This window comes from Vipera berus, assembly GCF_964194415.1.
Source record: "Vipera berus genome assembly, chromosome: 1".
Lineage (NCBI taxonomy): Eukaryota > Metazoa > Chordata > Lepidosauria > Squamata > Viperidae > Vipera > Vipera berus.
In genome coordinates, this window is record NC_138202.1 from 178,699,979 (window position 1) to 178,831,323 (window position 131,345).

Sequence of the window (131,345 nt, forward strand, 5' to 3'; positions counted from 1 at the left end):
GAGGCCACACTAGCCGTTAAATTTAAGGGGTTTTCTGGGCACCTGGATGTTGTCATAGTAGGGGGTCAGCGAACGAGCCTGATCGGGCTCGACTGGTTTGATGCACTAGGCATCTAAGTAACCGGAATCAACCGGACGCAAGTCGCAGGTCTAGCGACAGTATGCGAGGAATTTGCAGATGTGTTTGATTCAGCTCTGGGGATTTTGTTGATTTTCTTTGTTGATTTTGCATCCCAGATATTCAGTTATAACTGCAGCTGTGCTGTACATTAGATGGCTTGTTTCTTGCAGTGAATTGGTGCTTATACTTGATATTGCAGTATTTGCATCTTTTAATGCTTGTGCTAGCTATTTCTTTGGAACAAGCTTCAATGCAGGCAGCCTTATTCTGTTGTTTTTGTGCTGTTCTAAATGCTCAGTTATTCTTTGTTTCAATTCTTTCATTTCTTTAGTTAGAGGGCTTTGTTCTTCCTGAGGAAGAGGTGCCTGGTTTCCAAAAGAGAACAGTTGTATATCTCTGCTGAATTCCTCCACTGCTGACTCCCCCTGGTTTGCCTCTACATTTTGAGTTACTTCTGGGAAGGCTTTGATTTCTTTTCCCTGGGTAAACCTTTGCAGTTCGTCCAATTCTGTTTCTGTGAATACTTTATTTCGTGTTATAAATCGGCGTTGATCTGCTAGTCTCTGTTCTGTTATTTCTGATTCTGGATGTTGTTCTTTCTAGAACTGGTACATTCATTTCAGATATCCTCTTCTTTTTGGACTTGATTTGTAATAACAGATCATTATTTCTTTGTTTTCAATCACTGTATATCTGCAATGGGTAAACACCTTTTCTTCCAGTAGTTCTGCAGCTGCAGAACTGTAACCCATTTTTCACCAGATATCCAGGAACTCCAATATCTAGTGCTGACCTTGTTAACCTGGGCGACATCTGAGCCAGTATGGCATTCTGAAATTTACGTCTCGCCATATTTTTTATGGGAGAAACACTCTTTGTCTGACTCCTCTGATGAGACCTGTCCAGTATGGTTGAATCTCTGGCATAGCTCTCATCTTTCTCAGAGTACACAAGCCCCACAACCACGTCAAGGTAGTATATCACTAGTGGTTGTTGTTGTTGTTATCTTGGCTCTTAGGTACTCTACTCCCTAAGTTAGTTTTATAGTAAAATGGCTTTGTTATGCTAATAAAGTATTATGCTATATTTGTTTACAGTTTGCTTAATTCAATGAAAGCAACATTTCTAGGTAATGAAGGTTTCCCACCCACTCACATATCATTTCATGATAGTTATAGGGGAACAGTAGCTGGGTCATTAGAGGAAGGTACAAAATGAGGTAGAAAGAGTTCAGAATTATCTAAATTTGAATAATGATCATAGGGTGGACTGAAATAATGGAAATCAGAGATTGTGTACCTAAACATACCCTTGTCTTTGTATAAAAGAGATGGTTATCTTTTTTGACAGTGTCTGAAATACTGATCTATTTTTACTGAAGTTAATAAACAATATCAAGGGTAAAGCTTGAACTTTTACAGGACTGCCTAATACATTTACAGCTCGGGGAATGCTCAAATATTTTAACAGGGTCCAGTTAAAATATCACTTCTTACCACCACATTGTGTTAGATGATTCAAGGTTTCTTCTCTGCTTGATTGGCATCACTTAGCACAGACTGCACTATAACCAATGGAGGAGATGTTCTGTGGGAGTCAACATCTGGATTTATTGAGTGAGGCAAACTTAACTGACTAACAGCTTGCCTCACTCAATATTTACCTGTAGAGACTATAAATCTTGGTGTTGACCAACAGTGAAAGTCAATATATATGCAATGTTACATACCTCCCTTTCAGCTAAAGCAACTGTTCACAATATGGATTTTATTAAGTATAGTTTAATACTGAGTTATAACACAGCTAGAGCAGGACAGTTATGCGCATGGAATGCAGATTTGATAAGAGGCAATCACCTTTTGCCTGTTGTAATCCCAGAGTTACTATGAGGAACAAGCATTGTTTGAGGCTAATGTGTTTTTTGCTGATGGCTGTAAATTAACAAGAGGGCTTCAGAAGAACCATGTTAAACAAGATGATGTCATTTTGTTAGGGGAGCACTTGACTCCCTTATGAATAGCTACAGGGTATCTGGTATGCACGAGAATCCATTGTTAAGAAGACAAATGGCACATTACAGCCGTCTCTTAATGGCCCTCTTGGATGTAATCTATGTCGTTCTGCTAAGTAAGAAATGATATTGAGGAACCCTCAGCAGTTCCATCAAGAGTACTTTGAGTTTTGGGTTTGGTTTTTAACTAAGCATGCAGTAACTAACTTCACAATGGCAATGATCATCTGGCATTTATATATTATATATTAATTTTATGTATTAATTATATACCTATTAGCCTGGTTGCAAACTGTCCAACTAGTCATGTGTGATAAAACCAGGGTCCCTCTCTTCCCAGACCCCTTCTGTTTTATTTCAAAAATCTGTAAACTTCCCCATATCCTTTGCCATCTTTGTTGCATGCTTCTCAACCACCTCCTGGAGGTTTTCATGTTTTTATGGTTGTCTGCTCTAACCTGAACTAGCATGAAATTGAGCACACCAGCTGCAGATCATGTAAAACGTTTCCGAGAGGCACTATGCTTTTTCAGAACACTTGCTATTTTTTTTCCTGCTGAAAAGCATGAGCTCACATTCTAAGAACAATGTATTTCTTTTTTTAGTTTACTGCTGCCACCTCTCTCTGCCCAACGTTTTTTTTAAACAACAGTGCTTGAGAACTTCAAAATGATTGGTCCTAATAGGTGTTAAAGGTGCCATCTTGCCCTTACTTTAGATGCTGTCATTCTCTGATCTTCTGTAAAGCTTCTTTGAATACCTGGAATACTATGAAATGCTCCAGCCAGAATCGTATTTGATGTTGGACTAGTTCATACTGAGCTCTTCTCAAAATATTATTTTCTTTCTTCCAGTTTCATCTAATAGAAATAACGCTCCAGAGACTTTTTTTTTCATAGTTGTTAGAAAGAATCTATCCTTTCAGAAGTAGCTGCAGTGTAGAAAGCCAGTGAATGAAGAAGAACTTGAGCAGAAGAAAATGTGGCAGGCACATCCCCGTGCTTTTTGCTTTCTTTTTCTAGTTCAAGAAATAGAGCATATAATGCTTTCCTTTTGTTTGCTTTTGAACTTCAGAAGTAAGGTTCAAGCATCACTGAAGCAGTGCAACAGAATCATATCCTGAGGAAGCAAAATGGTGCCCTTGCAAAAATGCCATTTCAGAGACCAAAAAGTGAGATAAGAGCAGCACTTTACTTGAGTTAAGGTAGAAGAAAAGGAAGATCTTCCAAATGTTCTACTTTTAGGGATCTTTTTTGCACAAGAACATCTCTAACTAAGGAGTTTCTTTGTCTCTGCAAAATGCTATGGATGATTGAAGGTGTCAGGTTGGATAATTGGGCCACTCAGTTTTATACAGAAATATACATATTGGGAAGCCTTGGTAATAATAGGCAGATAATTTCAGGGCAATATTTTTAAAAGGTCAAAAGGAATTTCTTTCTTTCCCTTCAATTCCAATTTCAACCATTCTGTAAAGTGGTGTTATACATAAAAAGCAAAGAGAAATTTGATTCCCTCTCATCTGAATCTTAAAAAGGCTGCCAAAGAAAACAAGGTAAATGTGGATGAAATTATTTTTCAGACACTTGCTCTTGCTTTTGATTTTAAGAAAGTTTGATAAATTTCTGGCTTGACTCTAATGGGTATCATGGCAGGTTGTTTTAAAATTTATTTATTCTTCTGTGCAGACAGGCACGACTGCTACTCATGTGTAAGACACCATCAGTCCATTCTTGTGTTGGTTTCTTCCAACATGGCAAGATGGAAATGATGAGGGTAATAGGACAATGCCAAGCCATGTGGTATTCACTAACACATGCAGAGTTATTGATGATGCTGTGAAGAACCAAGGGACAACCAATCCCATTCACAAAGTATTTGATGAAAAGCATATAATTTGCTACAAATTTCATGATGTTATTGTGCAGTTAGAGATAAAGTTCCAGACTTTCAAGTCTAGGTGGAACACAAAGGAAAAACCAAAAGCTTTTATTCAGGAGAAATATCATCTGTGGGGCTAATCAAAACAGGGGACCTCAGAGGCATGTTAAGGAAAGAATGTTATAAATGTTGTGGTCATAGTTCTAGCTTACTTCAATGACCCTAGCACCAAACAACAAATGACACCAGAACCACTACTGGTCTCAGTGTCTTCCAAATCATTAACAAGCCAACTGCTATTGTTTATGAACAAAAAAAGGTGGTGCTGAAAAGATCATGCTGATCTTCAGTTTGAGTGGTGACACTTTTGACACGACAAGTTCAAGAGAAAGGTCAAGAAGGACAGAGTATGTGAAGCACACCTTTTCCTCTAAGACTCCCTGAATAAGAGAGGCTGCCAAGATCCATGACATGGTGACCATCACAATGAGGAAGCTCTTGACAAACGGCTGCTTCAGCATAAACAGGTGGTAATTGATGATCTTCATCCTGGAAAAGCCACTATAGCCAAAAGAGAAATCCATAAAAAGTTGCCAAACATGTACAAGACCACACCAGATGTCATTTTTTACTTTGGCTCCAGGACTTACTTTAGTGCTGGGAAGACAATAGGTTTTGGCGTGGTCTATGCAAAGAAAATTAAACTAGGAATGGTTTGTATGAAAAGAAAAAGACTTCAAGAAAATAACACAAAGAATATAATAATGGCATAATAAAGGTCAGAGGAAGACTTAAAGCAAATGTGAGCGCTAGCAAAAAATATGAGCCAGCCAAGGAACAAAACAGGAAAACTGAAGTAACAGACCATATTACCTATGAAGGTTGTACTGATAAGTCAGTTCTATGAATAAATTTCTATAAAAACTGAAAGAAAAAATACTTCATAAACTTCTGAGGAATATAGTTTATAGACCACCGAGGACCACATTATTTTTTTTAGTTATTTCTGCTACCAGCAACAATAAACTGATCTACCAAGAATTTCAGGGTGGGGGGAGCAAAAGTAATCACATGGTTATTCAACATATCAGCAAAAGTTGAACTCACTGGTTCTGCAAGCCATCATAGAGCCAGTTTGGTCTAGTAGTTAAAGCACCAGGCTAGAAAGGAGTTCTACTCCCACTTTAGGAACAAAGCCAGCTGGGTTTCTTTGGGCCAGTCACTGTCTCTTAGCCAAACTCACCCCCACAGTGTTGTTTTTGTGGGAAAAATACGAGGAGCAAGGAATATTAGGTATGTTCACTGGAATTAAAAAAATTCTTTAAAAAAAGTTTATTTGCCTCTTCCCTTTGTTTGGAATCCATAAAATAATTCCTATCCATTTTAATTTGTTTTTTGTTCTGAAGCTCAGTTCATGAATTTATCTGACTGGCAAGGACATAATCTCTACTTTCCGTGACATAAAGTCACATTTGAATTAGATTTTCTATACAAATGTCATATTTGCTAGATACCTTTCCCTCAAAAGAGGGATTATGTTTATGTGCCTCAGGCATCTGTCTGGAGTAGTTCAATCACAAATGTCTTTGCTAATACGATAAAGGATAGGAAGCAGAGCTGCTTCCTCATTGCACAGATCCACTGTATTTTTGTAGGCCAGAGCAGTGGCAATTTCCTTCAAATAATTTTAACACAATAGAGCCACTTTCTCAGCCTGGTTTGTGTCCTTCACATGGCCCTCATCTTACTGCTGGGATTATGGAAGATTGAAATACACACCAAATGGAGCAAGACATTAGAAAACCCACAATTTTCAGTTAGCGGCATAATGTGTAGGGAAAGATGGACGTATTAATCTTTTTTTATTATTTTCATGGCAGTTGGGAATGCATAGTTTTCTGTTTTGTTTTGTATCTTTCCATTTAAGTTGCAATATAAAACAAATCCTCATGTCCACATGTAAGTTACCATGATTATGTGTTGTACATATATTTAAATAAATAAATTTAAATGAAATCATTCCCAATAAATGAACAGAGGAGTGTCCTGTCACTGCTTCCTGCCATATCCAGAGAAAGAAAGCTCATGACTTCACTTGGTAATTAATTCCGCTATCCATAAAATTCAAATCAGATCAGTTCATACTGGATCTGATGAAAATCGCTTCCTCACAAGTTGATAATAGAGTTTGAAATCTGCAGCCTTCAGATTCTGCTGGACTCCCTTGGGACCGAACCACACTTCCTGCTTCTATAGCCATGGACACACCAACTATTTCCCCCCCCCCAAAAGGACAAGAAATAGGAACTGATGATGTTGTCCTCAATCCACTCCTAGGCTGCAGGGAAGGTGATGTCCACCTGGAGTTTCTGGCCCCACCCCAAACAAGCTAGGAGTCTGATTCCTTGCTGCACTTTGTTCTATTTTACACAAATGTCTCCATTCCAATTAGTTGGTAAATTCCAGGTAGGTTTCCCCCAGTCTCTGCTTTCTACTTTTGAACACCATTATCTACTGGGTAGCTGCACAGCCTACTATGAAAGGCTAGACTTTTTTAAAAAAAATAGATTTGGAAGAGGAACATCGAAATGCTAGCCATTTGTTTCTTTTTTTAACTTAGTGAAAGGGTTCTGCCCAATTTCCCCTTGTAGTCCAAGAGCAGGAAGCATTGTCGCCTTGTCTTTCACTGATCCTTGAAAGGGCGGTACCCAGAAGGGAAAATAATTTGCACATGCGATGCTACTATGCATAGGAGAAGGAGAGCAGAAAAATCCAGCAGTTGTGGGGCAGCATGTGTAGTGCAATCTGAATAGAACATCTGGGATCAAAATGGAAGATATGTTGAACTTCAGGAAGGCTGGCTTCATTTCTGACAGCAGAAGGAAACATATAGCTTAAAGCAGTGGTGGGATTCAAATATGTGAACAACCGATTCTCTGTGTGGATGCTGCTTCCAGAAGTCCATTCTGGGCCTGGGTAACAAAAAAAATAACTACCAGTTCTGCCAAAGTGGTGTGAACCAGCTGAATACCACCACTGGCTTAATAATGTAGGACAAAATTGCCTCCAGTCGTTGTGATTACTGTATGAGGGATCTGTTCATTCCACCAGCCGCTATTCCTTCAGGCTCTGCAACCAAATCAGAAAAGGCAACCCAGAATCCCCTGTGAAGCCCATTTCATTTAATTCTGCTTCTGCAGCCATTCCAGTGGGTTGTGGAGGTCAAATAAATTAGAATCCTTATAGAAATAAGAATTGAAGTCTGAATGCTTTCCTTTTCCTGTCTCATGTATCTTTATACTTATGCTTTAGAGCAAAATGTTATGACCTTGGAAACTGGGGGGTTTATCCGGTGAAGTGCAGGGCGTAAATGTTTTCACTAGTTAACAATTAATCAACTACTAAAAATTTAGAAAACCTGATTTTTCATCTTGCATTGAAAAATAAACTTCATTTCTCATATTGTTCATGAAATTATCTGTTTGAAAGTATTATAGAGCTTTCACAAAAGCGTGAAAGTTATAGTTTGCACTAGCCAGGGACAAGGTTTTTAATCCCAGAATACAGAGGGAAAGGTACTACACCTTACTTTTTTTGGAGTTGCCATCAAATTTATTTTCTAAGCATTTTTCCAGTTTGCCTCACAGCCTATGAGGAAGTAACTGTAAACAAATGTCAAGTCAAACTTCCCAGCCCTGCTTGTCAAAAAAGTGTTTCAGTAGAGTTCTTCTGTGGAATTATGGGATTATTCGTGGTCAACTCCTATTTCACACTTTTTGGATGAATTTCATGGATATTTTGAAAAGCAACACTATCTATGACAAACTTATATCTGTCTGGAAGTCTCTTTTTCATTCGTTGAAAGTGAAGGAACTAGAGCAGTTATCAATGGAGCTGCAAGTTGTTTCAAATATATTTGCTTCATCTCCTTCACAGAGGACTCCTTACCTTGCAGTTATTGTGGACTAGATTTCAGAGTAGCTTTTCTCAGTTTCATCCTATTTGTATGTGTTACAACAGGAGATGGGGGAGGGATTTTCCAGAATTCTCAGCTACTGGAGTCAATTACCATATCTGGGAATTTTAGTAGTTCCAATTTCAACACATCCGAAGGGCAATATGTTAGAGAACAGAGTTTCAAAGCACACATACACAAAATACATAAAGAGTGCCATAAACATATATGCAAGATTTTGCATGCCTTCTGATCTGGCAACATCAGAATCTGAGCCTTATTCTGATGTAAGTAATATGAAAACCAGACAAAATGCATTGTTTTTTTGTTTGTTTTTATCAAGTCTGTTGAGAAACCATTATTTTTGAAACCCACTGAGAACAGAAAATCTAACAGTTTACAAAAATATTTGCACATCTTTGAATGTATAATTAATTTTTTTCAGCTTCTCTCCCAGAAATGTTCTAGTGAGTTACTGGCTATGCTGTAGTCATGGTGATTATGGGCCATATGTAAATAGCCCCTAAGCAAGTGATGACTGTAGAGCCATTGAAGTTTGCACCCAGATGTTCCTGAATAACCTTTCAGTGGCAAGTAAGAAAATGGCAGACAAGATACTTCTTCCCATTTTTTCCTAAATATGCAACTCTGAAGAGTTCAGTTGTATTAGAAGAAATCAAGTGGGGTCCTGCTGAGCATCAACAGAAAAAGCTATTGCCTTGCTTTGACTGATTTTGCATTCCTAGAATAATCCCAGCATCCTAGCAGAGGTCATAATATATGCAGGTATGTACTTTCGTTTCACGGAGAATGAAAATTTAAAACTGGGAGCCACAGAATTATACAAATGCATCATTTGTACTTGAACAGTACTCAGAATCTGAGTATTCACAATGATTGCTCATTGTGTAATAACTACAGCTTTCATTTGAGAACCTGTATTATACTGCCTTCATCTCCAACATTTCCAGATGGTTGGCTGTGGTCACTAAGCATACGTTGCAACAGCATATGCAGCCTAGTAAAGTATTGCCTCTTAAAGCAGGTGGCACTTACTCAGTCACAAGAGCTTAACTGATATCCCAAACTTGTGAGCATTTATGTGGATCTGTTGCAAGCAATGAGGCAACTAATTGAAAGAGAGATGGTGATCTAAAGAAACAGTATTCTTGATATTCAGAGAAAGTTTGAGAAATACGGAGGGTTACTGTAATAATACTATCTTCTATTTACTGGTGCTTGGAGTCAACTGGAATCTTCATGCAGATTTTTGCAAACACTTTGACTCTCCAAATGCTCGGGGGGGGGGGGGAAACAGGCTCATTTAATATTGTTTGAAGGGAAGATTGTTTCATAATAATTCGGTTTATGTTGATGGTGCAGTCAGGTGACTCATACCAATTAGCCACATTAGGTTGGTGTGAGCCCATTTCTTCCCTCCATATACTTCTGGTCCCTGGCCTCTGTCCTTCAGGATCATTCTGTTGGGGCAGCAAGAACGTCCAGGTTTCCAGAAAGGTTCTTCTCTCCAGAACTTTGGATTGTTTGAGGCTGATTTTGATTTCTTCATGGTTAAAGAAATTGGAAGTAGGGGAATTTCCCAATAAGCCACTTTTTGCTCTTTCCAAAGGAGCTCCAAATACAGTTGACCGGTGGTAGGACCATTCCGTTTCCTCGTCAGTCTTTCATTCCCCACCCCCACATGACTGCTTAGCTATCACTGAGGCACATTCTGCATGCATTCACATAGAACACTTGCAGAGAACTAGGAGCATGATGGCTAAATCCAATAGCCATCCTTCATTCAGAAGAATGATTGGTAAACATATTTTTTTTCATAAGGTCAAGCTGAGAGGAAAGGGAAACAGAGCTGAGAGGGGAAAAAAATTCTTTTCCTTCACAGGCCTCACATTTATTGGAGTAAATAAGTGCCATTTCACCTGAGCCCAGAATAGGGAAGGAGGGAGAGAAGGGCAGTGGGGGTGGCAAATTATATGCTGGTGTAGTATTTCCGTTGGCTCAAGGGTGGGTGAATGTCACTTTGATTCAGCATACAGAAAAAAGACAGAGATCAAAAAATGAGAAAGGGTTAGGGCTGCATATAGCTGGTAATGAAGAAGGACATTTGGAATTTGCATCTGGATGGCAAGAAAAATATTTGCTATTTGCTTTGATGTCTAGTTTAGAGATAAAGTTTCCCTGTCTGGATAGCTCTGTTCATTTCTTCTTCAGGAAATGGATGAAGCTGCTGTAGACTTAACACTGCTGTTGCTGGTTTATTTGTTTATTTTTACCATTATTTATAGGCTGCAGGACTCAAGATACTTCCCCATATTGTACAATAAAACCATTTACACCCTAATTAAGCTATCGCAATATCATCACCACCAAAATATACTGCTGAACAAAAAAGATGTTTTAAAATCTTCCAAAAAACCTTTCCCCCCCCCCCCCTGGAATTTGGGAGCATTTCTTATCTCAGGAGGCAGAATGTTTCAAGAGGGAGGAGGCAGCCATTGAAAAGTATGTCACCAAGCTCCCATCACATTCATCTCCCTCAACATTCCTTCCCTTAAAGATCACCCAGGGCCAATAGGCTTTTAAAGGTAATAATCAGCGCTTTGAATTGGAAGCAAACCAGAAGCCAATGCAGTAATCGCAATATAGAAGTTATGCTGCTAAATCTGCTATCTCCAGTTTGCAGGTGAGAATTCTTGACTCAGTGAAGCTTCAGAATAATTTTAAAGACAGTCTCACGTAGAGTGTGTTATAGCAAGTACCTGTTGCAAGGAAGTCATAGTTCAAAAAAGTCTGTAATTGGGCAAAGAGTTGGCCATAGCCTTCACCTGCTGTTCCAGCAGGAGATGTTAGGCTCAGGAGGATTCTCATATTGCAGATCTGCTTCCTTAGAGGGATTGCAACTCCTTCCAGAACCAAGATTGCAGCCAGAATGAAGTCAGATCCATTCCAGAGATATAATCTGAGCTTATTTTGACCCATCCAGACTCCCAAGACACTGAGCCAAGATTTCAAAGCCTCTTTAGCATAGCCTCAGTTGGCTATCCATAATAGATTATAATCAGCATAGTGCTTATATTACAGCTTAAACCGACCACCAGTTTAATTTTTGTCTTGGTCTTTCCTATTACTCTGTCTCTGTCAAATAATATTGGATGGACGTACAATGGCTATGATTTTGATATTTTTGAACAAGGAGAGGTGAGTTTTGCAAGAGGAGACTCTTCTGAGATTAATCTTATTATATGTCAGGAAGTGTGTAGAAATTTTGGAGGCAGGTTGGTTCCTCTAATATTTTGTTATTTGTAAAAATGATGTCAACGCTGCTAACATCGGATGTTCTAGCTTTGAAAACAGATAGAAATGCAGCCATTTTCTCTATTGCTTTTAGAATTAGTTGCTGCTGGGAGGGAGAATGTGGATGAGAGTCCAGCTAGTCATAACAATAATAACTTAATCATGGGAACCCAAGGACAAACTGGGTCCAGAGCTGATAGTGTTTTGGCGGGCTGGAGAGCTGGGGAGAAAGCCCGCGCTTCAAGCTAATTGGGGGATGTGATTTATGACTGTTTATTGGAAGAGGGAATTGCACTTTGTTACTTCGTATCCAGGGGAGGGGAATTTAGTTTCTGGTTTCAACTATCTAGTGCCGATACTTTGTTTTTCAAATAAAAGATTCTTTAAGGTTTTTTTAATCTGTTTTTAACTTTTGTATCTCTGTTTTTTAATCACCCTGTAAACCGCCCTGAGTCCTTCGGGAAAGGGCGGTATATAAATGTGATAAAATAATAATAAAATAAACAATGCCTCTGTTGTGGCCCCGAGCCTGTCCTACCTGAGGAAGAGGACTCTGAAGATGATGGGGAGGAAATGGCAAGGCCTCCCTCTCCAGGACCCTCCCCTCTGGCAAGGCCTCTGTCTCCATCTGAAGGCCGACAGGAGCAGCCTGTGATTAGCCAGGCTGGGAGTGAGCCAGAGCAGCTGCAGCAGATGGAAAGTAGCAGAGATGAATCATGGCTAGATCCCTGAGAACAGCGCAGAGCCAAGCGTTTACAGCAGTGTAGGAAGAGTAGGAGGGTCAGGGATTAGCTGAGTCACTGAGCCACACCCCACAAGGTACAAAAGGGGGTGTGGCTGCTCTCAGGACAATAATTTAATCAACTTCTGGTCACATCTTCGGAATTCTGTTGGATTTACTACCTGTTTGAAACCCTGGCCTGAATCCTTGACAACGCTTCTGTACTTTTGTTTCTGGACTGTTTGCTTGTTTGCTTGGACTCATTTTGAGTAATTGTTTGGAAGTTATCTCATTCCAGGGGATGCTTGAGGTAACGAGCCTATTTTGGCTGACTGTTTGTATTTTGCTGCCAAGGCCTTATCAGAAGGCAATTACTAAAGCCTGAGGAATTAACCCTTGCTAGTCATGCCTGCTTGTCTGTCTGTTTGTACCCCGGGGGGGGGAAACAGAACAGCCTCGAAGGTCTTTTGAAGAATTTCATATATCGTAACCATAACATTAAACCAGAAACTAAATATTTTACCTATCTATCTTGGGGTCCCGAGCCCCAGTTGCTGTCCCTAGAGTTGAGGGATAGACTGACAAAGATTTGGGGAAGATCCCAATATGGAAAAGGAAGGGATGCCTGAAACCAGCATCTCGGGAGTGGCTGCTACCTCAGGGGAGGGAGCGCAGGCCAGCGTGCTGGTGGAGAAGGATCCTTTTTAGGTCTCCCAGATGGGAGCAAGGCCCAAACCATGAGGACAGCTGATCTGATTGTTGGATTGAACCTTGCCAAGTGGAGACTCCAGACACCTCGAGACGGCCTTGCCACAATAAAGTGCTTCGAAGGCAGACAAGGTTGAGCTGCAAAGAGGGACTTCCCACAAGTTGCGTTCTCCAGACCGGTGGAGAGCCATGAAATTGACTACCGCTGAGGACTCTGGTGAGTGGAAGTACCTGTCTGTAGTCTGTAGTCAGTCAGTGGAGAAGTTGGTGGAAAGATTTGAGAAGCTGGAAATGAAAAGTGGGGAACAACCTTCCTGTTCTCCGTACACAAGCGATCATGATGATCGGCAAGGCAGCCACCAACTCATGCTGAGGGGAAGCTCCGGCCCCACTTGCATAAGTAAAGCAGCTTCCCCATCCATGAAGCCACCTACCATAGCCTCCAGCCCTGTGGGGAGGGACAGCTCTAGTTGTCACCCCTCCAAAAGCCCAGACTGCCGCTGGCAAGACAAGAGCCCGAGCCGTCACCGGGACAGCCAAAGCTCAGATCAATGTGCCTGCCGGCCACCCAGCCCAAGGCAATGGGGGATGCTGCAGCTCCCACAGCTGGGGGGGCCAACAGCATCTGGAGGTACAGCAACAGCCATGGGGATGGCTGCAGCCCCCAAACATGCAGCAGTAGATGGGGGCCTTGCAGCAACCAGGGGTGATGCAGCCGCCACCATGGGGAGGCCAGCAATCATTGGGTGTGCAGCAGCAGCAGTGGAACTGGCCGCTGTCTCCGAACAACCACTGAGGGGCCTGCAACCACTAGGATTCCTGCAACAACCACCTCTGGGGTATCCATTGTCTGAAGCCACCTGGGTGAAATCTAGGGATGTAAAAGCTGACAGACTCATTAATAGATTCTATAAGAAACACCCTAACAAACCTAGAGGCAACCCTTAACCTATGATTTTGGTTGCATACAGGATTTGTCCTTTTTGTAAGGGGGGCAGGTGTCACCGCTGCTAACATCGGATGTACTTGCTTTGACAAAGATGGAAATGCAGCCATTTTCTCTATTGCTTTTAGAATTAGTTGCTGCTGGGAGGGGGAATAGAGATGAGAGTCCAGCTAGTCCTAACAATAGTAACTTAATCGTCAGAACCCAAGGACATTGGGCCCATTGAGCTGATAGTGTTTTGGCGGGCTGGAGAGCTGGGGAGAAAGCCTGCACTTCAAGCTAATTGGGGAATGTGATTTATGACTGTTTATTGGAGGACGGAATTGCACTTTGTTACTTTGTATCCAGGGGTGGGGAATTTAGTTTCTGGTTTCAACTATGTAGTGCCGATACTTTGTTTTTCGAATAAAAGATTCTTTAAGGTAAACAATGCCTCAAAGTTCTTTTGAAGCATTTCATCTATCGGAACCATGACAAATGGGAAATGCCTACTTTTGGCATTTTTATTATTTTGGAATGCAATTACATTGTGGTAGTAGACAAAGGATCATATAAGACTCAGCATTCATTCTTGCTTGAGAAACCCCTAATGATTAATGATTAAGCCCCTTTGATTAAAAAATAGCTGTCAGTCACTCAGTTCCCTGCCTACTCTTTACATTTTTACAGAAAATGTAAAATAGAAGTAGATTTTTGCAAATCCATTGCCTGCCTTGATATATTGAAATATATATGGAGCTTCATTATACTCATAATTAAGGGTCGAGTCTTTTACCCAGATTTCACTTCACTTTATGGAATCTAAGTGTCCATCCAAAGCAGCCCTTGGGAATTCAGAATTTGGTCAATCTTATGCACACTTCTAATAATCAGTGTATAGAATTATTCTTTAAATTATTCACAAATAAAAGTTTGTGAACAGAATGAAACCTGAGCCTAAACCAACACTTTAATTAATGCATTATACTACAACTATTATTTTTTAGCTAACTGTTAAGTTCTGAAGTAGCAGTTGAATAGAGCCTAGCAAAAATGTCAGAAACTGATTCGTATTGATCCAATAGCAAAAAAAGTAACATAAGAGGCCAGCGCCTAACCCAGCATTTGTGCTTAAAAGGGCATTATGTAAATAGAGTGTTGGTCCCTTTAGAGCTGACAGTGCAATAATCCATAGTGCATTGTATTATTATCTCATCGGTTCCAAAAGACAGATATGTTCAGATTCAGGAATATTACAGTTTTCCCTCCAATGATAGAAAATAGTTTTCCCTCCAGTGATAGAAAAGAGCTGAAGGGTGCTAAAGTCAAGATTGCTCTATGATTTGCTTGAATGATATTGAAAAAGTTGTGCAGGAACAGGGCCTCTCCTAACTCCCATGGGCACAAAGAAAGTAGAAACTGCATCCTACTTGTTCTACACCCATGTTACCTGAATAATAATATATCCCCAGGGAAGTAAAGAACTGAATATTGAGCCCTCAGCAACGTTTCTTATCATCAAAGTCCCCTCCAAAAGATTGGGAACTGTCCTAAAGGCTCAGCTGTGCTCTAAGTTAAGGCCAACCTAGATTCCTAATGCTGCAAAATGTTTGATATAAGCCTAGGTGAGGGGATGTGATGGCTCACGGTTAACACAATGAGCTGAGCTTGTCAGCTGGAAAGCTGACAACCTGGGTTTAAGACCCAAGTGTGAAGTCCTGTTACTCACCCCAATTACTAGCAGTTCAAAAACATGCAAGACAGATAACACAGAGTCCCTCAGCTGAGAATTGGAGATGAGCTCCACCCCATTGAGTCAATCACAACTGGACAGGGGAAACTTTAAACCTTTTTATAAGACTAGGACCATCAGGTTGCTTGTAAGAAATGAATTTGAAATGAATAAAGACCTCAAACGTCTTGAATAAATAGGTATAAGAACTGTCTAATGACTGAGCTATAAACTTGACTTCAAAAACTCTTGAGCACTGCAATTATAGACATACTACTCTTAGCTTAGGGACGCAGTGGCTCACTGGATTAGGATGCTGAGCTTGTCGATCAGAAGGTCGGCAGTTTGGCGGGTCGAATCCTGAGAGCCGCATAACAGAGTGAGCACCTGTTACTCGTCCCAGCTTCTGCCAACCTAGCAGTTCGAAAGCACGTAAAAATGCAAGTAGAAAAATAGGGACCACTATGGTGGGAAGGTAACAGCGTTCTGTGCGCCTTTGGCGTCTAGTCATGCTGGCCACATGACCACGGAGACTTCCTCGGACAAGTGCTGGCTCTTCGGCTTTGAAATGGAGATGAGCACCGGCCCCTAGAGTTGGAAACAACTAGCACGCATGTGCGGGGGAACCTTTACCTTTACTCTTAGCTTAGAGAGGAAAGAGGGGATTACTTATGCAAAAATGTGATTTCCAAAATCCAGAGGCATGAAAAATTACTGTTAGTATTTGATAATCCTTACATGTTCCTTATATTTCCATTGATTTCCCATCTTGTCTACATTTTCCAGGCTTCTCCATATAGATCGCTGTTCTTGTTTTCAGTTTATGGTTTGCATCTGACTGCAAGTCCACTGGTATCATTAAGGGAATTGCAGCAGCATCTGCTTAAAGGATCTATCAGCCAAAGTGGGGCAGAGGGGGGAGGAGGAGGAGTGGGAAATGCATTCTTTGTTAGAGTATGAACTACTGAATTGATATAGAAGTTAAAATTGAGCTAAAATATATTTTTGCTTGATTTCTTTCCAGATGGGGATTTGGGCCAATAGATGACTAAGGTGATATCTAGCCTACATACTGAGATTATCATGCATCATCTTTATTAACAACAGTAGTTATCTGTGAATGGCTGATAATTCCAGCTTCCTCTATACTTTTTTTCTAGAGTTTGACTCAAATGACAAGAATCACTAAGGCTATGTGTAAAGCTCCCCAGGGGTACTAGAGTGTTTCTTTGGCAAACGTTGGGTAATAGTTTATTCCCTCACCCACCCTTTGAATACAGTCTGTTTATCTACTAAAAGCATCTTGCGCTCCAGTATTAATCCCCATAACTCCAGAAATATATATGAATAGCCAGTTTCAACTTTCAAGTTGGGTTCATACAATGTATCAAACCTTAAATCAGTTTTTAATTACTATTTTTTTTACTGTTTTTAAAATAATAGAAAAAGAAAAAAGAAGCAAACCACAAAGGTAATCATGACTGAAATACATACATTATTAAAGGGAAAAAAGCACAAGAAGTTCTTTAAAAAAAGTTTAAAAATACAACAGAAAAAGAAAAAAGAAAACAACGTATAATATGTCATTATAACAGTAAATATGTGTGTAAAGTATATTTATCTAATGCAAATATTATGCATAATATTAAGCATAATGAAATATGGGACTTATTTATACAAAATAAGTAGGTTAAAGAAAAGCATGATAGTTATATAAATGTATTAGAAATAAATACAACCTTAAAACAGGGTTAACAAAAATTGTTCGCTGATACCTAGGATGTCGATGTTCAGTCTTGTCATCTCTTGTTTGACCACGTCCAGCTTGCCTTGATTCATGGATCTTACATTCCAGGTTCCTATGGAGAAAAAATCTTTACAGCATCGGACTTTCCTTTCACCACCAGACACATCCACAGCTGAGCGTCCTTTCGGCTTTAGCCCAGTCGCTTCATTCTTTCTGGCGCTACTAGTACTAGCCCTCTGCTCTTCCCCAGTAGCATATTGGACGCCTTCCGACCTGAGGGGCTCATCTTCCAGCGTCATATCGTTTTGCCTTTTGGTACTGTCCATGGGGTTTTCATGGCAAAGATACTGGAGTGGGTTGCCATTTCCTTCTCCAGTGGATCACGTTTTGTCAGAACTCTCTGCTATGACCTGTCCGTCTTGGGTGGCCCTGCACGGCATAGCTCATAGCTTCATTGAATTACGCAAGCCCCTTCGCCACGACAAGGCAGTAATCCATGAAGGGGACAATATATGGTACCTAGTGGCTAATAAAAAAAAAGTAAGGTTATTCATTTCTAATCTAATGTTATTAATTAATAAACTACAGTTATTTCTCCTTATAGTGTAACCTTCTGAAACATAAATTCTACAAAATATGTTTGTCCTGAAACCACTATGGACTAAAGAAATTACCATATGTATCCCTGAACTCTGAAATACAAACTTCAGTTCTGGGGAACCATCCATTATCCTGACTCTCCATTTGGTGAAGCAGACGTAATTCAAGAATAAGGATACTATTCCTCCACCTTTGAGAAAGAAGTCCAAAAGGCCTGGCTAGGCAACTGAAAGTTCTTGTTGCATCTTGGGTTTAATTTAATGTTATATGCATACTGACTTGCTAAATTGTTTTAACACAGTCTGTGACTCCCCGTGGCATGCAAATGAGATCAGCATGCTACAAAATATTTACCACCATGAGCAAACATGTTCAGATGGGGAATCTGGCACACTGGTTTTATCCAACATTATGATTCGAAACTCTAATGTGTTTTAAGGAAAAGCAGATTATCTTTTCCAACAAAAGTAACCATTCAAAAATAGCTTTAGTTGCTGTTAAAATAAATTGTTGATGAGTTATAAGTAGTACTGCTGTGAAGTGGTGGCTAAAACTTAATACATTTCTTTGTTTCAACCAAAGCTTTTTGTTCTTTTTGCTATTTTTTCCCAGCCCAGTTTTTTTCCTCTCTCTCTCCTTTGTTAATTCCTTAGTCAACAGGAAGAATCCTTAAATTAGCAAAAACAGATTTCTGCTTCATTAGTTCTGAAAAAGGCATCCTTGATTCATGCACATATTGTGCATAATTGCATGTGCATTTTTATATATATATAAAAAGAGGAACATTGATTCAGAACAAAATCTATTGGCCATCATTTTTGAAAAAATGTAATAAAATATTACTGACAGTCAGAAAATCACCACTTATTGTTTTAAAACTTATCCATCCCCATCTGAGGCAAGGGCAAGAGTCCAAAAGCAAACCTGTCAGATGCCCCATCCCCATCACAACAATACGTCACTAGCTGAATTGCTCGTGATTAGAATCAAAGGAGCAGAACTTTTTGAGTGCTTGGGGTTTCCATACCCAAGCAGCTCTCATAGACAAATGGAGGCAGGATGGAGTTCCATTAAAAGATTTAGAATTAGGCTAAAAAATATCTGACCAACAGAAGACAGCAACGTTAGAGTTTTGTTACTACTTTTGTCGACATCTAGTGGTGACCCACGTCACTGTAGGTTTGAGGCTGATTCACTTGCCTGCAACTTACCAAGAGCCTTGGTGGAGCAGTGGGCTAATGCCTCCTTAAGTAACACCAGCTGCCTGCAATTATTGCAGGTTCGCATCCCACCAGGCTCAAGGTTGACTCAGCCTTCCATCCTTCCGAGGTAGGTAAAATGAGGACCCAGATTGTTGGGGGCAATTAAGCTGACTTTGTAATAATGCCGCTTGGGATGTGTGTGAAAGCCCTAATAAGCAGGCATATACATAGAATGAAGGCTACTGCTAAGCTTGTAAGCCGCCCTGAGTCTTCGGAGAAGGGCGGGATATAAATGGAATTAAAATAAAATAAATAAAATAAAAAATAAACCTCTGCCTGCTGCTCCACTTGTGCCATCCTAAGTAACTGGCTAGGTTCCTGTAGGAGAACATGCTTGCCTTATCGTCAGGTGTTTTTTTTTAAAAAAAAAGTAACAAAGGCCTAATCGTGTTCCCTGTACTTGTGGATGTCACCCTTAAATGTACTCTGCCATTGTAACTTGGATTAGATGCATTCTTTCCCATAAACTTTCTATGCTGCATCCTCAATGAACTTTGTTGGTGCACGGCTACTCTTCTTTATAACTCAGTGTTCTGTCCACTTAGAAGGGAATAGTTAAAATGTCCTCTGTCGCAAGACCTTGGATAGCCAATGTTAATCAGAATATTCCAAGACCAATGCAACATCAATACAACATTTGGATATGTTGCCATATACTCAGGGTGACAGAGCAAAGAGGCAGAAGAAGGGGGGCATCTTCCCAAAGGCATAGATTTCAGCAAGTAATGTGGGTGCATATTATTGGGTCTACTTATAAGTTGTACATGGGCAGCAGCACTGCTGTTGCATCAAATCACTTGCTAATGGACAGGCAATGGCAAAGAACTTGAGGAGAAAGCTGTGCTCTGCAGCTTGCTCTCATTCCCTTCAACAAGCCCGTTGCCTTAGGTGAGGTAGATACCATTTTCCCACTGCTGTTATGAATGCAATGGCTTGTTTGTTTTACCCTTTACTGTGCAGTTGTTTTACTGACCATTTATGGTTGTATTAGTGGCAAACTAGAAGTTTTTAGTCAAGTTTGGCATGAAAATACTTCAAATAAATATGCATATATATTGTTTCCAAAATGTTAGAATCCAGCTCAATAAGTAATCTTGATTAGAAATTCCATCTCCCTCTCTATGGTCAAAGGAAAGATGGTTGGATAGAATACCAAACGGCTAATGTAAAATGCTTCTTAGGCATGCTACTGCATTTCCACATGCAAATAAAAAACTGATGGGAATGATCAACTGCTCATTTGCCTCTGTTTTGCCTTTCAGAATGGCAGGGACAGTAGGATTTCAAGAACATGTAACAAAGCTAAATTCTCTTATGTGCAAGGTGCATGTTGTGCTCTAGAATAACCGTCTTTCTCAAGTTACCCAACTGCTGAACCAGGAAGATGGAACTTCCCAGCTTAGATTTCATCTCAGTCCATATGGAGGAAACAATGCCTACCTTTGGGGGGAGTGTTTAGAATACACTCAGTGTTTTACAGAAACATCGCATAGTCCTTGAAATGCACATTTTTATAAGTATCATGTTGGAAACGTTATATAACGCTGCATGCTGAGAAAATTGCAGTGCACAAATTATCCTTCAAAGCTTTATATCAATTGGAGGGTTTGTTTGTTTTTGATGTTTGCTGAATTTATAGTTTCCTAAGGAGATTTCCCCCTTGCTTACATTCAGTAGGACAGTATTATGATAAAGGACAGTGGTTAGTTAAGAATTCAGAACTGCAGATCTAAAGCCTACTATCATGGGCAGCACAGAAAAATATTTTATTTTCTGTTGTATTGTATCCTGCCTTTTCTCTGGGAGCACAAGGCATCTTCTCCCAACAGCCACCCTGTAAAATGGTTTCTACAGAGAGAAAATGGCTGTAGTAAGATAATCAAGAATGGTCATGTGAAAGTGTGAACTTGGATCTCTCCAAAGTCTAACGTCCTAACCTTTGTGCTCTACTATCTATTGAGCTGTTACTGCAGAAATGGATGCTAAGGCACAAATAGGACAATTAGGCCTCAACTGCATTTTTCAGTTGAATAAAGCATAGTTATTATTTCCTAAGAAGCTGAGTCTGTTCTCACTGGAAGCTAGACAATACCTGATGACAGCCCATGCCTGTCCTTCCCTCACCAGCATATTTGCTATAAGAAAGTGCCTCACAACTGCTCTGTCATTTTTCCCCTCTGACACAACCTATGAAATGGCTCCGGATAGGAAGCAGCTCTCTGAGTCCTTTCAATAAATCAGCAGCCAGTACTATATGAAGGGTTAATCTTCCCTTCACATCTTAAGTACAGTTAAGAAGCTGAAACAAAAGAGTCGTTATTTTCCGATACCAGACATGTCTATAGCTTGTTCAAGAGTTTGCAGCACTGATTAAGCACTCAACTAGGGCTGATGAGGTGTTCAATAAAATCAGCCCGTTGCACTTCACAGCTTGGAAAGAAGCAAAATGAACAGAGCTTGGCTGAAGAACCTTGTTTTTCTAGTAATTGGAAACACAGTGAATCTTGCCTCTCAAAATTAGTTGTAAATGTGGATTTTCCTTGCTGCAATTGCATTGCCTGGCATATCTTTCAGGCTATCGCAGAGTATGTGTTGTTTTCTTTCCCTTAGGCTGATCCCCATCTTTGCTTCCACTAACGTTTCCATACCAATAGTCACACTAACTATTGGATAAAGTAGCTGTTGGCACAAGGAGGGATTTGAAACAGATGGAAGCCTGCCCCCAGCACCACAGGAAAAAAGCTGTTTTGTCCTGCATGAGGGCTGAATTCATATATTTGCGATAGGATAAAATTGATCCCCATTGCAATACCAAAATTATTAGCCTACAGGCATTAATAATAATGCATAAACTATTTCATAGATACATTATTGCATACTGTAAAGCTATATTTTAAAAGTATATATACAGTAAATAGTGATGCAACATTCAGTTAGGACTTTACTATTTTTTATCCCAGGGCTCAGTGTTCTGTGTGTAAAATAAAAACACATTTTGGTATTCTGCTTACCAAAATTCTACACTCCAAAAATTTTGCTTTCATTACCAGTGCCAATGGGAAACTTATTTTGTGAGGGTAAAGCATATCAATTTCACTCTTACTAATCGTGGAAAGGACCAATCACCATGACATCTAGAAAAGCTCTTATTTCATAACACTTTCTTCAAGCAGCAGTTTAATGTTGCCTCTTTGGATTACTCTAAAGGCAAAAGATACATCTCTCTCTCTCTCTCTCTCTCTCTCTCTCTCTCTCTCTCTCTCTCTCTCTCTCTCTCTCTCTCTCTCTGTGTGTGTGTGTGTGTGTGTGTGTGCATATCAGTGTGAAAGGGAGAATGTCATGAATGTCTGGCTTCTTATTGGTGCTCAGTACAAAAGTAGAGTGCTTTTTGGCACTTACCCCGAATCACCAAACACACACAATGTGCTTAAGAGTTCAAAACAAGTTCTTGGAATTCAGTGATTTCTCAGAGGAAAGATTTCTCTGGTGGTTTGGCCATAGTATAAATACTGGCTGAGCAGCAAAACCGGCCAAGACAAAATGTAAGGAAAAAACAACAACCGGAGGTGGAGCGATTTGCCAAAGGTCAAGACCAAGAGTGACAAGATCAGAATGTAGATCTACAGACAACCCCCATTCCAGGGGAGGGTGTGGCAAAACAGAAGGGAAAGGCTAACATGCCTCATCTCCAAAACCTGGCACTAATAAGCATATTGCTGGTCAGCTTTACTTCTTCATTAAAAAAACAATTTAATATAGGGGTTTTTTCCTGCTACTCATTAAATATGGCTAAAAAAACTGCTTGTGGAAGGAGACTTGAATAAAGTCAATTTCTTAAACAGAACTGTCTGAATTGTTATAAAATAAAACTACCCAATTCAAATCTCTCTTTGCTGCTGGCATATTTCAGGAATGTATGTCAGGGAGATGTGGGTCTCTCTACTGACAGCTCCTGGAAGAGAAATACTAGCAAAAGAAAGATTTTTTTAAAAAAATAGAAGAGAAACTTTCTATGGATCTAAATTAGGGAGCTTGAAGATTTAGTGGGCCTATGTTCATATTGTATGAATGCACAGTTGCACTGAATGATGTGGAATTTCACTCTTTTATCCATAATATGAATCATGACATATGAGAAAGAACCCAGAGACCTCTCCTATCCATACGTGCAATAAAAAGGCATTATGGTGGGCAGGGAGTTGCAGTACAAGCCCTGCCTCTTTTCTAAATGGGCCCACTGTCTTGCCATCTGCAATACCACTGCAGCTACTGCTGCTTGTACTCCCTCTTTTTTCCTCCATTGGAGAAACCTGTTTTGACTCTAAAACTGCAGGTTCTGAGAGGCAGAAGTAATGACAGTTGGGGAGGGGGAGTATTAAAAAGAAAGAATAGCACATAAATAAAAACACTTACTAGGATCTACTTAACAAGCTAGTTTGATGATGTTTCAACACAGCTGGAAGATAAAGGGAGCTCAGAGTTGATTTCGGATAACAGACGGTGGCATTCAACTGGTAGCTTTTAGGCAACGCTTTCCTGCTCAGCAATGGAACATCAATCCACAGCTCTCCTGCTGCAGTTCCATTAATGACGTTTTCTCACCTTTAGGAGCAGCATGGTGCACAAAAAAGCACATTTCCAGAAAGCATATCTTGGCCTCTTGGGGTCATCTTGTTTTCTATTTAAGAAAGGGAAGGCAGGCAGAGATATGATTTAAAATTTAGCTCAAGACAAAACTTCAAATCCATTGTCACTGGAGATGTGGCAGTTCCAATTTGCTTGGTGTTGGAGCGGAAGACTGTTTGGAAATTGCCTGCTTTCAAGCAGTCTGTTTGATGAGGAAGGGGGGTACTGTAAGCTAGCTCTGAAAGCCCTGCACACTGGGATAGTAGAAGATAGAACAACCAAGTTGGAAGGGACCTTGAAGGTCTTCTAGTCCACACATACCACCTCTACTCAAGCAGGAGACCCTATACCATTTCAGACAAGTGGCTGTCCAGTCTCTTCTTGAAAGCCTCCAGTGATGGGGCAACCACAATATCTGAAGGCAAGGCCACTGGTTAATTGTTCTCACTGTTAGGAAATGTATCCTTAGTTCTAGGTTGCTTCTCTCCTTGTTTAGTTTCCATCCATTGCATTTTATCTGGCATTCAAGTGCTTTGGAGAATAGGTTGACCCCCTCTTCTTTGTGGCAGCCCCTGAGAAATTGGAACATTGCTATCATCTCTCCCCTGATCCTCCTTTTCACTAGACTAGACATACCTGATTCCTGCAACCGCTTTTCATAAGTGTTAGCCTCCAGCCCCCTAATCATCCTTGTTGCTCTACTTTGCACTCTAGTACAATCATCCAGGCAAGAATGCTTGGGTCCTGAAAAAGAGAGCACCCTATTCATCAGTCCTCCAGAGAATTACACCCTCCAGAAGTATAAGCACTACAAGATCCAAGTTTCCAGCCAGCATTATGAGATATTAAAATATTGTAGATCTCCTGTCAACTTTATTGCCCCTGTCTGAAGTTTGAATTCAAAACTTTCCTAAGTCTTATCGCTGTCTGAGACAAACTAGCAAAGATACACATATCTCAAGAAACATGTGGAGTGTGCTTGTTCAGCTTGAATTATTATTATTTATCTATTAATTGTATATGCTACGTATATCACTGTGAAGCAACTGTTGCTTGATAATTATGAGGAACCCTTTCTTGTCACTCCAAATCTGCTGTTTGAGGTTCCTGTTCTCATTCTGCCAAATTGTAGAGCAGGTCTTGCTTTTCTCATCTAATGGCTGTGTTGGATTAGAATTCCACTCAGAGGATGCCACATGCAGCAGCAAAACACACACAATTTGTTCCATGTGTGAACATCCATTCCTTTATACCCAGAAGAGATTTTTGGATTGCAAGAAGTTGATTCAGAAATGAAGCCAATGTATTTTTAAAAATGAAAAACATGCAACCAGGTATGGCATCAGTCTCCCAATAACTTGCTTTGGGGTTGGGCAGTGCTTTGGTGATACACATACTTATTTTCATTACTCACTGAGTAGTGAAATTGCTGTGATCCTGTGTATTCCATGCTGCATGCATTTATGTAATAAATAATAATGCTTGTGCTTTAGTGAATGCAGGTATTCCATGTTCTTCAAGATAATGTTCATGAAGGCATCCCATCTTCTTCAGCTTGATAATGATAGTTAGCAATTGCATAGTATATATAATAAGGCTTCTGTTTGTGACCAGTGAGTAATAAATCCTTCTCCACGAGTTCCCAGACTAGATTCCTTGTGAAAGTATCAATATTTCCTTCTCCTTCAAAAGGTAGATTGCAGCATTCATCTTGGCATTTTGGTGAACAGCTAAGAAAACTTCCATTAGCTTTCAAATCCCACTAAACCAGAGTATCCTATGTCTCATCCCTCTCCCTGGAATTAGTGCCATTGTCAACTTTGCTTCCACGGTCCACAATGTCCCCGCATTAGCCTTCCTTTTGTAATATTGGATTCTTCATGGCCTCTTTCTATAACCTTTTCTAAAATTAAGCCTGAGCACTTTGTGCAAGAGCAAGTTCCAGTCTTCTTCAGCTTTCAGGAATACAGAGGGCTTATCCACACTGTCTGCTTGCCCCATCACCAAAAGACCAGCACCCATTTTTCAAGGGCAGATGCAGACAACTTTGCCCTATATTTCTCCCCCACTCGCCATCAAAGTGACCTTTCTTTTTCCGCATACTTCTTTTAAAAAGGCCCATGATCCACTCTTTTATTATTACTTTTTCCTAGTTGCCCAAAATAGTAGAATTTCACCCTCAATTTGCCAACTAGTCCATAAATTCTTTGGACTATTCAGAAACAGGGTGCAACCTTTGCACCTTAGATGACTGAGGAAAAAAAATGAAACAAAGCACGGCTGGACTTTTTTTTAAAAAAAAAAAAAGCACAAGGGATCGTGGAATAAAAAAAAATAATTAAAAAGGAGCTTTAAAGGGCACTAAAACAATATGGATTTTTTTTAAAAAAAGCTACTTATAGTGCCTAAATGCATATGCATTCTGATGCTTTATATGCACATAGTTAAAACACCACAATGCATGCACATGCAGGTATAGTGAGTACCTTTAAAAAAATAAATGTAATGGCATATTAAATAGACTTGCACACACTTGTGCAAATATATTACCGTATATAAGATCAAAATAACTGCCCACAGGAAGGAAAGTTACTGGCAATTGCTTTCCTGAAACAGCAGCAGGAATTGTTCAGTGGAAGGATGTAGTTGTACACATTCTAAACCAAACACCTTGCAAGCTATTGCCAAAGTTTCTCAGTTCAGAGAGGATGTTTTAAAGCCATTTTAGAGTCAATCTGGCGTGAGCACAGGACATGAGCAGCTTACATGGTATGTGCAGAAAAGCCTTAGTCAGCATGCACCCAAGAGGCCTGTTTTGAATGAGCACATAAATCCACACCTATAAGAGATTACGGGGATTAGGAGTATAACTTTCAGGTGATGATGCATGATTAAAAGGAGAATTTCAACTCTTGAATTTTTAAGTCTCTGAAGACTTCCCTCTTTTCTAACTTGGCTTTTCTGTGTGTGTTTTTTAAATTTCAATATTAAGACAGAATGACAGAGCAAATGGTGTCTAGGAACAAAAAACAATAGGGTGGGTGGTTATAACTTCTCAGTTTATCATTACTACTAAATGTTATTATTTTAGGTCACATTGTTCTGACTTATGGTTACAACGACAAATTTATTTACTTGCCTAGTTTTCCTTAATAGACAAATGGGAAGAAAAAGGTACTGTACTTGACTCTGGATTTGGATGGCAACAGTTGAGATTACTGCCTTGTTGCGAGTGAAGAAGGAGAGTGCAAAAGTTGGGTTGAAACTAAACATTAAGAAAACCAAGATCATGGCATCCGGCCCTCTCAATTCCTGGCAAATAGGTGGGGAAGAAATGGAGGTAGTGACAGATTTTATTTTCCTGGGCTCCAAGATCACTGCAGATGGGGACTGTAGTCAAGAAATTAAAAGACGCTTGCTCCTCGGGAGGAAAGCCATGGCAAATCTAGACAGCACACTAAAAAGCAGAGACATCACCCTGTCAACAAAAGTGCGTATAGTCAAGGCTATGGTCTTCCCAGTTGCAATGTATGGCAGTGAAAGCTGGACCATAAGAAAGGCTGAGCGCAAAAGAATTGAGGCCTTTGAACTATGGTGCTGAAGAACACTCCTGTGAGTCCGTTGGACTGCAAGGTGATCAAACCGGTTAGTCCTAGAGGAGATCAACCCTGACTGCTCTTTAGAAGGCCAGATCCTGAAGCTAAAACTCAAATAGTTTGGCCACCTAATGAGGAGGAAGGACTCACTGGAGAAGAGCCTAATGCTGGGAAAGATTGAGGGCAATAGAAGAAGGGGACGACAGAGAATGAGGTGGCTGGATGGAGTCACTGAAGCAGTAGGCGTGAGCTTAAATGGACTCCAAAAAATGGTAGAGGACAGGAAAGCCTGGAGGAACATTGTCCATAGGGTCGCGATGGGTCGGACACGACTTCGCAACTAACAACAACAACAACAACAAGTTGAGATTGCTTTCACCTTTCACTCAGCTCAGACCTAACACCATGTTGGAAACTGTCCCGGGAAACTGTCCCGAGAAGTGAAACTTGGATTTGGATCCTGAATACACAGAAGAAAGACAAGACATTGAAAAGGTGACTCCTTGGGACATCTCTCAATTTTTAAAACTGGTATTGGATCAAAGAACTCTTCAAACAGGGGACGCCTTCTATTTGGAGAATCCACTGATAGCCTGTTGTGTCCGGTCAGGCGACAGATAACACGGAGACGGATCAGGGTCTAGACTGTTTATTTAGCTGCACGTGGTAGAACTCACTCGCATGGCCCTGGGTAGCTTATATGTCCGGCAACCGCCGCACGCTAGCCAACCCGCCGACTGGAATCTCTCGCCTTGCCTCAGGCACCCAACCCGGTGTCCAGGAATTCCCGCCAGTTGGATTAGCCAATCACGAGGCTGTGCAGTTGTGTACAGAACATAGCCATTTACAAGGGAGGGGGTGTCAGAATCCATTTATATCACATTTCATAAATGTATGGTTAGAATATTGTGCTTATTCTGGGGATTCTGCCATCTCTCCGAGGTGGGGGTGGGGAGAGGATGGTTATTCAGATTGCAGTAGGCTGTTTTCAAAGACCAGGGAAGCTTTTGATCTGGGGGGAACAGGGGGAGAGAGAGAGATCTGGGTTGCATCTCCACTTGGAACTGAAAGGAAGAAGCAATAACAATAAACACAAGGAGATTTCCCTTTCCCACGAAAGGGCCTGACACCTAAGTAAATGATGTGAGCCTGACCAAATGGATTGAGGGGAGGGGGCTGAAACGGGAATGCTTTGTATAGTATTGAAAGGTAACTCAATGCCAGATCCCGTCTTGTATTGCTACAACCAATCTCATCCTAGTAAACTTTTCCTTTTGGACAAGCCTGGCTCCAAGAGTTCTTATTTCCTAAGATGTGGATTGGGGTGGGTCCTGACAGTAGACGGGATGGGGGGGAGCTATCTTCTGTACTGCACCTGACTGTAATTGTGAAAATGGAGCTATGCAGCAGCAGCAGCAGCAGCAACAGCAGATCCTTTCAATTGCAATTTTGGTTTTCTGAAAATCACCTCCATTTGCACAGTTCACAATAACCTGATATACTGGGTGGGGGGGAAGCAAGGAAAGTTTTCTCCCATTTGTATTGGAAACCTTCAGCTGTTTACTTTTTGATAGCAGGCTCCTCTCTTTTCTTTCCCCTCAAAGCAGAATCAAAGCAAAACATGGCAGTCCTTTTCAGATGGTGAAGAAAAGCCACTAAAAGAAAAATACCCACGGGCTGCAGTGCCTTTGATTGTGTCACAGCGGCTGGCAGCATTTAGTTGTTTTTGTATGACCTTGAAAAGCTAAGCTTCGTTAGACCTGATTATTACTTGGATGGAAGGAAAGCCCAGAAGTAGCAGGGAGTTGGGGAAAAACATATTTGAAGAAAGCATTTCCACATTATTGCTAAAATAACCTCAATGGCAGCATGGATAAATACCTGTACAGCCAAAAACTGAGCTCATCTCTGATTCCAGAATATGGAATTTGGAGAGCAGGGAGGTTTATAGTCTCACTTGTATTAAATTCTGCCAACTTTCTAATAAAAATATGCATAGAATTCCTGTTTTCCTATTATGATGGTTTCTGGGAAGGGCCTAACTTACTAACATCTTTGTTGACTACTATACTATATAAGAATGCTAGGATGCGGTGGCTCAGTGGGTTAGGACGCTGAGCTTGTCGATCAGAAGGTCCGCAGTTTGGCAGATCGAATCCCAAGTGCCGCGTAACAGAGTGAGCGCCTGTTACTCGTCCCAGCTTCTGCCAACCTAGTAGTTCGAAAGCATGTAAAAATGCAAGTAGAAAAATAGGGACCACTCCGGTGGGAAGGTAACAGCGTTCCGTGCGCCTTTGGCGTCTAGTCATGCTGGCCACATGACCGCGGAGACGTCCTTGGACAAGCGCTGGCTCTTCGGCTTTGAAACGGAGATGAGCACCGGCCCCTAGAGTTAGAAACGACTAGCACGCATGTGCAGGGGAACCTTTACCTTTACCTTTATCATATGATGCCTGTAGAGGTCACAAAAGGGAAGTGGAAGTGTGTCACAAGACGGTAAAGGTAGCATTTGTAGACTTCAGCTGGGGATCAGCGAGGAAAAGCCTGTTAGCTATAGTGCCAAATTGCTAACTCAAATTTAAATGAAATGGGTTCTGAAACAAATCCTTATTTCTAGGAACAGGATCTTGGTAGGTTAAAAGCTTTAGCAACTGGGCAAATAATGCCTCTGGGAAACCCACCAGGCAACCACTTATTTCTGTTCTTTATCCCCAACAGATATCTCTCTTCAACACTGTTATGTATGCAGGAATCTGCATAGCAACAGCCATCAGGGGGCGTTGGCCTGGACAGTTTCGGCGGGAAACCTAGGGCCAACCCCATTGGCTGTTAGCTTACCTGGCCAGGTATATAAGGAGGCCAGGTAGCCCTCATTCCTCAGTTCACTTCCCCTTCCAATAAAGAGCTGAACTCACACACCGGCTGGCGTCTCTCTTGCGTCGGACCCACTACACAATAGTGGCGACGAAGGTGGGATTGCTGCCGACCAAGAGCTGAAGTCACTGGGGAAACGCTCCGCGAGCTGAAGAGAAAGGCATTTTTCCTTCTTCCCCCCACGACCGCCAGCCGAACCGGCAACGCCAAGCGCCACATCCACAGCCAACTGCCGCCATGGCTAGAGCCGGACAACCCCGCGAATTCGAGACCCGCCGCCCCGAAACCTGGACCCGTTACCTGGCTCACGTTGAACTGTACATGCGGTTCAATCAGATATCGGAGGACGGTGCAAAGGCGGCCGCCCTGCTCTGCCTTGGGGGACCAGCGCTGCTGGAAGTCGCCGTGAACCTGTTCCCCCAGGAGGCCATCAACACCGTCACGTACCGAGACCTCGTGGCCAGGCTCAATGCACATTTCAGGCCCCGGCGCTCCAAGGTGGCCGCACGGTCACAATTCGAGAAAAGGGACCAGCGCCCCGACGAGACCGCCGCCGACTTCCTCGCCGCCCTACGGGAAGCTGCCGTCGCTTGCAGGTTCACAAACTTGGAGGAGCGACTACGGGACCGGCTGATTTGCGGCCTACGCGACAGGCGGTTGTAGGAGCGCCTGTTCGAAAGAGAGGAGGTCTCTCTCCAGGAAGCCGAGGACGCCATCCTAGCCCACGAAGCAGCCTGCGGGGGCGTCCAAGCCTGCCAGGGAACCCGGCCCGGCAACCAGGCAACCAGCGTCCACTGGCAAGGGGCCACAGAGGAGGACGACCTGAGCATCGACCTCCTCCAGCGGAAGTCGACCCCTGACCAGCGAGCCAGACGCCCAGACAGGCCCAGGCCTCCCAGCAACACTGCCGTTCCCCAGAGGTGCGCAGGGTGTGGTGGGAACCACATGCGCAGCCTCTGCAAGTTCCGGTCCGCCACGTGCCGGGCCTGCAAGAAAACAGGCCACATAGCCGCCGTCTGCCGTAGCCGCCGCCCCCGAGAGGAGATCCACGAGCTGCAGCCGGAGGAACCGCCGTTCGAAGGTACTGGGGCCCCCACCAAAACAAAAATTGGCTATGTCGAGAGCCGGCTGGCCATTAACCACACGGGTAGCCGCCGGCTGCTCAAACCCAAAATTAGATTAACAATCCGTTTGCAAGGTGTCCCTTGCAGCATGGAGCTTGACTCCGGATCAGCGGTCTCGATTATTTCAGACGAGACCCTTAACCACATAATTAGCCGGAGCAAGCAACGGATTAAATTACGGCCTACTAAATTAACCCTGACCGATTTTCAGAATTCGCCGGTCAAGGTGAAGGGGGAGGCCACCATTTCAGTGGGGTTTAAGGGTCGCGAAGGGCACCTGGACGTTGTAGTGGTAGAGGGCCGCAGAGCCAGCCTGGTCGGGCTGGACTGGTTTGAGGCCCTGGGAATCTCAGTATCCGGGATCCATCGGATCCAGGGGGACTCCGTTGAGGCCGTTTGCCGGGAGTTCGCCGACGTCTTCGACGGGTCATTAGGCAAGTACACCGGGGGCCCCATATCGTTCAAGCTTAACTCGAACGTCTCCCCCGTTAGGGTCCGGCCGCGGCGAGTCCCGTTTGCGCTCAAACACAAAATCGAGCGCGAACTAGACAAGTTGGTGGCCCAGGGAATCTTAGAGCCTGTAGATGGAGGGGAGTGGGAAACCCCCATCGTGACCCCCCTCAAATCCAACGGGGAAATAAGGATCTGCGCCGACTATAAGTGCTCGGTGAACCGCACCCTAAACCCGCACGCTTACCCGGTTCCCGCGGTCAGCCACGTTCTCGCTTCCCTCCAAGGCGGCGCCATTTTTGCAAGGCTCGATCTTGCACAGGCGTACCAGCAACTCACGGTCACTAGGGAAACAGCTGACATCCAAACCATAGTAACCCATAGGGGGGCGTTCCGGGTGAACAGGCTGCAGTTTGGAGTCAGCGTTGCTCCCGGCATTTTCCAGGAGGTTATGGAAAAGACACTCAAGGACATTCCAGGAGTCTGCCCCTATTTTGATGACATCCTGATCGCAGGAGCATCAGCAGAGGAACTGGCAGGGAGGCTTAGGGAAGTGCTGGCAAGGCTGCGCACAGCTGGCCTCAAACTCAAAAAGGAAAAATGCAGCATAGGCGTTCCTTCCACAGAATTTTTGGGGTTCAGAGTAGACGCCAGGGGAATCCACCCCACAGAATCCAAGGTGAGGGCCATCAAACTAGCACCCACACCCAAGAACAAAGCAGAGCTTCAGGCATTCCTGGGTCTGCTGAATTTCTACCATACATTCCTCCCACACAAGGCAGCCATCGCTGAACCGCTCCACAGGCTGCTAGACAAACAGGCAACATGGGCCTGGACGGCCACCCATGATCAGAGCTTCAAGGCCCTGAAGGCATTGCTGTCGGACAAGTCCACAGTAACCCATTTCATCGAGTCCAAGCCCATTTGTATCGCCTGCGATGCATCCCCTTATGGTGTGGGCGCTGTCCTAAGCCACCTTGAGCCCAACGGGGCACAAGTCCCCATAGCATACTATTCTAGGACACTGTCTGGAGCAGAAAGAAACTACGCCCAAATAGACAAAGAAGCCCTGGCAATCGTGGCAGGAATCAAGAAATTCCACGATTACTTATATGGCAGGGAGTTCACTGTCTTCACGGACCACAAACCACTCCTGGGCCTGTTCACCACAGACAGGCAAACCCCCCAGATTCTGTCCCCCAGGATGCTCCGGTGGTCCATCTTCCTTGCAGCATACAATTGCAAGCTGGTACACAAGCCAGGGAAGGAGATGGGCCACGCAGACGGTCTAAGTAGGCTCCCCCTAGACACACACGACCCAGACCCAGCACCAGCCACACAGATCCTAGCCCTGCAGGAACTACCCGAGTGCCCAGTTCTTGCCAAGGACATTGCCAGCCACACAGCCACAGACAACATCATGGGCAGGGTGCACTCATGGGTTTGCACAGGGTGGCAGGACAAATCCCCGGGACCAGAGTTTCAGGCCTATTTCATTAGACGCGATGAAATCTCCACACACAAAGGGTGCCTCCTTTGGGGTAGCAGGGTCATCATTCCACCCGCACTACGCGCCAGGGTATTGGACTCCTTACACGAAGGGCACCCGGGGGTGGTCAGGATGAAGGCACTGGCTAGGAGCTACCTCTGGTGGCCCGGGTTGGACAAGGAGGTTGAGGATCGGGTCAAGGCCTGTTATACGTGCCAGAGATCCAGGCCAGAAGTGCCACATGCACCAGTACACCGGTGGGAGGCCACACACACGCCATGGTCCCGCATTCACATTGACTATGCGGGGCCATTCCAGGGTCAACTATTTTTAGTAGTGGTGGACAGTCACTCCAAGTGGTTAGAGGTAGTCCCTGTCCCCAACATGACCTCGGGGAGGACAATCCAGGTGCTCAGAGCTCTCTTTGCCACACACGGCCTCCCCGACGTAATTGTATCTGATAATGGGCCTCAGTTTACTGCTGCTGATTTCCAGGCGTTCTTGAAGGCGAACTGGATTAGGCACGCCACCTCTGCACCTTTCCATCCATCTACCAACGGGCAGGCCGAACGGATGGTAAGGATGACCAAAGACGCACTCCGGCGCATCATCAGCGGGGACTGGCACCACAGACTGGCCAAATTTTGACTAGCCCAACACACAACACCATGCGTGGCTACCGGCAAGAGCCCAGCAGAACTGCGATGGGGACGGCGCCTCATCACCAAGCTGGACCGCCTACACCCGGACCGGGTAGCAGCCAAAACCGGTAAGGCAACATCACCATCATCACCATCATCACCATCACCACCAGCATCACTACCATCACCATTGCCATCATCACCCACACACAGGGTCCTCAACCTGGGGGACCTGGTCTGGGCAAGGAACTATGGGGCTGGACATCCTTGGGTTCCGGGGACAGTGGTCGGGAAAACAGGACCCCTTTCGTACATTGTAGGGGTGGAGGGGGACAGACGCATAAGGCGACACATCGATGAGCTCAGAGGAAGAGTCCCTGAGCACGTCACACACGCCCCTGAGCGCATCACACACGTCCCTGAACTCAACGCACACGATGAACAGGAGGACCACACTCCAGGAGGGGTCAACCCAGCTGAGGACGTCACAGGGCAGGGACCAGAGGAGGAGGACTTCCTGATGCTGGCTCCTTGCAGCCCTGCACAAAGGCCTCAGGAACCCACGGTCCAAGCCCAGGTGCCAAGCACACCCAGACGATCCACCCGTCCACACAGGACACCAGCCTACCTGTCGGACTATGTGTGCAAGTGACCCTCACACAAGGACACCACTGTTTTTTTATATATATACCCATAGTTATAGTAGTTGCATGTTGTTGTTGTTATGTGGGTCTTCTCTAAGGGGGAGGGGTGTTATGTATGCAGGAATCTGCATAGCAACAGCCATCAGGGGGCGTTGGCCTGGACAGTTTCGGCGGGAAACCTAGGGCCAACCCCATTGGCTGTTAGCTTACCTGGCCAGGTATATAAGGAGGCCAGGTAGCCCTCATTCCTCAGTTCACTTCCCCTTCCAATAAAGAGCTGAACTCACACACCGGCTGGCGTCTCTCTTGCGTCGGACCCACTACACAATAAACACATTCTGATGTTAGGTTTAGCAGTCAGCGGTATATTCAGGGTGGGTTTTTTTAAAAAAAAATTGTATGTGATTTCTAAGGCTGAAATGACTTATTCACAAACTTGAAAATCAGAGACCTCCTAATATGCCAAAACTGCCCAGCATTTTGCTCATGGGGCAGTTTACAAATCTATTGCAAATAAGTAAATACTTATTTAGATGATATTTAGATGATATTTAGATGTGCCAGGTGAGAAGCTAACTCTAAATTTATCAACACTGCTGAAGAAATGTAAAAGCTCAGTTCATCTATTCACTTATTTTGATGTATTCTATTTTATCCCTTCAAATTTTATTTATTTTTATTGTCATTTGTGCTGATTTATACCTCAGTGGGAGAAGAAACTACATAGGATGATAATCCATACGGAAGATGGCAGAATTTCAGTGTTGTTAGGTTTTGGGGTATCTAAATGTCTCATTAAAATTTAGATAAAAATAGCAGTGCCTGTTTATTTTCATGCCCATATTTATGTTACACTATGCAGAGCTAAGCAGTGAAATTGGGCCATTAAACTTGGGAGCCTTTTTCGTGCATGTAATTCATATTTCAGTGGAATATCTATGTTGTGCTTAGGCTGATGTGATGTGAAGATCTGGCTCATTGAGAACATCAACGTTAGCATGACATTAATAAGGAATGGACTATGGGAGAACTCCAGTGAGAGTACTATGAAAATAAACATTCTCAGGCTGGGTTACAAAACACACACATTATATTAACAATCCCGATCACTGGGTGGTTTGTATAACCTTAAAATATATGAGTTTCTTGTTTTCTTCATTTTAAATAAATATACAATACTAGTTAGCAATACCCAGCAGAGAGGCAAAATAGGTGAGTTTATTGCAAATGGAAAAAGCTGTAATAGGGGAAAACAACAGGCAGCCTGATTTATACACCAGCAACAGAATCCTTTGATTTTTGCACTGGACTAGGTTAAGCCTGGCACAACCCAAAAGGCATATATAGGTAGAGTACTCCCGCAGAAGGTCCTCACACAATATGACTTATTTAATATTTTGCAAAATGCATGCTGTCATGTTTCACTCCATCAACTATTGACATTATTATAACCTAATCACTATTTCCACATCTCTCTCTCTCTCTCTCTCTCTCTCTCTCTCTCTCTCTCTCTCTCTCTCTCTCTCTCTCTCTCTCTCTCTCTCTCTCTCTCTCTCTCTCTCTCTCTCTCTCTCTCTCTCTCTTCATTCTCTGAGACACACATTCGTACACCCAACATTTCTGTGATTGTGATATTTGGAAAGAGACTGTCTTTCCATGATGACCAGAAAGGGGGATTTTAGCCACTGAAGATATGAGATTACAGGGAAATGATTAGTTGGGCTCCTCCTTTCACTGTCTGTTAACTTAGAGTACCATCTAGTGGACTGTATTTTTAAAAAATCAAACAGGCATAGATATTAGTCTGTTAAAAGAATATTTAAGGATTATTCTAAAAATCAGTTGCTGCATTGTATATTTTTAGGATAAACAATTACAATCTTTAAAATGAATATGTAGCCCGTGACTGAAACAATCAGATGATTAAAACACCCCATGAAATACTTTCATTACAGAGTGTCTCACTGTCAAATGTATGTTTGGCTTTTGGCAACCTCAGATTTCCTGTTGAATATTATATAAATTTAGAAACCCCCTGACCCATTGGGTCATCGTTTCAGACATATTGCCTTGCGTAAACAGAGACATAGAATGAACAATGGCAAAAAAAAGCTGTAGGAGAAGGAGCAATGCCCAACTTTCTGCCAGCTTGACTCTGGCTGACCACCCTTCAGCAGCTCATACTGGGGCCAGTCTACCCAACCTCCAGAGGGCTAGGACAGGATCAACTACTCAACCTCCAGGCAGCAAAGCAGCAGCACTGAAGGAATCACATCTGTGCCAAATTTCAATCCCATGGGAGTCCTGCTTCTCAGATTTTGGATGCTTTTTGTAAGTTAGCGAAAATTACAGAAAGTTTTAGTAGTATATAGATAATTAAAACTACTGGAAAAATGCACACTGCATTTCTTGCGAATGGGGACCACATTTTCTGGGATTTCCAAAAGATAGGCTGGATTCCTTGTGAAAAAAGTGCTATCCTGTGACTTCTAGTCCCCCTTAGGCATGAATTTGGCTGGGTGATCTGGGGCCAGTCACCTTCTCTCAATCCAGCCCAATCCACAGGGGGAAATGAGAAGCAGCCCTATTATGTATGTCCACCACTTTGAGTTGACTACTGCAAATATTTTTAAATAATGAGATAAAAATCTAATAATAATAATTTTGACCACTTGTCTTCCCTCCTGCCGCCAATCTCACTTTCTCACTCAAACAGCAAAGAGAAAAACAATGAGAAATCTCTCCTTACTTATAACCTATACATATTTCCTAGCTGCCGCTAGAGTACTTTACTAGAATGCAACTATCTATAAATAACTTTTTGTCCAGTCCTAGGAAGGCAGAATTTGATACGAACCCCTGGGAGCAAAGCATTCTGTAACTGTTTCAAATTGGCATGGGTGTTCATGTTATAAAGTCTTATGCTATGCATATGGGCCCAGAAGACTATTTCTTCTCCACATCTCATAAGAGAAAATGTTGTTGTATGTGACTAGTTCTTTTAGTATGTTAATGTGTACCCTCAAGTTAATCTTAAATCCATGGAGATTTCTTGGCAAGAATTTGGAACTGGTTTGCCCTTGCCTCCTTCCTAGGGCTGAAAGAGAGTGACTGGCACAAGATCACCCGGTTGGCTTTGTGGCTCAGTAGAACTAGAACTCTCTTTTTCCCAGTTTGTAGCCTGGTGGCTTAACCACTACACCAAATTGGCTTTCTTTGATTGGTTCCTATTACTCAGCAATTACCACAGATAAGAAAAGGCACACTCTACTAGGCTGCAGGAGAGGAGTGAGGGAGAGAAAGATGGCCCACCATGAATCCTCCTGAATGACCAACTCCATCAGGTTTCCACTCTTCCTGTGGTCCTCCAACAGTACATTTCTATTAGGTATCCTAGAGGAAAAGTAGAGGAACCTTATAATAAGAACAAGTGAGAGAGGGAGACCACATTCTAGTTGGGCAATTTTGGGCCAGTTGTTCTCTCCCCAGCCTAGACTGAGAAGTCAAAAAACTTCCTAGAAAAAGATACTAGTAAACCACTTCCTCAATAGTGTTGAGAAAATTGCATAATAACAATATTCCTGTTTTCTTGTCCCCAAGTTATTTCTTCCTTCCCCTGAGTCATCTCTATTTAGATTATAAGCTTGAGGGCAGAGGCTGTCTCTCTTTTATTGATCTTCCAGCTACACTAGGCAGCTTTTCCTGATGAAATGTTGGATATAAATGTAATAAACGAATACATAAATAATTAACCTTCTCCCAGTGTTTGGTTGTTAAATAATTTTGATTCATCCTCCCACTATCAAACCATGCAAAGCTCTTTTAGGCTTTGTTAACTAACTAGTAGGCTCTTTTTCTCCAACATCTATTAACTCCTTGCTTTCTGGATATTTCTGTATATAACAGCTGTGTTAAATTAGCAGATTGGATGAGATAATTATGGGGGAGTATGTATGAATTGCAGAAATTTATCATTCATATCTTTTTTTAAACTGAAGATCCTTTATATTTTCAGATGTAAAAATCAATAAAGGGTAGAAAGAAAAGACAGCAACATGCAAAAGGAAAAAAATTCTTTAAGATTGGCAATCTGATAAAAAAAATTTTTTGAGAGCTTAGTGACTCCCTTTGAGGATTTCTTCAACAACAACAAAAAAGAAATGGCATTGATTAAAAATGGCAAATGTTTGCAAACACAGCAGATGAATTGAGAGCCTTCCTGCAGATTGAAAACATCAGATGAAAGGGGATGTACAGAAATATCACTGATTTTCCCTTCATCTGGATCGGCCTGCAGACATAAGTGGCATCTTCGTCACTTGAAGTTGTTGTGCAAATAGGATTTAATGTTCCTTCTATGAAAATAACTCCTGAAAATTATTATTTCTGAAAGGAAGAACAAGATGTATTTTGAACTTTCCTAACCTCTGCTGTAGAAATCACCACATCTAATTCAAACTACTATCCTCCACCATCCCTGATGTCAGTGCTCCAACAATAAGTTAATTGCTAAGAAGATTATTCTGCCAAAGTTCATACCTATACTATATCATTTGGCAAGGAGCATTCTGGGTCACAAGTACTCCATCTGAAACATATCTGTCTGGGCTGCCCCCTTGCAGGCTCTGCGAGAGGGTGCTGATTGAGAACACAGCCATCCCATTTCATACTCAGACTTGAGATAGCGGAGGAAAGGAAAGATCCTGGATGATTTTATAAGACATTTTAAAGAATTCTGAAGTTCAACTTATTGACCAACTCAGAGGCATACTGTTGTGATTCAGGGTCAGCCTGTGGGTTCGGGTCGGACGACTCAGAGGAGGAGGAGGGGGGTGTTGAAGAGCTTGCTGAGGGGATTGGACAGCTTGATGAGAGCCTCCAGCAAGGCCCCTCATCTGGTCACGATGCAGACCCAGCTGTGTGAGCCTGACAGCGTGGATGAAGATGACCCACAGCTGGCCCTGTTCAAGGACGCCCGACGCAGGAGGCAGTCAATCAGGAGTAAACAGAGGAAGGCAATGGGGCACCTCGGAAGGAGGCAGAGAGAGGCCACGCTCTGAACTGTATTTAAGGGGAATGTGTGGGAGGGCTGGTTTGCTGAAGGCAACCGCTTGGATAGTTCCTGTGTCTTAAAGCTCCTGTTTCTTGGTTCGTGTCTTGTTTGTCTTTGTAGCAATAAATTTGGCAGGCGTAATTCCAGCCTCTTGCCTTCTTGTAAAAGGGGTTGTCCCTGCCTTTTCTGCAGGGCCGGTAGCAGGCTGGTACAGAACACATACTTTCTGGAATACTTTTTGTTTTGTACTGTAATGCAGAACTAAACAATCGGAGTCTTGAGCTCCCGGGAGAAAAGAACATTTCTGAGATTATTACTTTCCTCAAAGGTCTCCTGATCTTGTAGAAATCGCTCTTGCATTAGAAATTGTCTGCTTCTCTTCACTGAAGAAATTGTTGGCTCAAGTTATTTCAACCACACACAATTTAGGATTTACCTAAAAAAAAACTTGAAATATTCCAGGCCTGATTTTATGCATTCACTCTCACTGAACAAGCAGCTGTCTTACCATGAATCCCTTCAGCCCAGTTGATCTCAATGAAACCAGAAGCTTCACTGGAAAGGTTTACTCAAGCTAGAAGACCTTGTACCTTCAAGGGAACTTGACTGTAAAAATAGAATTCTTGGTTCATTCTTTAAAAAAAATTCTTGGCTGAAAGACATAGATATAAAATCTCACTTTTAGCTTTTTCTCTGTGCAACCCACTCTTGCGATCTATGACTTTTATTAAAGCAAAGTCCAGAACCCAAGTAATGGATGTGCATTTCCCGTACTCAGACAGGCAGTTTAATTAAATCATTTTGTTTGTAACTTAGTTTAGTATTTGTGTAAAACCTGGGTCTGGGAAAAATGTGAATTGTTCTTTATTTTCTCCTGAAACCATCTATTCTAAAGCAGGGGTCCCCAACCCCTGGTCCGTGGACCAGTACCAGGCCGTGGCATGCCAGCAATTGGTCCTCACAAACAAGCAAAGCCCCATCCAAGGGATGCAGGCAGCACACAAAACCACTCATTCTCCAGTCTGTGGGAAAACCTTTCTCCATGGAACCAGTCCCTGATGCCCCAAAGGTTGGGGACCTTTGCTCTAAAACACTCAAAGGCACACCCTTTTTCTCAGCTTCCAGCCATAACTTATCAGCATCCACAGAAAGTTCATTCTATTCATTTATTTATATATGTACTGTATATACCTACTCTTCTCTATGAGTGGCTGTGAGTTAAAATAAAAAGTTAAAAATACAAAACAATATAACAAAACCCAAAACCCAAAAGAGTCATTAAAAATTAAAACAATAAAAATTATTACAACCATTAAGAATAGCACAATGTGGGGGAGAATACAATCAGTTTCAATAACAGTACAGCTCTTTTACAGCCTCCATGCCACCACTACCAGATCCCAAAGCCAAATGACAAAGCCATGTTTTCCAACCCTTCTGGAAGGTCATCAAGATCAGGGCTAATCTGACTTCAGGGAGAATGATGTTCCAAAAGGCAGGTGTCACAGCAGAAAAGACTCTCCTCCTGGGTCCACTCATTCCTCTGTGGGTGGGATTCACAACATGCCCTTCCTGCTGGATGGGTAAATGTGATTGGGAAGAGATGGTCCCTCAAATAATCTGGTAGGCTTTATGACCTTGAACATCACTTCTGGGCATTCATATTTCTGCAGGATCCAATCTGGGTCAGTCACCGGGACCAGAGGTTCTGTCTTCTGAGCTTTCAGACTCATGCTGGAGCCCATCATCCTCGGAACTTCTCTCTAGCAGGGTGTATCTTCATATTTCTATACATACTCTACTCCGAGGGGTAGAATATGTGGAAGGATTAAGTGAATATTCTAAATAGGAAACAAAAAATAATTATTGCATGGTGTGATACTTCAATATCTCTGCCCATGTGCCTATAACCTGTAACAGCTATTCCCACACATTCACACTTCTAAAGCAATGTACTTCTATCTGTCTGTCTGTCTGTCTGTCTGTATATTCTACACACACACACACACACACACACACACACACACAAAGGGAATTGGACTAGAAGATCTCCAAAGTCTCTTCCAACCCTATTATTCTATATTCTCTATTCTCTATACATCTTGCTTTGTTTATTATGTTTGTTTGTGTTCATCATTTAATTCATGTTATTTTGTCTTTACTTTCCCTTAAAAATATTTTCAAAGAAAAGTTCTTAAGATTTTTAAAGGTATTCATTCATCTTTGTTTCAATTAAAGCAATTTTTGTTTAATCTTTTCTATTCTGCTAGTGCCATCCTGTAACCACCAATACTATATACAGTATGGTCTAGTGCTAAAAAGATCGTATTTTATCTTTTTCTTGAAGAAAAAAAGTGGCTTTCTTTAAAAAATAAAGTTCAATAATAACTTCCTCTATTTTCTTTTCCTTTTTTCTATAGTGGATGGGAAAGCAGAAGACAAGGTACCTTAAGATTTTTACAAATATTGATTTTAGGTGTCTTCATAACAAGCACTGGGAATTTAATGCTAAAGTGCTTTACCAGTGAGTAAAACTCCACAAATCACATTTAATGCTTAAGTTATTCATAGGATTATATAGCTACCTATTTTTATTACTTTAGTAGATTTAGGGAGAGCTACAGTGGTGAAGAAGTGGCTGGAAACTGGAAGACTGTGCATTCTAGCCCCACCTTAGGTAGGAAGTCAGCTGGGTGACCTTGGACCAGTCACTTTCTCTCAGCTCTAGGAAAGAAGAATGACAAACTAATTCTGGAAAACCTTGCCAAGGAAATGCATGTACTTGTCCAGGCAGTCCCCAGGAGTCAACACTGACTTGAAGACACAAACAAAAAAAACAAAACACTGAGCTGACAGAACTGGATTTACACAGGCATCTCTTCCTGGTGAAGCCAGCACTTGCTGTAACAATAGGAAAAGCAATCAGCAAAGGATTGCATTCTCCTGATAGCCTTGGTGCTCCCCTATTCTATTTCTCATTAATGGCATTTTGGATTATGGAAAAGAGCAGGATAGGGGTGTTTAAATCATGGCTTGGGGCCAAGACAAGGCCAGTGTCATGGAGACTTGATTTAGTAGAAAAATGAAGCATAATTTGATTTTCCCCCTCCTTCTGTTCAATCATGTCTGATTCTCAGGGACTGCCTGGACAAGTCTCTGCAGTTTTCTTGGCAAGGTTTTTCCAGAAGTGGTTTGCTCTTGTGTGCTTCCCAGTACTGAGAGAGAGTGGCTCACCCAAGATCACCTAGCTGGCTTTGTGCTGAAGGCCAAATCAGAACTCATGATCTCCCAGTTTCTAGTCTGATGCCTTAACCACACCAGACTGTCTTTCAAATAAATGAAGTACATGAAAATAAAATAAAAATTGGTTCCCAAGCTATTCAGTGACAGTATCAATAGCTAAGAAAGACTTATCAAGTTTAGGCATTTATCCAAGTATGGGAGGCTTTTAACTGGATTGACAAACAGAGCTTAATATCCTATATGTGTTCCTTAGATTTGGTATCTTTCCATATTGAAGCATGGGTTCCAAGGCAGCAAGGACCCCCCCTCCTCCTCCGGGAGTGGAAGCACACAGGGAGAAGGCTGCCCCCCATCCTAAGGTTAGGCTTTGAGAGATTAAAAGGACCATGAATATATTGCAGCTGTTCTTCTCCATCTGAATTGCATCTCAGTCCCAAGGTGCTAGTTTTAGCCTATAAAGGTTTGCACAAATTGGGAATTTAGTACCTAAAGGATTGCCATCTCATATATAGATCTGCTTGAACTCTGAGATCAATAGAGACTTTGGTTTTTTTATTGCTCTTCCTTGAAAAATCTCAGAGGTTGTGTTTTAATTCAGTTAGCGTCTTTGAAGTGCAGATATTTTAGACTCCCATTGAATCAGGAGCCATATTTTTAGTTTTAGATTTCTGTTCTTTCCCCTTTTTTTAATTGGCTGATGCGATTGTAGTAGTTAATGCTAATGCTTGCTTAATTGTATTCTTTATATTTTCATTATTTATTTGTCTATTAGGCATGCCAGTGTAATAGTCAACTTTGTGCTCATTTTTCTTCAATAACAGAGTAAATATTAATAGAAATGTTAACATTTTTCATAAGGAGCAATCAAATAGCCCAAAGAATAGTCACATGACAACAGAAGGTAGAAGAAATGATATGACCATATGTTCATAGGGCACTTCTGAAGCAACTCTTCCAGTACCAGTTACTCATAAAAAAAGATAATGAGGCTTCTAATGGCTGACCTATTTGCTCATAGCAATGAAACTTGAATATAAGATATAATAACATCCTAAAGAGTTCTTCAAAATTATATGAGGATTGGTAACAACGACTGAATATATCTAATGAGTTCAATAATTTATCATTTGAAGATGTGTATGTAGATAACTTGATTACAGGTTTCACTGCAAATCCTGACACTGATTACTAATTAGAGAGTTCACAGATAGATGCCTCTGTAGAAGAACTCTTGTCTTTTTCTTAATTCGTGGATGCAATTAATATAATTATCAATGAGGCATGGGGGCTAGAGCCTGTATTACTCTCCACACTGATGATGCACGGCAAGCAATGCCCTTGTACAAGGGAACTGATTCAGAGGGACAAATGGCGGATGAACCTACTTTTTATTGAGTTGTCTTTCTCCTTCAGTTTCAGCTTTCCTCAACCTGATGTCCTCCAGATGTTTTAAACTTCACTTGCCAGAATTCCAGGAGTTGTCATCCAAGTCATCTGGAAGGAACTGGACGGGGGGGGGGGGAACTGTCCTGTATTGGAATCGACCAATGGCAGCAAGGCCTTGTGCAAAATAAGATCTTCTGCACTACTACTACTTAACCTATGTGTTTCCTGGGGGCTGGATCTGGATTGACTGTATACATGAATTGCCAGTGGCAATGATCGATGGTTTTTTGTAGAATACTCAGGTACTACAGGCCCCATGAAACTGACTTGACTGCAAACATTCCAGCATTAAATCTACACGAGGTATTAGAAACCAAGCTTGAAAAGCTTTCCATGACTTAGTGTTAACACAGTGTGGCCGCTAAGACACAGGATGGCGACTCTCTGCTTACAAGCTTTTTCTTTTCTGTACCACTCCTGTAATCAACTTCATGCTGCTTGCCCCAGAAGAATGTATGGAGAATTATTCTGATAATGCAGCTGGAGAGAACAGCAGCTGCTAACATAAATTACCTTCTCACGTGTTACTCTAACAGTGAGAACGATCTTAGTCATACTTTGTTTTCCACAGTTAAGATTTGGTACATTTGTGCTTCTTAGATTGTAAGCCGCCCTGAGTCCTCGGAGAAGGACGGGATATAAATGGGATTTTAAAAAAAACATTTAAAAATATACCATAGCAAATGCTTTTTTATACTTTTGTTTTCAGAATTATTTCTCTGATCATCTCTAGAAGAATGCTTCAAATTCTGACCACTAATACAGTCTAGGAAATTATTCTAGAGTTCTGTAAGTTTCCATGCTTTACTATAAATGGTACTACACCAGATTCATTTTCTTTTTCATTTATCAATGCGTTCAGGTTCCTCATGTCAAGTTCTCCTTGATACAGTATTGCATTCCACAAGGTAATCAATTGTTCATCTTTTTAAAGGAGGGGGAAAAGATCAGAATGATACAATCTTACTTTCCTTTATTGCAAGTGGTTGGTACAATCATCTGCCATATACACTGAGAAGATAAAACCACTGCTGAGGGTAAAGCTTTAGAACACAGCAGTTATCTGCTCTAGGGAAGTGTAACTAGGTGGAGTACCTCAAATTCTAGGAAACAGTGTTAAATTCATTTAAAAAATTGCCCTAGTCATGCTTAATAATTGCCATATCTGCAGTGAAAATTTCCCTACATTGATAAACATGACAACATTTAAATGATATGGTAGTTTGACTAATGAGGGCTTCATGGGATGTTGATTCTGGATCCCAAAACCTCTTAAAGCCAGGTCAAAGCAATTAAAAGCAAGCAAACAAAAATATATAGAGTTGGTAGCAAATATGCTGTGTTATCTGCCAATACAGAAGGAATCCATATAAAGGTAAACACTTTTGAGTTCCACTGACAATAATAAAACTAAAATATTTCTTCTAGTTCTCAGCTGACTAGATCATGGCTTGCCAGCCGAAGTAACCTTATAGAAGATTTGTTAGGGCAGTCCTAGACTTTCATTTCACAATGAGCCACATAATATAAGTTTTTTTATTTCTACTCTACAGCTATTTATTATGCTCTCTATTATGTCTGGTATACAGTATAGTTAACTTTGGACAATTCCCTGTCAGATGTCATATATTTGCATATTGTGATTGATATAGCTTGTCTGACATAATGTTTTTCAGTTTACTGCTTATCCTGTCTACTCTGACATAAATTAGGCAGACATAACTAACATCCCATCACTCCCTAAACATTTCTTAGCCCAGTAATGGACTAGCAGGTTTACGTATAATTGAGACCTATTCAAAAAAGAATGGTAAGAACTTGCATAACAAGCAACGTGGAATGATTGGCCCATAAATACTCTAAAATTATCAAGAAGTATCCCCAGTGAGCAGAGGCAAATTACCTCTGGATAAACTTGATATTATGAACTGTATACAAGTACATGAAATATTACCCCCACCCCAAAATAAACCCCACATCCAGATCTGACACATCCTTATCCTAGAGAATTTAAAATCCAAAATAAGCATAAGAATAGGTGACTGAAATGGAGTTGTTTGGGAAGAATGTGCAGTTATGTTATATATCTATTAACTGAAATGTAGTGAGACATAGTTATTGTTTAAAAGCTTTCTTGGAAGGAAATAAAGTAGACAGAGGAATCATCATATCAAAGTATTCTGATAGGCAGTTCCAGATGTAGAGAGGTGCAGAGGAAAGGCGGTGGAATAATTTCAGGATGCAGAAGACCTTTAGGAGATGAGGACAATGTATGAGCAAAGATCACAAGAAGGAAAGTTGCAGGGTTAAGCAAAAATAGCGCTATGGAAAATGCAAAAATAAGAGTGAAAATCTTGCATCTGATCAAAGAATCAAAAGAAAACCTATGATTTAGGGGAAGCATGACATGATCAGAGTAATGATACTTCCATAGAATTGTACTGCAGATTTTTTTATAGGCACAAACTCGCGTGGTTCAGCTGAAAGGTCTTGTAAATATCTGCAACTGAAGTATTTGATTATTTGCCATCAAATCATAGTTGATTCTTAGTGACTACATAGATCAGACGTGTCAAACACAAGGCCCGGGGGCCGGATCTGGCCCGCAAAGTGGTTTCATGTGGCCCGTGAAGCCATCCTGGAAACAGTGAGGGAACGGCCCCCACTGCCTTGGCCCTGGCCCAGAGACCCTCCTTCTGCCAGAGACCCTCAGATCTGTCCCACTCCTGCCCAGGACCCCATAGGCACCCTTGATGCGAACGATGTAGAGCTGGCCACGCCCACCCAGTAGGCCATATGCACTCTAGCCATGCCCACCCAGTAGGCCACGCCCACCCTGGCCATACCCACCCAGCCCCTTGAGGGCAACCGCAATGCTGATGTGGCCCTCAATGAAATTGAGTTTGATACCCCTGACATAGATTTTCTCTGTGATGATCTGTCTCTTACTTCTAACGATGCATCCATCGTTATTGTAACTGAGTCCATTCACCTTGCTGCTTGTTGTCTTTTTCTTCTCTTTCTTTCCATTTTTCCCAGTAATAGAGCCTTCTCCAGAGAGCTAGGTCTTTGCATACGTAGCTAAAATTAGTGCTGCAAAAATTTACCCTTTCTTTCATTTCACCTCTATAGTGGATTTTTAACACAACTTTGTGATATATTCCTAGCTTTCAAAAAAAAAAAGGAAAAAAAGGAAGGCGGGGGGCGGGGATGGAAAAACCCTCAGCCCATCAGGTTTGCTTAGAGCAAAAGCACTACCAAACCGAATAAGATCATTTTATCATGACTAACCTGAATCCCATTGATTTGTTAGGATGGCTACTTCTGGATTTAACACCATATAAGTGTGTCTCTCTCTGATAATTACATTGTTCAGTGGCTCGGCATATGTGAACCATACTGCATCTACCTCCAGACATCTCCAGGTACAAGATCTCGCAGAAATAAAAGACACCGGCCTGAAACCTTGGAAATGCAATTATTCTACTAATTTGTATTTCTTCCTCACTTATCTCTGATGTTTCATGGTAAATGACAGAAGTATAGTGATCCAAAACAAGGTCACAGCTTTCATTAATGGATTTCCACTCAGAAATAAGCTCTCTACGTTCTGAGGGATTTACTCTTGTTGGTGTGTAAATTAGAGTGCACCTCAAGAATTACATTTTTTAATATAACACCCATCCTACCACACCTCGAGCCAAACTCTGCGCACAACCTTACTGGCTGTGGATTACAAGGGTTGTCACCCAACAGGTCAGAAAGACAAGAAAGTGTAGATGGCTGATCTTAGTCAGCTTTTATCCCACCGTATCTGTAGGCATTCAATCTGGTGGTGCATGGCACCAGCAAAATTCCTGCAGATGTTTCCTACTTCACTGTACTTCAACATGGGTGATAACTGGAGATTTAAGGGCAGAAAAAGGCTACCAATGGATAACAAGTTTTGGAAAATATATTTGAAGACAAAACAAAATCTTTTATTCTGTACATTAGAGCCATCAAATTAGGAGGTTTTGTGGTAGTAGAGAAGATAAGATAAATGGAAAGAAATGTGTATGTCTGACTTTTGGGAAATTGCAGAGTATTTTTCTGGACAAGGCATCATTTGAGCAGAGGAAATGCCTGTTCTCCAGGAAAAGGAAGTGTGTGTGTGGTTCAAAATGACAAGCACAAAAAGTGTGTGTGGTTCAAAATGACAAGTACAAAATGCAACAACATATTCAAGTAATGTGGGTACAGAATCTCTAAAGTGATTAGGTTGTTAGGGAAACTGACTGTAGTCTCCTGCAAATTATATTTTATGGGTTTTACCGCTTTCGATGTTTTTAATGCTTTTTGTTACTATTTTTTTAAAAAATTGTTGTGCTGTTCTTTTGTTTGTTTGTTTGCATCCAGAGTCTTATATATTAAATGGATGGGCTATACAGGTACTACTGGTTTACCAGCTGCCATTTGAAACTACCATTCAAAGTTACAATAGTGTACCCCAAAAAAATAGCTTTGCAACTAGTCCTCACAGTTATGATTGACGCAGCATCCCAAGGCTCACGTGATCACCATTTGCATACTTCCCAGACAGCTTGTGACAAGCAAAGTTAGTAGAGAAGGTGGAAGTAAAATCCTACATCACAGTCACATATTTTGCTTAGTGACTGCAGCACTTAACAACCAATGGGAAGTGAGGTCATAAGCCCAACACAATCATATAATTTTCTGGTTAGGGACCACAGTACTAAGCAACGAAATTGCCAGTCTCAATTGTAGTCACTACCTGTATAAATTTACCAAATAAATAAACTTCCCAATTCATCACCCCTCATCAGTGCTGTGATGAAAAGCAAAAAGGCTGCGTCTTAAGATATAATTAAAGATATATTTCACAAAAATATTTCAGTGGATCAGGACAAACACACCACATCTTCTTCCCCAAATAAAAGAATGGAGATCAAATATCCCTTCCTCTATTTTCTTAGAAGTCTGGAGAAGTGTCAAAATAGGTGGCAGCCCAGTGTATTGTGGGGGTGAGGGTTGTTTCTACCTCGCTTACCAACTGTTGGTGGGCAATGCTTCAGTGGCAGTACTGAGAGGCTTGAGCAATTACTGTCACCCTCAGCTTGCCTCTCTTCCAGTGCAGAGGTAGCCTGCAATCATGCTTTTCTGCTTCGAAATGGGCGCTTTCTAATTTGCATCAGCAGAAGCCAACTGTACAATTTTCTGCTGTCCTTTAATTTGATCCAGGCAACATTTGCACTCCTATTGATCACTGTATGGAGCTGACAGCCTCGGTTATAAATTCTGGACCCCTTCTGCCAACTCAGAGGCTGTTGCTGGTCTGATATGATTACACCATGCTGTGTTCAATAGTTAGTACTGTGCGGAGCTGTCCTCCATAACCATTTTCAAGGTAACTGCATCGGAGAGGAAGATACTTTCCTAAAGTGTGAACCCTGCTGCTCTTTGCAATGCTATTCTCAAGCATGATGTGGGCTCCTTCTGTGGCACCAGTAAGTGTCACCTTGAAGTATTCATTCATTGATTCATATCTGAGTGTGCAATCAATGGTTTATCAATGGTGTATCAATGGCTAGGACAAGCTGAGAGAACTAGTGAACCACTGGACCTCCACCAGTAGAGCAGTGAAATTGGACTTCTTCCTTTTTTTCTTTTCTTAGCAGTAAAACTGAGAAGAGTCATGCTCGTTTTCCTTTCCTCAAAGTCTGCCCCATGGGCAGGAAAGGGGCAGGCAATTTCCTTCGAAAAGGGACAACTCACCATAGCCGGCTCACCACTGCCAAGCCACCTCTGTCAACTCACTGCTGCCAAGTCACCGCAGGACAAGTCCACAAAGCCACGGACTGCTGGAGGGAGAGCCAGGCAGTGGGTGAGCAAAGCACAAAGTAGCAGTGGCAGCTGGGGCTTCCCATTTTCACACTCCCTGCCACTGATGCCGAGCTCTGGTCTGAAGAGGCTGGGGATGGCAGTGGTGGTGGTGGAGTGGGCAGAAGGGAGGTGGTAGCTGAAGGCATCCCATTTGCACACACACCACCACTGCTGCTGCCACCATGGCTGAGCAGGATGCCAAGCTCCAGGCTGAAGAGGCCAGAACAGCAGTGGCAGTAGTGTGTGTGTGAAAATGGGATGCCCAGGGCTGCCGCCACTTCCCCGCCACCTGCCCTCCCTAGTGGTGCCACTGCCTCCTTCCCTGGCGTCTTCAGGCCAGAGCTTGGTGGCAGCAGCAGTGGCGGGTGTGTGTGTGAAAATGGGAAGGCCCTGGCCACTGCTGCTGCTCTGTGCTCTGCCCACCTGCTCGCTCGCTCACCACCTGGTTCTCCCTCTGGCTGCCCGCAGCGAGTTGCCCTGCAGTGAGTTGGCCGTGCTGACTTGGCGGTTGCGAATTGGCTGCACTGATCTGGCTGCAGCAAGTTGTTCTAGATCCAGTCACCTTTTCCCCTACTTTTTCTGTGGCTGCCCCTACTCCCCCCCTCCCACAACAATCTGACAGGGTCCCCCTTTTTAGACTTCCAGAAGGCCATTAAAACCTGGCTGTCTAGAAATAGGCACTGGGGTAGAATGGTGCAGCCTGCAGATGGTGGTTGGAGCACCCTGGGGAGTTGATTGAGGTGCTGGATTTTTAGTTTTTGTTATATGGTATTTGTGGTTCTTGTGGTTTTGTTGTTGCTGTGAGCTGCCCACAGTTGTGCCAGCATGGCGGCCGTACAAATCTTTTAAATAAATAAAGGGTGGGAGAAGTAAAGAGAAGTAAAGAAACAGGGAATGCACCATTGCCATCTGGGTAGACTACATGATTAGCTTCCCTATCAGTGCTGAAAAAGGGACTGAAATCCAGACCATCAGTTTGCTAAGCTGACTTGTTTCCGGCATTTTTAACATAGAAGACTGGCAGTTTCATGCAGAAGATCCTGGCGCTGAAATCTCTAGAGTGGAAAAAGGCCTGTCCCTGCATCCCTCAACTCATTTCTAATCACCCACACAACAGGTTGGCCTACTCTGCATAAAAGATAAAGTATACAGATTTTACACACACTGAAGTCTTGGTGAGATAATGTCAGCTTAAAGTAGTGGTGATGGTGGTGGTGGAAATCCTATGCCAGTACACAGACAATGATTAGTTAAGACTGTTTCACTCGTGTGCTGGGGAATGGATGACAGCAAGGCTGTAAGGCCAAGGAAGAACATCTTGTATATGTTTATACTTATATAATAGCAAAGAGCAAGCAGACACAAAAGCCAAAGATAAAACAGAAGCAAAATGCACAATTTGAAAGATATTCAAGGAAAAAACAACCAGAGGGGCAAGGTGGAATAGTGGGTTCAGTTGTGAATGAAGAAGATTGTATTGGGTTTTCTTTGTTTGTTTGTTTGTGGGTGGGAATAATACGGTCAGTGCAGTCTAATCTCACAGTTATAGGCCAGTTTTGCACAACTGCTTTAGTTTACAGCACTTGGTGATATAAAACCTGGCTTTATGATTATTGTCTTGGTATAGCAATAGTAGAATGATGTCTTAAAGCACTTTATTATTATTATTTTCTTCTGTTCACCCATGTCTGATTCTCAGAGACCTCCTGGACAAGTCCTGCAGTTTTCTTGGCAATATTTCAGAAGTGGCTTGTCATTGCCTCCTTCTTAGACTTGAGAGAAGTGACTGACCCAAGGTCACCTTGCTGACTTTATGCCCAAGGGGGGACTAGAATTCATGGTGTCCCCGTTTCTAGTCTGGTGCCTTAACCACTAAACTAGCTCTCATAAATCACTTTATATCAGTGTGGTATGGCTACAGACTTATTCTTCTGTTTAAAAATATGAAAGCAAATAGTGTGTAAGAAAGAGCCTTGGTGGAGCAGTGGGCTAATGCCTCCTTAAGTAACACCAGCTGCCTGCAATTAGTGCAGGTTCGCATCCCACCAGGCTCAAGGTTGACTCAGCCTTCCATCCTTCCGAGGTAGGTAAAATGAGGACCCAGATTGTTGGGGGCAATAAGCTGACTGTAATAATGCCGCTTGGGGGTGTGTGTGAAAGCCCTAATTAGCAGGCATATACATAGAATGAAGGCTACTGCTAAGCTTGTAAGCCGCCCTGAGTCTTTGGAGAAGGGCGGGATATAAATGGAATTTAAAAAAAAAATTAAATGTCGTTATAAAGGTTTTTTTTAAATGCCCAGAAAAGGATATATGATTAAGGAAAATAGCTTTCACAAAATTTACACATAAAGGAAAAATATGAACTTTTTTTCTCAACCATTTTTCTAAAATGTATGCCTTCTTTCTTAAGAAAGGCAGCTTTTCAAGATACCCGAAACTTCTGTTTACACCCAATTACCGGTAGGTTTAATTCTGCATGTTAGAAAGATAATTGAAAATTATTTTAACAGGTAGCATCTTTATCTAAGAATACCTTCATTAATATACATGATGGTTCTCTGTTAATAAAAACTGGAACAGATTGCTTTATGGAATAATTGTATATTATTTCATGCCAGCTTCTCTCAGTAATGCCAGCAGCATAAAGTAAACTGAAAAGAGCAGGATTTGACCCCTAGCCAGCAGCAAACCACAGTTCCCAGATCTTTCTCAGCCTTTGATAACTTTGCCAAGAAAAACACAGTTCAGGCATGTGAATTTGGACTAGTTTGTGTTTTCCTCTGGTTTGAAGCAGAACTAATTTCGGATGGGCTTTGTTTACATGATCAAGGATACTGGGGTTATTTCAGAAAGAGGGGTGGTCTTGTTTGTCTTAGGGCTCTTGGAGGATACTTGTATTCTCTGATAAAATGCTACACTCTGCCTAATCTTACCTAATCATAGAGCAAATAGCCAGTTGGAAACTAAAGGCCAGATAGTTAATCTGAAACAGGGGTGTCAACCTGGTGGCCTGTGGGCCGGATGCATCACGCACAGGACACGCCCGCCCTGGCTCCAGAAAGGCAAAAAACATCAGGATACTCACGATACATAACATGACGTGATCGAGTTTGCCAGAAGCATCAATTCCTTGTTTTCCTAAAATGAAAAATCTAGGCAGGCAACTTATGTGACCAATAGTTAAAACAATTCTAACAACCCAATCGACAATAAAGCTTTTGAAAATCAAGGCAACAATTTCCACAAATAACTGATAAGTAGGACTCCAGCAGAAACAAGGTGTTGGTTGCAAGAGTTGGGAGCTTGCAGCTGAAGCTCCCATGAATGGAGATTTCACTTTTGTCAGAAGGCAGAAAAATGGCCACCAGGAGCTGAGATTTTGTGAAACTAGTAAGAAGACAGATGGAGAGTAGCTTAGAGGAAGGGAGAAGTAGTCTTTGTAACACTGCCAAAACCAGGGCCAAAATAATAATCTGAGAGTTAAATAGTTAAGACTTTTGTTAGTGAAACTGGTCTTCTTGTGTGCCTGTTAACTAATAAATAAAAAGGTAAAGGTAAAGGTTCCCCCACACACGTGTGCTAGTCATTTCCAACTCTAGGGGCCGGTGCTCATCTTCGTTTCAAAGCCGAAGAGCCAGCGCTTGTCCGAGGACGTCTCTGTGGTCATGTGGCCGGCATGACTAGATGCCAAAGGCGCACAGAACGCTGTTACCTTCCCACCGGAGTGGTCCCTATTTTTCTACTTGCATTTTTACGTGCTTTCGAACTGCTAGGTTGGCAGAAGCTGGGACGAGTAACATAAAACCCTGCAATGCTGAAAATAGTTCCTTCATGTCATGCTTGCATTTGTTCCACATAAAGCAAGCCTGTAACTCTGTGATTCCTCTTCCCATTCCCCTTCCAGCTTTTTTTCAAGGTCTCACCTGCTGCAAATGCTCCATTTTTGCACCCCAAGCACCAAAACAATGGAGATGTCATCAAGATGATCTGAGATGGGTCAGGACGAATTCCATTGCTGGGGGGGATTGTGGGAGTGGAAATTCAAGAGAAAAGGATTCAGTTTAGGAAAAACCTAATCAAATGAGGTTTTGGAATGTAAACAAGCCTATAAACAATTATTCTGAAGTAACCGAGATGCTAGGCCAAAACCAAATAAGTCACATTATACTTTGTGTGATGGGCGAGACCAGCCTTAAAGGTTTCTAAATCATGGCTTGCAGTTTACTTTGATGCATAAATACCCAACCATTATTTATTGAACAAACTGTGGTGAAAACATGATCATAGAAATGTTTTTATAAAACAGTTCCAATATAGTTCCTGAAGAAAAAAGGTAAAAGGACAGGCTTTGTAAGTGAACAAGGTCATAACTCACCCCAGTGCCTCCCTCTCAGTTTATTGGAAAGTCAATACCTTTCAGCTGATTGAGCCCTGCATCTAATCAGGCTGTCAGTGATTGTACTTTGGTTTGATCAGACCACCTATGCCTTTATCTTCCAGTTTGTCTCTCAACACTCCCATGTGACTGTCATGCTTTTGGTGGTTAGCAATGCCACACAGATGAAAAATAGCAGTCTTGCCTCTACAACTGATCTTCAGTTAATTCCAGAAGGAGGCCCTTTTAGTTTACCAATTTATATTGTCTTTTATTCACCAGTTTAGAAGGAAAGCAGCCTTCTCGCTATTTCAAGTCAAGTGATGCTTCTGATTCTCTGATGAATTAGCAGGACCCTTTATTAACACACCAGCAGCATTGGCATGCAAACATGAACTAAGGAGGCTAGAGTTTAGTTCTCTCAAAAGAGGAATGAGTGAATTCATGAAATGGAAAAGGAGGTAGGCAGACATGTACATCACAGACATCCTAGAAAGCAAATGAACCATTCATGAAAATTCACAATCAGATTTATGAGATCGTATTGCCTCCCTATCATCCCTGGAATAATTGCCATTTCACTGGTATTTTTATGTTGCTGGCATGTTTCAGTTGTTAAATGTATTGATCATCACTAAAATATCTTCAGCTAGTTAAATCCAATGTTTAGCTTTTAATTAGAAATGTGGACAAAGAAAGGTTACCATTTGGGGTGAGAGCAGTAAATAAGGATTTAGTAAAGAAAAAGAAATATCCAGCCTCTGCTTGATTAGTTTCTATATAATTCCTTGATTGGAACATGATGTTCTTTAACTTTATGGGGGGTATTTATTTTTTATGTATGTATTTTAATATGTTTATAGATTTGTTGGCTATCCAAGATTATGTGCAAGATGGCTTGTTGTATAAATCTCTGATTTTCTGCTTGCTATCCTATCAATGACAATCGAAAAGCCAAAAATCCCCATGTGTGCTTTGAGGGTCCTTTGCAAATCCCCATTTGTTTATTTACTACAGATGGATATGCAGATGGATCTTGAATCAGTTTCTGAACTATAAATGCAGTAATTCAACCTAAACAATATAAAACTCTGGAAAGAGTACAGAGTACAATATAAGACTCTGGAAAGAGTACAGAGAAGAGCAACAAAGATGATTGGAGGTCTGGAGGCTAAAATGTATAAGGAATGGCTGCTGGAATTGGGTATGTCCAGTTTAATGAAGAGAAGGACGAGGGGTGACATGATAGCAGTATTCCAATATCTCAGGGGCTGCCACAAAGAAGAGGGAGTCGAGCTATTCTCCAAAGCGCCTGAAGGCAGGACAAGAAGCAATGGATGGAAACTAACCAAAGAGAGAAGCAACCTAGGAGAAATTCCCTGACAGTTAGAACAATTAATCAGTGGAACAAACCTGCCTCCAGAAGCAGTGAATGCTCCAATACTGGAAGATTTTAAGAAGAAACTGGATAGCCATTTGTCTGAAATAGGGTTTCCTGCCTAAGCAGGGGGTTGGACTAGATGACCTCCAAGGTCCCTTCCAACTTTACTTTTATGATTATGATTATGAAAAACATATCACTAAAATGGAGGGAAGGAACAGAAGAAAAAGCTTATTAATCAAACATTCATTTGGGGATGCATCTACAAAAATGTGAGTGGTATTGTCCTGAATCTGACATATTTCTAACAAAGCTGAAGTTTAGGAATTTTAGTTTTCCATATTCTCCATTTTGGGAAGCTATGTGACTAGCGGTCTTTATCCCCTTGATATATGCCATGAAAAGCATAGTTACTGTACACCTTTGCATATCAGAAATTATATTTGCAACCAAACACAAACATATAAATATAATTGGATAAAATAAGTCGACTACGTTTTTTCAAAAGGACTCAGTAAGTCAAGCTGAAAGTTCTAAAATGTTCAAATACATCTTTATCTCTCTTCAATTAATGGGCAAAAATCTGTCCTAAGCTAATGTATTTAACACTATTCAGATTTATCATACACACATGTGCTTACATTTTTTAAAACACAGAAGCTAGAAAGTAATGAAATTAAAAGTTATAGAGTTTGACTTACACAATCATCCTGGGGCATCTGTTTGAAGAGCCTATATCCATGATGCAGCATCAGGCTTGATTCTCTGATGTATCTGTGAGTTTGTGGTGAGTATTAAAGAAAGCACACGGAGGAAAACTGCCTAAACATTAGAAAAACATGTGACAGAAAGCAGTGGGGAAACACAGGAGTAATAATAGTTTTTAAAACATATTCTAATAAAAACCCTCAGGATAAATCTGGATAAACACAGGACTTTGTCTTTTCAAAGTTGTGGAGGCCGAAATGGTGGCAGCCCTGCATTGTTTCAGGGGACAAAGAGAAGTCAGATAGCCATGACAGCAGGAACAACTGGCTGGAAGGAGGAGAATGCAGAAAGTTGCTAAGCTGTGAAGAAAAGCTCCCAGCTATTGGCAAGCACATACGCTTGTATCAATACCTTGGATGTACTGCAATTTAAAATGTGAGGTTCTTGGGCAAGGATGCTGGACTCTGTTTTGCTCCCACTCCAGTAACATCCATTGTACAGTTGTTGTTTCAACACAATTTCATGTGTTTCAGTTTCTTCAGATGAAATCATTTATTGTGATTTTATTTTGGCTCCTTCTTTTTCATCACTAAATAATTCCAAAGTGGGAGACCATTTATGACTCATTGTTACAGTCGGACAGTGTTAATTATAATTAAAACAAGTATTTATTTATTTATTTTTTAAAAAAACCAATTCAAACCTTAAAGCAGTGTTTTTCAACCTTTTTTGGGCAAAGGCACACTTGTTTCATGAAAAAAATCACAAGGCACTCCACCATTAGAAAATGTTAAAAAATTTAACTCTGTGCCTATATTGACTATATATAAAGTAATTCTCTTGAATAGGAATCAAATAAACACAAAGAAAGTATTTTATAATTACTTTATTATGAAATAGTAAGTAAACAGAAATATGAAAAATTATAAAATACTTTATTCAGTGCGCAACCTGGGCCTGTTTGGCTGAACACAAAGCTGATATTCTGGCTGGAATCGAAGAAAGACACACACGTAGCTCTTCGTCAACAGCTCTCAGTCTCTCTCTGTATTTAGTTTTTATAGCAATCATGCTTGAAAAGCTCATCTCACACAGATATGTAGTGGAAAATGGGAGCTCCATCTCCGTCCGTCTCCTCCTGCTCCGGTCCTCCTGGTGACTCGAGTCGCGACGTCTTCTTCTCTCCACTGCTGCGCACACTGTGCTCGGGCGGGAAGGAAGTCGGAAGATGATGTCCTACTGTGATAGGTCCAGGCTGGAGTCTGGACCAATCACAGCCCGGACATCAGAAAAGTGGAGGGTGTCCCCCTGGGGAGCGCCAATCGGCGCCCCTGCTGGCCGAGGGCGGAGTCAAAACCCCACCCCCCATACCCAGGACACAGTCCGGCGCCCGCCTAGTGGGCGAAAAATTGACATTTTTTTAAAAATCTTTCGAATTTTTCAATTTTTCCCACGGCACAGCAGGCAACATCTCACGGCACACTAGTGTGCTGCGGAACAGTGGTTGAAAAACACTGCCTTAAAGTAATCAAAACTTGAAACCATAGTACCAGACCAAACTGCATTTTAGACTGGTGCTGGAAGGTTAAATGGCTTGGTGCCAGCCATACTGGAAGAGGGATGGATGACTGTATTGAAAATGGCTTCCCATGAGTTGCCACACATCAAGTTGCAGGACTTTCAAGAGGGCATCCCCACTGCATCTTAGTTCATGGACAGGCACATCAGGCAACATGCATTTTCTTTAGACATCCAGATCCCACGGCCATATAGGATTTTGTACATGTTTACAAGTGTCTAAAACTTTAACCAGTGACAAACCGGCAACAAGTGCCTGCAAAAGAAGTCCATGTCTGGTTACCCACACCTTTGACAACAACATACCTACAATAGCTACAACTTTGAAGACTACCCTCTCCCCACAATGAATAGCACAAATGGATCTGTGCCTCCTCTCTACCCACAAACTTGGATAGTTACAGAAACAGATGTGTCTTTTAGGGCATTCCTGGTCTTCTTGGATCTTTAATGTAGCTTTCTTGGCACAGAGTCTCTTTTTCTAATCTTGACCAAAGCCCAAGGGATCTGCTTTTAACTTATTTGTACTTTTCTCAGGAAATCAGGCTGAAATATTACATTAGTTTTCCAAATTTCCTGTATTGGTTCAGAACAAAGTGCAGAATTATAACGTATTTGTATACAATAGAGATATTTCACTATTTCTTATTTTCACAGAATTTGAATTTTGGTGCAAAATAAAAGACAATTTTTCCAGAAAGAATATGGTTGCTGTTTACTGGCAGTCTTGTGTATGGAAGATGATAAATCTCTCCTATTTATTTAATAAATGCTAGTCAAAGCCCAAGGATGTCAATTCAGCATCTTTTCGAAAACTACAAATTCAGCAATAATATTAATAAAACTGGAGATACTTCCTGTCTGGCAAGAAATGGGATGATTACAGGCTAAGAGCTTAAATAACAGAAACAGCATTAGCATCCTTATTCAAGAGATGACAGCTGAAAGTACCATTTTCCTTCTCATGCTGCCAACTCTGCTGGAGTGTGATTTCATTAGAAATTCCTTACTGCAGGATTGTTTTCTCCGCCCTCTCCCATTTTGCAGAGAATGCAGTATCTTGCCACATCCCATAACCCACCTAATTCATATCATATAAAGCTGCTGAAGTTGCCTCAGTACACTGCATGCTTGCATAAAGTGTAGCTATCTAGCCTCAGGAGAACATAGACCTGAATCCACAATCTCACTGTTCAGACAGCCTTAATGTCATTCCATGATCACTTCTGATAATCCAAAATCAGTTTGTTGTTTGTAGCAAGCTCTGTCATGGCTGCCATTCTGAGCTAAGCTATGCATCGCAAGCTGACAGCCTGACATCAGTAACGGGGGGGGGGGGGAGCAATGGGAGATAGGGTGACAGAGGGGAAAAAACTAAAAAGTACCATTTTGTGGGAAGCACCAACCATCTCAAGGTCACACCAAAAGAATGCGGAGTTGGCAAACACATGAAGACAGGGACCATTTCCTAAACAATTTGTTAACACCTGATTGAACATTGATTGATGACCAGGGGGACTGGCCAGGAGCAAGGGAAAGTTAATTGTATCTTTTACACACAAAAACCTCAGATCCAGCTTTACCTTTTCTGTAACCACCTTTCCTTTAGTAAAATATACTTTTGGCTAATCATGGGACAGGAGTCTTTCTTTCCTAACTGACCAGGTTGGGACGGCTGACAAGCTTGGTCTGAAAGCTTCAAAAATAAGAGATATATTGGAAATGCAGTTGAAGGTCCTTTCACTTGCACTGCAGCAAAGATGAGGTGAGATGACAAAATTATGGGCAGATTGCAAGAAAATATACAGAATATACAGAATAAAGAGATCAACATTGCCATCATCACATTTTTCAAATGGAGTTTCTCCAGATATCTTTGGATCCGGTTGCTTCCAGATTAATTTCTTTTCATGTCCCAGAAAATTAATCGGGCAGTCCTTCAGCAAGTCCCAAACCTACAGCAAATGGGCAACCTGGACCCATTATTTTGCATAAATAAGCTTTTAGGAAACTTTTGCAGCTCACTTAAACAAGATGAGCAGTGTAGAAATTTGATAAAATAAAATAAAGTAAAAATAAGTTTCCCTCTACTGATCACACTCTAGGAATGGTCAGGCTTTGGTTAAAAACAAATAAGCAGGGCCAAGCATTGCTTTCTATAGTTTATCCATAGTTTTCTTCACTTCTAATCCTCCCTTTCTCATAGCTGGATGGAGCATTTCCCTATCCTATCTTCTGCTTTGGATGAGATGAAATGGCTCTTCTTTGGTGTGACACCCCCAGGAGTCCAACTTGACTCAAGGAAGTCTTTCACTTCCACTTCTTATCCTGGTAATCATAATAGCAACAGCAATAGTGCTTAGACTTACATAACGCTTCATAGTGCCTTATAGGACTCTCTAAGTGATTTACAGAGCCAACACATTGCCCCTAACAATCTGGGTCATTTTACTGATTTTGGAAGGATGGAAGACTGGGTCAACTTTCAGCCGGTCAGGATTGAACTGGCAGCGGGCAGAGTTAGCCTGCAGTTCTGCATTCTAACCACTGGGCCACCACAGCTCATTAGTATAAAAAGGTAATATAAAAGTAATATAAAAAATAAGGACGGGCAGGGAAATTCCTGAGTTCTAGAAGACGGTGGTTCATCTGATATTACAGCATGTTTATTTGGTCATAAAATAAATTTGAAAATAACCAATCTTCTTTCAGAACAAAGTTGATAATATATAAAAATCAAACTGCTGCTACACTCTCCAAAGTACATTGTAGGTGATCCCTTTTCCTATGGTCTTACGTGGTGAAGGAGATAATAAAAATAGCAGGTGGAAACTTTTCAGTTAACTCCATGTCTGAAATGTTTGAAAGAACCCATGTGAAATAAAAAGGTCTCCTGCATCCATATAAATCGTTCCAAATTAAATTCCACAAAAGGGCAAGATTCATTCTACTTTTATGTAAATCCAGGTTACCCCTCCCTTAAGATATAGGCAGAATTTAGTTTGGGAAGAACCAGTTTAGAATCTGCTAAACTAAAAGTTAATACGATAGAAATGAAACTACAACATGCTGCAATATACAATATTGTTATTTGCTTTTATTTCTAAATCATATAGAAAAAGAGGATTTGGTCTCATATTTATTTTTATGTATCAAATTTAAATACTGCCCATCTCACTCACAGCTTCTGTTCATTACCTCACCTCCATCCCCAACTTCTGAAATAAGAATAAAGAATAGAATATATAGATATTTCTATTATTTGTTCATATAGGCTTATTTATCTGACTAAAAATATGTTTAGTATTATTATAGTTTATTGCATATGCATCTTGCTTTGAGTAATCAATAGCTGTTGTAGATAATCAGTCTTACATTATGAAACATTTAAGTACATAAAATTTGCCTATTTGTTTTCAAGATCTTCTCTTGACCACTTTTTAAAAGGGACAAAAATTTTAAGTTCTCAAAATTATGTGGAAGCTTAGATAAATAGCTCTAGACAATATCGTCATTTATGTAGGCTGGTTTGTATGAACAATATGCACACGCCATATAGAACAATATACCTTTACATGGTAATGTTATCCTAATTAAATAAACCAAAGCTTCTTCACAGCAAGATTTATTAATACATCCAAAAGAAAGGGAAAAATCATTTTCTCACACTATATACAGATAATACATACAGTGTTTTATACACATATTACATTTTTTACACAAGAATATACATAAAAATGTAAACTTCTCTATACAAAAAAACCTTAACCCAATTAAACAAGTACTAGATAACCAAAGGTGACCCCTCTTACAATTTTTTGTCTTTTTAAAAAACCATAATACAATACATTCATTGAGAATATGAGGAAAATGTGGGCCTTTTGATTTAAAGAGAAACTACAAGTGCCAGTCTCACCTCTGTGTAGGATGTTGCCTTGAAACTTTCCTGCAGTAAATGTGTGAAAATGTGGTTTTCTCTATGCATGCTAGAACATACTGGGATACAATTATTGTTCTTGATTGTCCCTACCCATATTTATCATGAGATTGGATGTCATATTGGTTTTCTTGTCTATATCAGCTTTGCTTACACCCTTTAAGATTATAAGCTTCAGTTGTTAAAAAGATTTCCTTTGTTTTTAAGAAGATGTACTGGAAAAGAAAAAAGCAACCAGAGTGCTGAGGTGGGAACAACATCTGAATGAAATCTCTGAATCCTTGCCGCTGTACAATCACCCAGAAGGACACAAATTAACATGAGCAAGCTGTATTTTCCATAATGCCTGGCTAAGCTTGGCTTTCTCACTGCAGCCTCGCAAATTCTTTGTTATGAAGCAGACCTACTTTGCCTTTAAAATGACACAGAATACCCACTTAGGCTTGAAGCAGAATGTACATTACGATCATTTTTGACTGGCATTCAATCCATTTGATCGTTTCCTCTTTTCCAACTTTGTCTACTATTTGGATTTGCTCCACCTACACATATTTTAAACTCAGATTCTTCAATCCCCACCTCTCCGCATTCTGTACCTGAATGCAGTAATTCAATTCAGACACCAACAAAGAGTTACATAAATGATATGTATTAAAAATTCTCTTCCCATCTCCCACCCTCCCCAATAAGTAACAAAAGTTTGAGAAATTCTTTTGAAAACAGTAATTCCCAGTGAAGAACTTTCTCAATGAATAAAAAGACGGTTCATTATGATAGAACAATGAGGCAATATTGTTTTTTTCCTGCAGAGGCATCAAAATATGTACCGCCTCCTCCATGACACCAATGGTATCAAATGCACAGTGATGGAAGCATGGTGATTGTAGGGAAGTGGTTTACAGAAAATGCCAAACCTTTACAATTTTAATTTAAAAATAAGATTAAAAGGAAAAGGCAATTCATTACAATCATCAGGATCCCACACTTAGAAAGAGGCACCTTCCCTATCTGATATAGGGCACCATTTAACAAACGGATCTCTTTTTGCTAAAAGACAATTTCAAATGGCTTTTGAGTATTATAAATATTTTTCTTTCATTTATGACATATAACTGCAAAGTGCAGCTTAAGTACACCAGAGGGGACAGCAGTTTGCTAAATGTCAAAACTGAACCTAAATTCATATAATGGTCTACACTCTATTTCACATTCATGAATGCAGAGTGGAATGAGAAAATATATATAATATATATTGCATACATATCTATATCTATATCTATTTACTTATGCCCTGAAATAGTGTGTTATGTACATATGCAAAGATAAACAGAAATATTTAGCCCTACAAATATCAATTCTTGAATTGTTTATGGATATTGAGGATATTATACTTTCCTATCAGGGAATCAAATTAATTTCATCATTTATTACTATTGTTAAAATGGGGACATTTTGGATTCTAAAGACCAAAAGACATAGTGAGTTTGAATTTCATTGGAATTTTTATATTACTGAAGTATCTAGTTCTGCTAAGATTCCTAGGCTCAAAATTAACTCAGATCTGAAAGGATAAGAATTATAAGGGAACACACACCAAATATTTCATCATGCAGCAAAATAACTAGCAGTGCTCTAGAAATTTTCATTCCTCACATCTCCCCTATCTATGGAAAATCAACCTGTCTCAGCAATCAGACGAGACCCTCATTAAGTAGTTGATTGTGTGCACTGAAGTCAACCAAGTGCAGGCTTCACTTTGGGTCATGTAAGCAAACCTTTGGCTGAATACAGGTCCAATCTACTATAAAAAAATGGATCTCTTTGAAAACAATTTTTAATAGCAATTAAACTCCATGAAACATCAACTTTTCAGATTTTGTGAGAATCAGAAGTTTGGGAATTTTAAGAACTAGGAATGTAAAGATAAAACAAAGATCCAGGGTTTGTTTGTCACATGTGGAAATGAAAATGACAAAATATGAATCAAGAGTTTCTGTTATGGTATAATAAACAAGAAAGAAATTCAGGGTAAGTAAGTGGCCACCAAATAATCTGTTCAAAGAAGCTAGGAATAAGCATCAAGGAATAGTTTAGCTCTGACTTGTAGGAGTTCTGCTGCAGCCAAGAAAGGTTGGAACAAACTCTGGTAAATGATTAAGTACCAAAAGAGAGGTCCATTCTGACAAAATAATAAAGGAAAATTAGTTAAAAGTCCTCAAGTGATAGGAAATAGGCCAAAAATCATACCATAGAAACCTTTTTTTTTACTAGAAACAAAAGCCAACACGCTAGAGGAATCTCTGTTAACAAAAAAATATTAACAATCAAATAGCGGGCTAAATCATCAAAACCTCTCAGATGTAATGACAAGTTTACCATCTCACACAGATTCCCCCCCCCAGACATGTATTCAATTAATATATTTTGTATATCTGCCCTAGATGTATACTTAGCATATGGATACAAATATGCACATATTTTTAGATTGAAAAATCTCACATTAATGTTATGTGTTGTACAAAGGGCAATTCCACATTCAGCAAAGTGCTGCCACATCTGATATATGTATCTCTCTGTACACATATACACGTCTATTCTTTTCCATAAATAAATTTACTCTGGAACTTCCCATTTTCATTACTAATAGGAAGCAAAGACCATTAGCAACCCACAATTCCCCCTTCACACTGCATGCATATGTACAAAGAATGATTCCCCTAAAAAATAATTGGGGGGAAAAAAAACCAGTAAGGAAAATCAGCCAATTCTCTCTGTGTGTATAATATAAAAGCTGATTTATAAAATCTATTTTAAAATGCAACCTTGTCTTCAAAACCAGTATGATGGAACTATGTGCAACAAAATAAATTGGGATGGAAAGATTTAATGTAAATGACGTGGTTTTTACAGCAACACAACACACAGCACTGAAGGCAAAGCTCCTTTGAATTTGGGTATTGCAATTCTGTGTATCATCCGCATGAGAAAGGAAACAAACAAAAATATTTGGGATTGGTCTCTTATCTACTCTGAAAGACGGGTGCAGATACCCTGCTAACCAAAATACCGTAAGCAAAATTTGAAAATGCACTGCCTCTCCCAACAACTTTTCCACATTGCAGAGCAAGAGACCCTCCCCACAGTCCTTTGTACTACCATTCCAATTAGAGGAATCCCCAAAGAAGTAATTGATTGTGGTTGTGAGATCTTCAATCTCCAAATGGAGGTTGGGGACCAAAAGGAGTTTGTCACTAGTAGGTCGCACAGGCAAGAGGGTTTGCTGGAGCCAGTGACCCACTCTTGAACTTTTAATAACACAAAGAAATGCTTAGCTTCTTTTGGAGTTTTTCTGTTTTGTTCATCTCCCTCCACTTTCTGTTACTACCCTGACTCTTAAGAAGTGAAAAGCTTAGGCAATTGGTAAAAGCAAACTGCCAAAAATAAATTTTGTAAATATGGTTTTTATTGGGTTTTTGGGGGTTGCAGATTAAAATGCCTATTCTCCCTCTTCTTTCCTCACAGCTGTCCTTGTTGGGAAGGGAAGGGAAGGGGCTTGTGCAATGCTATAATTTCACTTGATGCTCTAGCTCAGCTGTTACCTGTGGTTAAAGCTAATAAAAACTGTCCTTAAATCAGAAGTTGAAATCAGGCTTAAAATGAATTCAGATCTTATTCAGGAGGAAAATCTAGATAAACTGTAGCTCTGTTCAATATTGATGAGTAGTCAAAATGAAGGGGGGAGATAGGTAATATGGTAAAGGAAGGAGAGTCAGAGTTAAATTTGCACTGAGCCAAGTGAGAACCGAGCCATTCTTTTCAAAATACCAAGTGAACAGTAGCTAAAATAATTATCAGAGTGGCCATCTTTGGGAGTAAAAAGCTGTATTATTTCTATATAAAAGCCATCAAACAAGATTTTCAGGCACCTGATCCCCTTCAGAAGTATAGTATATTGATGTGAAAAGCTGATAGGAAGATAGGAAGCCGCATCACACATGTCAAGTAACAAACTAAGTATATTGTTTCAAAATCAAGAGGCAGGAAAGATTAAAACTGTTCTAAATTTTGCAAAGCTGATTCCCACATTCAGTGTTCCTATCATATGTAGTATATCCACCTTAAACTCTCCTTAAATCAGCATCCCACTTATTATCTATTTATTTAAGTTAAAAGGCTATCTTGGAATTACAGCATTTCCTGTCATTTTAACAGGGGCCAGTATAATTGGATTCTGAAAATAGAAAATAAACAAGAAAACATGATAGTAGAGTTAGCCTTGAAACAAGCCAAAAACCCAATATGCGTATTTGCACAATGGAGAGCATAAAATGAACTTCACCCAAGCAAATCGTATTTCCACAATACATTCTATCATCTCCATTAGTGACCATTTTTTTCTAGAAACAAGATAAAATTGGTGACTCACAGACTATAGAAACATTTGTATATCATACGTACAATTCCCTCAATTGGTATTTATACATATGCTTGTGTGTTCTGTGTATAACGTATACATAAATGCACACAAGATAAATGGGTTCTATTTATAAGTCACTATGGGAATTCCTTTGTGATGAAGACAGAAAGAAAGACATTCCCAGACAAGACACTGTGGGTTCTAGAACTCATGTGTTTCCATTTGAACTTCCAACCTGCAGAGCAAACTGGAATGCATTTCACAATTTCCAGCTGCAAAACTTCTGATTCTTTTACACTGTAACTAAAGCAAATCATCATCAGAGTTACAGAGATGATTGCAGAAAAAAATCAGAGCGCCAAAAGGACAAGAAGAAGAAGAAGGTTTGGCAATACAAGATAACACTTTCAGTTTATGTTTTATATTTTTATTTCTATATTTATATCTGTAAGATAGCACAGAATAATTGTACACCTTGACACAGCAAACATCCAGTGTAAAAAAGATGCTTCATTGGAGGGGAGGGGGGATGTAATTTTTTTTAATGCATATAATTTTGTAGCTAAAACACCTTTGTAGCATAATTCATTACAGTCAATAACTTTTAGTATAAATAATTTATGAGGTGATGTTAAAGCATAAATTAATATACCTTTTTTAAAAAAAAACAAACCCCAAAACCTACACTAAGTATTCTGAATCTCCTTGGCATGACAAAGAGAAAAAGCCTAAGCTGAGCACAGTGGAGGAAAAGATTTTATATGTCGGACTTCGGCACCATTTCTAGAGGAGAATGATGCACATGCGCACACGCACGCACATACACACTAACACACACAGAAACATGCACCTCTCTTTATGAGCTGCAAAAATAAACATGGCTTTTTCCTTCTAGTGCTCATACTTGGATGATACATACTCTGTATTTCTGCAAAATGTACTTGCTTAAAAATACTTTCCCTGCTCTTATTTCTGTATGGAGTCCCTGAGACATGCCCCAAACTGGTTAGTAATCAGCATCACCATTCACAGAAACTGGTCCACAATCAACTCCATTCTCTCAAGAGAAACAGATATTTCATTACACAACCTAACTGTCCACTTCTTCAAGCTAGATCCATTCCCTTGTTTCTTTCTTTTTGCAAGTCAAGGGTTGTTTCAAGATAACTCAGCCCCAGTCTATGGCACAAAGCAGTTGTGCACCTTTCTGGCAAGACAGATTTGGGAATATTACCATCCTATACATTTAATAATGGACACTGGTCCTAGAAGGAAAGACACACATTAGTTGTTCAAGCTCAACATACGAATCCAGTTCATATGTTTAGAGTGTGAATAGGCTTGCACATTTAATGAGTTAAGACTATAACAGAATTATTATTTTTCATTCTTTTTTTTTAGCCCTGAGTGTGTTTTTTTTCTCTCTCTCACGTTTCAGGTCAAACTGGATACTACATACGGGGTCTCTATAAATCTGAGATTCCCTACAGCGGGGACAAAAAAAAAATCTTTCCGCATGCTGCCCTCCAGTGGCAATGCTGAGGAGGCTACAATACTTTCTTTTGCCTTTCTAGAAATCCTATTCATTTGGAGACAACTTGAAAGCTAAGTGGCACACCAGAACAGCAGTGGGAAGAAAGAAAGGAAGAAAGGCACCATTTATACAGATTAATTTGCCACAGAAATAAATTAAGTTGTTTTTCAGCCACAAGCCTTGTTTTAGCTTTTTCAAACATCAATGTACAAAAACTGTACCATTTGTTTATCAGATAAGAACTGATTGTTAAGGAGAAACACATTTTGGGATTTTCTCATGAGCATCATAATACAGAGAAATTACTATTTTCAAGCTATTTTATTAACATGCCAAAACTATGCAAAATTGGTCCCTCCTCTTTTAGGGCCATTTGTACTTTTCAGGGAAATGCCACTTAAAGAATATTACTCTGTCATATTATCTGCCTTGACCACACATGAAATATGTTCTGCCTTATTATGACACATATCATAGAACTGGATGCTAGTTCAGGTTCATTAACAGAAAAACAAAAGGAATTCACAAAAACATGAAATGTGTGAAATAAAACAAAACCTGTGAATGAAACTTCCCAAGATTCAATTGAAACTGCTATCTACAGTACAACATGAAAAATGTATATTTGGTTGAAACACATTTTGTTTGTGTTTGTTCTGTAGAATTTGTTCTGTATTTTTTTGGCTAGAGGGAAGGGAGTTTCAAAAGGCAATAAGCAAGAGAAAGAGTTAAGAATAACAAACAGTGAAAAGGAGAAACGAGAGCTGTTGCTGAACGCATTGTTATCAACAAAGGTAATTTCTTAAGGAACCAGAAAGCCTAGTTTGAATTTTTGTTTTTAATTTACACTAAGACAGCCTTGCTTATAACCTAAAATATGATCTGCCTCCTGCCCAAATGTTAAATCTTCTCCCCTTATTGGGTTTGATGTTCCCATTAGACTATGGCTGATCATGGGTGGGGTGGGGTGGGGGAGATAAGCTCCCACCCCCCGCTTGCAAGTTCCCAAGACACCTTGGGAAACTTCCTCTTCACCTTTGGGTCTATTGTACTTTTATTTATTTATCTTAATTCTGCTTGGTAGAAGCAGGCTAAGTTCATCGTCAACAAATAACCTTTGTTGCGGAAGAAGTTGTGGATATTCAAAATCGGAAACAAAATGGACTGGATTCATCCTTGCCCCTGAACTGGGAAAGAATAGAAACACAAAGCTTGTTTGTGTGGGGAAGGGTGGGACCATTCATTTCAATCGTAATAGGCAATACAATTGATCCAGCACAGCCCCTGGGTTATATTCAGAACAGTGTTAGCTTTGTTTGTGGAAGGCAGTGAGGACGGTAGGGAAAAGACTTCAACGGGCCAATTTCCACTCATCACATTATAGCCTTGGATGCTGCTCTCCGTTGACTTTTAAAAGCAGCTTTTCAGAGGATGAATGTGGGGGAAAAAGTGTGCTGGCTACCCCCCCCCCCTTCATTGGATCCTGGCAACCCTGCTACATTTTCAGATATGGGGAAGAAGGCAACCAACTAGCATTGATCAGCATTTTATCATTCCCCCAAATCTTTCTATGAGAGGAAATAATTTCAGCTCTTCAGATTGTGTGAAAAGTAGGGGAAACGGGGAATTAAACTTTCTTCAGCAAAAAGACAAGGCCTGGAAGGGAGAGGGGGAATTGCGTTCTGCCTCATGTCCCAATGCACTATGCACTGAAGTGAAATAAGAAAGAGGTAAGGGCCTTTACTTCAGCTCTTTCGTAGGACTTAAAAAGATTTACATTACAAATGTACTTTTATCACACTTAAATGTTTATTATACAATTCATTTTTAATGCAGGGAAAGAGGGAAGAGTTCACAAAGTTCAAAGCACAAATGTGTTTTCTGGCTAGGTACTTTTTTTCCCCCAAGGGCAAACTCCTAACTCCCTGATCTTTTCAGAATAATAAGCAGCACAGCTTTTTTAAAAAAAAAGAGAGAGAGAAGGCAATAATTCTATTTATCAACAGGCAATTCCTGGAAAATTCTTTCCTTGAAAAGTTTGAGAAAAGAAAGACCTGTGTCAGATTTTATACATGAGCACCAGTGAAAGTGGATTCCAAGTCTGTTGTAGGAAATAGCCGATTCACCCTCAAAGAAAAATCAGAGCTTATGTTCCTAATCTAAAACCAATAAAAACAACGTACTAAAGTGTGCTTTCTCTTCAATTTTTTAAAAATATATTATAAAATTAGATGCAATTATGTACAGTTTAAACCTTCAGCCGGAACATATAACAAAGGCTGTTCTTAAGAATGACATGCCATTGTTTCCATGTCCCCCCAATGAAGGTGGGAGGGAACTCCAGATAGAAAGGATTATTTCCACTAGAAAGAATCTGACTTCATGACAAGTAAAATGCATCATCTAATTTCATTTTTTGAAGAACCAAAATCACAAATACAAAGTGTTGTTGGGGGTGGAGAAGAAGCAGGTATAATGATGAATGTGATTGATAAATAGCATTTCATGGAGAAGACAGCCTTATGCTGACAAACTCCTTATAGTTGGGATAGTTGCATCTCTTCAGCATTAAGAGCATGAAACAGACAAACAAAATCCCTTAACCTTAAAAAAAATCCAACTTAATTAGTGAAAACAATGATAAAAAGCAAAAGAACGCCTTGTGTAATTTTTTTAAAAAACTTCAGTGGTGTAGAATGTTGGTTCTTTTCCATGCCTGATTTCCCAAAATATACCTACTTGTTTCTAACATATTATGGGGTACACTGAAGGCTTTCTAGTGCTGTAGAAAATTTAAGGGGCCTTAAATATCTGTAGATGGCAATTATTATGCAAAATAATCACACCAGTTCTAATGTATATTGGTTTGATGGAAACACAACAGAACAGAACAAAATAGATCCTCAATACTTGAGTTGGATTATGAGAAGACTGGGAAAAATTATGATGATGTAATACTAGAAAAGCACAATTTGACTTACTCAAACAATCTTCCTTCTATTTAATAGACTCAATGAATGTGTGTGTGTATGTGTGTGTGTGTGCGCACACGCGCGCATAAAACAATCTTAGTAGGAACAGTCACTAGTTTGAGGAGCTTCTTCAAGACAAAAAACAAAAGAATTGCCATTTATCCATCTATATACTTACACACACAAACACACCTCTAAACTCACAGAAGAGGTCAAGGGCCCACTTGTTAAGATGACAGAATTAACAACTGGATTATGGTCTTGGCTTAATTCTATAGTGCCCAGTTATCAAATTAAAAAGGGCGACTTTCATCCCACCCATGCCTTCAAAAATGAAGCAACTCCCATCTCCTCCCCAGATGCTAATGGGACGGAAAGTCCAATCTGAACCTTAGGAACTTGCAATTGTTTTATTTGAGGTATCTTCTCATTTCTGATTCTAAGGTCAATTACATACATCTTCCCCCCCTTTTTTTTGACTAAAATCAAATTCATCCAGTATCTGTGCTGTATTCCCTAACCAAGTATTAACTGGATAAGTACAGCAACCTGCCAGAAATAAATGAGCACCAATACATAAACAGCACATAGGATAATTAGAGCAGAGCTTAACAGGAAAACCCTGGTCTCTACTGAATCAGGACATTTGCCCCTCTTTTTTGTTTTAAATAAAAAAAGTCTTTAAAAAGAAGGGGTGACAAAAACCAGGAAGAGAAAAGGTGGTGGTGGTGGTGGTGGATGCAATGATGATTACATAAGGTACCCAAACTGCCTGTCGTTCACAGGCAGACAAACTCAGCTGGAGGTGGTGAAAGGAGCTGATGCATTACTGGTACTTGTAGCTGTGGCACCTGTTACTGCAAAGCCAGTTGGAGGAGCTATGGAACTGTGGCTGGGCTGCAGGTCCTTGGGAATGCCACTGTGGGAGCTTAGTTGGTGGCCAAAGGCTGCACTGAACTGTGGGAGCTGCTGCTTAGGAGAAGTGGAGGCCATGAGTTCAGAAGATGCAGCACCCATGCCACTGAAACTGGTCTGCGGTAACCCCGGAAGAACGCTGGAGCTGTTGGGGGTTACGGTGGCGAAGGCAGGCTGGGTGGTTTCTGAGTGCGATGTAGTAGGTGGTGTAGACAGGGAAGTGGAAAGGAGGTGTCCGTCTGCACCAAGCAGGTTACTAAATGGAGAAGGGTCACCAAGGTTTACGGGGAGACTCCCCCAGTGAGTTCTGGGATTCACCACACCACTAAGCGGCACCTCCAGTTGCGATGGGAGCAGATGCTGTGCTATGATGGGCATCTCAGTAGAGAAAGTAGCTGCCAAATTATCGCTAGAATAAGAGGTGGAACTGGGGGACCTTATGTGGTCACTGTAAGGTGATGGCACATGCTCACTGTCATAATGGCTTCCATGGGGTGAGGAGTGTGAATGGTCACTGCTGTATTGCTGTCGTGAGGTGATTAGGTCATCTGCCTTGCTTAGCAGCTGGGCAGGGTGTGGCCTCTGGGAGGCATGGCTGCCATCGTGAAGTCCTTGAAACTGTCCTGGGAAGGCTCTCTCCCCAAGCGCACTCTGGCTTATCAGAGTAGCCGAAGTAAGGCCAACATTGGCTGGGGCAGAGAATTGCCCCTGAATCTGCCCTGCCAGGGGCGTAGATGGGTTGGATAAGGTAGCAGAACGGAGCAAGTTCTCATCAAGATCCAGGCTAGAGAAATTGTCATCATGTACTATGCGCCCATTCAGCAGCTCACCTAGATCTGCATTGACTTCTCGGCTCAATGATTGAATTCCTGAAGTTTCAGCACCTGGGGAAAACACCCCTATTCCTCTGTCCGATAGTTCCTGAACTGGCACGCCATCTGTTTGAGTGAGCACACCAATAGTACTCAGGCACTCAAGAGAAGTTACAGCTTGCAAGGCCCGTTCCAGTTCCTCTGCCTCTTCGGTGGTAGGAAGGAGGTCTCCATTTTTACCTTCATCAAAGTAAAAAATAAAATAAAAAATTAGCCTCTCTCTTACATACACCTCGAGACAAGCTGTTGAAGCTATTTAACGTTGCAGAGATGCCAACAAATCTAACAGGTAACTCCAAAATCTGTGGTTTGCAACAGAAGAACCTCCATGATTTACCAAATGAAATATTCTTTTTGTGTAAATAGGAAGCTAATCCAGATCAGTGTTGGTCGGCAGATTTCCCCCCCACACCAGTTCCCTAGTCTACAGCTGAAAGAGAGTGACTGTCCCAAAGTGACTGTTCCAAAGTCAGGTTTCCATGCCTAGGGGAGGACTAGAATCTGGGTCTTCCAGCACCTTAACCAGTATACTATACTCAGTTTCACTGTTAACAATAAGGATGGTTAATTCTCAGAATGCAGTATACCCAAAGCAGTTTTGCCAAATCTTCTTAGACTAAGATTTTGACATATAAAGGGAGAAAAGAGAAAATACAGTTCTCAGTTATTTCAAAAAACATGCAGTATCTGTACTAATCTCTGATTTACTTATACTATTTATTACCTTTCAAATTTTTCAATAATTATGCACGTGGCTAATATTAAACAAAATATATGAACTCCTTGAATAAGAAAAAAATAAGACAGCAGAACAAAAGATATTTAACATTATATTCAATGACATTTTAAAAGAAAATCCAGATTCCAATCTGACACTAAAGCAATAGTTAAGTGAAAATTGTGATGTTGATGCAAACCTCCTTGGGGAAGTACCGTATATACTTGAGTATAAGCCGAATTTTTCAGCCCACTTTTTGGGCTGAAAAATTCCACTTCGGCTTATACTCCAGTCAACAAAAAAACTTACCGAGGACTTGTGCGCGGCCGAGGCTTTGGTGCTTTCGGGATCGCCCGCACCTCTCCCAAGCCACCGCCGTCCGAGACCTGCCGAAGTTTGGGGAGGTTTGGGGAGGTGCGCGCGCACCTCCCCAAACTCCGCGCCTTGCCTGCCTGCTTCTTTCCGCAGCGGAAAGAAGCAGGCAGGCAGGGCGCGGAGGAACGGAGACTTGCCGACGTTTGGGGAGGTTTGGGCGCCTCCCCAAACCTCGGCAGGTCTCCGTTCCTCCGCGCAGACCTCCCGACGTTTGGGGAGGTTTGGGCGCCTCCCCAAACCTCGGCAGGTCTCCGTTCCTCCTGCCGACCTTTGGGGAGGTTTGGGCGCCTCCCCAAACCTCCCCAAACCTCGGCAGGTCTCCGTTCCTCCTGCCGACCTTTGGGGAGGTTTGGGCGCCTCCCCAAACCTCCCCAAACCTCGGCAGGTCTCCGTTCCTCCTGCCGACCTTTGGGGAGGTTTGGGCGCCTCCCCAAACGTCCCCAAACCTCGGCAGGTCTCCGTTCCTGTTTGGGGAGGTTTGGGCGCCTCCCCAAACCTCCCCAAACCTCGGCAGGTCTCCGTTCCTCCGCGCAGACCTGCCGACCTTTGGGGAGGTTTGGGCGCCTCCCCAAACGTCCCCAAACCTCGGCAGGTCTCCGTTCCTGTTTGGGGAGGTTTGGGCACCTCCCCAAACCTCCCCAAACCTCGGCAGGTCTCCGTTCCTCCGCGCAGACCTGCCGACCTTTGGGGAGGTTTGGGCGCCTCCCCAAACGTCCCCAAACCTCGGCAGGTCTCCGTTCCTGTTTGGGGAGGTTTGGGCGCCTCCCCAAACCTCCCCAAACCTCGGCAGGTCTCCGTTCCTCCGCGCAGACCTGCCGACGTTTGGGGAGGTTTGGGCGCCTCCCCAAACCTCCCCAAACCTCGGCAGGTCTCCGTTCCTGTTTGGGGAGGTTTGGGCGCCTCCCCAAACCTCCCCAAACCTCGGCAGGTCTCCGTTCCTCCGCGCAGACCTGCCGACCTTTGGGGAGGTTTGGGCGCCTCCCCAAACCTCCCCAAACCTCGGCAGGTCTCCGTTCTTCCTGCCGACCTTTGGGGAGGTTTGGGCGCCTCCCCAAACCTCCCCAAACGTCGGCAGGTCTGCGCGGAGGAACGGAGACCTGCCGAGGTTTGGGGAGGTTTGGGGAGGCGCCCAAACCTCCCCAAACAGGAACGGAGACCTGCCGAGGTTTGGGGAGGTTTGGGGAGGCGCCCAAACCTCCCCAAACAGGAACGGAGACCTGGGGAGGTTTGGGGAGGCGCCCAAACCTCCCCAAAGGTCGGCAGGTCTGCGCGGAGGAACGGAGACCTGCCGAGGTTTGGGGACGTTTGGGGAGGCGCCCAAACCTCCCCAAAGGTCGGCAGGTCTGCGCGGAGGAACGGAGACCTGCCGAGGTTTGGGGAGGTTTGGGGAGGCGCCCAAACCTCCCCAAACAGGAACGGAGACCTGCCGAGGTTTGGGGAGGTTTGGGGAGGCGCCCAAACCTCCCCAAAGGTCGGCAGGAGGAACGGAGACCTGCCGACGAGCCTTGGCCACACAGGGTATTCCTGTGTATTCAGGCTTGCAAAATGGCGGATCGAGCCTCTGCTGGCGGCAGAGGCTTGCAGAACGGCGGATCGGCTTATACTCGAGTCAATAACTTTTTCCAGTTTTGGGGGGTGAAATTGGGGGTCTCGGCTTATACTCGAGTCGGCTTATACTCAAGTATATACGGTAAGCCATGATTGAAAAAGCCCTTTCACCTACTGGTGCTTGTCACCTTTTGAAATGGGGGAAATAAAAAGAAGAACTAAGATCGATCTTATTATCATGGAAAGTACATGGGAGGGAGGAATGTGCTTCAAGGAAGACAGTTTTCTGTAATAGCAGACTTGTAAGATTCACGGTGGACAGTTGCAATTATTTTTTATTCAGAGCTGCATTTTGTTTGCAAGCCTTTTGTAAAACTTAGCCTTCTTTACATTCAAACTTCAACTTTCTTTTGTAAATAACAAAATCAGCAACTGAACCTCAAACCTGGAGACAAATGTAAAAATAAAAAGCCACATAACATTAACATTGTCAAAACCCCTTTATATACATTACCTTATAAAAACTCAATGGAAAGAAAATATAATACAGTTTTGTGAGGCAGAAAAGACCAGTGTAGTAAAATCACATCGCTTCAAAGCTGATTTCTTTCAGGTAGGGAACAATAACATCTATCTGACATGCAGCATTAGAACAAACCTTGAGCCATTTTCTTATTCCATTTCCATCTTTCAGCAGTTTCCCCAATATATTTTATTTTTAAATCATAAAACTGGTTCCAAAATGCCAAGTCACCCTTTTATCTTACAGCTCAGCTTTGAGTGGCATCTACTCGGTTAGCACTGAACGTCATGTGAAAACAAAACAAAATACCTTCAAAGAAATCAAAATCTTGCAAGTCATCAGGCAGTCGTGGTAGGACGTCAGAGAAGTCCTCCTGATTCAATTCCAGGTCATGTGGAATGTCTGTGATTTCATTGGCAATATCATCTGGCAGCTCATCTGTACTCAGCTCAGGTGTGGAGGGACTCCTGAGATACAGGGAAGGTAGTCAAATGGTTTGGTGGAGAACCAGATCCAGTACTGATCACCCAGCTATGGTGAAGCATTCTGTCTCTCTTTTCAAATGTTTTAAACAGTTCCCCCAATAGAGTTTAAATCCGTGAAGAGAAAAGAGGAACTTGTATGGCTACACCAGAATCCTAACATTAGAAAATGCTTTTGACAGGCAATTTGACAGGTGAGGAAGCCATATCTCCCTTCTTTTTCCCAACAGCGTGCGCACTGGGCTGACATCAGAGCTGGAAGATTGACACAGAAAAGGCCATTGCCTACCTTTGTGTCAGAGGTTGTAACACTGTCAGACACTCATATTATTAGACAAGAGGAATTTAAATATAGCTTTAAGGAGCAGGTACAAATATAGTATGTCTTTAAAAAATAGGGACATGGGACGCACCCGTCACTCATGCCATTTGCAGAATGGGTCCAAATAGCTTTCTTTGATAGACCTCTAGTGAGCATGTACTGGGATTCCAACTCAGAGAGCACATTGTCAGAAGAGAAATTAATACCACTTTTTTAATATTCCTGAGATATAATGCGGTTTGAAGTGCTAGTAGGCAGTATTAACTTCTCCAAGTTAAATAAGAGGGAGAAATTCATAGGAACTGATGAAAAAATAATTATCTTTGAAGAGTAAACTGTAAGATAAAAAGTAGCTTCTATCCAGAGGAAATGTAGAGCATCAAAAATCTGTACAATGATTGCTTTCAGGACCAGTACATGTCATATTTGTTGATTTTGGTAACATTTAGGAGTATGTGTGACACCAAGGTTGCTATATTAAATGTCAATAAACTGAGGCACTATAGATGTTATTAAAAACTCATAATCATCAACGACATAAACAAATGAATTTGTCTTGCTCATATATAATAGCTGCATAAATACAATTCTGCCTTTGCAGTACAGAGAGTCCTCACTTAACAACTGCAATAGGAACCAGCAACTCGGTCATTAAGCGCAATGTCACATGACTGTGCCAACTTAAGACAGGAGTTCCATGTGCAGTTGTTAAGCAAACCACCATGAGCCATTAAGTGCGATGTTATACGACTGTAAGTTGCAACTTCCTGCCGGCTTCCGTACTGAACTTGTTTATCAGAAGCCAACAGTGAAGATTGCAAATGGCAACTGTTTGAGACTTTAGGGATGAGGCAATGGATGCAGTTTCAACAACCAGTCTCGTTTTTCAGTACTGTCGAACAATCACTAACAAGTATTCTGTATTCTGAAACAAATAACGTAATATGGACAGTAAATAAATATGGGGCATTTTTATTCACAGCTGGGCACTGACCGTATATGAGCTAACTCCATTGGCAGTGAGATGCTGGTGGGCATAATAAGGTTTCCTTGGGGCACAGCAGGAGGAATTGGCTTTTGGGGGCGCCGTGGTCCTCGTCTTCTCTTTTTCTTGTGTTTTTTGGTAAGCGCCGGGGGCTTCGTTTTTTTCCTGGGTTTCTTCTGCTGCTGGTGTTGAACTTTACGACAGCTGTCTCCTCTCAAGAAGTTATCCTTCCAGGGTGGGGAAGAAGACATTAACAAATATTTTTCTTTTCCTTGAAATTCCAAGAGGTATGATTACATCACAAAATTCAGACAGAATATCTGAACACGTGAAAAACCAGCCATGAACCTCATAGCAAGGGCAAGAGAACTATCAGCACGTAGAGGCCAAAATATTGCCCAATATACCGTAATCACAACAGCATAAATATTAATTTAAAATAAGATCGGCAGGTATTTGAAGGCTAGAAAATTAGTTATGCTGAATACATCAGAAAGAATGACTCACAGAGGCTAAAGTAGGAAATAATCAGATTATCTTTCTGTCAAGTGGATTAGTCAGTTTAGTATATCACACTGTTATCAGAATGGTCCTGCTTATCAGAACAAATGGAAAATACTGCAAATATGCTGTGTAATAGAAGTATACATAACATTTTTAATCTGAATGCCAATTTTAAATTCAAATTCAAGTTAAAAACAGTTGTAGCAGGCAGTTTCAATCATTCCGGAAATGTTTCTGGCCCCAAACACAATGTTTCAAACTCATCGCCATTTTTAGTTCAAAGCTATCAAAACAGACTGGGAAACAACCATTTTGAACTCAGAACAATTTATATTTTGTAACAGTTAATGAGCAATAACCCTAGGGCAATATTCAGAATTTATTATGTGTATTTGTTTATATTAGTTTTGCAAAGGCACTGTAATAAAGAAGAAAGTTTTGAAATGTAGGAAAGGTGAGCTCCATGCTACTAGCCAAGCAACTGTTCATTCACAAAATTAGAATGATCCTGAGTTAAGTGCAGCCTGCATCAAACTATGACAGGAAGCTTAGGTACCTTCCCATTATTCCTTTGGTTAGCTCAATAAGTTAGTAGATATCCTATATTTTTAACCATAACTGGCAAAAGATTTTATACCTTCTGAAAAGAACTGTGAAAGTGGAACACTCAGCACTTAGAGCTTACCTGTTGATTTGCTACAACTTCTGTTGTTCTGAATGTGTGCGTGTGGGAGGGGGTTGTTTTGTTTTGGGGTGGGTTTTTTTTTTTGCTTGACTATCAAATGTACTTACCATTTTTTTGGCATGTTCTTCACATAAGGGGGTCTGGTGTGTAATGTCAAAAACGGGCACAGAGCATTGCTGTCCATCAGCAAATTTAGCTGTACAACTTGAAAAAAGCTGCTGCGATCGATTCAAGAGGATATCTATTTATATACCAGCTTAAAGAATAATATGCAATACTGATGAGATTTGAGTACAACTTTATTTTCAAATTTTTAAAACCCCACACCTTTAAATATAATTTATTTATGTATTTCAAAATTTGGAAGATTTAATAGCAAACTGCCTTCCAGCAGAACTGCCAATGATTTTCTATTGTCTTAAGATAGGTTTACTGAAGTAGGTACTTTGCTAATGAGCCACTGTCCGTTTTCTAAAAATTCTTAATTAGTATTGTCAGAGGAAGACAGAATATAATCAGTAGATTATTTTCTAATGAACTAATGGAAAACTAGATAATACATTAAAAGGAAAATTTCTATCATCTATAGAAGATATAACAAATGAAAAAAAATCCTGTTTCTGAAATACAGAGAGGAAATCAATAAATAGGTTCCTGAATATGAACTTAGATTGCTCATAAAAGGTATAAAACTAGGAGTCTCTAGTCTTTCTCTTGCTATGTTTCCTTGCTCAATTTGTAACAGATATAGTTCTTCAAAATTATGTTTTTATGCAATGCTGCTTCACTTGCATGGTCTTAAAAATGTGTTCAGTATATTTAACATGCCTTTCTCTACTTAATAAATACTCAAATGAGCAATGTTATGTCAGGTGCAGCAAGACAATGGGTAAGAATATGTAACTAATGCCTAGGGACTGTTAAAACCATAAGCTTGGGGAGACAAGCTAGATGATAAAATCTATGGTGTGTGAAAGAAAGGCTGATTTACTGATATAAATAATTGTACAAATAAGTATAGTTCATCGGATTGATTGCTTGTAAAGACAATACTTTAGATAATGGCTGCTAGATTTGTAAAGTAATTTAATGCACATAAGCATGAAGGATGGTATGAAGATCTCTGGATGATCTGCAGGGTATCTGGAAGGATTACTAACTTTTTTAACATCAACAGCCAGTGACACTCTCCCATTCTACAGTCTGTTGAAATGAAGAAGGCATGATGAAAAGAAGGTCCTAATGAGGAGCATGTCATAAGCTCCATTTATTGCTGGTATTTAGAACAGATCTTGAGGCTCACAACATTTTAGTTCTATTTCTTCTGTACCATCTCCTATTAATCTTTAGGTTTCTAATGAAAACAAAGTACAACCCGCAAGTCTGTAGATTATGCTAACATGTTCAACTCTCACCTAGAAGTAGCTTATATGACCAGTTTTTAAAAACATTTCAGCATGATTATGTACAGTATATTATTTTCTTTCAGATATTTTCTTATTTCATCTATGTTGTCATTCCTGTCTATATTGCTCACTTTAAAAGTTTTTTCATGCCTAGAAGAACTATAAATTAAAGATAAACCTGTGTTAAAATTCAAATTCTGAGCTCATTTAATCTAATTTGAAATTTTTACCTTTTATTTCATTGCTTCTGCAATTCATGTATTCCTGGACTTACAGCTTTTGCTTGATGTACAGGCAGACCATGTCCAGGAGGCCTTTGCAGTTTCATCAGCTATAAAGCTGAAACCTTACTTGGAATGGGAGGACCTTGTAACAGTGATTCATGCCCTTATCATCACTTGGTTAGACTGCTACAATTCATTTTACTTTGGTGCAGTAGCTCATTCGTTGTCTGGCATTAATAACAATGAACATATTGCACCTATTTTATAGACTTACATTGGTTGCCAATAGTTTTCCAAGCGCTCATTTTGATTAATAATGCTATTTATACCTTGGCACCTGGATACTTACAGAACTATCTATCTAAGTGTATTCAACCCAACTGATAAAGTCCCCTCAGGAGATATGTGATACCCCTTCTCCTGGGAGGTGAAAGGGCTGAGCTAGAAGGCACTGCTTCCACATCACAACACCTACATCATGAAACAAACTCTTTCTAGAAATTAACACAGGTCTCTTGCTGATAACCTTCCAGAAGCTTAAAATTGAAGTTTCTCTGGGCTATCTTTAAGAATTATGATTGTTACCATATAGATGTTGTTATGTATTAGGCTTTATTGGAACACCTAAAGCTTGTATAAGAGTCACCTCCAGGAGGCATTGAACTGTAACTGTTTTGGTGGGAAGCATTTTCGGCGGGAAACAGACGTTCAATCTGATTGGTTGGTTGAGTACCTGGCCAGGTATATATAAGAGTGCAGTTAGCCCCTATTCCCCAGTACAGTCACTTCCACCAAATAAAGAGCTGTTATGTTGTACTCATTGTCTCAGCGTCCTTCCTGCTCTCCAGAACCCACTACACAACAGTGGCGACGAGGATGGGATCCTGCTTCGCATTAAAGAGCTGAATTCACGAGGGGATGGCTTCGCGTGCTGGAGGAAAGAGGCATCTTTCCCCCCCCTTCTATGGCCGGCTAGTCACCACGCTAGCGGTCTCACATACTCAGAACCAGAGTCAGCGGAGCAGGATCCGAGAACAAGATGAAGATGCTGAAGGTCAGCCAGCCCAGAGAATTTGACATCCGCCATCCTGAACAATGGCCATCACACCTGAGACAAGTCGAGAATTATCTCCGGGCGAACCAAATTGCCGAGGACGGCCTAAAAGCAGAAACCTTGCTTTGCATAAGCGGGCCTGCCACATTCGACTTGGCCGAAAGCCTATTCGCCCCGACGCCGATCGAAACCGTCTCATACAGAGACCTCACGCAAAAGCTGAATGGGCATTTCACGCCCCGAATGTCCGAGCTGGCCTGGCGGTTCTGGTTCAACCAGAGGGTACAACAGCCGGGCGAATCTGCGTCGGAGTTTATCGCAGCCTTGCAACAGGCTGCCTGCCTCTGCAAGTTCTCCAACCTGGAGAGACTTCAGGACAGGCTTGTGTGCGGCCTAAGAGATAAGCGACTGCAACAGAGGCTTTTCACAAGGCCCGATATAACTCTCCAAAATGCTCGAGATCTTGGCTGACGAGGCGGCTGGAGGCGCGGTGCAAGCGGTACAGACTCCCCTGCCCAGCAGCCTAGAGGAAGCGATACACAACGATGGCGCTACGTACGGCGAGCACACAGATGAGGAAGAACCCAACATCGACCTGATCCAGCGAAAAACGGAACAACGGGATCAACGTGAGCGCAGGGAGAGCCAGCCGAAGGCAGCTCCCTCCCAGAAATGCGGAGGCTGCGGAGGCAACCGCCCGCGGGTAAACTGCAAGGTCCGGTCGGCCACGTGTTGGGCCTGCAGAAAATTGGGCCACATCGCAGCGGTCTGCAATAGCCATTTCCAAGAGGGCCTACCCAAGCGACAGTCGGAGAACTCGTCATGGAAAGGTACCGGGACCCAGAGATCGACAAGCGTGGGGTTTTTTGAAAGCCGGAGGGCCATCTGCCAAACCGGGGCCCACTGACCACTTAAACCCAAACTAAGATTGGAAGTCCATTTACAAGGCATTCCTTGTAAAATGGAGCTAGACTCTGGCTCTGCAGTCTCGATTATTTCCAAAGAGACATTTAAACTTGTTTGCAGCTGGAGCAAGCAGTGGGTTAAACTGAGGCCCTCCAGCATCATGTTAACCGATTTCCAAAATGCCCCAGTAAAAGTTAAGGGGCAGGCCACCCTTTCCATGCAGTTTAAGAGGTTTCAGGGGCACTTGGATGTTATCGTAGTCGAAGGCCGTAGGACCAGTTTAGTTGGGTTGGACTGGTTTGAGGCATTAGGCATCGTAATATCAAGCATCCACAGATTGCAGGGACACAACATCGAATCTGTCTGCAAAGAGTTTGCAGACGTATTCGATAGTAAGCTGGGGAGGTATACAGGGCCCCACATTTCATTTAAATTAAACCCATGTCTTATCAATTAGAATCAAACCCAGGAGAGTCCCCTTCGCACTCAAGCACAAAATTGAGAAAGAGCTAGATAAACTAGTAGAACAGGGGGTCCTGCAGCTGACAGGGGGAGAGTGGGAGACTCCAATAGTCACCCCCCTCAAAGCTAACGGGGAGATCCGTATCTGTGCTGATTATAAATGCACTCTAAATAAGGCCCTAAACCAGCACGCTTACCCGGTTCCCACGGTCAGCCACATTCTCGCTTCCCTCCAAGGCGGCGCCATCTTTGCTAAACTAGAGCTCGCGCAGGCATACCAGCAGCTGTCAGTCACCATGGAGACAGCAGCAGCACAAACAATTGTAACTCATAAGGGAGCCTTCAGAGTTAACCGCCTGCAGTTTGGAGTAAGTGTAGCGCCAGGGATTTTTCAGGAGGTAATGGAGCGAACACTTAAGGGCATCCAAGGTGTATGCCTTTATTTTGACGATGTCCTCATTGCTGGAGAAACAGAGGAAGTGTTAGCAGACAGACTTAGGGCAGTTTTACAGAGGCTTCGCTCTGGAAGTCTCAAACTAAAAAGAGAAAAATGCAGCATAGGGGTTACATCCAAACACTTTTTGGGGTTCAGGATTGATGCAAGCGGGATTCATCCCGCAGAATCCAAAGTAAAGGCCATTAAGATGGCCCCCACTCCCAAGAACAAGGCGGAACTGCAAGCCTTTCTGGGATTATTAAACTTTTACCACTCCTTCCTACCCCACAAAGCAGCCATAGCTGAACCCCTGCATAGACTCCTAGATAAAAAAGCTGCATGGAAATGGACCAAGGTCCATGACAAAAGCTTCCAGGACCTAAAGGCTCTACTGTCCAACAAGTCCACGGTCACCCATTTCATAGAAACCAAGCCTATCTGCATTGCTTGCAATGCTTCACCATATGGAGTGGGAGCAGTGCTAAGCCATCTGGAGGGAAATGGTACTCAGGTTCCCATAGCTTACTACTCTAGAACCTTGTCAGGGGCAGAAAGGAACTATGCACAGACAGACAAGGAAGCCATGGCAATAATGGCTGGGGTCAAAAAATTCCACGACTATCTGTATGGTAGGGAGTTCAGTGTTTACGGACCATAAGCCTCTATTAGGCTTATTCACCACTGACAAACAAACCCCACAAATACTCTCCCCTAGGATGCTCAGATGGTCCATATTCCTATCAGCTTATAATTGTAAACTGTTTCATAAGCCAGGGAAAGAAATGGGCCATGCAGATGGGTTAAGTAGGCTACCCCTAGCAACCATAGAACCAGATCCAATGCCAGCTGCGCAGATACTGGCAATCCAAGAGCTACCGGAATGCCCTCTCCATGCAAAGGACGTTGCAGAGGAGACAGCCTCAGACAAAATCCTGAGCAGAGTTCAGTCTTGGGTATTCACAGGGTGGCAGGATAAAAGTCCAGGCCCAGAATTCCAAGCATATTTTGTAAGGAGGCATGAATTGTCCTCACATAAAGGATGCCTGTTGTGGGGTAGTAGGGTTATTATACCATCAACACTAAGAGATAGGGTGCTGCAGTCTCTACATGAAGGGCACCCTGGCATAGTTCGCATGAAGGCTTTAGCAAGGAGCTACCTTTGGTGGCCAGGGTTAGATAAGGCAGTGGAAGAGCAGGTACAGGGATGCTACACTTGCCAAAGGTCCAGACCTGAGATGCCCCAAGCGCCTGTCCACAAATGGGAGGCAACACATACACCCTGGTCCAGGGTCCAATAGATTACACTGGTCCATTTCAAGGACAGCTTTTCCTAATAGTGGTAGACAGCCACTCAAAATGGCTGGAGGTGGTGCCAGTCCCAAATATGACCATGGCCAGAACAATCCAAGTGCTCAGGAGACTTTTTGCCACACATGGTCTGCCTGACGTTGTGGTATCAGATAATGGGGCTCAATTTACCGCTGCTGAGTTTCCTTCATGAGAGCAAACTTGATTAGACACGCCACATCCACGCCCCTCCACCCGTCGACTAATGGACAAGCAGAAAGGATGGTGAGAACAACCAAAGACACACTCAGGCACATTATCGTCGGTGATTGGCACCACAGGTTGGCGGAATTCCTATTATCACAACACACCACACCTTGCACAGCCACGGGGAACAATCCTGAGGAGCTCCATTGGGGCAGATGCCTCATCACCAAACTGGACAGGCTTCACCCCGACAGAGTGGCTTCTGAGGCCGCACAACCCCAAACCCCAAGTGACTTGGTTTGGGCCAGAAACTATGGTCCGGGACACTTGTGGATTTCGGGGGTGGTGGTTGACAAAACTGGGCCTTTAACTTACGTAGTAGGGGTGGAGGGGGGTCGTCAGGTCAGACGGCACATAGACCAAGTAAGGAAAAGAGTTCCAGAACAGTCAACAAGCGACCACGGGGAAAATTACCCCTCACTGAGTTTCCAAGCTGGCACACAAGCTAGCTCACATTCTCCCTACCAGCACCACCAACAAACAACTGCGTCCGAGCCCGAGGAGGACCAGGAGAACCCCGATCAACCTGGACAGCAACCCTCCCCAGACCGCAGGGTTAACCCTGCCACAGGGTCTGACTATGGGATGGGTCCACCAGAAACGGGCAGCCAGAGCTTACCTGCAGACTCTCCAGTTCAGGAGAACTGGGATGTCCAGGATACACCGAGTAAGGTGCCAGCCCACAAGGGGGAAGAGACCCTAAGACGTTCATATCAGCCCCATAGGCCACCCGTGTACCTCACGGACTATGTGCACAAATAAGGGTAGCCGGGGGCTAGGTCCATTGGGAAGTTGGTTGTCATGTATGTAAGTTCATTATATGTGTATATAGTTTCACCCTTAAGGGGGAAGGGGTGTTATGTATTAGGCTTTATTGGAACACCTAAAGCTTGTATAAGAGTCACCACCAGGAGGCGTTGAACTGTAACTGTTTTGGCGGGAAGCATTTTCGGCGGGAAACAGAGGTTCAATCCGATTGGTTGGTTGAGTATCTGGCCAGGTATATATAAGAGTGCAGTTAGCCCCTATTCCCCAGTACAGTCACTTCCACCAAATAAAGAGCTGTTATGTTGTACTCATCATCTCGGCATCCTTCCTGGTCTCCAGAACCCACTACACAACAGATGTCTGTCGTTATTATTGTATATTATATTTTATTATTCATTATTCTTTGGATTTTTGTTGCATTTTAGTGTATTTTAAGTCACTGTGTCCTGAAGATTCAGCAGATAGAAATTTGGCACATAATACTAAATAAAATAATTAGCAGAACGTATCTACTCCTACAGCTAATGCATTCACCATTTTATCTTTATTTTTATCTATTTTTAAAAACTCTGCATTTTTAACCAATAACGTCATTTAAAATCATACAAAATTATGCTATATTCACTATTTCTAAGTATGGAGTTACAAGCTTAATTTCCCAACTAGAATTTCTTGCCTTATAAATCAATTATACCAGTCTACTTTTAGAAGTCAATCTGGTCTCTTAATGCACAGTGCAAAAGAAGTACAACCAAATACAGATGCCAAGAGCTATTTACTGAAAATGAAAATAGACCAAAATTTATTCCCTTTCATCCCACAAATAAACAGAAGAATAATGAAAAGGATACGTTGAAAACAATGTTTAGTGAATGGAAGAGCCTTGTTAGTGCATGGTTCACCCTTTGTAGTTCCACCGCATGGTGATGCATCCCTCTGCTTCACCTGGTTTGAGCTGAAATAGATGTATACACACACACACACACACACACACACACACACACACACAGAGAGAGAGAGAGAGAGAGAGAGAGAGAGAGAGAGAGAGAGAAATGTTTATTAACATAGTCTTATCAAAAAATTTAAAATTTAATTATTGTTCATGTCTCCTTTCACATTACAGAAGTATTTTATCCATCCTGCAAAACACTCACAAACAGGAGGTGTCAATATTTATTTCTAGTTACTAGATGTTATCATGTAATAGACAAATACACTGCACAACACAGAGATTGCACTCTTTGTAACATCCAATATATCTATTCTCTATAAAGGTAAAGGTTCCCCCACACATACATGCTAGTCGTTTCCAACTCTAGGGGCCGGTGCTCATCTCCGTTTCAAAGCCAGCGCTTGTCCGAGGATGTCTCCGTGGTCATGTGGCCAGCATGACTGGACGCCAAAGGCGCTCGGAACACTGTTACCTTCCCACCGTAGTGGTCCCTATTTTTCTACTTGCATTTTTACGTGCTTTCGAACTGCTAGGTTGGCAGAAGCTGGGACGAGTAACAGGTGCTCACTCTGCTACGCGGCACTCGGGATTCAACCCACCAAACTGCCAACCTTCTGATTGACAGGCTCAGCGTCCTAACCCACTGAGCCACTGCGTCCCTTTCATTCTCTATATAATACACAATTAAAATAATTAATAGATACCTTTCTGTCCCTATTGAGCCAAGAGTATAAACAAAATACAAGTTACAGCATTTCTATTAAAATGCACACATATAAATATAAAGCAAGTATTACAGGAAAAGTGATTCAGTAAAATGTTCAATAGTTAAGGATCAGGGTTTCAATATTCTTGCCTGTCTCTTTACAAATAAAATGAGAATAAGTTATTTAAGATGTCAAAACAAATTCTCTGTAAATAGTGCTAATTTGGATTATTTACATCAGGGTTGTCAAACTGCCGGTCCATGGGCCAGTTTCATCATACCAAAGCTGCACCCACTTCATTGCCGGCAATGCAAAAAGAGTTACGATATGTTGCAACACGTCACATGACATGGCGAGTTTGACACCCATGATTTACATGATTTTGAAATAGGTTTGTTCCCATGAGGCTTTTGTCAGCCTGATATATCAGACTATGCTCCTATTCCCAGATCTCTTAGGTGGCTTTGATATCAATAATGAGATTAATTCCACTACAGAAGGTGGAAGTGAAAAACTTCTGTCTGGCATTTGCAGTATTAGGTTCACAAGTGTCTGGCATATTTTAATAACCGTATGTAGAAAGCCATTTAGGGATTTTGAAATAAAAAAACAGCGCACTTGCAGTAAAAATCAACTTTACCTTCTACATTTATGGAAGTCTCATAAAGTGATGAGCTGGTACTTAATAATAAAAATGAATAAAGTAATGACTAATAAAGTGAACTCAGTCTAGACAAGTTAGATACTCTGTCAGTTGGCTCTTTACCAGATTAGAAAAATAGGGTTTAAGCAATTTTGACTGAAATGCATTCTCCTTGAAGAACTGTATTGTAATGTAATGTATTCTGGGGATATTATTTATTTGTTGGTTGGTACATTCAGTTTCAGAAGCCATCTGAGTCAATCATTCCAAATGGGTTTCTCTCTGTCTTTCCCTTTCTCCTTTCTCGTTGATGGGACCCAAAGCACGCCCACTTTGCCTGATCTCACCAGATGAATCAAAAACTGATGGACTCACAAGCAGCCAGGCCCTAGGCCATGAAAAGTTTTATAGATGATAACCAGTTCCTTGTATTGCACTCATAGGTCAATAGGTAACTGGTGCAACTTGGAAGCCCACATATTAGCATACCACAACAGATAATCCTACAAAAGCCTGCCCTCGGGCATCTCAACTAAACCTGTCCATCAAACTCCAACTCTGAAATCCAGGACTGAGCTGGAACCCCAAATAGTAGCCATAAGCGTCTTCTATTTCCTGATGTAGGTGAGTCATCTCTCTTGACCAGAAATAACTTGGTAATTGTTACCTATGTTCCCGGGACATAATGAACTAAGAGGCATAGCATCAGGATTAGAACCCATTCTAAGGCCATTTATGGGGGTGGGGGGAACCCCTCTATTCTGGCATTTAGAGTATAATCTACTTTATTAGTAAGAGCTGAAATAAATCTGAATTCAGAACTAAAACCTATTACCAATGTTGGCAATTAACCAATAATATTTTGTCACTTTTAATTTGAAATGAATTTGCTGTGTGGGTTTATTCTCAGGTAGAAAAATCACAGATGCAAACTACTAATATTAGAAGATTCGATTCTTAGATTTTGTTGCTGAAATTTTCAAAGTTCCATTAAAACATTATTTTGCATTTCCCAAGTATTAGTTTGCTGCAGTTGTATGGGAAAGTCCCTCACCTGGTCCGAGGACATGAAGCTCTATGGAGTTCTCGAATCAGGTGCCCAGCATATTCCGGTTCTCTGTTTGCTGCCCGCAGCAATGCTTTCCGGAATGTATGTTGGCATTTCTTTTGTTGAGATTCTGCCCGCTCCAGGCGGCAGAGGTGCTTGTATTTCTGCTGAAAGTAAGTGCAAAGTTGGGAAATGCGGGTTCTCCTGCCACTGGCATAATCATCATCAGGCCTGTAAAGTTGGAGAAAGGGGGAAAGCTGATAAAATAGCCTGCATCCTGTTCCAGGTTGGGCAGCAAATAGTGTACTAGCTGCAACTGTACAAAAACCCTCTGGCCATGCCCCATCTGCTTTTTAAGCAGAAGACCCCAACAACTGCAAGCCCAGTCTTTCTGCAGTAGTACAGTTCCAACAAAAAAGTCAAAAGATGAAGCAATCCTCTGAATCAACAGCCACATCACCTTGCCTGGGTTGAGTTCTAGCTAAATTTTCCCCATCCAGACTCTGACATTAAGCCATGACTTCCACAGCACGTCCCAATGAGCTTGGAGTGGAGACAGAATCTGCATATTGATTAGACAAATGACCTCTCTGAGTGGTTTCATGTAGATATTAAACAGGACAGTGAAAAGGATTGAACACTGAGGCACTTTATAATGAACTGCGTAGGGGTCTAACATTCCTCTCTTCAACCACCATTTGGACCTACCTACTCTGGTAAGAGGCCAATCATTACAATATCATGCTCCCCCAACTCTCAATAGATAGTCTGAAGGTCAACAGTACTGCAAACCATTACTGCAAACTGCTAAAAGATCTGCTTTCTACTTCAAATCTCATCACGGGTCAATCTTAAAAGTCATTTCTGTCCCATGCTGAGGTATGAAATCTGATCTCCATGATTCTAAACAATCTGTAGTATCCCCCAGAGCCCTCTGCAACTGCAACCCCACAACCTTCTCCATAACTTTCCCCATAAAGCTATGATTAAATAGGATGGTAGTTGTTTAATTTCATTAGACCCAAGCTTGCCTCTCAAGGAATGAGTAAAGCACTACCCTTCTAAAGAATTAATCTCCCCTTCCCTTAGAAGAGCATTGACTAAAGCCTAGATCCAATCCCAACTCTTTCTTAGCCACTTTTATTAGCCATATGGGGCAGGGATCCAACGTACAAGTGATTCAGCTAAGACTGCAGAGGTTCTGACCGCTTTTGGGGGGGAACTACAAGTACAAAAACCTCCAACGTAACAGCACATGACATAATTTCTGTATTTTGTTAAAAAATCTATCCATCTGGCTTCCAACTTGGAGTAAATGTGTGTGATGTTAGCAATGAAATATTCAGCCACATGATCACCACCCACACTGATTAGATCTTCCGATCCATCCTTTCCCCCAAAGGATCAGAGAGACTTTAAATAGTGCATGAAGGATACAGTGGTTTGCACCCTCCTGTTCATTACACTTTGCCACCTTTAACACTACTTGCGTCTGATCAGTTTTGCTATTTGTTTTTTAGCAGTGTGACTCCAGGCATCTCTTTACCTGCTTCATTTCCCACTCAGTGGGACAACCTAATGAAGCAAAGGAGCAGGAAAGGATCAATGGATAGCAAGAGGTCAATCAGTGGTAATTCTGTTGAGTCCTTCTATGTTCCAGAAACCAAGGAGGTGTTCAACAGAGTTACAAGGAAATTGTCCAGAGAAATGGATACATTATTCCTGCTGGAAACCTGCTGGATCCATTAGGTGTCTGGAGAAGCCATTTTAGTGAGTCCCTCTTCCCAGAAGAGGTTGGTGACTCTAGTTAACCCCATATTCGTGAGGCAGTGAAGGAGGAAGCCCCATTACAGTGGGCTGGCAGAAAAGTCCCCAAAAGACTGATTATTACACAATGGTTCTTGAGGTAAATACCAGATCTAAAATGTACTTTGGGGCAAGGTGGTAAGGATCGGAGACAAATCCATGTTTGTTATGATAGCCATGAATTCCTGAGGTCCCCCAGGGAGGGGAGACTGAAATCATCCAGTAGTAATAGTCTGGCTGAATCCACACACTCTATAATGAAGTCCAGCTACTTAGGCATGCTGTCATGAAGCTAGGAGCATAGTTCCATTGCAGCATTCCCATAATCTCCTAAGTCATGAGCAAGATTTGGGAACAGCATTCACAACAGCTAGCATCTCTGAGTAAACAACTTCCGCATAACCTTTCCTGTCCCAGGATTAAGCCTGATGAAAAACATAAAATTTGGCTGGACCAATCTTGTGAAGTGGATGTCCAGTCAAGTCCGTGGTCTTGTTCACAATTAAATCACATAAATGGCAATGCTCTATATTGCTTTAGAAGTTCCTATCTTGTAAGTGAGATGGCAACCAGTGAGAGAGTTCGTTTTTACCACCTGTGTCTATTGTTATTTTTACTTTGCTGCTTTAAATGTTGGTTGAGATATTGGGATTACTTTTTTGTAAAAATAAGAGCTACTTTTCCTGCCAGAGGAAGCAATAACTAATTCTCCTTTGCTCCTGCAACTCCCCAATGCCACTTCCTCTGACAGTCTTCCCCAATCTAGTGTAACATCTACCAGGAAAAATATTGGTTTGGATGGACAGTATAAGAGCCTCTTTTTATAATGTTCCCGTATGTGATTTCCCTACTTCAACATAATTGACAAAGTTACTTTTCTGTACAAGTCTTCTGTGAATTCAGTGGTCCTTTATCCAATTAAATATTTCAATAGCCTTAATCATTAAGGCACCAGGCTACAAACCAGGAGACTATGAGTTCTAGTACTGCTTTAGGCATGAAAATCGGCTGGGTCACTTTGGACTAGCTACTCACTGTAGCCTACAATGTCATACTAGGGTGACCAGGCAGACGATCAATTCCTGTCACAACCAATGGATCAACACTTGGCTGATCATCATATCAACAACAAAAGTCAGACACTATGTTTGCAGGAAAATGATAAGAAGAATCAAAATCTTCCTTGATATCATCTGGACCAACTGTGATAACTGGAAGCTATGAGGACATTCCTCCCTATAAAGACAGTTTGTAGCAATGGGGGATTAGCAAATGAGCCCCCAGCCACTCCTGTACAGGCATCACAGTACTCAGTTCTCTCTCTCTCCTGTTACTCAGAAAAGTCATCCATCATCCAGTAGTATATCTCCAGCCTAACCAGACAGGAGATGTAGTGGAGTTCTTATCCGATGTCTAGGACAAGGAGCCGCAGAAGACGGCTGAAAGAGCCGCATGCGGCTCCGGAGCCGCGGGTTGCAGACCTGTGAGTTAGGTGGAACAAAACAATCTGACATTGAATCCTGTTGGTTTGCTTATTGTCCCAGCACTGGCTCTAGACAGAAGGAAACATCACCCGAAAGAGCAGATCTGCAACACAGCTCCTATTAGATCAAACAAAGGTGTGTGACGGCCAGCAGAGACTTTGCTTAACTTCAGTTTATTTTCTAGCCATTGCATTTTTATTTTTATTTTGGAATAAGGGACTCTGCACTGTATTTGGGGCTGCCTTTCAAAACTATCAAGAATCTGCAATTAGGACAGAGCACAGCAGCCCCCATGGCAAAGACCTATGATACCTTTATGACAGACGCTACATTGGTTGATAATATATTTCTGACTATAATTCAAACTGTTGGTTCTATCTAAATGTCCTACCCACGGGACCACCTTCTTCAAAAAGCATCTCCCTGTTTGCGCAGCCAGCCAAAGGGACATGCTCTAAGTATATTCTGTGAGTCGCTGACAGACGGGAACACGGAACAGACATCTGAAAAGGTAGTTCTGCCCTCCGGAGCAACCTCTGCTTATAATCTGGATACCTCTCAACCCTCAGCAACACCCCTTTTAATATTTTGAAAAGCAGTGAAGACAGAGAGCATCTGTGATGCAATATATTAGGTGGGTACATTACTCTTCATCTCTGGGTAATGATTTTTAATCAAAGAAATTTAATTAATTATTTTAATTATATTTGAAATTTTATATGACCTATCCCAGAATATGTTGGAACAGCAGACAGAGGATAAATTGTCCCCCCAAAATCATATACGGTTCTATCTTCCACCTCTTCTTTCCAACAGCACACCCAATACAACAATCCACTAGCAGTGGTTTTTTACAAACATCTGTTCTTATGTAATAGCTTTACTCATTTGTAATAGCATGCAACTCAGCAATTCTAACACTGCAGTTATTCATATAATTTTCAAATCAATACTCCTAAGGAACAGACCAGAACCACAAGCAATTATAAAAACTACATTGAGAAGAACGTTATGTTTCATTGCTTTGATTAAATGCTGAATGTTAGGAAAGCAGTACTAGGCTTTTTCACAAGGCCCTTGAAGTTAGACCGGAGAACCTCACATATGATGGAAAACAATATGGGTTAGTCATTTAATTACCAATCTGATTTTGCTTAGGTTTTTATGCTACTTCGTATTTTTTGACCATGTGGCATCTAAAATCGTGGGAGTATGCAGCATACATATACTTGTAAAAAATAAAAATGCATAAATTAAAAGAAAAAACCCTCTTAGCTGTGAACCAACAATTGCTGGACTTCCCTTCACTGAAGGTATCCAAGCAGAGGTTGGATTATCTAACAAAATGAAATTCAATGGTGAAAAAAAGTAAGGTTCTACATTTAGGCAAGAAAAACCAAATGCACAGGTACAGTATAGGTGGTACCTGCTCAATAGTAGTAACTGTGCTGCAGCTGCCAAAAAAGCCAACACAGTGCTAGGTTGCATTAACAGAGGGATAGAATCAAGATCACATGAAGTGTTAATACCACTTTACAATGCCTTGGTAAGGCCACACTTGGAATACTGCATCGAGTTTAGGTCACCACGATGTAAAAAAAGATATTGAGACTCCAGTAAGAGTACAGAGAAGCGCAACAAAGATGATCAGGGGACTAAAACATAAGCAACGGTTGTTGGAATTGGGTATGTCTAGTTTAATGAAAAGAAGGAAGGAGAAACTTCCTGACAGTTAGAAGAATTAATCAGTGGAACAACTTGCCTCCAGAAGTTGTGGGTGCTCCAACAATGGAAGTTTTTAAGAAGAGACTGGACAACCTTTTACCTGAAATGGTATAGGGTTTCCTGCCTAAGCAGGGGGTTGGACTAGAAGACCTCCAAGGACCCTTCCAACTCTGTTATTCTATTCTATTCTAACTTCAATCTACCAGGAAAGTTTTAATTTTGATTTTGCACTGATCAGTTGGACACAAAGACCTCAAAAGCCACTTCCAATTCTAGGAATCAGTGATTCTGATCACAAGTTTCTGAATTATTCAAATCATGTTTTGCAAACTTTGGAAATGGTACCATCTACTCGGTAAATTATATTATTAAAAGATTTATTTCAATCAAAGTACAAGAAAGGTGAACAGATGTAAGGAAAACAGCCTAGTTTTAAATACCGGAAAAACCAGAGAACATTGTCGATTTCAGAAAAAGCAGGCACAGCAACATTTCTCTGTGCATAAATGATTCACCTGTGGGGATGGTTACCAGCAGCAAATTCCTGGATGTGCCGTTAACAAGTAGGCTGGCTTGGTCGCTCAACAGTGAGAAACTGGTGAAGCGGGCACAGCAGCACCTGCATTTTCTGCGTCACATGAGAAAATCACATCTTCCTTCCCCTGTTCTGACCACTTTCTACAGGGGGACGATCGAGAGCATCCTGTCAGACAGCATCACAGTCTGGTTTGGAAGCATCACTGCTTCAGATGGGAAAGCGATGCAGAGAGTGGTGAGGATGGCCGAAAAGATCATTGGCAGTTCCCTCCCATCCATCCAGGACATAGCACAGAAGTGTTGCTTGAGCAGGGTCCGTAAGATTATCTGGGACACTATTAATCCTCTTCACAACCTGTTTTCCTTGTTACCTTCTGGGAGGAGGCTTCGTGGTATCCGTAGCAGAACATCCAGATTCAAGCATAGTTTCATTCCATACAGCATTAACCTTGTGAACTCTGAGGCTTCCTCCTTCCATTTATATATTCAAGTTGGACAGTATTTATTTGTTAAGTATATGTAGGGATGTGGGTCTATACATATGTGTATATAGTATGGTTAGGTGTGTGTCATTTATGTGTTCCACTTTGAGAGCAGGCAACTAAATTTCATTTTTGATGTGTGCCGTTGTGCCCACAGTAAAAAAATGACAAAGATTATCTTATCTTATCTTATCTCTTATCTCATATTTTTGTGCTTTTGGCTGAACAAAGAATAACCTTTTAGTAGCAAAATGTTTAACAACCTCAATGAACAAACTATGAATACAATAATTTTTCCATTTAGATTTCATTTAATGTCCACTAAAAGGAGAGTTTTACTGTAAATGATGCCATCAATTATGTAATTATACAAATTATGTGAATTCAAAATTAAGGGATAACACCTGTCCTTCTGAAAGGTCAGTTATATTGAGGCTTTACACCTCAAATATATGTGTCAAATAAAATCAGAACTAATGTGAGTGCTGTGCTTCGGACTTTCAAAAATCTGTTTAATCATCTTCTTCACTAATGTCTATGTTTCGCATAGGAATGTGCACCTAAAGGCCATATTTTGTTTTGTACTCTTTTGCCCTTTTTTGTGTACTTACTCATTCCTTTCATATCTGAGGGCCTCCCGGATAGACCATGCAACCTGGTATGGAGAGGTTTGGTCTAATTCTTCCAGTTCTTCTCCACTATCTTCAGACCAGTCCAGCCCTGAAAAGGAAGAAAGAAGATGAGCTTTTTCAAGTGCCGCTGAATCTTTCTCCCCCCCAGGACAGAAGATATATATTTCTGACTTCATCATGAAATAAAGGTAAAGGTAAAGGTTCCCCTGCACATGCATGCTAGTCATTTCCGACTCTAGGGGCCGGTGCTCATCTCCGTGTCAAAGCCGAAGAGCCAGCGCTTGTCCGAGGACGTCTCCGTGGTCATGTGGCCGGCATGACTAGACGCCAAAGGCGCACGGAACGCTGTTACCTTCCCACCGCAGTGGTCCCTATTTTTCTACTTGCATTTTTACATGCTTTCGAACTGCCAGGTTGGCAGAAGCTGGGACAAGTAATAGGCGCTCACTCTGCTACACGGCACTCAGGATTCGACCCACCAAACTGCCGACCTTCAGATCGACAAGCTCAGCGTCCTAACCCACTGAGCCACCGCGTCCCTTTTCATCATGAAATAGTAATCAGTAAATAGTAAATAGTAATGGGTACCCTTATATTCTGAGGAAGCATAGTGATACATTCTTTATTCTTTCCAATAAAGAAAAGACCCAATGTTCCTCCAATTAGTTTGCTCACATACAATTGCCAATCCGTTTACACCCAACAAAAATGCAGATATTCTTCTGTACTTACCTAAATGTGGAAAGAGATCAGCATCCAGCTGATGTTTTTGAGTGCACAGTTTCACCAGTCTCTGTAACCGGCTCCTACAGAATGAGTACGGGGAGAAGGCTGTGGCTTTCATTAGGATCCTGTCAGCCCTGGGTGGGTCTGGGGCATGAACTTTAGTAGGGTGCAAGAGAGGCAGAGGTCTTTTGTTGGCCGACTGCCTGGCTTGTGCTATAGCATGTGTGGTGGGTGCCACTCCCTGCATTGGTAGGCTGGTATTCTGAGGTTGAGGTGACTTGCAGGCTAAGCTCTGTGGGAGCACTGCTGGCTTTAAAGATGTTGGTATATGTGAGAGATGGGCATGTTGCTGTGGTTGCAAAGGCTGCTGCTGCAAAGGTGCAGGAACGGGGCTAAAGTGCTCTTGGCGAACTTTCAGAATCTCAGTTTCTTTCTGGCGTTGACGGTTTTGGGCTAATTTGCTCTGCAACTTTTTCTTCACAGCTGTCCCTTTCTTGAGCTCTTCATCTTCCTCATTGAAAGCAAAGGGGTCTTCCAATTCTGCTTCTAAGTAGTGGAGAGGAGGCCGGGCCCCTGGTGGAGAAAGAGACATCCCATCCAGGCCATTGGGCATCTTCAAAGCCAGCGGAGGAACTGTCAGGCTGAAGGCTATTGAATCCATCTGGTGCCGGACTTTTACCTCTTCTGTTGGATCGTTCTTTTTCTTCCTCTCCTTTTTCGGTAAAAAGCCAAGAACTTGTAGGTGACTGTTGCAATACCTTTAAAAATCAAAACCAGAAAGATATATTTTTCTCACAATATTTGTGCCTGGGAAAAAAATCAGGAAGAAAAAGCTAATCACCAACACTTTGTCAGTCCAGCCAAAACTAAGGGGGGAAAATCCATTTATATTTGTGGGAAGACTAAGTGAAGGACACATAAACTGTCATGCTCAACTCTTCAAAAATGGAAGCAAAACTTGAATTACAGTAAACATTTTATGAGAACAGTTACCATATCCAGAGCTCTGAACATTTGCAGTTATAACCTGCATTTAAATGATGCCCATTTGTAAGGGAGGATGAGACTATTTAAGTGTAACAGAAATCTTTCAAGACATTTTTTTAATATCCTAATAAAAATAGCTGTGTTAGAATTAACACATTGTGGAAGCTTACTTCTGTAACACTTCAGGCTTATGCTTGAAATGAAGAAAAGTGTAAAAAATGTCTAATTTAATAGCCTGTCACAGATAATTGTTTAAGAATGGAAAAGTCTATCATTTCAGCTTTACCAATTCCAAGAGTATAGTATACTGATGTCTGATCAAAACAATATGAAACTAGGAGCAGCTCAGCCCCTTACTCACAATGAAATTTATCAGATAATCTTATGCTGCTCATTTTTATAAATTAACCATCCTCACAGAATTGTTGTAATAATATAGAAGTGAAAGAATTATGTATGGTACCCTAAACTCCTTAGATGATGAGGTGCCACTATCGTAACAGCTGAATTTTTATCAGCTGCAATTCCCTAACTGAACTCAAAAGTAGGTTCAAAATTCCAGCTAGTGTGCTAATGAACAGGTAAAAAGTAATTAAAAGAGTATCAAACAAAAATGAAAGGACTATACTGAAATCTCATACAATAGAGATGTCAACATCTAAGATACCTTAGAAAATATTCCCTATTTACAAGAACCTCTAATGTCAGAAGATGGAAAGGGATCAGCACTCTGGTTTATTAGACAGCTGAAAAGCTACAGGAACTGAACACCCACAGAAATAGGGCTAGCCACAGAAGAAAAATCAATACAGGTCCCAGGCAAGCTATGCCAGAAAATCTGGAGAATGACACAGTGGACAGCAGACTGGAAGAATCAATCAACTTTCCAACTTAACAGAATGTACAAAAAATTGTACAATATCTTTACTCTCACATGCTAGTAAAACAATACTCATCCAACACAGATTAGAACCCTACATGAAAAGAGAGATGCCAAAATTTCAAGCTGGCCTTAGGAAAGATTGAGGAACATGAGGCATTATTGCCAATGCATACAGGAAAATGGAGAAAACCAAAGACATCAGTATGCTCTTCAGTGTATTGTATATGTCAAATACAGTACATATTGAGGGAAACGAGATTAGGTGAGCATGGACTTAAAACTGGTTGAAGAAGTCTGAATAACTTGCACTAGCTGATGACATTACTGATAGCTGAAAGCACTAAGGATGTGCAACCTTGCAATGAAAATCAAATGAAAAAATATGCATAAAATTAAATACAAAGAAGAAATACATGAGAATAGGTACAGAAATCATCCTTAGAACTGAAAATGAAAATACTGAAGTGGTGGATAGATTCTCTTTTTAGGACTAATTACCAATAGTCCAAGAATATATTGCATAATATCACTTGGTGCTATTGAAGGCCACGAAGGCCTTGGAAAAGACATTCAGCCACCAGAATGTGTCTGTATCAGGCCTGCTCGACACATGGCCCATGGGCCACATGCAACCTGCTAGGCAGTTTTGTGAAGTTTGAGAGCATTTTTTTAAAAAGTCAATCCATTCGCCATTACCAAACCCTGCTGCCTGCTACAAAAGGCGTACTGCCAAGTGCCTCCAACATCTCAAGCCTCATCAAGACCATGAGCGCCATTGCTGCTGCTGCCAAAAAAATATTTGAAATGCAAATATATGCAAACATTTATAGGATAAGTCTCAGATTATTTACTACTTACACAGAATTGAAGACACATATTATTTTGAATACCGTTAACAGAATGGCTGAACTGTTTAGAAATACACATGATAACAAAAATAACGTTTAGTGGCAATGGTGCCACTGGAGGCACGCGATCCGGTCCGCCGGATGTCCACACGGCCGCCTCCCCCCATGCCTCTTCCTCCGCCTGCTGCTGGTGCTGCAGCCACAGGGCAAGGCAAGGCAGGTGGTAGGGCGGAAGTGGTGCCACACCACAGCTCCTGTGTGCTCAGCCTGCTAAACTTCACTCACTAAATTATTCACTCTGGCTATAGTTCACTCACCAAACTAGCCACCAATCCTTTTGCTTGCTGCAAAGCCAAACTGGAGCCCTCAGGCCGCTCCTTCCAGCACATTTCAGAGACGATCAAAAACAGAGGGAATGGTTCCCACCCCACCCGGTCTTTGCGGAGCTTCATTTCCAAAGACCCTCTGCACAGACTCCGGACAAACTGAGATCCAGGACTGAAAAAACAGTAATGGGAGTGAAGAGCTGTTCAAAGGAGGAGGAAGGAGAACATGGGAAAAGCTACTCCTGAACAGGTGAGGCGAGGCAGATGATGGGGCGGAAGTGGTGCCACACTGTGGTCCCTGCGTGCTCGGCCCCCGCTGTCCAACAAGCCTGCCATCCACCACCCCACCACGGAGGCAGGGAGCCCCCATCCCCAAGAGGCAGCCGGGACTCCCCTCCCCTCCTCACTTCGCCCTGCTCAAGCCGCCCCAGAGCTGCCCCATGCACCCCAAAGAGATCAGTGAGGCTCCTCCAGTGGATCAGGCCCTGGCACCCACCCTGATCTTTCCCTTTCGCTGGAGACTCTTGGATCCCTCCAAGCCTGCAAGGGCCTCCACATGCATCCTTGATACAAGCAATGTTGAGGCCCCCCCCCCGGGGGGCTTATTTTTGGGATAAGGCTTATATTATGAGCATCCTGAAAAATCATGCTAGGACTTATTTTCTGGCTGGGTCTTATTTTTGTACTTGGAATAGAACTGATAAACAAGTTAAATAACTTAGACTTAACTTCTTTGACTCCTCCTTTTACTTTTATCCTTTCAGAGACACTTTTAGGCTCTCAGGCCACAAAAAAAGCAAATACAAGAATTTAAGAGAAAAGGTAAGAAAGGATCAGAGCAGTTGCACCCTCCATTTTATCATCTAATCTATCTGTGCTGCACTGAAGAACTAGAATGAGACCATTCTATCCATTTACGACCACGACTGGAATTAGCAAGTTGTTAAATGAATCAGGCATTAAATGAAACTGCAATTGTGCTTATGATCTTACTTCAACTTTCCTTTACAGACTAGCAAAGGTTGTAATGCAAGGACTGGTCACAAAGTTACTTTGTCATCACGTTCATATCAACGGTGAACAGTCACTAAGCAAGTCAACCATTAGAGGACTGTGTGCATCTTGAAAAGGAAATCATTGTAAGTTACTCATGTTGTACCAGGGAACAAGTGAAGTTGTCCATCATTAATTTACTGATCTATTCCACTGTTCACTTTATGCATATAAAGGTAAAGGTAAAGGTTCCCCCACACATGCGTGCTAGTCGTTTCCAACTCTAGGGGCCGGTGCTCATCTCTGTTTTAAAGCCAAAGAGCCAGTGCTTGTCCAAGGACGTCTCCGTGGTCATGTGGCTGGCATGACTAGACGCCAAAGGCGCACCTTCCCACCGCAGTGGTCCCTATTTTTCTACTTGCATTTTTACGTGCTTTCGAACTGCTAGGTTGGCAGAAGCTGGGACGACTAACAGGCGCTCACTCTGTTACGCGGCACTCAGGATTCGACCCGCCAAACTGCCGACCTTCTGATCGACAAGCTCAGCGTCCTAACCCACCGCGTCCCTCATGTATATGCATATACAGTACTTCAAACACTATTGAGCTAGAATTTAAGGTATACTCTTTCCCTTTGAGGGAATTCAAGAAATGTTTATATTTTTTGGAAAATATGAATTATTTAAACTCATATCTCATTATTAGTATATTTAGCTACTTGAAAGGAGAACTAACAACTAACAGGCAACTAGATAAGCAAGTAACTTTTAAAATAGGAAAATAATGAATGGTTGAGAAAAATAAAAAGAAGCAATTATGGTCCAAGAGGCCATATAGGTGCTCTTAAAAATATTATAGCACATTGTATTTATACTCATAAAATGACAGTCATAGGGAAGTTGCCTATTCAGAAAAAAACTGCAAAAGTAAAATACTGGGTTATAGCCTCCTCCATTTTAAATTTCCTAAGAAGCCTACATACAGTCATGGCCGAAATTGTTGGCACCCCAGAAATTTTTCCAGAAAATCAAGTATTTCTCACAGAAAAGTATTGCAGGAACACATGTTTTGCTATACACAGGTTTATTCTCTTTGTGTGTATTGGAACACAACAAAAAAGGGAGGAAAAAAAGCAAATTGGACATAATGTCAAACAAAACTCCAAAAATGGGCTGGACAAAATTATTGGCACCCTTTCAAAATTGTGGATAAATAAGATTGTTTCAAGCATGTGATGCTCCTTTAAACTCACCTGGGGCAAGTAAAAGGTGTGGGCAATATAAAAATCACACCTGAAAGCATATAAAAAGGAGAGAAGTTCACTTAGTCTTTGCATTGTGTGTCTGTGTGTGCCACACAACAGACTGCAAGTCCAGTCTATCAGAGATCAATTGATACAATGCTTCAACAAGAAAAGGCTAATACCTTCCAAAAGGACACTCAAGCGACCCTACAAGCAATTCAAGAGGCAATCGCTATTCACATGGCAGTCACATCGAGAAACCATGAAGAGTCGAAAAGTGATTTTGATAAAATGAATAAAAAAATTAACAATATGGATTCTCAATTTGAAAGTTTTAAACAGATGATCACAATCAACAAAGAATTAAAAAAACAGAAGATAAATCACTGAGATTGACCAAAAACTAGAAGTTTTAGAAGATGAAAATCAGAAGTTGATCCAAATCAATGAAGAACTAGAAGACTCGATAACTGGGATTGAGATGGAAAGAGCCTCATACTTTTTAAGATTTCAAAATATAATGGAAGATAAGGAAGAGGATCTCCTAGGTTTGATAACAGAACTATTGGCAGATGCACTAGGAACTGGGAAACAGTAAATGGAAGGAGAATTAGACCAGATCTATCGAGTCAACTCAAACTATGCTAGAAGAAATAAAATCCCCAGGGAAGTACATGTTAGATTTCTTAAAAAGATCTACAAGAGACGAGATTTTGAGAAGAGTAAGAGACAAAACTTTGAAATATAAAGAAAAAGAAATTATACTCCTCAAACAAATTCCTAGGAGAATAAGAGAATCCCAAAGAGAATACCAGTTTCTAACCAGGAAATTAATTGAAAAAGGAGTGAATTTCAGATGGCTGATTTTAATTTACTGGGATATGAAAAGATATAATTGGACATGCCACTTAAAGCATCTGGAATTCTTCGACAACCATAGAGCATTTTTGGAAAGAGGTGACCCTGAATCTGGTACAAAGAGAGAAACAAAGAAACAGGAAAAAATGACAGTGGAAGGAGAAGTCAAACCAAGAGAGGAGGAAGAAATTAAAAACACATATACAAAAGAAGGAGCAAGACCAAGAGATCAGAGACAGATAAGATCGATTAGAAGATTAAGACCTAGATATAACTGAAAGAGATGGAGAGTGGGATTTTGTCAATGAATATAAATGGACTAAATTCTCCTTCAAAAAGGAGAAAAATCTTTACACGATTACAAAAAATAAAAATGGATATAATTTGTCTTCAAGAAACACACATTAAGATACAACACTTCACTTTGCATTAGCACTTCAAAAGAAACGAGGAATAGCTCTATATATTAAAGAAACGATGAATCCCAAACAAATGTATGTAGTTGAAGAGAATATTAATGGTGGAAATAATGATGGATCAAAAACAGATAGTGATAGTAGCAGTTTATGCACCAAATGATGAACAAGAACAATTTTATCAAAAACTATATAAAAATATTAGATTTAAACTATCAAAATCTTTGTATAACGGGAGACTTTAATGTAATAACAGATGGAATTTTGGACTACAAAAGCGCCAAACAAGGGAGAAAAGGAGGAAATATATTACCTAAAGTGTTTTTAAAAATGACAGAAGAACTCTGTATCCAAGATATATGCAGAGAAAAAAATCCAAAGAAATTACAATATACATTTTACTCAAATAGACATAAATCATGGTCTAGAATTCATATGATATAGACATCTTTGGAACTTAATGATACAAGAAATTGAGATAGAAACTAATGTTTGGGCAGATCAAATCCAATAAAGATGACTTGGAGAGGAACTAGGAAAAAATTAAGATGGTCCTTGAATAAATCTATATTAAAAGAAAAAGAATTTTTACAACTAGTGAAAAAGGAAATGGATTTTTTCTTCAAAATATACAAGAAGAAACATCGCTTCAAAATGTGTGGGATACGGCTAAAGCATATTTCAGAGTGTTGGCTACAACTTAAATTGCTAAAAGAATAAGGAAAAGAAACAACAACAGGTAAAGTTGAAGAAAGAATTCAGAAAATTAGAATCAGAATTACAAATAGATCCACAAAAGAAAACACTTAAGAAACAAATGGAGATAATAAAACATAAAATAAGTTTAGCTGAGATGGAAATAACGCCTCAACAGATTGCCCTGTTCACCGCCCTGAGTCCTTCGGGAGAAGGGCGGTATACAAATAAATAAATAAATAAATAAATAAATAAATAAATAAATAAATAAATAAATAAATAAATAAATAAATAAATAAATAAATAAATAAATAAATGGGCCAAACAGAACTTTGATATGAAAAAGATGTTAAAACAATGGGATTTTATAAAGAACAGACAGAAATTGATCAGATATTGCCAAAAACAGATGAAAAGTTGATTAAGAAACTCTAGATTTCTGTTAAACTTAAAGATGGAAGAAGAACAAGTAAAAGAAACAATGATAACATGGGCAAAGAACTTTGGATATAATATAGAATTAGAAGATTGGCAAAAGTTATGGGAAAGAAATATTAAATTAACTAAAGCAGTGGCATATAAAAAAAGCTTATATAGAATGTTTTACAGATGGCATATGACACCAGTGAGATTAGCAAAAATATTTAAAGATACTTCAAACAACTGCTAGAAATGCAAACAAAGACCAGGTACTTATTATCATATCTGGTGGACATGCCCTAAAGCAAAAAAAGGGTTAAAATATTTATGGTTGGAGAAAATGACTAAAAAACAAATAGACTGTAAACCAAATTATTTTTGTTAGGAATAATGGGAGATAATTATGAGAAAGATTGCAAATATTTAATACTACACGTACTAACGGCAGCAAGAATTGTATTTGCCCAACATTGGAAAAATGAAAAATTACCAGCTAAAGAAGTACTAATTAAGAAAATTCTAGTGTGAAGAAATGGATAGATTGACTTTAAAGATAAAAGAGAAAGACTCAGTGTATTTTAGAACATGGGATAATTTCTATCAATGGCTAGAAAAATGAGTTAGAGAGAAAGGAATGTGATATGTAATATTGAATATATATTAGCAAGAAGGCTATTGAGCGATTAATTAACATACTGTTTATGATAATTAACTATTATCTATTATTCTTTGTTAAACACATGAACCCAGACATTATGCTGTTTGCTAAATATTGAGCATGTTATTTGGAAAAACCCCAACCCCAACCCTAATCCTAACCCAAATCCCAACCCCAACCCCAACCCCACTTTATTCCTAACCCTATAAAAACTAATAAAATCTATAAAAAAACATATGTTTTTACAATGTCCTATACATACTAGGTTTGGGGAGAAAGTATTGTATAAATATGATTGGTGTACATACCTAATACATGTAATTTGACAATCGGGGAATATAAATGGGTTCTTCAGGCCCTTATTATGGCCCAAAGACTGATATTACAGCATTGGAAAGAAAAATATATGGCCCATTTCTCTTATTGATTGAAGACCTGATTGTATTTGCCACCTGTTAGCAGGCTGCCTAGACATAGACTATGTATCAACAAGTATAATGGGACTGATTATGGGACTGATGTGTACAAAATATAGTAGATTAAAAAAGATAGTTCTATAAATGTATCAGTGTCAGATACACATCTTTCTCCTTCTCTTCCTGGCCACTTTTTACAGAGGCACAATTAAAGAGTGTTTTAACAAACTGCATCACTGTTTGGTTTGGTGATAGCAGAGCCTCAGATAGAAGGTCCATACAGAGAGTGGTAAGGACAGCTGAGAAGATTATAGGAAACTGACTTCCCATTATTCAGGATACTGCTTACAAGTGCTATGTGCTTAGAGCTCAAAGCATTGTTAGAGACGCACCCACATCCACTTCACGATCTGTTTCTGTTGCTCCCCTCTGGGAGGAGGTTTCGAAGTATTTCTAGCAGGATTACTGAATTTTTATGCCATCTGTCTTGTAAATTCATAGGATTCTTTTTTCTCGCCATGTATATGTATATATCCAAACTATACTGTGTTGTTTCTCTGTGTCATATATGTGCATGAGGGCATATGCATATGTCATGTTTATGTAGCATATATTGGACGTGGTTATCTTTCAAAAGCTGAATGCAATGAAATTTCATTTTAATGTGTGTTGATTAGTGTATGTTTAAAGTGACAGTGAAGTTATTCTATCCTATTCTATTTTATTCTATTCTATTCTAGTTATGTTCTATTCTATTCTGAAATATATCCTAAATAAAATCTCCATTAGACAAATATATATAGAATTCTAACAGTTTATTATTATGACATATTATTTGTTGTATTTTTCATTTTTGTTACTGCACTTTTCATATATTCTTTTTTCCTTCTCATTGACAAATTATCACTATTAGTTTTGTGGTTTTCTTTTTGTTATTAATTAAAAAGCAGTAAAGTACATATTTTAAAAGGTTGCGTGTTTAGTGAGAAGACTTTTCTGATGACCCATTATCTAATTTTCTGATATTCAACTATTTTCCCAACTCCGTTTATTCTACTCCTCCAGCTAAAATGGGAGCTGTTATAATCAGCTCTTCCAGCAAGCTTTGGGCTAGGAAGGTGTGTGTGGGGGGGTGTCAGCTGGGATGATGTTTGGTCAAGCCCCTTGGGGGGAGGATACCTTTGCTTTTTTTCACTATGTTTTATAGATTATTGCAAGTTGCCTATAGAGTCCCTGTGTGAGATAGGCAGTCATATATGTCCTTTAAGTAAATAAATACATTCATCAAATTCACAAGTGGCCTCTGATTAGTATCACTGATCATTCACGGATTTATGTAGCATCCATTACTTACTTTACTTATCTTGTTGATAATTTTAGTTTTGTTGCTGTCACTTACCTACGGTCCTCAGATTTAGGGATAGGGTTGGTGCAGCGTTGGCTATTGTACTTTGCCACATATTCACATTGCTTGAAAGGGGCAGTCTTATCCTCCAGAACATGTCTGATACAGAAGGCGTAGCCATTTAGTCGCCTCTGCTTACACAGTTTGGGGCTGTAGGAGCACAATGGCTTATTATCAACCTCAGAAAAGTGTATATGTTTGCCTTCATACATCACGTGACTCTTTTTCTTGTGAACATCAGCTGAAAGAAAACACCAACAAAAAAGTTAAAATGTAAAAGGAGAAGCTGCTGATACATATTGAAGTTAATCCTATATGCACATCAGGACTTACCTAATTTTAAATCTTCTGTACCATATTAACATTAGCAGAGAGCCCCAGAGATGCCTCTATCTTGGAATGATGATGAGTCAAGGTGAAATAGATTGTCTAAGAAAAAAAAATCACAGGAAAAATATATCAAAGAATATATTTGAGAGAGCTAGACTGCTTATGGCATAAAATCAAACTGTATGCAGATGTAGATACCTTGATACTTGCCAAATGTTTTGGGCTCTAATTCCTAAGACCCAACTACCCTGGCCAATAATGAGAGAATAATTATTTAAATCTTTATATGCAAAAATAAATTGCAGATATCGTGAAAGACAGCTTGTTCCACTGAATTCCTCCATTTAATTATGGGAAAATGTATTGGGGTCCTTAGTTCCATATGCACCACAACTTTCAGATTCCTTGAACTTCAGCCCTTTAATCACAGATCCACAACTTAAAAGATTGCACTATATGCAAATTAGTGTACAGTATATCAATTTCCAGAAATGTTTCTTTAAATAATTACTTTCATTGGATAATAAATGGAACAAGGAACAATGACAATTCTTTCTTTAAGCACCTCTTCTTAGTTCTAAATTATTTTCATTTCCTGTATTAGGGATCAATATATGTGGTTCTGCTTGAAATCAAGTATAAAATACCCAACTACACTTACTAGTGAATTTTGAAACACAGGACAAAGGTGTACACATTAATCATATATTTTACATCTAAAAAATTTCATTTTAAAAGAAAAATGTGGAGCTAGTTTTTGAATAATTATTCATGCTACTTGCTTTTGGGCTGCCTGCACTAACAAGTGTTCTGCACAATTTTATTTGGAAGTTTTTTTGATTTCCAAGTTTTAAAGCTGTTTAGGTTTAAAATATTTACTAACAAGCATATTTGCTTAGCACTTTAAACCAGGACCTTTGATTTATGAAACAATAATGTCAATAATGTTAGTATATATTATTCATTTGTTCATCTGAGCAGATAAACAAACCAGACATGGATATTTGAGGAGATAAATACTGTACCCACATTCAAGATTATGATTAATTGTGCTTATAAGAATAGGCATCCACAAGCCAAGAAGTTTAAACCTAGAATACTATTCTGGTTTGAGTACCATAAAGCATATCTTTTGGTTCAAATATCAAATTAAACTACCTACGCATAACTTGCTTACACAAGGAAAAAATCTAGGAGAAACAAAAGGAAAACTTAATTGTTAAGAAAACAGGATCCTTTGCTTAAAATATTTAAACATCATTAGAAGCATTATCTACCTCTACCTTTTTGAGGTACTGTGAATCAGAAAGTCATTAGCATGGAACAACTGCATATCATATATCATGCTGCTCCTTCACTGTTATTCCATCAACACTTTGTAAATGTGTATCTGCAAAACTAACTGTAGGTAATAGAAATATCTACAGGATTTCAATGAATTCTGAGTTGACAAAGCTACTTGAAACAAATCTGCAAGCGTCTTTCTTTAAAGGTTTTCTTCAAAGTGGGACAAGGCTTTATATACCTCTATTACTAAACTCCAATTTTCCAGAAAAGCAAGGATAGGGAAAGGAAGAGGAACTTAACTGAGCAAATGACTATTTTCAAATTAAAGTCATCAATTTGTCACCAAATCTCTAGTTTCTATTTTTTTTAAAAAAAGGGTCAGATGCCCAATGAAATTGTTGGAAAGTATCTTGGCAGTGTGGAGATGATGATGATGATGATTATATTATTATTATTGTTGTTGTTGTTGTTATCATTATTATCATTATTGATCATCACACAGTCAGCCAGATATGTTCAGACTGGATTTGGCATTTTTGTCTACCTATCGAGTCCTTACCAAGGACCTGGGATAGGCAGATGTGGATGCTTGATGGTATTACAGATATTGTCGCAGGACGGAAGCAGTTCCTAGTAAGGCGAATTTGCAGCAGTTCCTAATGGCGAATTTGTCAATGCCAATGGTGTTCAAGTGGTGCTCCAGTTGTTTTGGGATTGCACCCAAGGTACTTATTACTATTGGTACTACTCTTGCTTGCCTTTGCCAGAGTCGTTCTATTTCTATTTGTAGGTCTTTGTATTTTGTTATCTTCTCTAGTTCTTTCTCCTCTATTCTGTCACCAGGCACTGCTACGTCCACTATCCAAACTTTCTTGTCTTTCTTATCGACAATTGTTAAGTCTGGGGGTGTTATGTGGCAGGTTCCTATCTGTTTGAATTCTAAAGTCCCAGAGCAATTTAAGATTTTCATTTTCTATGACTTTCTCTATTTTATGATTCCACCAGTTCTTGCTTGCAGGCAAATGATATTTCTTGCAGATCTTCCAATGCACCATTGTTGCTACTTTGTCATGCCGCTGCTTGTAATCAGTCTGTGCGATCTTCTTGCAGCAGCTTACCAGGTGCTCCACTGTTTCTTCAGCTTCTTTGCATAGGCGGCACTTACTGTCTGTTGCTGTCTTCTCAATTTTGACTTTGTATGCATTTGTCCTTAAAGCTTAATTAGTCCCTCGGTCTCTTTCTTCAACTTTCCTTCTCTTAGCCATTGCCAGGTCTTGTTATTATCTGCTTCCCTAGTTGTTTTTTTTTAATGTACTGGCCATGTAGTGCTTTGTCTTCACATGTCTCCACTCTGTTCTTCATTTGGTCTTTCTTGTAGGCCAGTTTGGTCTCTCCAGTAGTCAGTAAGCCTTCCTGATATACTAACTCCAGTGCATCTTCATCATTGTCCTTCAGATATTCTTCCAAAGTCATTCTTTTTCTTCTTCAACCATCTGATGTACTTGCAGCATTCCATGTCCACCTATTTGCCTTGGTAGATAGAATCTGTCAATGTCACTGCGTGGATGAAGGGCCTAATTCATTATCATTATTTTTCTGGTCTTCTTATCCATTGCTTTTAGTTCTGCTTGAGTCCAGTCCAGCTGTGTATCTAATGACTGGAATTGCCCAGGTGTTGTCTTCATCGGTATTTCCTCCACTGGGTTTAGATTTAAGATCTTTTTCACTCTCTTGATGTATTCACCTCTAATGTTTTTCTTGACTTCAGTGTGCTTGGGGTTGTCAGCTCGAAGGATACCCAAGTATTTGTAATAATCATCCACATCCAGACTCTTAATGTTATTTTGGTGGGGCATCTTTATTCTTTCAGTTTTCACTGTTTTTCCTTGTTTGATAGTGAGTGTGGCACATTTGTCCAAGCCAAACTTCCATTGCAATATCTTGAGCAGCGATTCTATTTCAGATGGTGTTTTTCCATACAGCTTCAGATCATCCATGTAAAGGGGGCGGAATAGTCAGGCAGATATTTTTGATGTTTGATAGCCAATCCTGAGTTATTCAGTATTGTTGACAGAGGAAACAGTGCAATGACAAATAAGGTGATAGTGAATAGTGGATCACCTTGAAATATTCCTCTCTTGATATTGTTGTTGTTGTTGTTGTTATTGTTGGTTCATCACACAATGAACCAGTTGTTCAGACCAAATTTGACATTTTTATCTGCCTATTAAGTCTTTTCCAAGGGATAGGGATAGGGATAGGGATAGGGATAGGGATAGGGATAGGGATAGGGATAGGGATAGGGATAGGGATAGGCAGATCTGGATGTTGCATGGTGTTTGTTGTTGTTATCTTTAGCTATTTCAGCCCCTTGTTCCAACTTTACACTAAATCTTTCTTGTGTATATTCTTCATTCATAGTGGAATAATTTTTAGTAAGATTTTCTTTAGCTAATTCTCCAATCTTATTTTTAAATTAAATAAATTCCAAATCTTTCATTTTTTTATTCCTTTCTAATCCTACTTCCATTCCAACTCAGTCTACTAACATGCACATTTATTTATCTTCATAGTTTCTCTAGTAGTTCATGTTATATCCTATATGGAACCCAAAGACTGAGTCAGAGTTGATGCTGTAACTGCTTACACCCAGTTAAGTCCCACACCTGTATGGGAAAAGTGTCCTGGGGGGGCACTTTTACATTCACATAGCTCTGAGGGTTGTTTTGCAGAAGAGGGAGCAATTGGGCTTGGCGATACTGGTCTTCGTGATGCAAGAAAGAAAGGAGAGAAACAACACTGTTCCTCTGATGTGATGAAGTCATGGATAACAGAAGAGGGATTTATTTCACATTGCTACAGTTCCCTGGGGAAATTAGCAACAATCTTTTTATAGTGAGCATTGTGAAGGTAGGAATAAAGACATCAGTGTTATTTAGCACTTTCTTCCTGGCTTACTTTCTTATTGGTGGAGAGATTTCTCTAAATTCTGAAAACTATTAGGGATTGGCAGAGAAGAGGCAGAGTGTTGAACAAAATATTTTTATGGGGACAGCAGATCCCAGCCCAAGTTGCCTCTTGAGACTGCAAAACAAATAAAAATCTTCAACATTGCAAGAGAACCTTGTATTAGTGAGAAGGTACCTCCAGTTTGTTCTAATATGGAGAAAGAAAGCAAAACTAGTATAAGTATAGAAGATGAGAAATTCCCCAAGCCTATTACGCGTAAGCAGCAGAGGCTTGGGCAGACCCTTATGGAGGACATGAGTTGTAAGAGTAGGAGTGTAAGCATGAGGCTCCAAGACAATGCTTTCCAACATCACCCTTTATTATTTAATGATGAGACTCTAAGTGACAAAAACCAGCCCTTTACTCAGATGCTCTCAGAAAGTTGTCCTGCATTGACATTTTACACCTTCAGCAGGTCTGCGTGCACAAAGAGAGTGGAGTTTTTAGGAGAATTGGTAGACAAAGAGGTAATATATTCTCTCAATATACTGTACTGCCAAGATGCCATTTGAACTTTGCTACTGCATTAACTGGTGCAGGACCCCCCGCCCCCAAGAGCATGAAGCCAGCCCATAACCAAGGATATCAGGGCTAAGCAAGAATTGCTGGACACATCCACCTTGATCCCAACAGTCAGTTTTTAACATTGTTAAAGCTCCTTTTTTCTAGAGGAAAAAAAAAGATTTGGGAAACTAAAGCAGTTGCACACCAAGGAATGTAGCATCTCTTAATTTAGAAGAAGCAGGTAACTAAAAAGTTAATATTGAACAGAAAGAACACCACAAATATTTCACTAATTAAAAAAAACTTAATCTGGGATTTTTGGCATGCACGCACGCACACACACACACACACACACACACGGGATAAACTAAAAAAGAAATGAGAATCACATCTTTTCTATTTAATCTCATTTTCTGACACCATAGTATAATTAGAAATTTCTTGCTTCAAGGAGCTCAGTTTCTTGCCTTTTTAAATACTGTACATTTCCCCGAGTGTTGATTCTGTCCATTTTTATTACTTTGACTTTATTTTTAAATTTAAATTTCTTCTACATTGTCAAGTTATGAGTGAAATCTTTCTTCAGCTGTTCCTTCATTAAAGCACAGAAACAATACCTGTAAACACTAAGCACTGTGTTATTTACTTATTTATTTACTTATTCAATTTATACAGTCACCCATCGCACCTAAGTGACTCTTTTCCATTGGTACTGACAATTGTGCCCATCTGGTAAGGTTCACGTCTTCCTTATTTCAATTAGCCATTTGTCCACTAACAACAACTGCAAAAACAATACTTGTTCAATAGGTACAAGCTTTTTTACTACAGTTTAGACCAGGGGTAGACAACCTCGGCTCTTTTATGACTCGTGGACTTCAACTCCCAGAATTCCTGAGTCAGCTGACTCAGGAATTCTGGGAGTTGAAGTTCACGAGTCATAAAGGAACCGAGGTTGCCTATCCCTGATTTAGACCAATCTTTTTCCAACAAGGGCATTCTTATACCAATCTATGTCTTCTTTGGGGTGAAATAAGAATTGCTGTCTATTCAAAAATGCTTATCCATCCCCCATCTTTTCCCTACTAATAACCTGTTAATTGTTCCTTTGGTTTTGATTTCTGTATACTTCCTAAAAGCACCTTGGTCAGATAGCAGCTATACAAATCATATAAACAATAAATAAAATGTTAAGAGGCTCCAAACTCTGCTCTCATTTCCTCACTCTTACAAAGGCACTTCCCAGCTCCTCTCATATTTCCACCCTTGTTCACACAACTACAGTGTGATTTTTGAGAGATGTAAATCCTTCCTTTCTGCGCAAAATCCTAAGATTGCAAACTTTTTTCATTTGGAATAGGTTGAGCATGTCTGCTGTTTACACAGACATTACACATCAAAAATTAGTAATACTATGGGAATTAATGACTCTTCAGTTTTATCATTCTGCATTTATAATTATTCCATTTATACAATCACCTCTATATCCATACAAATTTAGCATAGGCTATCCCACAAAAGGTTCGAGTACATTTAGAAATACTATCTAATTCTGTCTAAGAATTGCATTGTAAAGGACATAAAAGAAAAAAGGAGACTTTTTTCAAATCTGTTCTGAATGAGAATAGTCTCAGAAGGATCAAGTGTACTACAAATGTCCTCCTGTTCTATTGAAAGCAGCCTGTTGATTTCAAAATGTATCATTTACTATCTTTTGAAATACAAATATTTCAAAATAATACATATAACACAATATATGAAACATAGTATACTCTCATTTTCTGACCCATATGGAAGGTTACAATTCTTATACTGAAAACTGTTACAAAATTATCTTCTATCAGCTGTTTCTAAAATGCTCACGGAATCTTTATAATAAAAACAAGTAAACAGGTGATTTGGAGATCCTTTTGAAAAAGAATTATTTTTAGAGGTTATCCTTGGTGTAAATCAGAACCTTTTTTAAACTGTGATTTACACTTTTTTTAAAAATAAGAATACATTAAACTTTATTTTTAGGCCTCCAAAGACCAGCTGTGAATGTAGGGCAGGGGTCTTCAAATCTGGCCCTTTTATGACTTGCGGACTTCCAGAATTCCTCCACCAGCGTGCCTGGCTGAGAAATTTGGGAGTTGAAGTCCACAAGTCATAAAAGGGCCAAGTTTGAAGACCCCTGATTTAGGGAAAGTTAAAGGAATTCTATGCCTGTGGTGCTTTAAAAAATAGCAAAAAAAATGTGTGCCATTATTTTTGCTTTAATGTTGCAATATTACTTGTGTGGTTGTTATTAATATTACTTTTTTGCTATTTTTAACTTTCTGTTTCTGCATTAACTATTTCAAGCTGCTCAGAATCTTCAGAAATGGAATGACACATAAACAAGCTTTAGTCTGCAGAGACTTCTGAGAAATTCAGAGTCAGTCTGAGCCCAAGTACTGTAACTCCAAAAATAGGCTGAGAAGGATCAATACCTACATACAGAAGAAGATTCAGAAGAATAGACATTTACCCTCTCATTCTTTAGCAGAGGAAAACTTCAGTGGTTATACATTTTTGTCCCTTGTTAAGCGGGGAGCATAAAATTTCCAAACAAAGAGTTGTAAGAAAAAAATGGAGAATTTACATAATTTGGTACATGCATAGATATTTGAGTGATATTCTACCATAAGTTTAATAAGTGGCCTGTAAGTGTAAACACTGAGCTTTGATTTATTTTGGTGAAGCTGCCACGGCATTTGAAGCACCACAAAACTCCAGAAGAAAAAAAAATCTAAGACCAGAGCCATGTAAAGCTGAGAGCTTGATAGGATCTCAGGACATTGCTTTGAATTACCCCATTCTGCCTCTGAATCTGGGATATTGTTGAATCTACTACTTGCCACCTTCACAAATATCAATCTTTCTAAGGCATTTATTTGAATATAACACAACACTAGTACAACTGTCAGGGTGACAGGTCACATGTAATTAATTGGGTTGCTTATAAGCTAACAAATTGAGGTGTAGTAAAATCCAGTCCAGTTTTCCCACTGGAAAGACAATGCTTCTGGCAGTACTGTAGAAAAAAGGAAGGGGTAATTCTCCGTAACCATGCACCTACATTCCCCAATTCAGTTCTGAATAGCTAGGGATCATTCCAAAGTTTTGGGTTTTTGTTTTCTTTTAGGAAATGTGGAGAATACATGAACTAAGAAAACGTTCTAGCTTTTTTCTTTATGTAATATTAGATTTTATCATATGACAACAAAACAGGTTCGCATCCCACCACTCAAGGTTGACTCAGCCTTCCATCCTTCCGAGGTAGGTAAAATGAGGACCCAGATTGTTGGGGGCAATTAAGCTGACTTTGTAATAATGCCGCTTGGGGGGGGGGGTGAAAGCCCTAATAAGCAGGCATATACATAGAATGAAGGCTACTGCTAAGCTTGTAAGCCGCCCTGAGTCTTCGGAGAAGGGCGGGATATAAATGGAAAAAAGAAAAAAAAATGCTACAATATGTTTCTGGCAGCTTGATTCTAACTATATTTATTAAGAAGCAAGTTTCAATTAAATCAATAATCCTCACTGTCCAATAAATATTCATAGGATGGCAACCAGACATTTTACATCAATAAAGTTACAGTACTAAGTGTCTTATTATACATCACATCACAAAAATTAATATTAAAATCACACAGTATCGATGATACTATAAATTTAATGAAGATTTTATCGTACCACCATATACTTCTACATAGCAGTTATACTGTTAATCTCCCATATAAAAGCGTTCTTTGTATAATCTATAACACGGGTGTCAAAGTCGTCGTGTCACGTGATGTGTCACGACATATCGCAACTTTTTTCGCATTGCCAGAGCTGGAGTGGGTGCGGCCTCTGCATGATGCTATCAGCTTGATCTAAAACAAGAGATCATGCAAATGAATCAGACATTGCTTTTCCTTAGTTTTTGGGCTCACAGGAGGAGGGCTTCAAAAACATCTACTGAAGACTAAAGACAATACCATCATTAAAACTCTCTTCTGCGTAGACATTAGATCAGTTATAAATTGATTTTATATGCACATTCACAACTCAACCCCATGTAAGTTTTACTCAGAAGGATACTTCTAAAATAGTCCTATTAATGAAAAAAGCACTTAGTCTTAAAATTCTCGTATTTCAATTTTAATGCATAGATTTCTATGCTTTAGGAGAATAATTGTCTACCAATTCAGAATACCCTCACCCTTCATCCACATATGTCAAGAAATAAATGCATTATTATTTCTGAGCCATGAAGTTCTTATTGTGAGTGGATTTGTGATAAAATTCTTCTCCTGATACAGGCAGATGTTGAAGGTAACAGGCTAAATAAAAGCACCTACATGGGAATATTAAATCATATTCACCTAAGCTCACAAAAATATAAAGTAACTATGAAAGCGTTCATAACTCATCTTAATTCTCTTGAAATCAGATGGACCTAGCAGAGCAATATTACAGAAAACTCAATTTAAGAAAAAAAATCTTGTCATTAGGCACCTAGGTTTTAGTTAATGAACTTTACTTAACAGTTTTGTACTAGGACAGAGTCCTGACAATGCTATTAGGATTATATTTAGCATTGTTACTTGGTTGCCTTGTTTCAAGGAACTGCTCAATTGCAATTACATGAGTTGCTAAATCTGGGTTACATTCTGAGCATTTTCAGTTTTGTGAACCCAAAAAATTCATCTAAATACAACTCTAAATACCTCTCCATGCAGATCACTTGTACATCTGCATGATTACATACCATTCTCACGACTGAGCATCAGGGCAAATTAATTCTTGGCTCTGATGCCAATCCTATCGTGCAACTGTGGTGCTGAAGCCAGGTAGGAGGGAAGACCTTTTGCTTCATCCCACTGAGCTATTCCCCTCTGCCATCTCCCTATGCCACCTTATGAGCCTCACACTAGAGCAGAATTGCTTTCATTCCAACTGACCTTTAGGTGGTCTGAGAAATTAGTTAAAATGCAGCAAAAACTGAAGATGGAGTTAAGGTGCTAGTTGAAGCCAATTTTGCATTCCCCTAATTGATCAGCTACATGCATACATACAGGTTCTACATTGAGGCAAGAAAAACTGAATGCACAGGTACAGTATAGGTGGTACCTTGCTCAATAGTAATAACTGTGAAGGATCTTGGAGTCCTAGTGGACAATCACTTCAATATGAGCCAGCAGTGTGCTGCAGTTGCCAAAAAAGCCAACACAGTGCTAGGTTGCATTAACAGAGGGATAGAATCAAGATCACATGAAATGTTAATACCACTTTACAATGCCTTGATAAGGCCACACTTGGAATACTGCATCCAGTTTTGGTTACCACAATGTAAAAAAGATGTTGAGACTCTAGAAAGAATACAGAGAAGAGCAACAAACATGATTAGGGGACTGGAGGCTAAAACATATAGGGAACGGTTGCTGGAATTGGGTATGTGTAGTTTAATGAAGAGAAGGGTGAAGGGGTGACATGATAGCAGTGTTCCAATATCTCAGGGGCTGCCACAAAGAAGAAGGGAGTGAAGCTATTCTCCAAAGAGCCCGAAGGCAGGACAAGAAGTAACGGATGGAAACTAAGTAGAGAAGCAACCTAGAACTAAGGAGAAATTTCCTGACAGTTAGAACAATTAATCAGTGGAAGAACCTGCCTCCAGAAGCGGTGAATGCTCCAACACTGGAAGATTTTAAGAAGAAAGTGGATAGCCATTTGTCTGAAATAGGGTTTCCTGCCTAAGCAGGGAGTTGGACTAGAAGACCTCCAAGGTGCCTTCCAACTCAGTGGTGGTTGTTGTTGATGATGATAATGATTCTGAGGGTCAGAGGAATAAACCAGTTGCTTTATTCAGTGCATTTTTTATTTGAAAAAAAATGTAAGTACATTTTAATATGCACTAGAAGGTAGAAATGGTGAAAACTGATAATACATACAATTGTTATTCTATAATAAAACTAAAATTGCAATATTTAAGCTTAAGTAATGGAACAGGGAGAAAAACTGTTAAGTCCTTGGACCATAAATCATTTCTGAAAAGAATATATCAATCATCATAAATGACCAAGAACTGTGACAAAATAAGACTTCTTGTCAGTTAAAAGTGTTGCTTTAAATATACTTAATTTTAGGAAAGTATAGATTAGATCTTGACTTCAGCTCACTTTTCTGTAGTTCAAGAGTTTTTAATAAAATCCTCCCGTGAAATAGGCACAAAAGATCTAAGCTACAATTTCAGTCTACCATTTTAAGGTGTGACAAAATTGTTGCTACTGTATTTAATAAAACAATATTTTAAATGTAAACATCCTACGCTGAGATACAACTCTGTACTTGTTTAATAAAAGAATATTTATATGAGTGCTTTGCAATTGAATTTAGATTTCTCCCACAAAAGAAATATCCTGCATTCATGCAAATTTGAATCATGCAAATCTGACCATAATAAATTAATGAACTTGTAAGCGCTTGCTTTTTTCAACAAACAGCAGATTAAAACTCAGCTCAATTTCAGAATTGATTCATATATGGTTTGAAAAGTTACAGTTGGAGAAACAGAAGGCCAAAGTTTCCTTGGATTGACAGAGCTGTATCAACAATTATTTCTATATCTTCACCAAGACCTCATCTAAATTAGTTTAGGTTAGACGGACTAATTTAAGAAACTTTTCCTAAAACTGGTCCAGAAACATGGTCATTATTTCTGTGTGGATAAAATTCTGCCTCAAGGACTGAATGTTGTCTAGGTTATCTCACTCAACTATCCAGATGCAATAGCGGGTTCATTTTTGAAACTAATCTGAATGATCTTCGGTTCCAACTTTCTCTTGAGGTCTTTTTTTTTTCTCCAAAATCACCGGCCAAACAACTAATTCAACAATTCCTTCCACGTGTCTCATGGATGAAATTTTGGACCCAGTGCTTTGGCATAACAGTTATTAGCCGACCCTCCCCGACCAGAGATAGATCATGAGCTGCCCTACAACTCATTCACAAAACCACCGTAGGTGCCTTCAATGAACACGGGACTCTGCGTTGACAGCACCTACGAACTCCCGAAACGAAACGATCCGAGTGATCCTGCCCAGAATCCCAGCCTAGGAAGCTGGGTGGGCAGCAGCCCTGTCCACCCCCTCCCCACCCAGGCTCCAATGCCCTAAAACAAACACTCCGAGAGGATTTCGGGAGGGACCTTGCAACAACCGTGTAGCAAAATTCCCTTCCTCCCCTTTCCCAGGACCTTTCATCGGCTCGCGGGTGCCAGGGGCATTTCGAAAAAGTTTCCACGAGCCTAAGTTGAATTGAGAATTAACCTTAAGACTTTCGAAAGAGAGGCGGCGGAGGAGTGGGCTATTAGGGCGTGGAGAAGGCGGAGAAGACCCCTCTCTGCCATTTAGCAAGGGACGCAGAGTATCCCTACACTCGTTTTAGAATGGGGTTGATTTTAATACTCGGGAGCAAAAGGGGAGGGGGATTTCGAAGAGTATCGATGGCTCCGACGCCTCAAATTAAACTTTAAAGGCCGGCGGCGGGGGCCCAAGGAGACGCGCTCCCCGAGCCATGCCGGGGCGCACCCACCCGCGGTAGAAGCGGGACGCGGCCAAAATAGTGTCCGGCCTGATATTTTATCCCAATAATATCGCCGGCGAAACCCCCTTCCTCGCCTTCCTCGCCCCGGGCTCGCCGCTGACACCCCCCCCCCGTCCACCCGCCCGTCCGTCAACGGCCGGCTCAGGGCCTTGGCCGGCACTCCCGGGCTTAAGCGCCACCCCCGAACCCCAAAGCAACGTGGAGTCGGGACGATTTCGACTGAACCCGCATTAATCTTGGCGATTTGGGCCCGCCGAGCGCCGGAGCGGGACCCTGCGGGGGCGGGGAACTCACAGGCCTGCCCTGGCTTGAGCAACCCCGCTCCCTCTAAGAAGGCCCGACCAGGAGCCTCTTCCCCACCATTACGAGCAAGAGGCCGCCTCGCCCCCCCTTTTCCTTCCGCGGCACCCCGCGGCTTCCCAAATCCCACCAGTCCCCCTCGAGGCCTAGAGCGCCCCTTCGAATCCCCGGCCTCGCGTAGCCCGCTCGCCCGCCCGCCCTGCGGACATAGCGCCGCCTGCTGCTCTACGTGAGCCCGGGGATGGAGGCCGGGCCTGGCTTACCTTTCCAGCTGCTTTTTTTTCTCTCCTCTCTCCTCTCCCCCCTTTCCCTCTGTTGGGCTGACAGACCAGAGTTTCCTCCCCAGCAGAGGGACCGGGGAATGGGCTCGGAGCTGCTTCAGTCCTGAGGAGCTGCTGCTGTTGCTGCCCCCCTGGCTCTGAGGAGAAAGATTCCTGCTTTTAGAAGAGACGAAAGCTTTGAACGGGAGCTCTTTATTATTTTAAAACTACAAAGTGCTCAGAGGGTAGGTGATTATTAAGGGGAATCCCTGAATATATTCTCCAGCAAAGAAGGCAGGGCTGTTGGGGCTGCTCAAGAAGAGAGCTGAGCAGCCTCCTACAGCACCACTACAGGCACTGAGAGGACATAACACCAGAGAGCGGCTTCTCTGCCCTCCAAAACAACAACTTTCCTACCATCTTGGAGGTAGTATAGAGAGAAAGAAGAAGGTGAAGGAAGAAGAAGAGGGAAAAGGGAGAAAAGTGCAGCACGTTTTTATAAAGTGTGATGTATCAAAAAATACTTTTTAAGAGAAATACAGGGCGGGGGGGGATATGATTTGTGGAGCAATTTTCACTGAAGCTCAAGTGCAACTTAGATGAAATAATTTCATTCTAAAATTTTCAAGAAGTTTTTATTATTCATGTATTTTAAAATAAAAACAGGACTATGTGATTTTTCTGGGATGGAAGTCGAGTGTGAGTAAAAACTATGAGATAATTTTGAAAATTTGAGATCTCTCATGGAATGATTCATTTATAACAAAGCTAAAATTGATATTGGATTATTTTGACAGAACTGGATCTTTTTTGCTCAAGGTAAGCTAAAGGAATCAAACTTTTGATGATGAAAATATAGTTTTTTAGGAAACCAAGGATCAAAATATTGAAATACTTGTAAATACAGTATACCATACCGGTATATGTTTTCCCTAGGCTACTGTGTTTCTAGTAGCATAAGGGGTAAATCAAACTGATTTTAAAAACTTTTAAGGATTGAGTTGGACATTTAATATATTTTAGACTGTTTATTGGAGTGTTAACCCTTGTGCAAAATTCTTTATTTGAACTGTGTTTTGACCGAAGTACAAAGTTGGATGTTTTTCAAAGTTGAGAAAGTTATTAAGTTTCTATTTTAGAGAGAAAAAAACTTGACCCGGTAGGAAGTTGACTCTAATATATGATGAGTTTGTAAAAGATACTGTCTAAATTGAACAAGGGAACAGAAAATTATAATCTTACATAGTATGAAATACCCAAAAAATGGCTCGTTAAATTTTATATTGATTGTATAGTTAAGTATTCTATTATCTTTGTAATGTTTAACTAAATGTATGTTTTAACTTATTTTAGATCAGTGCTGTAGAATGTCTGTTTCTTTGATCTGGGGCCCTACTATCATAATCTATTTATATTTAACTTACTTTCTGTTAATTTTTATGAACCATTGTGCATACACTATATACGTACTTTCAAATTATACATAGCAGAGTGAATCTAGTATTAAATATTTTTTCCCAACTGTTGGCAATATTATCTGCTAATCTTGGCAATACATTCAGTTCTGAATATTTAGCAGCAATTCTGCTGCCTTCCTTGATAGTGTGCTATCTTTGATCTTTAGAAGGGCCTACTTCATAAGTAAATGACTTATAATTAATTGCAGAATGGCCAGATTGAAGCTAAAATGGACCATTCTGGTTATCCTTGTATTATACATATTTGAAGCATTTTACACAAGGGAACCTAGAATCTGTAAATTTATAGATTTTTCAATTACAGTTTATTATATTCTACATTTAACTGAACCCTTCAATGCATTATTTACTCTCATCTAAAAATTGGTCAATCTTACCACTTTGGATAACCGGATGTTTTTCACCATTGTTAAGCTACTGTGGTTTAACAATGGACAAAGTAAAGGGCAGTAGCTGTACTGTATAAGTGCAGGTATTGTATAGCGGTAATACATACCCTGCAGGTATTGTATAGCGGTAATACATACCCTGCCATCTATATCAGAATGATATTTTGTCTAAAGATGCTAAAATGAGCTGATGCCTATATTGCTGAAGCCTCGGTGATTACTCACCCATGTGAGCTTCCCATATGAAGCCTTCATATGTTTTAATTTGGCAAAGCTAGCCTGTAGTTGAAAGAGGCTCAGTTTTTGTTTAGTCAAGAAAAAGGAGAACTTGTTTAGACAAAAGGGGAAATGTGTTTTGCTTCAAGTCTGTTCAGATTTGAACTGGCTTTGTTCTGAAAAATTATTATTATTATTATTAGTAGTAGTAGTAGTAGTAGTAGTAGTAGTAGTACAACCCCCTGCTCAGGCAGGAAGCCCTATACCAGGGCTTTTCAACCAGTGGTATGGGTACCACCTGTGGTACATTGGCACCTGGCAGGTGGTATGCAACCATCCTAGAAAAGTGGTAGCGGGGGAGGGGAATGAGCTGAACTGGTGGCAGCACCGCACAAGCCTAAGCGAGAGACAGCGAGAGAGGGCTGGAGCTGCAGGGCTGTGAGGCTCAGTGGAAGCACCAGGATCAGCGCCAGGTTCCAGCTGGAGCTCGACGCTGATCCTGGCGCTTCTGCTGAGCCCAGTAGAAGCACCGATCAGCTGGAATGTTGCAGCATCTCCAGGGTCTTGTGATTTACATTCAGATGCTTGGCAACTGATTCATATTTATGATGGTCACAGTGTCCCAGGGTCATGTGAAGTGACCAAAACCTGCTGCAACTACCCAGCAGACGGGGGGGGGGGGAATAAAAAGCAAACATCCCCCCACCCCACCCCCACTGCCAATCCTCATGCTCACAACAGTGAAAACCTTGGACAGGAGGAAGAGCACCACCGGGCAGGCAGGTATCTTGCTCGGCTGTGGCTTGCGGGGCACTTTTTTCATTGCCAATATAACCTCGAACAGTCACTAAGCAAACTGTTGTAAGTTGAGGACTATCTGTACTTCATCACTTTTTTCCTTTTTTTTTTGGTCAAGTTTTTGACACCTTGCTAGATGACTGGTGGTACTCGGATGTTGCCATATCCTAAAAGTGGTACCGTGGGTGAAAAGGTTGAAAAACCCTGCCCTATACCATTTCAGACAAATGGCTGTCCAGTCTCTTCTTAAAAACTTCCAGTGTTGGAGCATTCACCACTTCTGGAGGCAGGTTGTTCCACTGGTTAATTGTTCTAACTGTCAGGAAGTTTCTCCTTAGTTCTAGGTTGCTTCTCTCCTTGACTAGTTTCCATCCGTTGCTTCTTGTCCTGCTTTCAGGTGCTTTGGAGAATAGCTTGGCTCCCTCTTCTTTGTGGCAGCCCCTGAGATATTGGAACACTGCTATCATGTCACCCCTCACCCTTCTCTTCATTAAACTACACATACCCAATTCCAGCAACCGTTCCCTATATGTTTTAGCCTCCAGTCCCCTAATCATCTTTGTTGCTCTTCTCTGTACTCTTTCTAGAGTGTGAACATCTTTTTATATTGCGGTGACCAAAACTGGATGCAGTATTCCAAGTGTGGCCTTACCAAGGCATTGTAAAGTGGTATCAACACTTCACGTGATCTTGATTCTATCCCTCTGTTAATGCAGCCTAACACTGTGTTGGCCTTTTTGGCAACTGCAGCACACTGCTCGTTCATATTTAAGTGATTGTCCACTAGGACTCCAAGATCCTTCACAGTCACTACTATTGAGCAAGGTACCACCTATATATCTGTGCATTTGGTTTTTCTTGCCTAAATGTAGAACCTTACTTTTTTCACCATTGAATTTCATTTTGTTAGATAGCACCAGTGTTCAAGTCTGTCCAGATCCTCCTGTATCTTAAGCCTATCTTCTGGAGTATTGGTTATTCCTGCCAGCTTGGTATCGCCTGCAAATTTGATGAGTTCCCCATCTATCCCCTCATGCTTCCAGAATGTTGAATTCCAATATTGGGTGATCACTTCCTCCCAAGGTTCCTGTGGCTTCGACACCTTTATCATTTCATCTCTGTTAGTGAGGATTAGATCCAATATGGCTAATCCCCTAGTTCCCTTCTCTACTTTTTGGGAGACAAAGTTGTCTGCTAGGTTTGTCAGGAATCTGTTTGATCTTCCACTTAGTGCAGAGTATGTCTCCCAGTTGATGTCAGGGTAATTAAAGTTCATTATTATTGTGATGTGCTTCCTACATACCTTAGTTATGTGCTTCCTACATACCTTAGTTAATAAAACTCAAAAGTGGATTAAATTCTCAGAAAACTTTAGATTGTCTTTCTTTTACTCCAGGGTTATAAGAATGGATGGGGTAGAAGTCCATGCTAACTGCAAGCAGCTGTTCACCATAACTGAAAAATTGGTCAGGAGTATTTCAATGCTTCTGTAAACATTAAAACAAATCCATAGGGGCAATTGCAGAAGGGTCAAGCACAGTTTTTAACACCCTGATTGATAAGCACACACCCAATAGTTATTGCTCTTTGCTGAGTTTGTGAGCAAAAAAAAATCATGCAGCTTTATTGTTGCGTCGAGCGACCGGTCAGGGTTCCGGCCTCAACTCTTAGAGCCCCGTAACAGGGGTGAGAATTTAGAGGGACCCTCGCAAGGGTGAACACCTTGAATATGGAAGGATTTTGCCCTTTGCCACCGACCCAGTGTGCCGGACGTTCCGACGGTCACACTTGGGAACTGCGATAGCGCAGGAACAGAATCCTAGGACAAACTGAGGCACCAACACAAGTTTGTTCAAGGTGAGAGAGCACAGAGTGCCCGGGGTGGATGGTGTTGCCCCCGAACAGCTTTGCACAGCACTCTTTTATTGAGCAGTTTCACCAGGGAGGGGGAAGTACACACATGAGGAATTAACATATGGAAGGTCATAGAACATAGCTCATTGCATACAACTGCTAATGAAGAGGGCGAAGGTCATCACAGGAAACAATAAAGCATAGCTTATCGTATACAAATGCTAACAGAGAAGACAAGGGTTATTACAGGAAGGCATAACTTGAAAGGCATAACTTGAAGCAAGGACAATTACAAGAGACATTATCACAGGAAGGCATAACTTGTATCACAGGAAGGCATAACTTGAAAGGCATAACTTGAAGCAAGGACAATTACAAGAGACATCACAGGAAGGCATAACTTGTATCACAGGAAGGCATAACTTGAAAGGCATAACTTGAAGCAAGGACAATTACAAAAGACAAGTCTTGTTATATACAATTGTAAATGAAGCAGGAGACAAAGGTTTATCACTGGAGACAGGAATGCAGAAGGCAAAAAGGTCTTTTGGGAGTCTAGGATAACTACACTTTATAAATCTTCTATAGATAGCATTAACATTACAATAGCAAAGTCAAAACTATTTGCAAAATGCAGAACTATTCTCAGTTGTTAGGGTCTAGAAACCTACAATGTTTGCATTAAATGCATCTGAAAATTCACCATCAAGACAACCCAATAGCACATATACATAAAACTCAACATATCAATCTACTCAATAATGGAATCTGTTGAAAATGTACCTCTACATTTCTTGATTTCTTTTTGTAGATAACAGAATGAATCATGATAAAGAATCTTTTTGGGAAGGGGGGAAGAACAATTGCTTATTTAATAGTTTCAAATAATCTAAGATGTGGTTTGCTCTTTAGAGAATTCCCCACATGTAAATGACATAGCATGGGCTATAGCAGGGGTGTCAAACTGCCGGCCCATGGGCTGTACACATCACCAGGAAACCACACCCACCCCATTGCCAGCAATGGGGAAAAAGCTCCGATATGTTGTGCGACATCATATGACATCATGGGTTTGACACGTCTGGGCTATAGGTAACAGAGTGTATGGTATATGTGGATGGAGTTGGCAACAGCTATCTGTTAAACAACTTTGCATGACAGGATGAAAACAGGACAGTGATAGGATGGAGGGCTATGGAGGACAGTGCAAAATTCCACTTAATTGGGTTGTATAAAAAGCACATTATGGGAAGCTGTGGTGGAGCAACTAGAAGTTTTACTCTGATACATTCAAGTGATGTCACTAGAAAATCCAGTGTGCAGTTCTCTGAGCCATCATCTAACACAGGGGTCTTCAAACTTGGCTCTTTTGTGACTTGTGGACTTCAACTCCTAGAACCCTGATCTAACATGCATAGCTCAGGTGGCATTAACCATATACTCTTCCCACTATGACTCACTCAGGGAAAAGAGAATTGACCATGAATATGAGTGATGGCCCAGTTTTCCATATTAGTTATGGCTAAATGTATTCTGATATTTGTAGAAATGATTTTAGCTATGAGTTTCCACTTTGAAGGATAGAGGATGAACTTATAAACTATATCTTGACATGAATCAAAACAGGCATACTTTCAGGTTCTTTTGTGTGTATCACAATAAAAAAATGGTTTTAAAAGGACTCAGAATGTTTTGCATATTTTTAAAGACAAGGCACTCAGTTTTTAAAAATACCATAGAAATGATCAAGAAACACCCTGTTTTTTAACTTTCATATTTAAGTCAAGAGAACCAGTTTGGTGTAGTGGTTGACATCAGGCTAGAAACTGACAGACCGTGAATCTTAGTCCAACCTTGGGCATGAAGCTAGCTGTGTGACCTTGGACCAGTCACCTCCTCTTAGCCTTAGGAAGGAGGGAATGGCAAACACCTCTGAAAAAAAATTGGCCAAGAAAATTGCAAGGACCTATTCAGGTGGTCTCTAAGAATTGGATATGACTGAACAGCAGTGTGGGGGGGGGGGGAAGGCAAAAGGAAAAAATTGGTTAAAATTCCACATTTGTATACATGTTTAGATATACAGATTTTGTTTTTATTATATAAATTTACAATATATTACAATTGTAAAGTTTAGTTCAATCATGTATTTTATTGATATCACCCAATATGGTCACCTCAGTAAAAGCTTTTGTTTATTTAGTAAATCACTTTAAAACTTAAATTATCTAATTTACAAATTGTGTATTGTGAAAGGCTGAATATTTGTTTCTGAAGACACTTTTCATTCTTACTGTCTGGTTAACAAGCTCCCTCCCTCCTTTTTTTTTGTGGCACCTTGCAGTTATTTTCAAAATTAGGTAGGCAGTCCTGAGGTGAGTTTGGTTTTATTCCAAATGCCATCACTATTACAAGATTTTAGTTCCAGGATTTTGAGTGGATTCTTGATTCAGAAGGAACTTTCGTGTTTTCTGCTAGTAGTTTTCTGCTAGTAGTTTTCAAGCCAATCAATACAGGTAGTCCTCGACTTACAACCACAATTGATCCCACAATATATGGTGCTAAATGAGACATTTGTTAAGTGAGTTTTGCTCCATTTTACAACTTTTCTTGCAAGAAAAGTTAAGTGAATCATTGCAGTTGTTAACCCGGTTGTTAAGTGAATCTTGCTTCCCCACTGACTTTGCTTGGGTTGAGGACTACCTGTACAATGAATGACCATATTATGTCAGTATCTATTTAACATACAGCTAAATCAGATTGTTCACCCTGCATGAAGCTATGATATTACAGGCAATCCTCATCTTACGACCACAATTGAGCCCAAAGTTTCTGTTGCTAAGTGATATATTTAATAAGTGAATTTTGCCCCTTCCTTGATACATTTGTTAAGTGAATCACTGCAGTTGTTAAGTTAGTAAAGTGGTTGTTAAATGAACCAGGACTCTGCAACCATCATAAACGTTTGTCAAGCGTCTGAATTGGTTTTCATAAGTCACTTTTTTCAGTGCTGTTGTAACTTCAAATGGTTACTAAATGATGAGTCAAGAACTACCTGTATTTCATTGGGTTTGGCTTGTTCTAGCAATATGATTTGTGGTATGTGAATTGTCCAGATGCAGCCAGTTGGGATTAAACCATGGCTGAATGCACAAACAGAACCTTAAGAGAAAGTCGGCTTAAGACATTCAAGATTTTGTTCTGGGCTACAACTGGGAAGGGTAAATCTGTCACAACAGACTACCCAAAAGGTACTTTCAACCTGGTTACGAAGTTAAAACAGCTGCCTCCCCTGTCACACAGCTGTATTTGGGGCATTCAGCAATTAGCCTGCATTTATGGCTATTTAATGGTTTTCTACAAAAAAAAAACAGCCTTTGGCAAATAATGGATTTGCTTAATGACCACTGCAAAAGAGATCATAAAAAATGGGCCCAGTGACATGGCGACTCCCTTGAGAACCATCACAATTTACAAACGTAATGGGCAGGCTCCATTACGGTAGTAGACCAAGGACTACCTTTAAAGAGGAATGGCAAAGAGCAGGCACATACTTAGTACTGCAGCAGAAAGATGAACCTATGATACCTGTCTGGAACCATAATAGTTCAAACCTTTTGGAAGTAATATGGAATATAGCTGGAAGGGGAAGCTGAGATATCTATTCCTCTCTACTTACCATTTCACCCTTTTGTAGCCTTGGCTATTCTATGGAGTCCTTGGTTCTGTCTGAATTTGTTTGATTGCAGATGTTTCATTAATCAACTAGGTATCATATTAGTGAGTGTGGTGTTTGGTCCCTGTTTATATACAGTAGCTTGCCCTACTAGTGTTGGTAGGGGTATAGTTTTCACTTTGGTTGTTCCTTGATTAAGGTATTGTTTTCTGCTTGCTTGATTGGGGTTAATCCCTACTTATCAGGGTGCTGGGTGTTGGAGAGAATGTGTTCTGGTCTGTTTCTTCTTAACTTTTCTATTGTCTCTTTTTAATTGTGTGTAAATGTGATTTATCTCTATGGTCTATTGATTTCCAATTTGTCAGTGTCAAGCTTAAGTGCTCTTTTACTGTAGTCTTGAAATCAGGATTATTTTAGAGATATTTAGCATCAAAGAGCCTGCCCAGGGATTATCACAGGAGTCTCTCCATATAATTATTATCTGTTCTTTTTTTGTATAGATTTTATGAGTTTTTATAGGGTTAGGAATAAGGTGGGGTCGGGGTTGGGGTTGGGATTTGGGTTAGGATTAGGGTTGGGGTTGGGGTTTTTCCAAATAACATTCTCAATATTTAGCAAACAGCATAATGTCTGGGTTCATGTGTTTAATAAACAATAATAGATAATAGTTAATTATCGTAAACAGTATGTTAATCACTCAATAGCCTTCTTGCTAATATATATTCAGTATTACATATCACATTCCTTTCTCTCTAACTCGTTTTTCTAGCCATTGATAGAAATTATCCCATGTTCTAAAATATACTGAGTCCTCTTTTATCTTTAAAGTCAATTTCTATCAATTTCTGCACGCTCTAGAATTTTCTTAATTAGTACTTCTTCAGCTGGTAATTTTTCATTTTTCCAATGTTGGACAAATACAATTCTTGCTGCCGTTAGTACGTGCAGTATTAAATATCTGCAATCTTTCTCATAATTAGCTCCTATTATTCCTAACCAAAATAATTCTGGTTTAAAGTCTATTTGTTTTTTAGTTATTTTCTCCAACCATAAATGTATTTTAACCCGAAATCTTTTTGCTTTAGGGCATGTCCACCAGATATGATAACAAGTACCTGGTCTTTGTTTGCATTTCCAACAGTTGTTTGAAGTATTTTTAAACATTTTTGCTAATCTCACTGGTGTGATATGCCATCTGTAAAACATTTTATATGTTTTCTTTATATGCCACTGCTTTTGTTGTTGTTGTTAGCTGCAGAGTCATGTCCGACCCATCGCGACCCTATGGACGTTCCTCCAGGCCTTCCTGTCCTCTACCATCTTCTGGAGTCCATTTAAGCTCACGCCTACTGCTTCAGTGACTCCATCCAGCCACCTCATTCTCTGTCGTCCCCTTCTTCTATTGCCCTCAATCTTTCCCAGCATTAGGCTCTTCTCCAGTGAATCCTTCCTTCTCATTAGGTGGCCAAAGTATTTGAGTTTTAGCTTCAGAATCTGGCCTTCTAAAGAGCAGTCAGAGTTGATCTCCTCAAGGACTGACCGGTTTGATCGCCTTGCAGTCCAAGGGACTCGCAGGAGTCTTCTCCAGCACCATAGTTCAAAGGCCTCAATTCTTTGGCGCTCAGCCTTTTTTATGGTCCAGCTTTCACTGCCATACATTGCAACTGGGAAGACCATAGCCTTGACTATACACACTTTTGTTGACAGGGTGATGGCTCTGCTTTTTAGTGTGCTGTCTAGATTTGCCATGGCTTTCCTCCTGAGGAGCAAGCATCTTTTAATTTCTTGGCTACAGTCCCCATCTGCGGTGATCTTGGAGCCCAGGAAAATAAAATCTGTCACTACCTCCATTTCTTCCCCATCTATTTGCCAGGAATTGAGAGGGCCGGATGCCATGATCTTGGTTTTCTTAATGTTTAGTTTCAACCCAGGTTTTGCACTCTCCTTCTTCACTCGCAACAAGAGGCTCTTTAGTTCTACTGTATGATAAAATGGGCCCAGAATATCCAAGAAGTTATTACAATGGATACTTGGGAAAAGATCTGGGTGAGGAACGTAAAATTCACGCAAGCTCAAAACCTAAGAGAGAACTTTTATAAAATGTTTTATAGATGGCATTTAGATCCTAAAAAGCTTGCAAGTATGTATCCGAATTATCAACCTAAATGTTGGAGATGTGGTGGTGAAGATGCAACATATTTTCATATATGGTGGACCTGCAAAAAGGTTAAGGTTTTTTGGATAAAAATTTGGTGGAATATGCAGAAGATCTTTAAGCAAAGGATAAAGTTTTGTCCGCAATTGTTTTTGCTGGGTATAATTACAGAAGCTACTGTTGTGGACATTAAGTTGATGTTGAATTTAATTACAGCAGCAAGACTCTTAATAGGTCAATATTGGAAAAAGGAGGAACTGCCGACTATAGAAGAATGGACTCTAAAGGTTTCTGACCTGGCGGAAATGGCAAAGATTTCGGCTTACTTGAAAGATCATTCGCAAGAACGTTATATTATGGAGTGGAAAAAGTGGATTGATTATATTCAGAACAAATATGGGACTAAAAAGTTTCACTTAGCATTTGAATAAGTTTCCTTTTCTTTTTTTTTCTTTTTATATGTAACATTAGTATTGCTTGTAGTCATTTTATATGAGCTAGAGGGCGATAGAATTAATAGTTTATTGTTTTTAGCATATGGATGTTTATGATTGTTCTTTGTTTTTATACCTTGTACTTAGCTCTGGGAAGTTGGGGGGGGAGGGGAAATGGGGGGGAGGGATAGGGAGGGTTAGGTAGGGGTGGGGGGAGGGGGGGATTGTTAAAGATAAAATGTACTGTAAAACTTTTCAATTAAAAAAAAAGAGGCTCTTTAGTTCTTCTTCACTTTGTGCCACTGCTTTAGTTAATTTAATATTTCTTTCCCATAACTTTTGCCAATCTTCTAATTCTATATTATATCCAAAGTTCTTTGCCCATGTTATCATTGTTTCTTTTACTTGTTCTTCATCTTTAACAGAAATCTAGTGTTTCTTAATCAACTTTTCATCTGATTTTAGCA

The 131,345-nt window shown here is 40.7% G+C and overlaps 1 protein-coding gene across 1 annotated transcript; it reads right to left on the reverse strand.

Moving 5' to 3' along the window:
* Positions 1-66,580: 66,580 nt before the first annotated feature.
* Positions 66,581-120,668, reverse strand: INO80D (INO80 complex subunit D). Its single transcript, XM_081314114.1, has 11 exons — positions 119,885-120,668; positions 106,914-107,009; positions 106,575-106,821; positions 96,439-97,190; positions 95,686-95,794; positions 89,047-89,271; positions 86,542-86,645; positions 78,988-79,121; positions 77,701-77,918; positions 76,212-76,369; positions 66,581-72,918 (listed from the first exon to the last, which is right to left on the reverse strand). Exons 3-11 carry the CDS (start codon positions 106,790-106,792, stop codon positions 71,747-71,749), a joined length of 3,090 nt encoding a protein of 1,029 aa, XP_081170240.1. The 5' UTR covers positions 106,793-106,821; positions 106,914-107,009; positions 119,885-120,668; the 3' UTR covers positions 66,581-71,746.
* Between the last annotated feature and the right edge of the window lie 10,677 nt (positions 120,669-131,345).

Bases quoted from the DNA above. Each gene is read 5' to 3' on its own strand.
- INO80D (XM_081314114.1), bottom strand. From the start codon at position 106,792: ATGTATGAAGGCAAACATATACACTTTTCTGAGGTTGATAATAAGCCA. The intron at 97,191-106,574 runs GTAAGTGACAGC...TGATTTTTAAAG, and splicing joins CCTAAATCTGAGGACCGTAG to GTATTGCAACAGTCACCTAC. The intron at 86,646-89,046 runs GTGAGGGACTTT...CATCTATTTCAG, and splicing joins GCTTCATGTCCTCGGACCAG to CTCAAACCAGGTGAAGCAGA.